This window comes from Chlorocebus sabaeus, chromosome 13, assembly GCF_047675955.1.
Source record: "Chlorocebus sabaeus isolate Y175 chromosome 13, mChlSab1.0.hap1, whole genome shotgun sequence".
Lineage (NCBI taxonomy): Eukaryota > Metazoa > Chordata > Mammalia > Primates > Cercopithecidae > Chlorocebus > Chlorocebus sabaeus.
The window spans coordinates 93,549,446-93,693,624 of record NC_132916.1 but is presented as its reverse complement, the minus strand read 5'-3'; the positions used below and the strand labels follow the sequence as shown (position 1 = coordinate 93,693,624).

At 37.9% G+C, this 144,179-nt stretch overlaps 1 protein-coding gene and 1 pseudogene across 1 annotated transcript; both read right to left on the bottom strand.

Moving 5' to 3' along the window:
* Nucleotides 1-38,708: 38,708 nt before the first annotated feature.
* IBTK (inhibitor of Bruton tyrosine kinase) lies at nt 38,709-120,720 on the bottom strand. The gene is made up of 29 exons (XM_038002196.2): nt 120,513-120,720; nt 112,918-113,596; nt 107,092-107,188; nt 104,717-104,841; nt 100,173-100,283; nt 98,121-98,291; nt 96,710-96,827; nt 96,087-96,267; nt 93,291-93,411; nt 90,671-90,848; nt 88,788-88,962; nt 86,623-87,225; nt 85,302-85,388; nt 84,088-84,170; nt 83,958-83,995; nt 83,400-83,496; nt 77,504-77,605; nt 75,190-75,307; nt 74,087-74,147; nt 70,352-70,473; nt 69,905-70,017; nt 66,093-66,241; nt 64,277-64,440; nt 61,558-61,650; nt 60,846-60,989; nt 49,824-49,973; nt 41,782-41,853; nt 40,802-40,934; nt 38,709-40,002 (listed from the first exon to the last, which is right to left on the bottom strand). The coding sequence occupies exons 2-29, from the start codon at nt 113,236-113,238 to the stop codon at nt 39,871-39,873; spliced, it is 4,059 nt and encodes a 1,352-aa protein (XP_037858124.2). The 5' UTR covers nt 113,239-113,596; nt 120,513-120,720; the 3' UTR covers nt 38,709-39,870.
* LOC119625452 (U6 spliceosomal RNA) lies at nt 82,921-83,019 on the bottom strand (annotated as a pseudogene).
* Nucleotides 120,721-144,179: the final 23,459 nt, after the last annotated feature.

Genomic DNA, 144,179 nt, shown 5'->3' with positions numbered 1-144,179 from the left:
TTTAAAGGTCAATGCAGTAACTGATGGCATCAAGGTCCCAACTTCTTCCCATCATTCCACTCTGCAGTCCTCACCATGTTAGCCTTCATCCCAAGGCATCACTTCCTCATTCAATGTAGTTCAAAGGCAGAAAGACTGGTAGTAGGATCTCTTCTTGTATCTCTTATCAAAGGGAACACCCGCCCCCCTCCAGGAGAAACCATGCAGATGACTGTTCCCAGGGTCATGCAGTGTGGACTGGTAAATATTTCATGGTCTGCTCTCCATGAAAATGCAAATAATCCTCAATTATTTATCTCCAGCCAAGACTTATTTTTAGTTCCAGACCTATATATACATTTGTCTTTTATAAATTTACACATTAATGATTTCCAAGCATCTCCAAACTATAATTCATTATCTTTCCCCCAAGCTACTGCACCTGTACTGCCATTATCCACGACTGATACATCCAGACTAGATTGCCGCGAGTCATATTACATTCTTCCATTGCCTCTACCCTCTCTAATAAAAGCCCAGTATTGTGAGTCTCCTTCCTAAATATCTCCAAATCCTTACTTACTCATTCAAGAACCATCATCATTTTCTGTACATTCAGTAACCCTGAATGTTCTCTTTGTCTCTAGATCCTCCTACACACCTCTAATCTATCTTCCCCGGGTTTTGTGGAGAGACCTTTCTATTATACACGCTGGCTCAAAATTCTTTACTGGCTCTAATTGTCCAAGGAGTGAAACTGAATTCCTTTAATTTACACGTGGACCTTCATTATATGAACTCTAACAACATGTTCACTCTCATCTTCTGTCTTTCATCTCTCGTCACTCTAATTTTGCCTTCTCGCTATATTAAACTATTTGTACAGAACACATCATGCTCTCTTATGCTTCCACTCCTTTGCACATTGTGTCTCTCTTTCATTTGGACTTTCCTTTCTTATGTAACAAGAAAACTCTTCATCCTTAAAGTCTCAGTAAGCATCTTTGTCAGTGTAAAGTCCTCTCTAAATATCTCAGAGAAAACAGGGGCTTCTATATTGACTGTACTTTGCACATATCTTCATAAAATAAATTTCTCACTGTATTATAATTCTTGATTTTTAAACTCTTCGAGGACAAGAACAGCTTCATCACTATACCCTTTGTGCCCAGAATAGTGTCAGGCATGCAGTTAAGTGTTTAAATAAATGCTTATTGAATAACAAAATGAATGAACATATTAATATTGAATTGCTAGAATAATAATTGGTGCTGTTGTAAAGACAACAGAAACTGGTTTAACAAAGCACTGCTATGAGTCTCAGATCAAGGATGCCCATCTCATAAAGATCAAATAACTCTACTTGCCTCATAGCAAGTCAGCCACCAACTTTTTGCCAACAATATAGTAAGATGGGTATAAATGTGTCTACTATACTGTTCAAAAAATAAACTATTGATAAGTAACATGGTCTATTGATAATGGGCATTATGTGTACAATGAACAGCATATAAAAACATACATTTTGATAATAAAACATATAATAGAGACTTCTAGAAGCTAATCGACTCATTCCCTCTCCTCTAGGTCAAACTTAGGACAGCTACATTAGAATGTGTGTCTTTTATTTTTAATCCTTTATGTTCCCCTGCAACTTTCTAATACAAAATTTTCATATTTTAGGTTTTTGGACTGTGATCCTGAAGGGACTACAGGTTCTTTCTTATTGTGTGCTGAGTTTTGTAATAAGGCATCAATTGTAGAGCAGGTTTAGAAAAAAAAAAAATTATTGATTGAATTTGATTATGTCTTGCTTGAGATGTGGGGGTAAGATTGGTCCAGATGGCTATCACAAATAGGTCTGGAGCTTAAATTTTCCAGTTTCCGTTGCTATTTAATAGTAAATAATGTCACCGAAAAAGTTCACAAATGGGTTTGAGTGAGTTTATGTTTCTGTCATGTAGACTTTTCTCTTTCTCTTTATGTCCTAAAAAGAATTTCAGGACAAGTTTTCTAACTGTAATCCGAGTCTTTTGTGCATAAACATTTATAATAACACAAAAAGATAATTGCCTATAAGGTAATGAATAGATTTTTTATATAATTTTTCTCACAAAGTACACATCAAAAATTATATAGTTATTAAATTCAGCCCTAACTAAAAAGAAAAAAAAAAAGTGTGTTAAAATTATTTGGAACTCAGAAAGAATGGAAGATGCATGTATTGATGGAATGAATAAAGAACAAGCACTGAATCCTGGGCATTTTTGTGGAAGCTATGTTAATTTTGTAAAGCTGCATCAATTTATTTTTCTTCTTTAGACTTCACATTTTTGACTTTTTTCTTTAAAATGCCTTTAGGAATCCTTTGAAATATTTTGAATTTCTCAGAAATAGGATAATTTAACAGTCAATGTTGTTCAAAAAATTCTCGACTCCTAATCTACTTGGTAAAAAGTGAATAGCATGACTGGTTACCATTTTGACTTACTTTACCGGAGGCAGGGCTGTCTTAGAAAATAGTCTCCATGCCTATTAGAGTTGAAGTTAAAATTAAATAGATCAAATGTGCTCTTATCAAGAGAGTTTTTAAAATTGCAGATACTTTGAAATAAAATCTTAACAAAATTTCATTACAACCTAGTACTCCAAAGAAATATATATATAAAAAAATATTTGACTCATCTTGTCTCTACCCTGAATTTCCCTGAGATTGAGAAGGAATTATTCAATTTTCTCTTCTTTCTGACAGAACTATCCCAAATGAATAGCTTACAATGGCAAAGGGACCTACCGTAAGATTTGCACTCTGAGATTCCCTTGTTAAGGGTAGGAGACGGACTCATGGGAAGATTTTGGGATAGGAAGGGATGGGAAAGGAAAAAGAGAAGGAGAAAAAGAGGGCATTCCTCTAGAAACTCACAAAAATACAGACATAACCTCATAAACCCTACCACAATACATGGGAAAAAAGTTGTGCCTTCCCCAAAGTTACACAATGTCCTCTTGTGCCTTCTTTTTCCCCTGTCAAGGTGAGATCTCGCATACATAATACTGTTCATTGGTGACTCTTCAAGGATGTAGAGTTGGAAAAGAAGAGGGTATTAGACATTGTAATGTACCTGAGCCCCCAGGTTTCATAGCCCCACATTCTGCTGGTAGTTTTCTGTTTTTGTTCAAAGAAAAGAGAATTAGGCCGGGTGCGGTGGCTCAAGCCTGTAATCCCAGCACTTTGGGAGGCCGAGACGGGTGGATCACGAGGTCAGGAGATCGAGATCATCCTGGCTAACATGGTGAAACCCCGTCTCTACTAAGAAATACAAAAAATTAGCTGGGCGCGGTGGCGGGCGCCTGTAGTCCCAGCTACTCGGGAGGCTGAGGCCGGAGAATGGCGTGAACCCGGGAGGCGGAGCTTGCAGTGAGCTGAGATCCGGCCCCTGCACTCCAGCCTGGGAGACAGAGCCAGACTCCGTCTCAAAAAAAAAAAAAAAAAAAAAAAAAAAAAAAAAAAAAAAAAGAGAATTAAGATTATGCCATTAAAACACTATTGGTTTAACCTTCTATGATAGGTAAACACATGGTAGCAATGGAGATAGAGAGAAACACATGTCTTTGGGATATATTTTTGAAGTGGACCAACTTATGTTATTGTTGAAGGAAAAGCAAATAAAAACAGAACCAAGAATTACCCTGAGGTTTTGATAGGGTGGATGCTATTGTCTGAGATAGAGAAAAATGATCAAGAAATAGGTTTAGGGGTGAGGAATAGAAATTAAGAGCTTTGGTTTGGCCATATTAAGTTTGCAATGTCTTTAGTAGTCCCAGTAAATGCAGACTTGGAAGGCTCCAGTGCTGTATTTAGGCTGATGTATTCTCCTCAGTTGAAAGACACCAGCATCCACTCTGTCTCCCAGGAGGAAAGCCTAAATGGCAGCCCAGACCAGCCTTCCCCTTCCTGCCAGCAATTCACCTGCAATCAGTTCAAGCTGTCTACATCTCATCATCCTGTTATTACATCTAAATTCTCATACCCAACTGACTTCTTCAATCCAATTCCTATAACAGTGTGCCCCTTTCAATCATTAGGACCAAAAACGTGTAGTTGTATAACTGCTACTGGATGGTATCCATCACAGCACAGGACACAACCCAACAGATGATAAAGATTTGATGATCTGCTGGGCATGGTGGCTCACATCTGTAATCCCAACACTTTGGGAAGCCGAGGTGGAAGGACTGCTCAAGCCCAGCGGTTTAAGATACGCCTGGGCAATATAATGAGAACTCATCTCTACAAAAAAAATTTAAATGAGATGGCCATGGTGGCATATGCCTGTAGTTCCAGCTACTTGGGAAGCTGAGGCAGGAAGATGGCTTGAGCCCAAGAGGTCGAGGCTTCAGTAAGCTGTGATCATGTCACTGCACTCCAGCATGGGTGAGAGTGAGACCCTGTCTCAAAAAAAAAAAATGATCTGAATATGGTAGAATTTTATGTTTCTTTTATTTTTTGTATCCTTCCCACACAACCCTAATGTGGGTACTTCCAACAATACCCACAGGTAATGCTGCCACGGCCCCAGTAGAAGTCTGGTTAACCAGAGCTCCAGTTAAGGCATCAAAACTAGTTCCAAAGTCTAGAAAAATCTCAGCATCACTCAGTTAGCCCAGTGTTTCCAGCGCAGGTGTGTCCAGATCAAGTACTTCACCTTTGATGATTCCTTATCTCTTTCATGCGATGAGGCAATAGAAGGAGAGTGGAAAGAGAATAAATGCTATGTATATGTCATTTCATTTCCACGCTGTCAATCATCATCATTCTAATATCATATGGTATGGGTGATTTTCCTGTTCCAATGGCCATCAGAATGGATCTCTAGTTAACGCCAACGGTCTACTATCTATATAATCATTACAGAATGAAAAGACAGGAGTAAGCATAAATGATTAGAAATTGTTCAAATTTCTTCAGAATAGGTTCTTACAATAAATCTCTACTGGGGCCAGGTGTGGTGGCTCACACCTGTAATCCTGGCACTTGGGGATGCCAAGGAGGGCGAACCACTTAAACACATGTATTCAAGACCAGCCTGGGCAACGTGGTGAAACCTCATCTGTACTAAAAATGCAAAAAGTAGCCAAGCGTGGTGGTGCACACCTGTAGTCCCAGCTACTCGGAAGGCTGAGACACGAGAATTGCTTGAACCGGGGAGATAGAGGTTGCAGTGAGCCAAGATCGCCCCACTGCACTCCAGCCTTTGTGACAGAGTGAGACCCTGTCCCCACAGAAAATAAATAAATAAATACAGTCTCAACTGGTGCTGACAAGTGAAACGAAGACCCAGGACATGGCAGAAAGGAAGACAGAAATTACCCTAGTTAGACAAAGTGCGTTGAGATGAGGCAAAACCAATCAGAAGCAGCTCATGAAGGTGTGCATCAAGAGAAGAAGACACTTACATGAAGCTGGCATGGGCATTCCATGGAGGTCATTAGAGTTCATGGGCAGAAATGTGAATTTCATTCCTGAAGTAACTGAGAAATTGTTAGAGCAAATTTGACCAATTATAATTCATCCTATTGGACCAGCCAGGGTCAGAAACACGCTTCCATTCTCTTTTCCAGACCTCAATTCCATAAGAAGTTAATTTGTATTGCACAACCCAGTCTTCTGGCTTAGATAGAAACGTTTCGTTTTTTAGAAATTACCAAAAATATTTATAGCTTGACTAAGCTAATTTAAAACACACAGCAAAAGCATGGCATGCCTTACGTTCTCTGGGCTGCAGCTGTGGGAGTGGCTGCATATCTCTAAGCCCTGTGATGGCTCTGTCAAGAGCGCTTTATTAAAAGCAACATGCTCCATTCACCAGGACTGTTGCATGGATTACATAGGACCTCTTTTGTTCATTAGGTAACTGTCTAGCATGGAGATGCAATTGTTTCCTGTCACGTTTTCTTCAGAACCTAAACTTTCGAGGCATTTGGGCCTTGAGCAAAGCCTGAGCTCATCTCAGGGTGAGGTATTTTGTGTACTGACCCAGCAAAATATTTTACAATCCGTTTCCTAATCCAGGAAAAGCTGAATCTTACCCTTGAATAAACCCAAAATTTGCCCTGAAAAACAAATGTGATTAAACAAAACAATTGGGAAAAGATTTGCTTTGTTCTGCTGAGAAGATTCAACATTTGCCCAATGGCCACAGCCAGCCTAGCCATCAGGAATCATGGCCAAGGTATGCAGGCAGCCAAGCTCATCCCTTCACACCTGACAGACACCAGACATTGCTGCCTCTCCTCCTGGCCCTTTAGGAGAAGCAGAGACTACTGTTGGTTTCTTTACTATCAAAGACAGACACCAAAATCTCCTCAAATCTCCAGAAAATGTGAAGTTTATCATTTCTAAGTATACTGGACAAACTCTTTTTTTTCTGATTTAACTAGTAATGTGTCATCTGGAAAAGCTATTTTGTCATAAATTAGAAAGGGCATCAAGAAGAAATAAAAATTATGTTGCTCCAGCATGTACATGGAGAAAAGGTAAGTGGAAGAGCAGAGGGGAGGGGAAGGGAGGCCATTAGGAAAGGCCACCACCACAAGCTAATGTTTGTGCTGTAAAATTCTTTAAGCAGATGTTGATTTCACGTGCTGCATTTGATACACATGTGTCTCCTGATAAAAGCAAAAGGAATGAAATTTCAAAGTCCAACACTGTCATCACCACAAAGCAATATGCAAATTATGGCCTTAAAATAAGGGTCTGAGAGGCCTGGGTAGTTTCACCCATACAAAGGCAATTTCTTTATCATCCTCTTACTGTTTAACTACACTAATCTCCGGTGAGGCGAGCTTGAGATTCCTACAAAGTGCAATGTTGTGATCCATGACATTTAAGACAAGGAAGGGGCCTCTCCAGAAATGAGCCACTGGGCTGAGCCTGGGCAGAAAATAGACTGCAATGAGTCACACAATATAAGACGGCACAAAAGATGATTCACCAGGTCTAAAGGAAAATAAATAGAAGTGAATGGCTAGTGTACTCAGGGAAACTCAGTCCCAATGGGCAGAGTTTATTGGTCTGCATCACTCTGAGTTCCATCACGGAGCTGTTGGGATGAGGTGATGGTGCTGGAAATGCTGAAACGGATGGGGGTGAAGAAGCAGCTCCTTTTGGGGCAGTAGCAGTGCAGTAGCCGCTTGTTTCCACTAAGGATCTCTGTGGCAGGGGGATACATCTGTACTGGATGCTTTGAAGTGTATGATATGAAATGATTTATCCAGAAGGCTGCACAGCTGGCATCAGATAAAACATTTGGAACCACTTTAGCTGTGCATTACCTAGAGGCAGCATTCCCTTCCTCGATGCTAAATTTAAACCATTCCTGTCATTTCAGACTCTCTAATGAAATCTGTTTCTCACGGGATGTCTCTGTCTTAGAAATGGCATGTGATCTCCTTGCAAAATGAAAAGGAATTTAAAGCATATAAATCACCTGTTCTTCCTCTCTCACCCTACACACACACACACACACACACACACACACACACACACCTTCTGTTAAAAAAAATTCAGAACAGAAGAAATGCATGGAAGTGATAAAGGTGTGATTCTCAGAACAGGGAATGATGGGGGGGAGCGGTTAGTGCCTGTCAATAGCTCACAAGCAGCGATGCTGACTGCTGAATGACTCACGCAAAAGTCCCAGAGGGATCGGTTCCCTCAGTCGCCCTTTAGGAGAGACAGAAAACGTGATAGAAATGTTCCCACAGAATCACGACTTTATCAGATCCAAGGCTTATTCTGCTGTTCACTATGCTGGAGTGTAAATAAGTCGATGTGCGCTATTGTAGCTAAAAACCTAGTAGAAAACATTCAAAACACTCACCTACATAAATGTACGCAATTCAAGCTCCAAAGGGAAAGTAGAAATAGTCTGAGTCTATCCTGTTCTATGCTTGAGTATTAAAGTAAATTTTAAAACCTTCCAATATTACTTGATGTAATTTAAAAGCTAAATCTATATTGTGATATTACTATCTTTATCTCAACTATAATTCCAAAACCACTTCAAGATACTAAAAATCAAGTTTAAGCAGAACCCAGAAAGGGCTGCAGTTTGAAGTCTAAACACAAATGCTCTTTACTATTGGTAAATAGGGGCCTTACTTACATTGATTATAAGCCACAGTTACAAGAACACCACATCTTTACCTTTTCCCATATGCCTTGGTTTTGCATGGTGATGATGCTACTGCTTACCATGGTTCTTCACCTCACCTGGAATTAGCCAAAAATTGGATGCTATTTCAAGGGTGCTAGGAAAGATGCCTGGGGCTCGGCCCAATCTGTAACAGCGCAAAAACTGCTTAGTGAGCCTTGTTTGCCTGAGTACCCTCCTTCCTCCGCACAATGTGGCTCAGAAACAGCAGCTAAGCGCAGGCTTCCGTGCCCCTCTCTTAAGGTGAACAGACAGAGAGGACACCAGGAGCCCTTAACAATGATGGTTCAGTGAGAAATTAGAAGAGTTTGGTTGTTTTATGTCCAAAGAAGCAGACCCTCTGAACACTTTCCTACAGAGTCCAAACCATTCAGGTTACTTGATCTCTCGAGTTGCCAGGGTTCTCTATCCAGGCCTTTGGCCAAAACTGCTGTGGTCACCATGCATTGAGATTATAGTGCTCAAACAGTTAATGTGGCTGAAAGCTTCCACGTGACATTTTACAGGAGGTGACACAAAGCCCCTGGGGAAGAACCTGGTTCTTCATAGGAAGTCCTAAAGCCCTACACCATAAATCACTTCAGGCGTCAAAACATCTTCTTAAGCCACATCGTCAATGTTTCTGGCTTTCATTAACACAAGTAAAACCACCTGCAGTCCCCACTACCAAAACCAAGAGCTTTAGTCTCCCCAGGTTCTACCTTGTTTCTTATCCATATTAATTATTGCAGAAACACCTAATCCCTTCACTCATTTCTTCGTGTCAGGCTTGCCATCTAAAGGATGTTTTCAGAAATATCAAGCAGTTTTTGACCACCTAGTGTATGTCAGTGTATTCTGGCAGATACAAATTACTGTTTTGCATTACTTACCATATTATCTTGCAATAAAAGACCTGCAAACTCATCACAAGATCAACTGCAAAGTCATCTACAGAATGTAAACATATCTATAATGACAAAGAAGACATTGTTATATTACCTCGTCAAAATATCCTACATTGGTGCTATCCTACACATTTTGCTGCCAATTACAAATATCTTCCTGGTGGTTTTAGCCCAAGTAAAAGTTGCCCCAGTGAAGGTGTGTTAATGAAGTCCACTCCACTCCCTGCCTGGTTACTAACACCTTTACTCAATGCTCAGAACAAAGTCTGATTAATTCTTCACTGACTTTCAGAATGCAAACGGTATCCATATTTTCTCTTCCATTAAAATATGCAGTGATTAGCAGAGCCTGGCAATACATACTCAGTCATTCAAATCTCTTTAGAAGCTACTGAAAGATACTTTGTAGGCAAGAGTCATGAAACCAAGATTTCAGGGTCAAATATAAAACAGGCACAGCTCTTAAGTATATTCCTTTTCTAATAAAAAGTATTTTCAGATCTCTTCTATCAAAATAGAAAATAGTTTTGGTTGTTCTGACAGCAGTTTATCATACTGGCTCCCTCCTGAGGTTTCTAGTGCTAGGGTCTGGCCATGTCTGTGCTTTCTGCACAATGTGTGAAGGGGACTGTTAGCTGTTTATTCCCTATGGCCTGGGCCCAGATCTGTGTCTTCCTTTCTTAGGCTTATTTTCAAATAGAAAATAAAAAATAAGTCCCACTTATGTCAAAGAGGTTCAAAGAGCTTTGTATTGAAGAAAAAAAACAACTAACTTCGATGGCAACCCACTGAAATAAGGAAAAGGTGTTAACAAGATTCTTATTGGAAGATTGCAATACTAGGCAGGGAAGGCCGTGGTATGCCAACAAGCATACTGCAGTACAATTGAACAATAATTAGTCCTAATTTCCAGTCCATGTGCCCAAAGCCTGGCTTCCTGCTGAAGCATCACTTCATGCTTTCATGCAACACACTTATTCAATATGTGAAACTAAATTCAGAATCATCTTCCTGTTAAATTAGTGTATAAAACTTCTGCTAGTTGAAACCCTGGCCTTTAGAGCCTCTATTGTCATTGTTAAAACACAGCTATTGTGAGAGTTGGTACCATAGAATCATGTTCCAATGGATATACTTGTATAAAATAAATGTCAAATTTAAAAGTCATATTATGTTCAGTTGAGCAAGTGCATTCCTCACTGAAAGTATTATTCACAATTGCTCTGGGCTTTGTGATTCCAAGTGTTTAGTTTAACTAAGAGTATGCATTTAAATAGTGTTCCAAACTAAATCATGATTTCGAAGTACTGTGTACTCAGTAGTCAATGAAAACAGGCCTCTCCTCTGTGTGGAAAAATGGACAAATTGATTTTTATCTCTAGAAATCATCTGGCTGCTCTGCATATGTTTACATGACATCCCAATAGACGTTTTGTGTGTGTGTGAGAAGAACTTTCCAGTAACACAGGAATAACACAATTAACTTTTCTTAGGTGAGGTAGATTTACCTTATAGATTTGTTTTGCAAGTAGGGATAAGAAACAGCCTGAGAATAACAGAATGGCATCAGGGCAGTTGTGGGGAGCAGAATGAATTGTCTTAACCATTTGGCAGCTCTGGTAGCTATAACAGAACAACACTGCTTCCATTCTCCTCCTGGTCCTAGTAAGGAGGATGCACATGGTAAGTGTTTAGACACATTTCCTTCTGTGGACATACTTCTTATTGACATTTTTCGAGTGCAGAGAGTATATGCCAAGTACCTGACATTTCTAACATTCACGAGGGAATAGGGGTTTGAGTGGCAGTTCTATGGGGGTATAAAGAGCATAGAGTTGGGCAACTGCAGGACTATGGAGCTAGTTTTGTAGAAAACATTCTTCTCAAGGATGGGGTGGAAAGGAAAAGACTCAAAATAAGACAGTCAGCATTTATTCACTTGACCATTCACAATTACTGAAAACAGTAACTCAACCTGCTGGTCTATAGTATCCTGAGGTGCAATGAGGGACTGAAAAAAAAAAATTTTTTTTTAATTCACCATTTTACTATCTTAGACAGTGAACAAGAGAGCTACTACTTAGGAAAAATTTTAAGCCCAAATGCTTAAATTTATTGGCATAGCTTTTGGGGGATTACATTGTGATTATTTTAAATGCTCTTCTTTCTTCAAAGAAAAAGCAAAAACAGTGTTTATAAAGCACATTGCCATGCAGTAAAGCTCCTTCCTCAAAGAAATTAGGTGATTTCAGTCACCATATGTGGTTTGAGTCCATCTAAGTATAAACTTAACGTTTCTAGTAAATTAGTACCCTTGTTTTGTAAAAAGTACAGCTGCTCAACTTACAATGGGGTTATGTCTTGATAAATATCATAAGTCAAAAATGTATTTAATACACCTAACCTACTGAACATCCTAGCTTAACCTAGCATACCTTAAAGGTGTTCAGAACTTACATTAGCCTACAGTTGGACAAAATCATCTGGTACAGAGTACACTGTAGAGTACTGGTTATTTACCCTCGTGATATAATGGCTGACTCGGAGCTGCAACTCACTGCTGCCCAGCATCACAAGAAAGATCATGGAGCACACGGCTAGCCCCAGAAAAGATCAAACTTCAAAATTTTAACTACAGTTTCAACTGAATGTGTATCACTTTCATACCATCACAAAGTCAACAAATTGTAAGTCCATTGACATACAGTCATAAGTCTGGGACAATCTGTAGAGTACTTTGTAGTTTTGTTTTTATTTTTTTGAGACAGGATCTCACTCTGTCATCCAGGTTGGAGTCCAGTGACACAATCGTGGCTCGCTATAGGCTTGACCTTCCCAGGCTAAGGTGATCCTCCCTCCTCAGCCTCCCAAGCAGCTGGCACATAGTCATTTCTACATTGAAAACATGTGCAAAAGATGCAATGGTTAAAAAAAAAAAAAAGAAAAAAGACACAAAACTTAGGATTTCTTGGGGAAAGGGAAGTGCCTATTTTCTCATTGTGCTTTGACCCTTGCTTGGTTTCCACTGTGGGCATTCACTAGCCCTTTACCATGACATCTTTTGTGGGCTCAGGTCTGTCCTAATTTCAGAGATCTTTCAAGAGTCTGTACATTTCATCTGCCTCTGAAGCCCACAATGTAGGATTTGGTAAGAAGTCCCACTGACCAACACAGGATTCACTAGTTCAGATTATCCCTGCTCAGGTTACTTGCTGCAAAAACTCCTTGGCTCTGCCTAATCCCCACATTGTCCATTCTTTTCCCCAATTTGGCCTTGTTTACAGGATTGGGTCTCTGCCTAGGTTCCCCCTTTAATTTTTGCCAGTTAGTTGCCCTATTTAGTACACTCTTTACCCTCAAAGACAGGTGCTAGATCCTGAGCCTGAGTTAATGGAGAAAGAGCCCTAATGGTTTTCGCCAACAAATATCTAGAGCTATGTACAACTTCTGTCCTTGTACTCTCAACGAAATAAAGGCATATCATTTGGGATCATGATCTGAGTTTCCTGGCTCCAGAGGCCCAAGTTCTAAGTCTCCCTACTACTATTTATTCACTTAGCTGGAGGTGTGTACAACTTGTCTCTGAGGTGGTAGCAATAATCTCTCCCATCTCGCATGCACAGTTTTAAAAAACTTTTTATTTTGAAATAATTGTAGTCTCACAGAAGGTTGTAAGAGTCCCATGTAGTCTTCAGTCAACTTCCCTAACTGTTAATATAAAAAGTATAGCTATGGGGCTGGGCACAGTAGCTCACACCTGTAATCTCAGCACTTTGGGAGGCCAAGGTGGGTACATCATGAGGTCAGGAGTTAAAGACCAGCCTGACCAACATGATGAAACCCTGTCTCTACTAAACATATAAAAATTAGCCAGGCATGGTGGCATGCATCTGTAATCCCAGGTACTCAGGAGGCTGAGGTCCGAGAATCGCTTGAACCCAAGAGGCGGAGGTTGCAGTGAACTGAGATCGCGCCACTACACTCCAGCTTGGGCAACAGAGCAAGACTCTGTCTCAAAAAAAAAAAAAAAAAAAAAAATTTATAGCTGTAGTACAATATCACAATTACAGTACAATATATAGTGATATAGTACAATCTGAAAACCAGGAAGTTGACATCAGTGTATTACTGTTAACTAGAATACAGACTTTACTGTTTTGATTTTTTAACCTAAATTCATTTATGTGTGTGTATGTGCATATAGTTCTATGCAATTTTATACCATATGTAGATTCATGTAACAATCACCACAATCAAGATGAGAACTGTTCCATCACCAGAAAATAATTCCTTTGTGCTACTTCTTTGTATTGTGTCCCCTTCTCCCAATGACCCCCTCCCCACCTTCAGTCTCTTTCCCCTGCAAGCCACTAATTTGTACTCTATCTCTATACTTTTGTTATTTTGAGAATGGTATATTGATGGAATTATACAGTATGTAATCTTTTAGGATTGACTTTTTTTAGTAAGCATAAATTTCTCAACTTACAGTTATTAAACTGGAAAAAAGTGAGATCAAGGTAGCCAACCAGTTTCCCCAACACCTTGGGTTCCTTGGCAGAAGAACTGTCTCTGCCTCAACCCAGGGAACACATCAAGGATGCCTGAAGGTAGAAAAATTCCTGAGGAGAGCCAGAGACAAAGAGTAGGCAGGTGGGACAAGCATCCCCAGACCAGGAAACTCTGCTCTGTGTCTTGGGCACCATGCATTAGGAGGTACATTCCACAGGTACCCTGGGCAAGAACAGCCTTCCCATACTCTCAGGATATCCCCCTGGGTACCTCCTCTGTGTCAGGATGGACAATGCTCCAAAGTTGGCAATAGCTGAGGCAAACCTGGGCTTAAGGTGCCATCTAGTGCTGAAAAGGAGGCAGCAACATAGTGTGAAGAAAAGTTCAACAGGTATATTATTTAAAAAATCTCCAAGCAGGCCAGGCCAAGTGCAGTAGTACATGCCTGTAATTCCAACATTTTGGGAGGCTGAGGCTGGTGGATCACTTGAGGTAAAGAGTTTCAGACCAGCCTGGCCAACATGGCGAAACTCTGTCTCTACTAAAAATACAAAAATTAGCCAGGCATGGTGGTGCACACCTGTAATCCCAGCTACTCAAGAGGCTGAGGCAGAACGTCTTGAATTCAGGAGGCAGAGGCTGCAGTAAGCTGAGATTACACCATTGCACTTTAGCCTGGGCAACACAACGAGATTCTGTCTCAAAACAAAACAAAACAAAACAAAAAAAATCTCTAAGGAAACACATGCAATAAGAAAACAGAAGAAGACTAGAATAAATAGCCCATTCTTCACTGTAAAGGCATTCACGTACATCCATAACAACAGCAAACAGAAAAGCATGACTTCCCCAAAGAATCAATGCAAGGAAGCAGTGACTGGCCATAACAAGATGGCAATAGGCAACCTCTCTGAACAAGAATTACAAAATATCAGTTTTGGGCCATGCACGGTGGCTCACGCCTACAATCCCAGCATTTTACGAGGCCGAGGCAGGTGAATCACTTGAGCTCAGTTTGAGACCAGCGTGGGCAACATAGTGAGACCCCCACCTCTCTTTCTTTTAATTTAAAATAATAAGAATAATAATAATAATTACTAAATAAATATCAGTTTTGGCCAGGTGTGGTAGCCCATGCCTATAATCCCAGTACTTTGAGATGCCAAAGTAGGTAGATGGCTTGAGGCCAGGAGTTCAAGATCAGCCTGGGCAACATAGTGAAACCCCATCTCTAACAAAAAATATAAAAATTAACCAGGTGTGGTAGCATGCACCTGTAGTCCCAGCTACTTGGGAGGCTGAAGTCGGAGGATGGCTTGAGCCCAGGATGTAGAGGCTGTAGTGAGCCAAGATCGTGCCACTGCACTCTATCCTGTGACACAGCCAGACCATGTCTCCAAAAAAACCTTGGCAGGACACGGTGACTCACATTTGTAACTCTAGCACTTTAGGAGGTTGAGGAAGGTGGATCACTTGAGGTCAGGAGTTTGAGACCAACCTGGCCAACATGGTGAAACCCCAACTCTACTAAGAATAGAAAAAAAAATTGCCAAGCGTGGTGGCAGGCACCTGTAATCCCAGCTGCTTGGGAGGCTGAGGGAGGAGAACTGCTCAAACCCAGGAGCTGAAGGTTGCCGTGAGCCAAGTTAGCACCACGGAACTCCAGCCTGGGCATCATAGTGAGACTCCACCTCAAAACAACAACAAAAACAGTTATTTGAAAAACTTTCCAAAACTTGAGAAAGATATAAATTCTAGGGACAAGAAGGTCAGAGATCACCAAACAGATTAAACCCAAATAAACCTTTCCCAACACATTTAATAATTAAATTCTCAAGGAAAAAGAAAGGATCCTAAAAGCAACAAGAGAAAAGATAATAACATATAAAGGCGCTCTAATTCATCAGGCAACAGAATTCTCAATTGAAACCATAACTATACAAGCTAGGAGGGAGTGGGACAACATTTTCAAAGTGCTAAAAGAAAAAAACCTGCCATTCAAGAATACTGTTTCCCGCAATGCTATTCTTCAATTATAAAGGAGAGATGAAATCTTTCCAGACAAATCAAAGCTAAGAGAATTCACCACCACCAGATTTGTCTTACAAGAAATGATACAAAGTTGTTTTTCTACCTGAAAGAAGAGACCACTAATGTTTAAAAAGTAAACAGCTGAAGGTAGAAAACCCACTGGTAAAATTAAAGACACAAACTCAGAATACTCTAATACTGTAACAGCAACTCTTAACTTTCATATGAAAACTAAAGGATAAATATGTCAATAACCATAGCAATAGCAGTCTATCAAGAGATAGGCAATATAAAATACTTATCCTGAGATAACAAAAAGTCTCTAAAAAAAAAGAGAAATAACAAAAAGTCAAAATGTGAGGGGGGGTGAAATTATAGAGTTTTTGTAGTTTTTCTATTTCTCTTCTTCTTCTTTTTTTTTTTTTCTGCACAGGAGTCTCACTATGTCGCCCCACCTGAAGCGCAATGGCATGATCTTGGCTCACTGCAACCTCTGTATCCTGGATTCAAGTGATTCTCATGCCTCAGGCTCCTGAGTAGCTGGGACTACAAGCATGTGTCACCAAGCCTAGCTAATTTTTGAACTTTTAGTAGGGACGGTTTACCACCATGTTGGCCAGGCTGGTCTCAAACTCCTGGCCCCAAGTGATCTGTCCACCTCGGCCTCCCAAAGTGCTGGGAATACAGGCATGAGCCACCATGCATGACCTATTTCTATTCTTTTCTTTGTGATCAAATATAAGTTGTAATCTGTTTAAAATAACTTGTTACATCTCTAAGATGTTTTTTGTAAGCCTCAAAGTAACCACAAAACCAAAAGCTAAAATAAATACACTAAAACTAAAGAGCAATAAACTAAAACATACTACCAGAGAAAATCATTTAATCACAAAGGAAGACAGTAAGAAAGGAAGAACGAAATAGAGAATCTACAAAACAACCAAAAATTAAATTAAAAATGGCAGTAGTAAGTCTCTATCTATAAATAGTAACATTGAATGTAAATGGACTAAATTTACCAATTAAAAGACATAGGCTGAACAGAAAAAGAAATAAGACATAGGCTGAACAGATAAAGAATAAGAAATATATGCTGCCTACAAGTCATCCACTTCCCCTATAAAGACACACACCGCGTAAAAATGAAGAAATGAAAAGTGATATTCCATGCAAATGGAAACCAAAAAAGAACAGGAGTAGCTATACTTATATCAGATAAAATAGACTGTAAGCCAAAGACTGTAAAAAGGGACAAAGAAGGTCACTATATAATGATAAAAGGGTCAATCCAGCAAGAGGACATAATAATTATAAATATCTATAAATCCAACACAGGAGCACACAAGTATAAAAGCAAATGTTAATCAGAGTTAATTTACACACTAGACCAAATGGGCCTGACAATTACAGAACATTTCACCCAATTGCTACAAAATACACATTTTTCTCATCAGCAAATTGAACATTCCCCAGAATATACCATATGTTAGCCCATAAAGCAAGTCTCAATAAATTCAAAAAAAGTTGAAATCATATAAAGTATTTTTTTTTTACTATAATGGAGTAAAACTAGAAATTAGATATTTCTAGTTATTATTATAGGAGGAATCTTGGGACCTAAACAAACACATGGAAATTAAATAACATGCTCCTGAATAATAAATACATCATTGAAGAAATTAAGAAAAACATTTAAGATTTTCTTGAAACAAATGAAAATAGAAATGCAACCAAATTATACAACCAATAGAAATAATATCAAATTACATGGGTATTTCATACCCAGCTGCAAAAACAATGCTGAAAGGGAAGTTTACAGCACTATATGTTTACATCAAAAATGTAGAAAGTCTTCAAATCATCAACCTAATAACGCATCTCAAAAAACTAGAAAAGTAGGAACAAAACAAAACCCAAATTTAGTAGAGGACATAATAAAGATCAGAGAAGAAACAAATGAAATTGAAACCAAAAACAAACACAAACAACCAACAAAACAAAAAGTCAGTTTTTGAAAAGATAAACGGAATCAACAAATCTTTAGCTGGACTAAGAAAGTAAGTGAGAAGACTCAAATAAATAAAATCAGAAACTAAAAAGAAGACATAACAATCAATATCACAGAAATACAAAGAATTGTTAAAGACTATTATGAACAATTACATGCCAATAAACTGGAAAATCTAGGAGAAACGAATAACTTTCCAGACACACATAACTGTCCAAGATTGAATCTAGAAGAAATAAAAATCCTGAATAAACCAGTAAGTAATGACAGTAAAGCAACAATTAGAAAAAAAAATCTTCCATCAAAGAAAAGCTCAGGAAATGATGACTTCACTGATGAATCCTATCAAACATTTAAAGAACTAATATCAATTCTACTCAAACTCTTTAAACACATTGAAGAGGAGGGAATACTTCCAAACCCATTCTATTAGGTCAGCATTACCCTGATACCAAAATCAGGCAAGGACACAACAAAAAAAATTACAGGCCAATATTCCTGATGAAGATAGTTGCAAAAGTCCTCAACAAAATATCAGCAAACCAAATTCAACAACATATTAAAAAGACTATTTATCATGATTAAGTGGGGTTTATCCTAAGGATGCAAGGATGGCTCAACATATACAAATAAATCAATGTGATACATTGGATTAATAGATCTAAGAAAGAAAACCATATGACCATTTCAACAGATGCTGAAAAAACATTCAATAAAGTTCAACGTCCCTTTATTGTAAACAACCCCCCACTCCCCCACCAAAAAAGAAAATGGATATAAAAGGAACACAGGTCCAGACAATAAAGACCTATATGAAAAGCCCAGAGCTAACAGCATACTTAACAGGAAAAAATCCAAAGACTTTCCTCTAATATATGAAATAAGACAAGGATGCCCACTTTCACCAGTTTTATTCAACATAATACTGGAAGTTGAAGTCACAGCAATCAGACAAGAGAAGAAGGAAAAGGCAACCAAATTGAAAACAAAGAAGTCAAATTATCCTTGTTCACAGAAGCCATAACCTTGTATTTAGAAAACCCTAAAGACTCCATCAAAAAAACTGTTAGGACAAAAAAACAAACTCAGTAAAGCTATAGGATTAAAAAAATGTACAAAAAATCAGTAGCATTTACATACACTAGGAGTGAACAATCTAAAAAAAATCAAGAAAGCAATGCCATTTAAAATGTCTAGAAAAAATATAAAATACCTAAAAATAAATGTAAACAAAAAAGTGAAAGATCTCTACAAGGAAAAGTAAAACCTCTGGTAAAAGAAATTGAAGAGGACAGAAAAAATAAAAATAAAAAGATATTCCATGAACATGAATTGGAAGAATTAATATTATTAAAATGTCAGTACTACCCAAATCAATGTACACATTCAATGCTATCCCTATCAAAATGCCAATGACATTTTTCATAGAAATAAAAAAAAATCTTAAAACAAGTACTGAGCAACAAAAGACCCTGAATAGTCAAAGCAATCCTGAACAAAGAGAACAAAGCTGGAGGCATCACAACACCTGACTTCAAAATATACTATGAAGCTGTAGTAACCAAAATAGCATGGTACTGATATAAAAACTGACATATAGACCAACAGAACTGAATAGAGAGCATGTAAATAAATCCCTCCATTTATAGCTGACTCATTTTTGAGAAAGATACCAAGAATATACATTAGGGAAAGTACAATCTATCCAAAAAATGGTGTTGGGAAAATTGGATAATCACATGCAGAAGAACGATTGGATAACCATATGCAAAAGATAGATACCTATCTCTCATAATATACAAAAGTCAAATTAAAATGGATTAAAATCTAAGACCTGAAGATAGCCATTCCAAGATGGCTGAATAGGAACAACTCCGGTGTGCAGCTCCCAGCATGATTGATGCAGAAGACGGGTGATTTCTGCATTTCCAACTGAGATACCTGGTTCATCTCATTGGGCCTGGTTGGGCAGTGGGTGCAGCCCACAGTGAGGCAAGCAGGGCGGGGTGTTGCCTCACGCGGGAAGTGCAAGGGGTCAGGGGATTTCCCTTTCCTGGCTCAGGGAAGCCATGACAGACTGTGCCTGGAAAAACGGGACACTCCTGCACAAATACTGTGCTTTTCCCAAGGTCTTAGCAACTGGCAGACAAGCAGATTCTCTCCTGTGCCTGGCTCAGCGGGTCCCACGCCCACGGAGCCTTGCTCACTGCTAGCGCTGCAGTCTCAGATCGAACTGCAAGGTGGCAGCCTGGCTCGGGGAGGGGCAGCTGCCATTGCTGAGACTTGAGTAGGTAAACAAAGCAGCCGGGAAGCTCGAACTGGGCAGAGCCCACAGCAACTCAGCAAGGCCTACTACCTCTATAGACTCCACCTCTGTTAGCAGAGCATAGCTGAACAAAAGGCAGCAGACAATTTCTGCAGACTTAAACGTCCCTGTCTGACAGCTCTGAAGAAAGCAGTGGTTCTCCCAGCATGGCGTTTCAGCTCTGAGAATGGAAAGACAGCCTCCTGAAGTGAGTCTCTGATCCCTCTGTAGCCTAACTGGGAGACACCTCTCAGTAGGGGCCGACAGACACCTCATATAGGCGGGTGCCCCTCTGGGATGAAGCTTCCAGAGGAAAGATGAGGCAGCAATATTTGCCATTCTACAATATTGGCTGTTCTGCAGCCTCCGTTGGTGAAACTCAGGCAAACAGGGTCTGGAGTGGACCTCCAGCAAACTCCAACAGACCTGCAGCTGAGGGATCCAACTATTAGAAAGAAAACTAACAAACAGTCTTTCTGTTTGTTAGATGTTTCCATCAACATCAACAAAAAGGTCATTTACAACAAAACCCCATCTGTAGGTCACCAACATCAAAGACCAAAGGTAGATAAAACCAGAAAGATGGGGAGAAACCAGAGCAGAAAAGCTGAAAATTCTAAAAACCAGAGTGCCTCTTCTCCCCCAAAGGGTTGCAGCTCCTTGCCAGCAACAGAACAAAGCTGAACAGGCTTCAAAAGGTTGGTAATAACAAACTTTTCCCAGCTAAAGGAGCATGTTCTAACCCATCGCAAGGAAGCTAAAAACCTTGAAGAAAGGTTAGACGAATGGTTAACTAGAATAAACAGTGTAGAGAAGACCTTAAATAACCTGATGGAGCTGAAACCATGGCACGAGAACTTCGTGACACATGCACAAGCTTCAATAGCCAGTTTGATCAAGTGAAAGAAAAGGTATTAGTGATTGAAGATCAAATTAATGAAATGAAGCGAGAAGAGAAGTTTAGAGAAAAAAGAGTAAAAAGAAACAAAGCCTCCAAGAAATATGGGACTATGTGAAAAGACCAAATCTACATTTGATTGGTGTACCTGAAAGTGACAGGGAGAATGGAACCAAGTTGGAAAACGCTCTGCAGGATATTATCCAGGAGAACTTCCCCAACCTAGCAAGGCAGGCCAACATTCAAATTCAGGAAATACAGAGAACACCACAAAGATACTCCTCAAGAAGAGCAACCCCAAGACACATAATTGTCAGATTCACCAAGGTTAGAATGAAGGAAAAAATGTTAAGGGCAGTCAGAGAGAAAGGTCGGTTTACCCACAAAGGGAAGCCCATCAGACTAACAGTGGGTCTCTTGGCAGAAACCCTAGATGCCAGAAGAGAGTGGGACCCAATATTCAACATTCTTAAAGAAAAGAATTTTCAACCCAGAACTTCATATCCAGCCAAATTAAGCTTCCTAAGTAAAGGAGAAATAAAATCCTTTACAGACAAACAAATGCTGAGAGATTTTGCCACCACCAGACCTGCCTTACAAGAGCTCCTGAAGGAAGCACTAAACATGGAAAGGAACAAACGGTACTAGCCACTGCAAAAACATGCCAAATTGTAAAGATCATTGATACTATGAAAAAACTGCATCAATTAATGGGCAGCATAACCAGCTAACATCATAATGATATGATCAAATTCACACATAACAATATTAACCTTAAATGTAAGTGGGCTAAATGCCCCAGTTGAAAGATACAGACTTGCAAATTGGATAAAGAGTCATGACCCATCAGCATGCTGTACTCAGGAGACCCATCTCTCGTGCAGAGACTCACATAGGCTCAAAACAAAGTAATGGAGGAAGATCTACCAAGCAAATGGAAAGCAAAAAAAAAAAAAAAAAAAGGGCAGGGGTCGCAATTCTAGTCTCTGATAAAACAGACTTTAAACCAACGAAGATCAAAGGAGACAAAGAAGGCCATTACATAATGGAAAAGGGACCAATTCAACAAGAAGAGCTAACTATCCTAAATATATATACACACAATAGAGGAGCATCCAGATTCATAAAGCAAGTCCATAGAGACTTACAAAGAGACTTAGACTCCCATATATAATAATGGGAGACTTTAACACCCCACTGTCAATATTAGATCAACGAGACAGAAGATTAACAAGGATATCCAGGATTTGAACTCAGTTCTGCACCAAGCAGACCCAATAGACATCTACAGAACTCTCCACCCCAAATTAACAGAATATACATTCTTCTCAGCACCACATCACACGTATTCTAAAACTGACCACATAATTGGAAGTAAAGCACTCCTCAGCAAATGTAAAAGAACAGAAATCACAACAAACTGTCTCTCAGACCACAGTGCAGTCAAATTAGAACTCAGGATTAAGAAACTCACTCAAAACCACACAACTGCATGGAAACTGAACAACCTACTCTAAATGACTACTGGGTAAATAATGAAATTAAGGAAGAAATAAAGATGTTCTTTGAAACCAATGAGAACAAAGACACAACATACCAGAATCTCTGGGACACATTTAAAGCAGTGAGTAGAGGAAAATGTATAGCACTAAATGCCCACAAGAGAAAGCAGGAAAGATCTAAAATCAACACCCTAGCACCACAATTAAAAGAACCAAAGAAACAAGGGCAAACAAATTCAAAAGCTAGCAGAAGGCAAGAAATAACTAAGATCAGAGCAGAACTGAAGGAGATAGAGACACAAAAAATCCTTCAAAAAGTCAATGAATCCAGGAGCTGCTTTTTTGAAAAGATCAACAAAATTGATATACCACTAGCAAGACTAATAAAGAAGAAAAGAGAGAAGAATCAAATAGACACAATAAAACGTGATAAAGGGGATATCACCACCGATCCCACAGAAATGTAAACCACCATCAGAGAATACTATAAACACCTCTATGCAAATAAATTAGAAAATCTAGAAGAAATGGATAATTTCCTGGACACATACACCCTCCAAAGACTAAACTAGGAAGAAGCTGAATCTCTGAATAGACCAATAACAGGCTCTGAAATTGAGGCAATAATTAATAGCCTACCAACCAAAAAAAGCACAGGACAAGAGGGAATCACAGTCGAATTCTACCAGAGGTACAAGGAGGAGCTGGTACCATTGCTTCTGAAACTATTCCAATCAATAGAAAAAGAGGGAATCCTCCCTAACTCATTTTACGAGGCCAGCATCATCCTGATACCAAAGCCTGGCAGAGACACAACAAAAAAAAGAGAATTTTAGACCAATATCCCTGATGAACATCAATGCGGAAATCCTCAGTGAAATACTGGCAAACTGAATCCAGCAGCACATCAAAAAGCTTATCCACCATGATCAAGTCAGCTTCATCCCTGGGATGCAAGGCTGGTTCAACATAAAAAAATCAATAAATCAAAAACCATCACATAAACAGAACCAGTGACAAAAATCATATGAGTATCTCTTGATGCAGAAAATGCCTTTGACAAAATTCAACAGCCCTTCATGCTAAAAATTCTCAATAAACTAGGTATTGATGGAATGTATCTCAAAATAATAAGAGCTATTTATGACAAACCCATAGACAATATAATATTGAACGGGCAAAAACTGGAAGCATTCCCTTTGAAAACCAGCACAAGACAAGGATGTCCTCTCTGATTCAACATAGTGCTGGAAGTTCTGAACAGGGCAATCAGGCAAGAGAAAGAAATAAAGGGTATTCAATTAGGAAATGAGGAAGCCAAATTGTCCCTTATTGCAGATGACATGATTGTATATTTAGAAAAAAACCCATCATCTCAGACCAAAATCTCCTTAAGCCGATAAGCAACTTCAGCAAAGTTTCAGGATACAACATCAATGTGCCAAAAATCACAAGAATTCCTATACACCAATAACAGATAAACAGAGAGCCAAATCATGAGTGAACTCCAACTCCCATTCACAATTGCTATAAAGAGAATAAAATACCTACGAATCCAACTTACAAGGGATGTGAAGGACCTCTTCAAAGAGAACTACAAACCACTGCTCAACGAAATAAAAGAGGACACAAACAAATGGAAGAACATACCATGCTCATGGATAGGAAGAATCAATATCATGAAAATGGCCATACTGCCCAAGGTAATTTATAGGTTCAATGCCAACCCCATCAAGCTACCAATGACTTTCTTCACAGAACTGGAAAAAACTACTTTAAAGTTCGTATGGAACCCAAAAATGGCCCGCATTTCCAAGACAATCCTAAGCAAAAAGAACAAAGCTGGAAGCATCACGCAACCTGACTTCAAACTATACTACAAGGCTACAGTAACCAAAACCGCATGGTTCTGGTACCAAAACAGAGAGACAGACCAATGGAACATAACAGAGGCCTCAGAAATAACACTACACATCTATAACCATCTGATCTTTGACAAACCTGACAAAAACAAGAAATGGGGAAAGGATTCCCTATTTAATAAGTGGTGCTGGAAAAACTGGCTAGCCACATGTAGAAAGCTGAAACTGAAACTGGATCCCTTCCTTACACATTATATAAAAATTAATTCAAGATGGATTAAAGACTTAAATGTTAGACCTAAACCATAAAATCCCTCGAAGAAAACCTAGGCAATACCATTCAGGACATAGGCATGGGTGAGGACTTCACGACTAAAACACCAAAAGCAATGGCAACAAAAGCCAAAATTGACAAATTTAACAAAATTAACAAATTTTGTTTTAAATTAACAAAATTTAATTAGACTAAAGACCTTCTGCATGGCAAAAGACACTACCATCAGAGTGAACAGGCAACCTACAGAATGGGAGAAAATTTTTGCAATCTACCCATCTGACAAAGGGCTAATATCCAGAATCTACCAAGAACTTAAACAAATTTACAAGAAAAAATCAAACAACCCCATCAAAAAGTGGGCAAAGCATAGGAAAAGACACTTCTCAAAAGAAGACATCTATGCAGCCAACAGACACATGAAAAAATGCTCATCATCACTGGTCATCAGAGAAATGCAAATTAAAACCACAATGAGATGCCATCTCACATCATTTAGAATAGTGATTATTAAAAAGTCAGGAAACAACAGATGCTAGAGAGGATGCGGATAAATAGGAATGCTTTTACACTGTTGTTGGGAGTGTAAATTAGTTCATCCATTGTGGAAGACGATGTGGTGATTCCTCAAGGATCTAGAACTAGAAATACCATTTGACCCAACAATCCCATTACTGGATATATACCCAAAGGATCATAAATCATGCTACTATAAAGATACATGCACACATATGTTTACTGCAGCACTATTTACAATAGCAAAAACTTGGAACCAACCCAAATGTCCATCAATGATAGACTGGATAAAGAAAATGTGGCACATATACACCATAGAATACTATGCAGCCATAAAAAAAGGATGAGTTCGTCCCTTGCAGGGACATGGATGAAGCTGGAAACCATCATTCTCAGCAAACTATCACAAGAGAAAACCAAACACCACATGTTCTTACCTATGGGTTGGAATTGAACAATGAGAACACCTGGACACAGGGCAGGGAACATCACACACCGGGGCGTGTTGGGGGGTGGGAGCATTAGGAGAAATACCTAATGTAAATGACGAAGTGATGGGTGCAGCAAACCAACATGACACATGTATACCTATATATCGAACATGCATGTTGTGCACACATACCCCAGAACTTAAAGTATAATAATAATAATTTAAAAATCTAAGACCTGAAACCATAACAATTCTAGAAGACAACATCAGGAAAATTCTTCTAGACGTTGGCTTAGGCAAAAAGTTTATGACCAAGAACCCATTCTTAGGTGGGAACTAAAAAAGTTAATATGGAAGTAGAGAGTAGAATAATAACTACCAGAGACTGGCCAGGGTGTGTGTGTGGATGGGGAAAGACGAAGAGAGAGGTTGGTTAATGGTTACAAATGCAACAAAAACAAAAATAAATATATAAGACTTAATTACACTAAAAAGCTTCTGCATAGCAAAAGAAATAATCAGACAACCCACACAGAGAGTGGGAGAAAATGTTCACAACTATGCATCTGACAAAGGACTAATATCCAGAATCTACAAGGAACTCAAACATATCAGCAAGAAAAAAATAATCCCACCAAAAAGTGGGAATAAGGACATGAATAGACAATTATCAAAAGAAGATATAAAAATGACCAACAAACATGAAAAAGTGCTCAACATCACTGATTATCAGGGAAATGCAAATCAAAACTACAATGTAATACCGCTTTACTCCTACAAGAATGGCCATAATTTAAAAAAAAATACTAGATATTGGTGTTGATGTGGTGAAAAGGGAAAACTTTTACCCTGCTGGTGGGAATATAATACAACCACTATGGAAAACAATGTGGAGACTCCTTAAATAACTAAAAGTAGAACTACCATTTGATCCAGCAGTCTCACTACTGGGTATCTACCCAGAGGAAAAGAAGTCATTATATGAAAAAGACACTTGTACACACATTTATAGCAATACAATTCACAATTGCAAAAATATGAAACCAGCCCAAATACCCATCAATCAAGTAGTTTAAAATGTGATATATATATATCATATCTTACATATGATAAATATGTGATATATTTTATATATGATATATATGTGATTATATGTGGTTATATATATATATGTTATACACACACACACACACACACACCATGGAATACTACTCAGCCATAGAAAAGAATGAAATAAGGACATTCGCAGCAACCTGAATGGAGTTGGAGACCATCATTCTAAGTGAAGTAACTCAGGAATGTAAAACCAAACATCGTTCTTATAAGTGGGAGCTCATCTATGAGGACACAAAGGTGTAAGAATGATACAATGGACTTTGGGGACTCGGGGAGATGGGTGGGAGGGGGCTTAGGGATAAAAATCTATACATTGGGTACAGTGCACGCTGCTCCTGTTCCCCAAAAACTATTGAAAAAAAAAATCTGGAAATTAAAAAAAATGAAATCCTATAATTTGTAGCAACATGGATGAAACTGGAGGTCATTATGATACGTGATATAAGCTAAGCATAGAAAGACAAATATTGCACATTCTCATCCATAGGTGAGAACTAACGAAGTTAATATGGGTGTAGAGAGTAGAATAATAACTACCAGAGACTGGCCAAGGTGCATGTGTGGATGGGGAAAGATGAAGAGAAAGGTCGGTTAATGGTTACAAACATACAGTTAAATAGATAAATTAAGACCTAGTGTTCAATAAATCAGTAGAGTGACTATCGTAAACAGTAATCTATTGTATATTTCAAAACAGCTAGTAGAGAATAATCCAAATGTTCCCAGCATAAAGAAAAAATTTTAAGGTGATAAATATTCCATTTATCCTATTTCATACATTATATGAATGTATGAAAACATCACATGTACCCCAAAAAAAGTACATCTATTATATATCACAAAAATATGAATCATAAACCAAAGAAAAATTTATATTTTAATATAAAATGGATCAAGTTTTTCTATTACATCACAGTTGTCTTTGGTGACATACTGTTCAGCTTATCTAGGCTTGTTACATTGTGTCAAGGAATTAGATTGGCTGCAATCTCTGCTTCAGCAACTAATGCTGTTTTGATAAGTAAGCATCTTTTAGTGTTTATTATAAGCTATGTTCTAGCAATCTCTAATGAATTAGCAATCTGTAATACTCTCATTAGGTACAAATTATTATTCCTAATGTACAGATAAGAACCTGGGACTCGAAAACGTAAAATAACTTTCTAGTATGTCTAATTCCAGAGTTTTTATATCTAATGCTGATGCCTCTATGATCCAGAATAATTGCCATAGAATTTCAGTCCCTAGATAAATTGCTTGACAAAAGCCTTCATTGGTTAAGTGAATTTAGTATACATTTTAAAATAAAGTATGTTGTAGAAGTCCCTTCTTGACAGTTTTCTTTTTTTTAATTAATTAATTTATTTATTTATTTATTATTATTATACTTTAAGTTCTGGGGTACATGTGCATAACGTGCAGGTTTGTTACATATGTATACTTGTGCCATGTTGGTGTGCTGCACCCATCAACTCGTCAGCACCCATCAACTCGTCATTTACATCAGGTATAACTCCCAATGCAATCCCTCCCCCCTCCCAACTCCCCATGATAGGCCCCGGTGTGTGATGTCCCCCTTCCCGAGTCCAAGTTATCTCATTGTTCAGTTCCCACCTATGAGTGACAATGCACATTAGCATACTAAAGCCTCCAAGAAGTCCTACTAAGCGAAGTCATCATCGTTTAACCCAGCATTTTGCAAATTAATTTAGCCATAGGGCTTTTTAGAAAAACACAATCAGCACTCCTCATAGCCAGCATTCCATAATTCCACAGCATATGTTTTAGGGAACTCTGTTCTGAACATACATTCTGCCCTGTTTTAAAATACCTGATATTTCTATAAACTATATAATCCTGTAAGAAAGGCACCAAAGTGCTACTATGTTACAAGAACTCAATGAACAGTTCATTTATATGGCATTATAGCATCTTACCAATAGAGATAATAATCCCTATGGCAAAAGTAGTAAAATGTGTGTGGGGGGGGGGTGGGTGGGGCGTGGGTGTGAGTGTGTGTGTGTGTGTTCCTTTGGTTTCTGAAGATAACCCTAGAGAAGTAGAAAGTTTACACCAAGTCTGAAGGCAAATGTTGTTAAAAAAAAAACAAACATCTCCTTAATGAGCTTGATTTTCACCTTGAATGGCATACTATTGTGAAAAGTTTAAGAAAACAAGGTCATTGGTTGGGGGGTGTCTATTTAACTAGTGCAAAATAGGATTTAACATATACTAAAGAATTTACTTTCTTTAAATCTCAGTTGCTGGTTTCAATTTTAGTACTTATTACCTGTGTCTGTACACGGTTCATGTAACATACTACATTATGTTATTACCTACCACTCTCAGCTCAAAAGTCAGTTTCTAAACAGAGCCTACACTTTCTATTCCCTGTCCTTGAACTCTACCCTCTGTCAACTAGATATTTAAACAAATGCTTGGTAATGGGTGTGATGATAATGACAACGATAGTTTTAGATGCAAAGTTATGGACATACACCTAACATAATATCATACTAAATGCCTTTTTTTTCTAAATGTCTTTGTATTAGTCCCCTTTCATACTGCTATAAACAACTGCCTGAGACTGGGTAATTTGTAAAGGAAAGAGGTTTCATTGACTCACAGTTCAGCATGGCTGGGGAGGCCTCAGGAGACTTACAATCATGGTGGAAGCCAAAGGGGAAACAAGGCACCTTCTTCCCAAGCTGGCAAGAAGGAGAAGTGCCGAGCAAAGCGGGAAGAGTCCCCTGTAAAACCATCATATCTCATGAGTACGAACTCACTATCACGAGAATAGCATGGGGGAAACCGCCTCCATGATCCAATTACTTCAACCTGGTCTTTCCCTCACGTGCGGATTACGGAGTTTATAATTCAAGATGAGATCTGGGTAAAGACACAAAGCCTAATCATATCAGTTTTTCATTTTTAATACAATTGCAAAATGAGTCAAATACACTGTTCTATTTTATAGTCACAGCATAGAGTAATGAGCAAACCTAGGCTGGTCACTGCTATGTTATTCCTACAAGGAGAAAGAAAATTCACCTTTCCATTCCAGCTTACCTGGTATTTCCATTTCACTAGGCTATAAATAAAACGAATACTAGAGTTAAAAAACGTGAATGTTTTTCTCTTTCTAGTGATAAGTGTAATTAGTACTTTGTTTAAAGATATTTTTAAATCCTTTAAGTGATTTGAGGTCAGTAAGCTATGTAACAAACAGCACGTTAGAGACGCAATGGCTAAAACGCGTTTTCTCCAAAAATTAATTAAAATTATTTAATCTAAATATAAGAAATGCCAAACTGAGCTATAATAACTAAGACAACACTTATTTTGAATAGAACCATCTATATTCCCACCTATAGAAAACTTTTAAAGGCTCTAAACTAAGGCATTTGTCAGGCACGAATTGTTACTAATCAAACTAAATTAAGATGTTTTTATTTGCTATTTTATTACTAACTTTTTTCAATGGGTGAATACTACTTTTTCTGTGTCCTAAACGACTTAAAGTACATAAAATATACTTTTATAATATGCTAGAACTTACCGTTTCCCAAAACTTTAAGACTGAGTCATTAGAGTATGCTACACACTAGAGTGGAACAAAATTTAGTGTAATCTGAACTTCATGATTTGGTTTAAAAATAAACCAAAGTTTACTTTGCCTTCTAACTTTGTAACATTTTAAAGCTTATTCAGGTCATGATGCAACGAAAATGAAAGACAATTGGCAAATGTACTTTGTGTTAATTCTGTTTAAACACTTGTCCACCTAGAAACTCTAGAGGTTTTCATACAGAATACAAAAATGCCATTACCTTTCCAATTTTAAGCTAATAATTGTAATACAATTCACAACTTAAAATTCTAAACTAACATGCCATCTGTTGCTATGAATCTAAAAATGTTGCCATATTTGGAAACTTTTATTACATTAAAGCATGAAAATTTGGATTTCTGAACAACCAGTAACTTGTAAAAAAGCTCTAATTTCTACTTTCAGAATACGTTTAGGATTCATATGATCTTGTGGTTCCAAAGAATTTGAGGTCCAGTGAAGCACAAAATTAAAACCAATTTTAAAAGTATTAAACTTTAATAGAAATTGGCACAAGCATTCATAAATCTTAACTAATTTTGTTATCCTCCTTCAAATCAATTTATTTACCTGATAGTCCAGTTAGTAAGTTGCTAAGTTACTAATTGCTAAGTTGCCAGTTAATAAGTCCAGCTGCTAAGACAACTCAGCAATTAATGTGTATTAGGATCGGATTTCTTCAAATGTGCTATAACTGTATGGCCTACATTGGTCATTTATCAGAATACACAACTTGTCTCTTCACATTAACACATCATAATGGATTCAAAGGTTTACCTTTAATAAGTTTAATTTGAAACTTAAATAGGTTTTAAATATGAAACAAGTTTAAATCCTATAAAACAAGAGTCAATATATGTAAATAACCTAAAGGCTTACTTTATATTCAACCACAGACTTTGTCTTAAAATATCTGGTGGTTATAAGACAGGGTGAAGATAGATGCATTTTCAAAAACTAGGGTTTATTTCATGAAGGAAATTTGGCTTAATAATTAGAGCTTTCAGCTGGGCGTGGTGGCTCATGCCCGTAATCCCAGCACTTTGGGAGGCCAAGGTGGGCAGATTACGAAGTCAGGAGATCGAGACCATTCTGGCTAACACGGTGAAACCCCGTCTCTAATAAAAATACAAAAAAAAATTAGCCAGGCCTGGTGGCGGGCACCTGTAGTCCCAGATACTCAGGAGGCTGAGGCAGGAGAATAGCATGAACCCGCGGGTCGGAGCTTGCAGTGAGCCGAGATCGTGCCACTGCACTCCAGGCGACAGAGTGAGACTCCATCTCAAAAATAATAATAATTAGAGCTTTCATGTTAACTAAGCTCAAGGCGATTGCTTTATAGTCTCAAATTTTAAAATATTAAAAATATAAAGTTAAAATTTATATGAGTAAGAGTTAAGTCTGTTTCTCTTTTCTGTAAGGCCATCTATCTATTTACATTTTAGAGCTTATACTTTAAATTTTTTTAATTATAAAAGTGATATATTTGCAGAGCTTGAAAAAGTCAAACCTTGTTTTAAAAGATTTAAACCAGCTGGGCGTGGTATTATTATAACTTCTGTGAAGAAAACAAAAATTTTTCCAGCTACATGGTCTGCTAGAAAATAAAAATTAAATGACTTAGACTAAGAAGATGTGGAAGAAATTATAGGGCCAGACTCATTTTCAGATGCTCAAAACAAACGATCCGTTGCCAAGTAATGAAGTACCTTTTTTACATTCTCTCACCTCACCCATTCTTTGTACATTTAATTATGTGTATGTGTTTTTTAGATCCCATACCTGTATAATTATCTTTAATTTTTGGTTTAATTTGCATAGGAAATGAAGCACTGGATACATTAACAAATTTTTGTTTTGAATATGAATTTATACTGCTGTGTTAACAAAGACTGCAGTTGTGGCCCGGCGCGGTGGCTCACGCCTGTAATCCCAGCACTTTGGGAGGCCAAGGCGGGCGGATCACGAGGTCAGGAGATCGAGACCATCCTGGCTAACAGGGTGAAACCCCGTCTCTACTAAAAATACAAAAAAAAAAAATTAGCCGGGTCTGGTGGCGGGCACCTGTAGTCCCAGCTACTCAGGAGGCTGAGGCAGGAGAATGGCATGAACTCGGGAGGTGGAGCTTGCAGTGAGCCGAGATTTGTGCCACTGTACTCCAGCCTGGGCGACAGAGCGAGACTCAGTCTCAAAAAAAAAAAAAAAAAAAAAAAAAAAAATTTAAACCAATATAGTTGTCCCCTGACTTCAGCCCAGAACCAATCAACTTCCACTCTTTAAAGGTTTCTTCTTTCTGCTTTGTTTTCTGCTATCTCTAGATAATTTAATATGTTGCTTTTTGTTAACTCTTTGGATAAAATATTTAGCCAACCTTTGACAGTTCTGTAAAGCTTCTCTCAACATTTTTCCATCTGTTAAACCTGTCAGATAACCCAATTGTCACTTTTCAAGTCACTTCCTGGGGCCTGCCATCCTCCCCAGTTCACCAGAATGGTTTGCTCTCTGGGTCTGACAAACTTTCCCTTCACCATTAACCTGAGATTTCCACTTGTATCTCCCCCTCTTCACTGTTGGTTACCTTGTTTCCTGGATATCATGTCTTCCTCTCAATCTATTTCTTCGTTTAGTGGAGTACATTCTCCAGTAGCCTCTCAGAAAGGGCATATGGTAGGTTTATTAGAGACTTTATTTGAAAATACCTTTATTCTATCTTTGTACTTAATAGAGAGCTCTGTGGCCGGATGCAGTGGCTCACGCCTGTAATCCTAGAACTTTGGGAGGTTGAGGTGGGTGGATCAGGAGTTCGAGACCAGCCTGGCCAACGTGGTGAAACCCTGTCTCTACTAAAAAATACAAAAAATTAGCTGGGTGTGGTGGTGGGCACCTGTAAATCCCAGCTACTTGGGAGGCTGAGGCAGGAGAATTGCTTGAACACAGGAGGTAGAGGCTGCAGTGAGCCAAGGTCGCGCCACTGCACTCCAGCCTGAAGAAGAGTGAGGCTCTGTCTCAAAAAATAAAATAAAATAAAATAAAATAAAAAAAGAAAGAAAAAAAGAAATCCTACTGCACATTAAATTGTGCCTCAAAGTCTCTACTAAAAATGAAAAAGATATATTGTCTCCAAGTCTTTCACCTTTTCACATGAAGATGAAGGGGTTGGAAATTCCCTTAATTTTTTCAGTCTTTTAAAAGGGTATTATGGATATGTTCTATTTCATATGGCTTTTGTTTTAAAAGGAGTATATTCATCAGATTTTATCGTTTAGGGGCTCCAAATACATCCTAAGTTGAGCACCATAGCTAAAGTACATTGTAAGTATTTTGAAAAATACCTGCAGTATAAATTCATATTCAAAACAAAATTTTTTAAATGTATCCAGTTCTTCATTTCCTATCCAAATTAAACTAAAAATTAAAGATAATTATACAGGTATGGGATCTAAAAAGCACATACGCACATAATTAAATGTATAAAGAATGGGTGAGGTGAGAGAATGTAAAAAAGGTACTTCATTACTTGGCAATTGATCGTGTATCTGAAAATGAGTCTGGCCCTATAATTTCTTCCACATCTTCTTAGTCTGAGCCATTTAATTTTCATTTTCTAACGGATCATGTAGCTGGAAAAACTTTTGTTTTCTTCACAGAAGTTATAAATAATTAAAGTCAGTGAACTCTAGGGCACCCAAGGAAATCTCAACATCTTTTAAAGCTGCACTAAATGTTTGAGATTTTAAAAGTAAGCAACTTACAAACATCTCCCTTTCACTATCAATTAAGGAAAAGCCTCCCATTCCTAATAAACAAAATTGAGGCTTTTAAATTTGTATAGCAAATGTTTTCCATTTTCTTCCAGCTACCAACCCTCGCTATGCAATAGAAAACATTTCTAGACTACCAAGCCTGTGCGTATCTTCCCTTCTCTTTTGCCTCAAAATATCTACTTTAGCACGCATCCGAATCACCTGGAGGGCTTGTTAAAACAGATTGCTGGGCACCCCTTCTTGTTTCCAATTCAGTACAGGCGAAGTCCATGAATTTGTATTTATCACATGTTCCCAGTGATGTTGATGTTGCTACTCCAGGAATCAATAAAATTATCCTCAATTTCTTTCCTTCAGTTTAAGAAAATTAAGTAGCACTTCTTTCCTTTCCTACAAGTTTAACTTTGCACTCTTGGTTTTATCTTCATTCTCATTCTACCATTATTTCTGTCTTTCCAGCATCTCAGTCTCTTTCTATGTGCATTGACTCCTCCCTTTCTGCCTTCTAGATGCACAGAGCTCTTTTTAAAAATATATATAAAACAAATGCACCATCTATTTTAAAGTTATATGTCTCTCATAAATCTGTTCACTGCCAAATTTCTAGGTAAAATATCCTTGAACCAAAACCTCTACATTCAGCCAGGTGCAGTGGCTCACACCTGTAATCCCAGTGCATTGGGAGGCTGAGGCAGGTGGATCACTTGAGGTCAGGAGTTCGAGACCAGCCTGTTCAACATGGTGAAACCCCATCTCTACTAAAAAAAATAATAATACCAAAAATTAACCAGGCGTGGTGGCACATGCTTGTAATCCCAACTACTTGGGAGGCTGAGGCAAGAGAATCCTTGAACCCAGGAGGCAGAGGTTGCAGTGAGGTAAGACTGCGCCACTGCACTCCAGCCCGGGTAACGAGCGAAACTCCGTCTCAAAAAAAATCAACAAAATCTCCACATTCTATTACTTCTCTCCATTACTTAGGTCATATTTCAATCAATTAGAGTCCAAGCTGGAAACAGACAACACTCTCAACTTGGGAGAATTATTATCAAATTTTTTATAAAAGTGTGGGCAGGATGTAGGAAAACCACAATGGATACTGCAGTTAGTTGGACTAGACATAACACGGGATCCTTTGCCATTCTTAGGCCTGAGGGTGAGGGAAAGCAACATCCCCAGAAGCTGGAGAGACTGTTGTATGGAGACAGCTGCCCAACAGGAGCTGTGACCTTCCCATGATTGTGGCTCATAACAACATCATGAGAGAGGGCAGAAAAAAAAAGCTTCATTCTCTTTCTCCTGCCAACACGCCAATATTCTGCTAGTGCTCCAAATGGCTATCAAGCCTGTGCCTATCTTTACTTCTCTTATGACTCAAAATACCTACTTTAGTACACATCAGAATCACCTGGAGGGCGATAACTGGCTGTCAGAGGGAAAATAAGCTGGTTGGTAAAGTCCTAGAGATTACTCTCACAAGATATAGTGGAGAACAAAGAATGGATCTGCAAATAAGCAATATCCCTTACCGTATGGTCCATCTTTCTTGTTCCTCAGATTCTTATCCTTTATTTAGGTAGACACATTTATGTCCTCAACACAGGAAACATACAAACATACAAAGTTCTACAAGCTACTATTTCATAAGATTGATGTCAATTTAGTCATATTCTTCTCCTGTACACATGGAACATTCTCCAAGACAGATCTTATATTAGACTATAAAAGATATTTCAACAAACTTAAAAGGACTGAAACAATACAAAATATGTTCTCCAAATTTAACAAAATTAAATTAGCAATCAATAACAAATGGATACTTGGTAAGAATTCCCAAATATTTGAAAATTAACCAATATACTTTTAAGTAATTCAAAGAAGAAATCAAGATGAAATTTAAAAATATTTTGAACTGAATGAAAATAAAAACATGACATATATAAATTTATGAGATGCAGCTAAAGCAGTGCTTAGAGGGAAATCTATAGTTCTACATTCCTGTACTTGAGAAAAAGAGAACTCTCTAAGCCTAAACACATAGAAAAAGAACAGCAAATTAAAGCTAAAGGAAGCAGAAAATAATAAAGAGAACAGAATCAATGAAAACCAATGAAAAACAGAGAAAAATCAATGAACCCCAAGTTGGTTCTTTGACTTCAATAACTTCTTTGACAACTTCAATGTTGAGTGATATGATTAAGGAAAAAAAAAAGAGAGAGAGAGAGAAAGAAAATAAGGATTACCAAAATTACAAAAGTGGGGAGGAACTTGACTACCAAACCTTATGAAATTAAAAGGACTGTAAGGCACTACTATGAACAAACTAGAGAACTGAGATGAACTGGATAAATTCCTAGAAAGAAATAAATTATTGAAACTGAATAAAGAACATATAGAAAATCTCAACAGGCTCTAATATGTAAAGGAATAGAAAAAAAAAAAATAATTTAAAGTCTTCCCACAAAGAAAAGCCCATACCTGGATGATTCAACTAGTTAATTCTATCAAAATTTAAATAAGAAATAATACCAATCATTTATGAACACTTCTATAAAAGTGAATCCTTCCCAATTCACTCTATAAGGCTAGTATTAAAGAGATATCAGAGTAAAAGATAGGGGAAAAAAAGGAAAAGAGAAAGAAAACCACAGACCAATATCCCTCATGAACACAGATGCAAAAGTCTTCGTTGAAATGTTAGCAAATCAAATCCACGACCTCTTTCTGAAGTGCTGTCATGGTCCACTTCTTGACTTACTGGTAAATTACTTAGCTAAATATTTTTGTCTTGTTCACTTATCTCTTTATGTTATGGTTCAAGATTTTAAAAGATTTAAACATACACATACACAAGAAAGAAAAAAATGCCTAGTCTATGTCCTCAAAGTACAAGTAATTTAGTAATAAAGACCAGATCAATAGAAAAACAAAAGTAATGACAGAATATGACAAGTACCCTAAAAGGTATAAGGTTACAAGGAAATGAGAACATAGGTGATCCATGTATGCTACTATTTTTATGTTACTTTATGTTTGAGGGTGTATGGAGGGAAACCAGAAAAACTATAAAGAGAATTTTGATTGCCTTTATTATGGATAGGTAATCTGAAGAGAAAGAAAAATTTAGGTAGAGATCTGCATGAGCAAAGCTTGAAGCATATTTGGGAGAAACATTAGGTCTAGTTTGACTCCACCACTATACGTACAGTATTTTTTTTTTTTTTTTTTTGAGATGGGGTCTCACTCTGTCACCCAGGCTGGAGCACAGTGGCATGATGTTCATTCACTGCAACCTCCGTCTTCCAGACTCAGGTCTCCCACCTCAGCCTCCCAAGTAGCTGGGATTACAGGTGCCCACTACCACATTCAGCTAATTTTTGTATTTTTAGTAAAGATGGTGTTTCACCATGTTGGTCAGCCTAGTCTTGAACTCCTGGTCTCAAGTGATCCACCAGTGTTGGTCTCCCAAAGTGCTATAATTATAGGCATGAGCACCACGCCTGGTCAGCTTTCTTCAATTTATAAAATGAAGAGAATACACATAAAATGAATCAATAAGGCTTCAGATCTAAAATTATATGAAAGAGCTACTTAAACCTTATCAGGAACAAATATATACACCCTGGCCTCCAAAACAGCTATAGGGAATCAACCTAGACATAACTAGCAATAACTTTCTCAAATGACTGGATATTGCTCCTATATAAAGCTAGGTTTTCTTAAATTTATTTTAAAAACCATCTCTTTAGGACCTGAAGAAGAGTCCTGAATCTCAGTATCTTGTCAACAAATTTGACTTTGCAGTCTTCTTGATTTTGCAAATTTTAAGCATATTCTGCCTCTGACATGCCCTTATCCCAATGTCCTACGGAACCATCACTTTTTCAGGCTGAACAGTTCTGCCAGGAGGCGAAGGTTGCAGTCAGCCAAAATCGTGCCACTGCACTCCAGTCTGAGTGATGGAGTGAGATTGTGCCTCAAGGAAAAAAAAAAAAAAAACAGTTCTGTAAGTGTTTCCATAAATCTTAAAGATCTCTCTATCCCACTGATCTTTTAAATTTGTCATTTCCAGTATTTCTTCAATTCTATCAAGTATTTTTGAGGTTATGGAATTAGAGATGAACACTGTAGCAGAATAATGTTATTTTGTTAGGGGAGAAAGAAAACCCCTACCACTTTCCTGGGCTTTTTGACAGCAATGTGTCAGACAGCTACCTTCGTGGAATTATTTATGAAGAAATACAGTTTATGGCAGTGTTTCTCTTTAACTTTACTAGCAAAAGGACTTCTTTTTTCCCAATAAAATTATATATAATACCTCACTACATAATACAGACCATCAAGTGCAACTGCTCTGGTTGTGGTTTGTAACGGCCTAAAGCCTCACAGACTCGGTTCAGTTCGTGCCCCTCTTTCACACCCCATCCAACAAAGACCCCCAAGACTGCTTCCCAGGCAGCATGGAAGACAGCAAGAAAATCATCACTTTATAGTATCTGTAAATATTAAAGATGTCAATATATACAGCAGAATCAAAGTTTCAAATGAAATCAATTACTTCAAAGGCTTCTTTACAGCAAGAATGATAAAACATTTATAAAATTCATTTCTCAATTTACTCAAACACACATAAAAATTCACAACATCATATTTAGAAAACTGCCTTTTTAAATCCATCTTAGAATAAATGCAGCATCAACTTAACCATGTACTGGCTATTAGTGTAGCACATCAGAAAAAATATTAACTCTTTCCATAATAAATGTCAATATGGTAAAAAATGTGAAGCACACATTAGTGAAATGGATCAAGATCATTTTTTATTGCACATCTGCTTACATGTCTGCTGCTTTTGGGTAGAGCTAAACCTGAAATATTGAGTCAGTTTCCGTCATTTTACATCAACTAAATTATAGCAGTGAACTGCTTATGTGTCTTCCAAACTTATCTTCCAGAAACTAGAACATTAACCTTTCCAATTTATCTAGGTACTGAAGCACAAATTTAACATTTGTTTTTCAAAAATTTAAACACTCAGAAACAAACCAAACAACATCCTATAAAGAAAACAATTTTTATGTCTAGATGTATAACTGAGGTTCAGAGAACTTCTGATTATACAGTATTATAAAGGTAATGACAATCCAACCCTCTTCTAAACTGTTTAATTCCTGTATGTGTAATTAAGCATTTATTTTCAGAAATTTTAATACTTTCAGAAATTGATTCTCTCACAACTAGGTGTTTTTAAGATCCTTCATCCCACTAAAAATAAATAACCCACAATGATTCCAAATCTTTTTTTTTTTTTTTTCAGAATAATCAGTATTCTTATTCCCTTTCCACTGTACTCTACTGCTTAATGCAAAATGGAGAATATGTGGTCCAAACAGAAATATGGCATTTGTGCAGGTCAAGCTTTGAATAGACATGGACCACAGGCATAGCCTGATTTTTAAAAAGCAACAAGAATGTTGACACAACTATTAGACCAAACACAAAATTCTGGCCATTAATGAATCTGAAGTAATAACTGATGCTCCTACTTTAAATTCATCAATGCCATACTTAAAAAGTCAAGCAACAACACATACTTGGCAAAATCTTCTAAATTCTCAAGTTCTCAAACAAAAAAGTTATTTTTAATACTTCATTCTCCTTATATCTTATGATTCAATCACTTATATTTTCCTTTGTTAGACTATTCAGAAGAAACAATTCTACTTAACCTTAATAAGTTTTTGTCTCACACATTTTATATAAAGTTACTAAAATCACAATTCTCAGAAATTTATTTTTAATCATACAAACATTATATGATTTAACTGCAGTAAAGAAATTATATCCTTTCTTAATCTATTTAGAATGATATTATAAAATCTCTAAGACTCTTTTCCACAGCTTTTCTTTGTACGAACAAACTCATAATTATGAAAAATGCATCTCAACTCCACGGTGAACTAGCATCCATGCTTATTCCACATAGGTACTGCCAGTGGTCCCTGCGGTGTCCTTTCAACTATGACAAACTCTTCAGGGTTGCCAAATGCCTCATAGAAAACCAATAAATCTTGTATGGCATGCTCCTCAATCTGAAAGGAAGAAGGGAAAGAAGACTTTTTACTCTTTTAATTATAAACTAAGCAGGATGTATTTGCCTTCCAATTTCCTTTTGAGGTACTACCACTTTCCATGGATACAATACAGTGAAATTAAATCAAGTATCCTGCTATCTCTGTGGCAAGGAGAAAGCTTGGGGCCTGAGGTAGAATCATGAGATACCCATGGGCTCTTGAATTTGAATCTTGAGCAGAAGGAAAAAGAAACTGAAAATGATTGCTGAAATTCATTCATTCCAATAGCCTTATTCTGTGAGATACTTTCTGCTATCGTACAAGTCGTCTAAATCTTGCTTCTGAGCTTTCCAGTGCTACCATGGGTCTTTTCTGTTTCCAAGCCTGGCTGTCTGGTCTTTCAGCTAAGTCTACGGAATCTTAATAGCCCTCAAATAAATTATGTTTTCCTTAAGTTAGCCAGAGTAGGCTTCTGTTGCTTACAATCTCAGAATTCTTACTGATACAGAAGCCAAGTGTAGCACTAGAGAATACTGCCAAATTCTCTACTGGTCATTTTTAAAAACAAATAATCCAAAGTATCACCAAAGCAAAAATGTAAGCTTTATCATAATTTATTAGTCATAAATTAATTGTCCTGAATATCTACAACTAATACATACACTGCTAGATGCCTCAGTTCAATTTTACCTGGCATTTACATTTTAATTTCATAGATACAGGCACCTTTTCAAAGCAAACAAACATGATTTTCTTAAAACTTAAGTAGGAAATATAGTTCTTCTCTAAATTAAACCCTACTAAGTGTGTTATTTACCTGAATCAGAGCCAAGGGTTTTTCTCGACTTCTAATAAGAGCTGCTTCCTGTTGTAGTTCTTCTTCTACAATAGATGCAAAAGTGACTGGGGCTACCATGGATGGAGCAGTCACTGAAGAAGATAGCCAGGGACTGAAAGAGTAATAATAATGAGTTTCACTCATCTTCCTAAATTTTTGCATGCAAAATTTTCTCTGAAATACTCTTTAGCAATGCTACAATTTTTTCCAGTGATCTACAATGAGTGAACCTGGAAGCTTTCGCAGATTACAGAATGATGAGTTTCACTCATCTTCCTAAATTTTTGCCTGCAAAATTTTCTCTGAAATACTCTTTAGCAATGCTACAATTTTTTCCAGTGACCTACAATGAGCGAACCTGGAAGCTTTCACAAAGATTACAGAATGATGAGGTGAGAAACAGAAAAACAGGAGAACTAACGTTTTATTTGGACCAGTGTTAGAGAGAAGATTTTGGAAAGTACCAGGAAATGGGGAGGGAGCAGAAACAACATAACTGAACAGAAAGGTAACTCCAACTACAGTACAGAGAGGATTCAAATAATACATTCTACTCAACACCATACTATTCCCAATTTCTTAACATTCTCTTATTCTCTTTTTTTTTTTTTTGAGACGGAGTCTCACTGTGTCACCCAGGCTGGAGTGCAGTGGCACAATCTTGGCTCACCGCAACCTCTGCCTCCCAGGTTCAAGCGATTCTCCTGCCCTAGCCTCATGAGTAGCTGGGATCACAGGCGTGTGCCACCATGCCCAGCTAAGTTTTGTATTTTTAGTAGAGACAGAGTTTCACCATGTTGGCCAGGCTGGTCTTGAATTCCTGACCTCAGATGATCCACCCGCCTCAGTCTCCTAAAGTGCTGGGATTATAGGTGTGAGCCACTGCACTCGGCCTTAATGTTTTCAATGCTAAGTAGCAACTTAGCTTTGGAGGCCCATAACTTATAAATTAACCTTACTTGGGACTGTCTAGAAGTGGTAAATCTGAAATATGGTTGCCTTCTGGTCCTGGGGCACCATGGGTAGAGCATCTGCAAAACAAATGCCAAAATTAAAGATTAAAGCTTCTAGTAATATTAGTCAAACTGCTTATTAATATATACAGAGGAAAAACTGTAAACTCCTGACTCCAGAGGCAAATTAAGTAAGTGCAGTCAAGCTTACCTTTAAAATTATAAGTAAACAAAATAATCTATATACATTTATAAAACCTTCTGTATAAAATATAATAGAGAAAGATATTGCAAGAAATAGCCTATTTCTAATAATATTATATATATATACCAGATAAACCAATAATCTCTAAATCAGATAATTAACAGCCAAATTTTGTGAGGAACTAACATACTTTATGAGCAAAGAATTACAGATACGACAGAAATACAAAATATGATCTTTACCTTCTAAGAATTCACAAGCCAGTGGAGGAAACAACATACAAAATGACATATAAAATAACAGAACAGAATTTAAGACAGTATAACAAATTGAGTTATACTGGCTATAAGAACTATACAAATCACAATATTTAATCATTTGAGAGGGCCTCATGGAAAAGAATGAACTTGAGAAGATAATAAAAAAGAGGTATATGATGAAAGCAATAAGAAGCATTCCAGTAAGGAGAAAAACTTAAAAAGGTACAATGCAGACGAGCTAATTGTGGAATTTTACAGTTAGAAATTAGATCTAGAGATTATCTAGATCACTCCAATGCTCTCTTTCAGCAATGAGCAAACTGAGGACTAGACAGGTTTAACAACACAAAGTCAGAGTGTAAATTAACAGGATCTAAAATATTGACTTCATGACTCATTTACACACATTTATTGAGCATGTCAGGATTATCGTAGGTGCTGAAAATCAGGCTGATTAAAACCCAATCTTCTCCCCTCAAAAAATTCTGATGGGAAAGATTTAAAAATATACTTAAGCAATGATAAAACAATGTATACAGTACTATGGATGCACAGGAGAAAAACTAAAATATGGAAGATGGTATACACTGATGGCTTCACTGAGGAAATGACATTAAAGCTGAGGAGAGGGACAATTAAAAAGAATTTTGGTTGTACAAATACATAGACCTATAAAAGATTTCAGTGCTTTAAGTAAAGGCAGGCTGTTCTCATCAATAAGCAAAGAATGTCTGAATTCAGGGCAAGGAAGAAACTTAAAGAGAAATAAAGTTTAAAAGAAACAGTAGGGTCAGAGTACAAAATACACTGAAAGCTAAAATGTTAAGCCCTGATGTGTGGGCAAACAAATTTACTAAGAGCCTAAGTACTTCATGTGTATTATCCCATTTAATCTTTGCAATACCCTGTGAAGAAAGCATATATTAACCCATTATAGAGAAGAAAAAACAAACTCAAAGAATATTAAATAATTTGTCTGATTCACAAATTAGATAAGTAGCAGAGAGATAACAAAAATCTGGTCTTTTTGATTTAGAGTACAGTGTTTTTTCCATGATCACACAGCTGCCTTTATTTCTACTATCCCCCTTATTCTGGAATACATTCCACTTCAAATGTCCTCTCATTGTTATACTGTTGGCTCAAATGTCATTTTCTCTCTCCTCCTACAAAACTTCAATCATTATGATAAAGCATCACACACTGTTATTATCGTTTACATGTCAACCTTAATTGCTAGACTAGTCTCTTGAGGAACAGGACTGCTTCATTCATCTTTGTATCTCAGTGTCCGGCAGCATACTTGGAAATACTTAAGAAAATTAATTAGAAAATTAATGACTGAAACAGAAATTCAAAGGGTTTTTTTACTATACAATAATGAAAAGCAGAGGTTTTTAGGTTCTTTATTGCTTTAAATTACTGATAACTTTTCTTAGAGATATAGCTACTGAATTACAAACTGATATAAGCCCTGTAGTAAACCTGCATGGTATTACTACTCTCATTTCCATATGATGAAACTGAGATACAGAAAGATTCAGAAAGAGCTGTATAATGTTATATTGAATCTCAAATATGTTTCCTAAGACTACAATTCCATAACTTTTTCCACTCATGATTTTCCAGTGGATAATTTCATTAATTACAAATTTATCCAAACAACGTGTAGTCTGTCTTAAATGTCTTAAAATGAACCAAATTTGTCAAATAAAATAGAGCTATGATTAAACAAATATCAAAAACATTCTAAACTTTCAAATAATAAATATAGCATTATTGAGTTTTCGACATTAGCAACATAAAAGTAGATATCACAAGAGACAATCTGTATAAAATTTAGACTTCTGAAAATAAACAGCAACATAAAAAGGTTAACTGACATTTTCCTTAAAAGATTTTTGTTCAGGCCGGGCGCGGTGGCTCACGCCTGTAATCCCAGCTCTTTGGTAGGCCAAGGCAGGAAGATCACCTGGGGTAGGGAGTTTGAGACCAGCCTGACCAACATGGAGAAACTCCATCTCTACTAAAAATACAAAATTAGCTGGGCTTGGTGGCGCGTGCCTGTAATCCCAGCTACTCAGGAAGCGGAGGCAGGAGAATCGCTTGAACCCAGAAGGCAGAGGTTGCGGTGAGCCGAGATCACACCATTGCACTCCAGCCGGGGCAACAAGAACAAAACTCCGTCTCAAAAAAAAAAAGATTTTTGTTCAAACCAAAAAACATTAATATTGTCACATTTACACTTTAAAGGAACTAAATTATTCTTTGCTCAGTTGGCCTTAAAAAAAATTGTACTAGCTTAATTAGAAAGATTTTTATATAAGATTAGAGCTGATATAATCATAGAATAATTTTTGCCTCACAAGTAGTTTTTCTCACTAATTAGAAACAAGCTCAGCTGGGTGCAGTGGCTCACACCTGTAATCCCAGCACTTTGGGAGGCTGAGGTGGGCAGATCACCTGAGGTCAGGAGTTCGAGACTAGTCTGACCAACATGGCGAAACCCCATCTCTATTAAAAATACAAGCATCAGCCGGGCGCGGTGGCAGGCGCCTGTAGTCGTAGCTACTGGGGTGGCTGAGGCAGGAGAATCACTTGAACCTGGAGGCAGAGGTTGCAGTGAGTGGAGATCACACCCTTGCACTCTAGCCTGGGCGACAAGAGCAAAACTCTGTCTCGAAAAAAAAAAAAGAAACACAGCTTACATTTTCTTTCCAGAATTACGTAAGGGGACATTTCAGTGAAAGGAAAATAGGAAATAAAAGCACATAAAATGAAAAAGAATACCTAAGCAACAATAAACAAATAAAAATTGTACAAATTGCTCACTTTTAGATGTTAACACCCTCAAATAACATTGTCATTCTTGCCCTAATCTTGGAAAAAACTAAATTTTCTACAACTTAAACAAGCATGTATAATTTGTGGAATTTCCTGAGATGAGTCCCCAACCCCTGGCACCCTAACTCCCCAAAGGACCATAAGCATTCCTATCTTCTTAACTCCTACGATTTCCTGTTTATACGGCCCCATCTTCTCTTACTTCTTCTTTTAAAAATCTCATCCTGTATTCAAAAGCTTATGACAATGAAAGGGATCAAGAATTAAGTGATCTCTTTTTTTCTAATATTATTCACATGCTTATAAATATAATAATATTTAGAAATGAATATAAAAAGTGCTTATGAACTAACACAGCTCAAGCTCTTCTGCAATGAAGTCTTCCTGACACCAGCCCGTGCTCGGTTTTCCTTCTCAGAACCACTCATTCGGTACTTCATCATTTTGTAATCTCTTTAATACTTCTATATTGTATCGTAATTCTTTTCTTTTTTTTTTTTGTTGTTGTTGTTGTTGCTGTTGTTTTTGGAGACAGAGTCTCACTCTTGCTCAGGCTGGAGTGTGGTGGCATGATCCTGGCTCACTGCAACTTCCACCTCCCAGTTCAAGCAATTCTCCTTCCTCAGCCTCCCTAGTAGCTGGAATTACAGACATGCACCACTATGCCTGGCTTTTTTTTTTTTTTTTGAGATGGAGTTTCGGTCTTGTTGCCCAGGCTGGAGTGCAATGGCGCAATCTCGGGTCACCGCAACCTCCGCCTCTGACTCCTGGGTTCAAGCAATTTTCCTGCCTCAGCCTCCCAAGTAGCTGGGATTACAGGCATGTGCCACCCCAGGCCTGGCTAATTTTGTATTTTTAGTAGAGATGGGGTTTCTCCATGTTGGTTAGGCTGGTCTTGAACTCCCGACCTCAGGTGATCCACCTGCCTCGGCCTCCCAAAGTGCTGAGATTACAGGCGTGAGCTACAGCGCCTGGACCTTGTATCGTAATTTCATTCTTATTCTGTCATTTAACGTCCATGTATGTACATTAATATTTATCAACTAGGTTTCAGACACATGAAAGGCTGCGCCTATACATTCTACTTTTATATATACCCAACAGAGGCCAGTACCAGGTAGCCCATAATTTGCAAATTAATGAATATTTTAGTTTGTCTGTAACGTTTTATATTTCCTTTTTAAAAAAGCATACTTACTATGTTTTCTATGATAGAAAAAAACCCCTGAAACTCAAAGCTATATGTTTTCTTTCTCAGAATAACTATCAGTGATAGCCACAGTTATTTAAAACATTAACTCCCATACCAAAAATACTGAAGCTATGGATATGTCATACTGTCATAAACTCCATTAAGTCAAACTTCCAAAGCAGTATAACAGGGCACACTTATAAAGAGCCCTGATGTTATAGCACACTCTAGTGATCAACTCTGAAACCGCAGATCCATATTTTAAGTTCCATGACAAATCGTTATATATCTAAAGACATTTTTTTAAAGTTTCAATGAATATTAATATTTAAAATATAAAAATACAAAAATTATCTTAATTTTCATACCTTTAAATTGATATATCTAAGACATGCAATACAAATCACTACATTAGAAACAAATGTTACTTCAAACAGGGTAACAATTTTAATTAATTTACTCATTTAGTCATTCACCAGACTCACGGAGCACCTACTGCATGCCAGGAGCCAGTCTGAACACTGGTAGTAAAATGATGAGCAATGACAAACCTCCTTGCTCTCATTGAACATATAATTAAACATACAGACATGAAAATACTTAGAGTAGACAAATATTAAAGAATCACACTAATAAACGTACAATAAAAAAGTACCATGAGAACATACAACAGTAAACTGCCCCAGTAAGTCAGACTTCTCCAAAGAATATAACTGAATAGATATTGAAAGAAGAGTCAGAGTCAGTCTGTCAAAGGGTAAGGAGGTAGAAAGACGGAAAGTGCATTTGAGAACTAAGAGAAGGCCAAGATGACTAGAACACAGAGATCAGGTTACAAAATCAAGTTAAAGACAGTAGGCAGGAGCCAGACTATGTAGGCCTTGAAGGCCATATTAAGAATGCTATAGCTTTTTTCTTAAAAGCAATAAACTCCAAATTTTAAAAAAGAACACACTAGCTTAATATATTGGAGGAAAGAAAGGCAAGACCAGTCAGTAGGGCAACTCTGGTGGCCCGGGTGAAGTATCACAGTAAACTGATTCAGAGGTGATAGCACTGGAGATAAAATTTAGTATATGGATTTGAGAAATATTCAAGAGATAAAACTGGAATGCTCTAACAGTAGACTGAATACTTGTGAAGAAAATGGAAGTGCCAAAGACACAAATTCTTCCTATTTACTGAGGAAGAAAATTCTGAAAGAATAGGCTATGCTATGTTTTTCTATATTTTTGTTTGATTTTGGTTTTATGAGAGGGGTATGAGGAAAACATTAAGTTTCGTTTTGGACATGAAGTTTGCGGTGTTTCTGAACATGCAGATAGAATGGTAGGGTCAATAAGAGATAATTAAGTCTAAAGCCCAGATGATAGATACGGGCAAGAGATACTAGTAACGGGGCTGGGAGACAGAATGAATTACGGACTGAGTGGGAGGTGACAACTCTTTTGAGAAATCTGGCTGTGAAGGAGATGGAGAATTGGTAATGACAGGACAACTGATAGAAGAAAGTGTGCCCAGACCACATGAGAGACCTGAGCACATTCAAAACCAGAGGGGAAAAATCTAGTTAAAAGGAAAAGGTTGAATCTTACACAAGAAAGGAAAGGGATAATTAATAGTTTTCAGGCTTCTGAAGTGGGAAGCATTAAGATAAAAGCACAGGTATTGGCCTAAGATAAGAGAGAGAACTTTTCTATGGCAAAACAAGAAAGGAGCATAGTTCTATATAGTCAGGGGCTAATTTGTTCACCACTGTAACTCTAGTACTTAGCATAATGTCTGATACAAAGTTCATAATCAATAAATGTTTGATAGCCAATTTGAAGACTATGTACCTAGTTTTATATTTATAAGCCTATCATAATTATAATTATATAAATTAATATGCAAAAAGATTTAATCTGCTTCATGTGTTAGTATTCCATTTAAGGTTTTGTTTTGTTTTGTTTGTTTGTTTGTTTTTGAGATGGGGTCTCCCTCTGTTGCTCAGGCTGGAGTGCAGTGGCACAATCAAGGCTAACTGCAGCCTTTACCTCCCAGGCTCAAGCAATCCTCCCAACCCAGCCTCCTGAATAGATGGGACTATGGGCACATGCCACCAAGCCGAGCTAATTTATTTTTCTTGCTATTTTTTGTAGAGACAGGGTTTCATCATGTTGCTAGGCTGGTCTCAAACCCCTGGACTCAAGTGATCTGCCCACCTCGGCCTCCCAAAGTGCTAGGATTACAGGCATTAAGCCACCGAACTCAGCCTAAGATTTTTATTTTAAAATAGTATTTTAATGCTAGAAGTATTAGACAAGTTAGGGAGATGACTTCAGATCTTTTAAGGCTCAAGAACTTTCCTCCTAAAAGTAAATATCTGTAAAAAAGAAGACAGTCACAATACTAACAGTGAAAATACGCCTAAACATTTAATCTAAATCAGGAGTTTCCAAACACTGTTGTTAGAAGACTCTGATAGTTCCTTAGGGCAGGTAAAGTGACATTAAACTAGTATAACTCCCCAGTCTCCATTCTGTGCTTCAGTCAGAAAAGTTTATATTATCTGTTTGATGCACTTGAATTGGACATAACATACCTTACTTATTTTGTTTTGTTCGTTTGAGACCAGGTCTCACTCTGTCACCCATGCTGGAGTGCAGTGGTTCGATCACAGCTCACTGAAAATACTGCTTTTAAATTATAGATTTTGATGTTTCATGTAGGCATTTAAAATATGAAACTTTTTTCTTTAAAATACATTGGACTTTCTAAAGCAGTATTAAAAATAGCTAGGCCAGGTGTGGCAGCTCATGCCTGTAATCCTAGCACTTTGGAAGGCTGAGGTGGGAGAACTGCTTGAGGGCAGAAGTTCGAGACCAGCCTGGGCAACATAATGAGACCCCCATCTCTACTTTCATGAAAATTAAAATTAAAAAATAGCTACAGAAAAAATTGCAAATATCCAAAGGTTCATCAACAGATGCACAGATAAACACATTGTATGTGGTATGCCCGTACAATGAAACTATTCAGCAATGAAACAGAATCAATGGATACCCATAACAGCATGAATAAATCTCAAAATAATTATGCTGAGTAAAAGAAGACTTTTTACTAGGGGTACATACTGCACGACCCTGCTGATATAAAACTCTAAAATGTACACGCTAGTCTGTATTGGCAGATTAGTAGCTGCTTGGGAGGGGGAAACAGAAGGAAGAGAGGAAGGGATTACAAAGGGTCATGACAAAACATCTGAAAATGATGCTTATGTTCACTATTTTGAATGTTGTGGTGGTATCATAGGTGTATATATATGCTGAAACACAGAATGTGTACTTTAAATAGATGCAATTGATTTTAAGTCAATTATATCTCAATAACTGTTTCAATTTTTTTAAGTAGGGAAGGAATTTACATATGCTAATTTTAATTCTGAATGTAAAAGAGTGTACAAAAAAATCTGCCTCATAAAGTTTTAAATATTATTTCAGAACATAAAACCACCACAGACTATTTTAAGGTAGAAACTGTATTAGTTTTAAGTATGTTTTATTACCTGACAATTTTTGGTGCCTGAGAATTTTCAATTCCTTTAAAAGAAACTTTTTTGACATGATCGCCTGAACTATGGCTAGTAACAGACTTTTTTTCTTCTAGTAAGAAATCCCGGAATGACTTGGATGAAACTGAATGTAGAGAAGATGCCCTGCAAAAGAAAGCAAAGATCATGTTAAAACATCCATTTTGTAAAAGGGCATTGCTGGAAGTTATAAGAGAACAATAAGAGAATGTATACTAAAAATTTTACAATATACAATTACAGTTTTCAGTGTGATGTTGGATTCCTGATGCCAATTGTGAAATATCCAAAACTATTCCATAAGAAAAAGCAATCAATGAAGACCAAGTCTAGAGATAACTTAGATGTTAAAATCAGCAATAATATTAAAATAGATATTATAATTATGCATCAGATAATAACAAAAGTTCATTAAAAATAGGTAAGCTCAGCAAAAGAAGCTATTAAAAAAAGAACAAAACAAAAATTCAAGAATTTTTAATATATTTTTTAAAATTCACTGTATAGATTGAAGAGTTGGTAAACTTGAAGATAAACCAAAAGAAATTTTTGAATCTGAAAAAACAAAAAAGAGAAGTTGAAGAAAATTATCCCATAATGAATTATAAGATAAAATCAAAAGGTCTGCCATATGTGTAACTGAAGTCCCAGAAATAAAGAAGAGAGATATGGCAGAGAAAAAGAAACAATGGCCAAAATTTCCCCAAATTTGGTAGAAGATATAAATTTAAAGACTCTAGAATTTTGGCAAACCCCAAAAAGATAAAACAAAGAAAACCATACTTAGGCACATAATAAATAAACAGCTGAAATCCAAAACTAAATAGAAAATCTTAAAAGCAGCCAGAGAAACGCAACACAGAATGAAAATGAGTAGCTTGTTATTTGAAACAATGAAGCCCAAAAGACGATGGAAGGGAATCTTTAATATGATGAAAGAGGTAAAGAATGTCAATCCAGAATTCTATATCTATGTGAGTAATCTTGAAAGTAGGTCCTCTTCAAGTCATGCCTTGAAATGACTATAGCCCTGGCCAAACCTTGACTGCAGCACTGTGGAAGATCCTGAGTCAGAGGCACTCAGCTGAGATTCCTGACCCAAAGGAATTATGATAATAAATGTTGGTTGTTTTAAGATGTTGTTCAAGCATAATCTGTTAGGAAGCAATAAATAATTACAGAAATTAAAAGGGTAATAAAGAAATCTTATAGAGCCGGGTACAGTGGCTCACACCTGTAATCCCAACACTTTGGGAGGCCAAGGCAGGTGGATCGCTCGAGCCCAGGAGTTTGAGACCAGCCTGGCCAACATGGTGAAACTCTGTCTCTACTAAAAACACAAAAATTAGCTGGGCATGGTGGCGCACACCTGTAATCCCAGCTACTCAGGAGGCTGAGGCATGAGAATCGTTTGAACCTGGGAGGCAGAGGTTGCAGTGAACTGAGACTGAGCCACTGCATTCCAGGCTGGGTGACAGAGCAAGACTCTGTCTCAAAAAAATGAAAAACAAAACAGAAAAAAAAAAGATAGAAATGTTACAAACAACTTAACACAAATACATTTGACAATTTACATGGAATAGACAAATACTATTTTTAAAAAACCAAATTACTGAAAATAACAGAAAATCTATATAGACTGTAGCTATTTTAAAAACTGAATTAATCTCACCAGGTTTTTTAACTGCAAAAATTGACAAACTGATTCCAAAATTTATATGAGAATAAAAAATCCCAGATTAGCCAAAGCATTCTTTAAAAAAAAATACAAAGTTGGAAGAAGACAAAACCAATTACGGTAATCAGGATAGTATATGCTAGGCCTGAATGTATTTCCTCCAAAAACTCATGTTGAAATGTAAATGTCACTGTGCTTGTATTGTGAGATGACACCTTTAAGAGGTGTTTAAGTTATGAGGGTGCCTCACAAACCAACTAATGCCATTATCACTGAGAGTGGTCAACCCTTTTTGCGCTCTCTAACCCTGCTGGCATATGCCTTCCACTATGCTATGAAGTAGTAACAAGGCTTCCGCCAGATGCCAGCACCTTTATATTGGACATCCCAGCCTCTAGAACTGTGAGCCAATAAATATCTGTTCATTATAAATTACCCACTCTGTTACAGCAGCACAAAATGAACTAAGACCGTGTGATACTGACATAAAGATTGACAAACAGATTTCTTCAAATATGTTCTATTGTTCTTTCCACCGACTATGCCATAATTTGAAAGAGTGTCTGATTTCCCACAATTTTACCTTCCTAACTCACAAGTTCCAGCTATTTTCTACCTTTACAGCCACAGAAAATTTATGGAGAAGCATTTTAGATATTTGAACCTAAATAAAAATTAACCAGAATTTTGTTCCTCAGCTAAAGAAGTCCTGTAATTTTACTCTAAATAATATTTTTAGCTTTAAAATGTTAAATAATTGAAATTGTTTTATATTGCATGTGTTAGCTCTAAATGGAATTTGAAAGAATTTACTTTCAAACATCAAGCCAGGCCACAAAGACCATGTATTCTTCCACTGAAGATGACTGATGAGAAATGTTCTATTATTTCTCCAAGTAAAACATTTAATTTTGAGAAGTAGCCAAATCCCATACCTACTTAGTGTTTTCACATTAAATTTAAAATTTGCCTGGTTGGAACTTCAATCTAATGCAAAAACCCAGTTATCTCTAATACTTTCCATTGCCACACCTAACTGCCAGCAGCAGGGGTACAACTATATACACTAGGAATTTGTACAGACTAGGTGAATGAATGCGTGAACAAACTAGTGAAAATCCTACCACAACCACAAGTATATTTAGAGTGCTAATTTGTGATTTGCTAATGAATTGCACATTAACCTTAATATTAAGATAAACATATTTTTAAAAATATTTTGAAGAAGTAGAATCTCATTAGATGATACTTCAGGTAATGATGTACCTTTACGAAGGATTTTATAAACAGTTAAATTGGCTGGGCACGGTGGCTCACACCTGTAATCTCAGCACTTTGGGAGGCCCAGGTGGATGGATCACGAGGTCAGGAGTTCGAGACCAGCCTGTCCAACATAGTGAAACCCCATCTCTACTAAAAATACAAAATTAGCTGGGCATGGTGGTGTGCGCCTGTAATCCCAGCTACTGGGGAGGCTGAGGCAGAAGAAGTGCTTGAACCCAGGAGGCGGAGGCTGCAGTGAGCCGAGATTGTGCCACAGCACTGCAGCCTGGATGACAGAGCAAAACTCCGTCTCCGGGAAAAAAAAAAGATAAATCACCATAGTCATGAATCTATTCTGTAAATAACGATCTGTAAATCTGATTAAAAGTTAACTTCAGCCAGGAACAGTGGCTCACGCCTGCATTCCCATCACTTTCGGAGGTGGAGACAAGAGGACTGCTGAGCCCAGGAGTTCAAGACCAGCTGGGGATACACAGGAAGACCCATCTCTACAAAAAATAAAAAATTAGCTGAGCATGGTGATGCACACCTGTGATCCCAGCTACAAAGGAGGCTGAGGTGGAAGGATTGCTTCAGCCTAGGAAGTCAAGGATGCAGTGAGCCAAGATTGTACCACTGCACTCCAGCTTGGGCAACAGAATGAGATCCTGTCTCAAAAACAAAAAAAAGTTCCAATTTTTTTTTAAAACCAATGCACACGAGATATGTCCTCAGGAAAACAATCTATTCCATTTTTACTTCAAGCATATATTACAAGTATTTACATTCTATGTGTATCTGATTAAAAATCAAGTGATATGCTGAATTATGTGGTTATCTCATAATTTTATAATGACATGAAAAATTATATCACATTATATTCACTCAATGATTAATGTTTTATCTAGAGTTCAGGTTAAAATACTTTGTAGTCTTTTCCAATTCTGTGGAGAAAGTCATTGGTAGCTTAATGGGGATGGCACTGAATCTATAAATTACCTTGGGCAGTATGGCCATTTTCACAATATTGATTCTTCCTATGCATGAGCATGGAATGTTCTTCCATTTGTTTGTGTCCTCTTTTATTTCACTGAGCAGTGGTTTGTAGTTCTTCTTGAAGAGGTCCTTCACATCCCTTGTAAGTTGGATTCCTAGGTATTTTATTCTATTTGAAGCAATTGTGAATGGGAGTTCATTCATGATTTGGCTCTCTGTTTGTCTGTTATTGGTGTATAGGAACGCTTGTGATTTTTGTACATTGATTTTTGTATCCTGAGACTTTGCTGAAGTTGCTTATCAGCTTAAGGAGACTTTGGGCTGAGACAATGGGGTTTTCTAAATATACAATCATGTCATCTACAAACAGGGACAATTTGACTTCCTCTTTTCCTAATTGAATACCCTGTATTTCTTTCTCCTGCCTGATTGCCCTGGCCAGAACTTCCAACACTATGTTGAATAGGAGTGGTGAGAGAGGGCATCCCTGTCTTGTGCCAGTTTTCAAAGGGAATGCTTCTAGTTTTTGCCCATTCAGTATGATATTGGCTGTGGGTTTGTCATAAACAGCTCTTATTATTTTGAGATACGTTCCATCAATACCGAATTTATTGAGAGTTTTTAGCATGAAGGGCTGTTGAATTTTGTCAAAGGCCTTTTCTGCATCTATTGAGATAATCATGTGGTTTTTGTCTTTGGTTCTGTTTATATGCTGGATTATGTTTATTGATTTGTGTATGCTGAACCAGTTAAACCACAATGAGATACCATCTCACACCAGTTAGAATGGTGATCGTTAAAAAGTCCAGAATTTTCTAACAGGTGCTGGAGAGGATGTGGAGAAATAGGAACACTTTTACACTGTTGGTGGGACTGTAAACTAGTTCAACCATTGTGCAAGACAGTTTGGCGATTCCTCAAGGATCTAGAACTAGAAATACCATTTGACCCAGCCATCCCATTACTGGGTATATACCCAAAGGAGTATAAATCATGCTGCTATAAAGACACATGCACACGTATGTTTATTGCGGCACTATTCACAATAGCAAAGACTTGGAACCAACCCAAATGTCCATCAATGACAGACTGGATTAAGAAAATGTGGCACAAATACACCATGGAATACTATGCAGCCATAAAAAAGGATGAGTTAATGTCCTTTGTAGGGACATGGATAAGGCTGGAAACCATCATTCTCAGCAAACTATTGCAAGAACAGAAAACCAAACACTGCATGTTCTCACTCATAGGTGCGAATTGAACAATGAGATCACTCGTACACAGGAAGGTGAACATCACACAGTGGGACGTGCTGTGGGGCGGGGGGTAAGGGATAGCATTAGGAGATATACCTAATGTAAATGACAAGTTAATGGGTACGGCACACCAACATGGCACATGTATATATATGTAACAAACCTGCACATTGTGCACATGTACCCTAGAACTTAAAATGCAATAAAAAATAAATACTTTGTAGTCTCGTAAGAATTCAAGAAAGAAAATTATTCAACAATTTAATAATAATAACTTCAATTTATACTGAAGTGTTTTGCTTTGCTGTGCTTTGCTGTGCTTCATAGTTAACTGTATTTCTAAACAGGTTGAAGGTTTGTGGCTACCTTGCATGGAACAAGTATATCCTGCCATTTTTCTAACAATACATGCTCACTTTGTGTCTCTGTGTCACATTTTGGTAATTCTCCTGGTATTTCAAACTTTTTCATTATTATCGTATCTATGGTGATCTTTGATGTTACTATTATAATTGTTTTGGAGCACCATGAACCACATCCACACAAGGTGGCAAACTTCATTGATAAATGTTTGTTTTCTGACTGTTACACCAATTGGCAGTTCTCCCATCTCTCTCCCTCTCCTCCTTAGGCCTCCCTATTTCCTAAGAAACAACAATATTGACATTAGACCAACTAATAACCCTACAGTGACTTCTGTGTGTTCAAGAGAAAGAAAAAGTCACATGTCCCTCACTTTAAATCAAAGCTAGAAACGATTAAGCTTAGTGACTAAAGCACCACCCTCATCACTCAGCAGTCATCAACATCAAGGCAAGATCCTCCACTATAAAAACATGATTCACTGAAGGTTCAGATGACCATTAGCATTTTTTAGCAATAAAATATTTTTACATTAAGGTTTTTTTGGTAGATATTTTGCTATTGCACACTTAGCAAACTACAGTATAGTATAAACATTACTTTTATAGGCACTAGGAAACCAAAAATTTCTTGTGACTTGCTTTATTGCGATGTTTGCTTTACTGAGGTAGTCTGGAACCAAACCTGCAGTATCTCCAAAGTATGCCTGTATAGTCTTAAGAAGCCATAAAAAGAGCATAAACTACTAATTGTAGACAATTCAGACACCTCTCACCTTGATGATAATAATTCAGAATACCTATAACATCTATAATTATCTAAATTATCTATAATTGGTCAGTTAAATTTTCTTGGTGTCCTAAGATACATAAAACTCATTACTCATGTTTGTACTTAAGTTTTCCAATCACGTTTTCATAAAATAAATGTATAACAAATATCACTTTTATTTGATAATTATCAAATTCTGTTTTGTTTTGTTTTGTTTTTTTTTTGAGAAGGAGTCTTGCTCTGTTGCCCAGGCTGGAGTGTGGTGGCATGATCTCAACTCACTGCAACCTCCACCTCCTGGGTTCAAGTGATTCTCCTATCTCAGCCTCCCAAGTAGCTGGGATTACAGGCATACACCACCACGCCCAGCTAATTTTTGTATTTTTAGTAGAGATGGGGTTTTTCCATGTTGGCCAGGCTGTTCTCAAACTCCTGACCTCGGGTGATCTGCCTGCCTCGGCCTCCCAAAGTGCTCGGATTATAGTCGTGAGCCATCATGCCCACCCAGATAATTATCAAATTCTTTTCAAAGAAAAATACCCTATGTTTTGGGTCAAAATTTATGGCATCTTTCCTCCCATCTTCCTAGAATTCTCCTTAATATGCCATAATAGACTCCTTTTAAAATTTGGATAGATAGTCCCTTCAATGTGGCACTCTAAGTTCATGTTGCTAATAATTACCAAGGAAAAATTTTTCCTATGTTTGAAAATTAGTCAGAAGTTTCAGATAAATGACCACTTGAATACCTTCCTCTGAAATCCTAAAGTGTACAGCAAAGTAATCAGAAAGGTATAAACCCACAAGGGCAAAAATAATAAACTATTAGGACAATGGCAGTCTAAGAAGCAACACATTTTCGAAGGATAGCAAAAGAGATAGAATGATAAAACTGATGTCACTGAGTGGACAAAAAGAAAAACTAACAGTCATCAGGTGGGTGATGGTAAGGAGGGAAGCTGAGAACTCTGGAAAGGGGCATATACTGGAGACAGAGTATGTATCGAATCCTGAAGTCGACATGAGGATGAAAGTGTGAAAATTGTTTCAGTTTATTTAGGAGGGGCTCAGAGTGCCAGATGTACTCCCTATTGCTGTATGGTCACATGACCACATCTCCTCTACTCTGGCAGAAGGAAAATTTGATTCAAAGTCACTAGTAATAGAAGACGGCGGGAGTGAACTGTTGTGTACAAAGTCTATATACTAAATGTGAAAACCTATTACAAATGGTGACAAGCTCAGTCCCAGCTCTAACCTCCCTACACTGAGATATGTTTCCAGAATGCTAGCAACCAAATGTACACCTTACCAGCAAAATAAATTAAAAGGCTGCTCTTTAGAAAAACTGACAGACTAAAGAGACCAAGGAGAAAAGATATGAAGATAATCAACATATGGGGAGATTCGGGGGGTCCCTAAGAAAACTGATACGTTACCCTATAATCACACCTATCAGTCTACTTGTATCACACAGGCACACAGAGCTTCCAATCAGAACTTAAGAGAAAACAATCAATCAATAAATTGACAAAATGAAATAAAATAAAATATATATAAGGTAGAATGAATAAAACAAGAGTGTAAATCAATCTTAGCTTTCTTTTTTTTTTCGGTTGAGTGGTTTCTTTTGTTCAATATCATATTGGTAAGATTCATCCACACTATTGTATTTAGTCACGATTTATTCTTTGTCATTACTCTGTAGTATTCTACTATAAAAATAATTTATCCATTGACTGCTGATAGACATCTAGGTTGTTTTCATTTTGGGTTATTACAAATAATAAATTATGAACATTCTTATACATGTTTCGTGGTACATATGTGTGTATGTTTCTGTTGGGTATATACTGAAGACTGAAAACGTCTACAGAGTACAGAGATCTTCAACATTAGAATATTAAACAGAATACTATAGAAAAAGGTATCATCAACAAACAAACCAAAAAAACCTCTTAATAAAGATTTTAATGGTTGAAAAAAGTCAGGCAAATATTCCAGAAAGTAGAATTGGAAGGCATACATGTGGACAATAGAAAAGAAAAAGTGTGGTGGCTCACACCTGTAATTCCAGCACTTTGGAAGGCTGAGGCAGGCAGATCACTTGAGGTCGAGACCAGCCTGGCCAACATGGTGAAACCATGTTTCTACTGAAAATATAAAAATCAGTCAGGTATGATGGTAGGCACCTGTAATCCCAGCTATTCAAGAGGCTGAGGCAGAAGAATCACTTGAACCTGGGAGGCAGAGGTTGCAGTGAACTGAGATCCCACCACTGCACTCAAACCTAACAACAGAGTGAGACTCCATCTCAAAAAAAAAAACAAAAGAAAAAGTAAGAAATTTAGAGAGGCCTAGGAGGACCAATATCTGACTAATGTGATTTGTAGAGAAAACAGTGAGGAGAAAAAGTATCAAAGTAATATAACATTACATAAGATTTCCCTAGAACTTAAAGACATGCTGTTGCCAATTAAAAAAGCCCAAGTATCCAGCATGAATCAAAAAAGACCTACATTATATTACTGTAAAATATCAGAACATTAGAGATAAAGAAAAGACCCTATAAACTTTCAGAGAAAAAAAAAAGTGGAGAAGAAAACAGGAGGTAACATAAGAAGATTTAGGAATTAAATGGCATTGAATAAGTTCTCCGAATGATTTCCAATTTAGAATCTCATTCCCATCTATCAGTCAAGAAGAATGAAGGCTAGAATAAAAACATTTTCATGAATATACGAGCTCCAAAAATATATGTCCTATCCATTCTTTATCAGAAACCTACTGGGTTGTGATTCATCAAAACAAGGAGTGTATCAAGAAATACAAAGCCACAAGATCAAGAAAACTGGGGATCAAACACTGGAGAGAAGGGAAGATCTGCAAGACAACAGTTAAAGAAAATCTCAAGATGACAGATATTCAGCAAGCCTGGAAAAGACCCAGTTCAGATCTCAAAAGAACACAGGACTCTAAAGAATATGCCTCCAAAAAAATAAGTGAAACAATTTTCACTCATTCACTTTTTGCTTAAGGAAAGTGATTGATGGCATGGTTATAGCTGTATTACCAAGTCCAAGGCTTCATCATGAGCTTAGTTAATTCTCTCAAACTGCAATTTAGTACATGACAGTGGTTCCAATAACTTTTCCCCCTTTTTGGATTTTCCATACTTTTGTTTAAAGAAAGTACATCTCAGTGTGGTAGCAGTTATATCATAAACCCTACAATGGTAATGGTCAAATCTGTCTTGTTCATTGCCTTATCATCAGAAACTAGCACAGTTCCTTACATTTAGAAGGGGTTTAAAAAATACTATAAATTTTAAAATTCTGCTAAGCTCATCCTCTCCAGTTTTGCACTCTTTTCTCTTTTCCTTGGGTATTCTTACCTCTTATTTTACTTTTTCAGTAACCATGCTTTGGACCTACTAGTAACCGTAACAGGCACTGATTTAGTTCCACTGGTAACACTTAGAATAAAATGATTTGCTACTTTCTTCAAAATAATTAACATTTTAATTGAGAAAAATATTCCTTCTTACAAATAGAATAATGTGGCCTTAGAAACATTGAAGGGATTCCCCTAAACCATGGGTAGTTGCCAAGATCCTCCCCAATTCTTGCGAGAGAAAGAGAGTTCTACTTATTTCTTCATAAGGCTTCACATTCTCCGTGTACTTCTCCAGTACTTGTTTCCAGATATTTTAAGTTACAAAGAAAAGGAAGGATGGAAGGGAAGCTGGAGTACAACCTATTTTACACATCTCAAAATTATATCTGACCTCTTTGGAGACTATTCCAATGCTGCCACTATGTGTAAATTCCAATGGAGAAAATGTAAACACAACATTAAGTAAGGAGCACTGTTTTAAAAAGTGAAAAATAACAAGCTATGATTATAATCATGTAAAGATATTTATGCAGCATGCAGAAGGACAAAAAAATTAGCGTAGTATAAATAAAGTTTTCTTTTTATATGTGTCTGATATATTTAATTTCTTATAAAAAATTTAAAAAATTGGCCGGGCACGGTGGCTCAAGCCTGTAATCCCAGCACTTTGGGAGGCCGAGACGGGCGGATCACGAGGTCAAGAGATCGAGACCATCCTGGTTAACACGGTGAAACCCCATCTCTACTTAAAAAAATACAAAAAACTAGCCGGGCGAGGTGGCGGGCGCCTGTAGTCCCAGCTACTCGGGAGGCTGAGGCCGGAGAATGGCGTAAACCCGGGAGGCGGAGCTTGCAGTGAGCTGAGATCCGGCCACTGCACTCCAGCCTGGGCGACAGAGCTACACTCCGCCTCAAAAAAAAAAAAAAAAATTTAAAAAATTAAATTTTAAATCACTTTAGCAAGAAAATCTAATTAGAATATCAAGAAGAAATTGTATCTATATATGAAAAATATATCCACATTTTGAAGTGTATGATGATGTACGTCATCATGACGTGTACGTCAAAACACCCCAAATTAAAAGAAAATAAACACAACAAAAAAAGCGTTTGCTTCCCAAGTTTCAATTTTTAACTTGAAAACAGAAGGGGAGATGAAATATTTGAAAAGACTTTAGAAACACTAGAAGTAGGAAGGAACTCAAAAGTCAAGTACTACCTTAAAAGCAAATGCACAGATCTATATTAATTTTAATAAAAATAGGAGCATACCATGCATTCACTGGTTTGGGGGCTTTTGAAGGAGTAGATAAAACTGTTTCCATGCTATTCATTCCTGAATTGTTTTCCTTGGTAGTCAATGCAATCATTTTTCGTTGCTTCTGAGAAAGTTTAACTCCATGAGAAACTGTTTTGCTAGAAATTAAATTAAAACAATTAGTTTCAGTGGTTTCTTCTGACAAAGTTTAATTCCATGAGAAATGATTTTGCTAGAAATTAAATCAATTAACATTAATTTCTGCTTAATAAAGGTTACTGGTAATAATGTTTTCTATTTATTTGATGTTATTTTGCCATTATTGGATCAAAATGCTCACAAGTTTCAACAATGAAAATATCAGTTTATACTAACAATGATCAAGTAATAGCTACATATGAGCCCTCCAACATATTACAAACTTCAAGAACTTGCATGACAAGCCTTAACTCTTCGGCTTTTGTAGCCAATAGTCCACAATGATCATTTTAGAGTCAAGTTTCTGGGATGTAATACTGTATTCTACAAGAGCTGGACTATCAGCTCAACTCTATCTTCAGCACATACTTAAGAAATAATATTATGGAGGCTAAATTGCCCAGAAAAGGATGTATAATTCACTATAACATCAAATGCAGAAAAATAATAGGAAAGATGCAATAAGTCTGTCCAATTCTTAGGGCAGAAATATAACATGAAATGATCTTTTATAATTTTTTAACCAACCCTAAATGTGACTTTGGTGTAGCTCCACATTTTTGTCTACTTTCTTCTATTTCCATGATGGTTCTGAGATCCACAACAGGAGGGCTGACCGGACTAAAAGACATAAAAGGTTACTTTGCAAGGCATTCATTTACCTATAAAGCCCAACCCCCAACTTCACTGAAACCATAAGTGAAATGTGAGATTAATAGTCAGAGTATAATTTAGAATTATCAGCTGTGAGCCAGCTTCAAAAAGGATATTTTGAGTAAAAGTTACTTTTATATATACACATATAAATATTAACTAACATATATCCAAAGTCATAATGTTAAGTGATACAGCACATATACAAATAACAACTAATATGTATCCAAAGTCATAATGTTGTGATATAACTGAAATTCCTATATTTAAAAAAAACCATTTTTTAAAAAAGCCAAGCAATAGAAAGATTCTTAACTAAATTAGGCAGAAAACCTCACCAAAGTTCTAATTAAATTCTTACTTTTAGGTTGAATGAAGCTTGAAAATTATACTCTTTCCTTTCTATTTTTAACAAACAAAACTCATTCTACTGTTTAATATTAACAAAAACAAACATTTAATAGAAAAACTTGGGGATACTAAACAATATTGGAGACCCACCAGAGGGAGTTATACCATAATAAGGAAAAAATTCTACGATCATTATAAATAGATGGTTTCTGGCCAGGTGTGGTGGCTCACGCCTGTAATCCCAGTATTTTGGGAGGCCGAGGCGGGTGGATCACCTGAGGTCAGGAGTTCGAGACCGGCCTGGCCAACATGGTGGAACCCCATCACTACTAAAAATATAAACATTAGTCAGGGGTGGTGGCAGGTGCATGTAATCCCAGCTACTTGGGAGGCTGAGGCAGGGGAATTGCTTAAACTTGGGAGGCAGAGGTTGCAGTGAGCTGAGATCATACCACTGCACTACAGCCTGGGCAATGAGGGTGAAACTTTGCCTCAAAAGAAAAAAAAAAAGAAATAGATGATTTTTGACCTAAATGAAATCTACACTACAGATAAAAATAAGTCAGCCAGGCGCAGTGGCTCACGCCTGAAATCCCAGCACTTTGGGAGGCCGAGGTGGGCAGATCACGAGATCAGGAGTTCAACACCAGTCTGGCCAACATGGTGAACCCCCATCTCTACTAAAAATACAAAAATTGGCCAGGCACAGTGGCACGCGCCTGTAGTCCCAGCTACTTGGGAGGCTGAGGTAGGAGAATCATTTGAACCCAGGAGGTGGAGGTTGCAGTGAGCTGAGATCATGCCATTGCACTCTAGCCTGGGCAACAGAGCAAGACTCTGCCTCAAAAAAAAAAGTCGTATTATTTCATATTAAAGGGGAACCTGTTTCCTGTATTTTTTTTCTTTCATCAAAAACAAATTCTACTTATTATTTATACTAGGCAATACTTCAGAATGAATGTAGAAATGTTTGTGTATATGTTAATATTGAGAATGTTTATTGCCTATTGCTAAGCATTTTGTCAATAAGCATAGTACTGAAACAGCCTAATCTATCTTGTGGACCAAGCTATTTTTAAAACATGTTTAACAAAATATCCTAACATTAGCAATCAGAAGATGCTGCCAGATGTTCCCACATATTAAATATGTACCAATTTGTGTACTTAAGCAAAAAAAAAAAAAAAAAATGAAACTAATTTCTGAACTAAACTTTAAACCATGAAGCACATAAAATGGAACATCATAATCTTTGTTCCAACTCTGCAACATACAGCCTATTTCAAAAGAATTAAATAGTCCAGATGATAAGATAATCCATAAGTCAACTAACAGTTTTAGACTTTATCAATCATTGTAGGCATATAAACATGAAGCACAAGCTCAATTAACATTTTGAAAGAATACTACATTCTAATTACACCTGCACCTTCATTTGACTTTTCTTTTTTTCTTTTTTTGAGATGGAGTCTGCTCTGTTGCTCAGGTTGGAGTGCAGTGGCATGATCTGGATTCACTGTAAACTCCGCCTCCCAGGTTCAAACAATTCTCCCACCTTAGCCTCCCAAGTAGCTCAGATTACAAGTATGTATTACCACGCCTGGCTAGTTTTTTGTATTTTAGTAGAGATGGGGTTTCACCATGTTGCCCAGGCTGGTGTCAAATTCCTGAGCTCAGGTAATCTGCCCACCTTGGCTTCCCAAAGTGCTAGGATTACAGGCATGAGCCACCGTGCCCAGCCTTCATTTCATTTTTCTAAATAAAAGAAAAATATATATATAATATAGGCAAGTTAAAAGGATAGTATAACATTAAATTAATATCATCTGAAAATTAACTGAATAGTTATACATTTTGTGAGATTTTAAATACCCCTTCACATACTCTAAGAGATAAAGTCTATGAGTGACAAAACGGTCTTCCTGTGTGGCATTTTTAACCAATATATATATTATCTAAGAAATAACTGCTGATACTAAGTTTCTCTCTATATATGTAAAACATAGTATTTGCTACTATTCACTGATGATAATACAAAGGCAACTAAATTTTGCCTGGGGTTGGTGGCGGGGGGAAGCCTATTATATAGTTGGTTAGCAATTCATAGGCATTTAGGCAATTTTCTGTACATTAGAAATTTATATTAATATTTCTTAAATGTTCATCATTAAAAAATTAAATTGCATTAAAAATGAATGATATTTCTCAAACTAATAGTTACAGAATAAAATAAAAATCTTACCTGAAGGAACCAGCAACCCAACTGGCAGAGTTGGTAGTATCAATTCTGTTATTGGGAATGGGCTGTGGAGCAGATATTTTAAGTATTGGTGACTTTTCCCATGGTTTTAAATCTTCCCTAGCATACATAGGAGATGCACCATTAACATACGGTTTGACTTTCGCCTGGGGAGAGAAAAAAAAAATAAAAGAAGTTAACGAGCACCTAGAACAGTAACACATGGCTGGTACTTAATAAATATTAGTTACATTATAATGAAGAGTAAAATCTTATGACAATAAGCCATCTAGTATTTTCAAATCATGTTCTTCTACAGTTTTGTGCCTTAGCCTACTCTCAAATCACATTATTGACTATAACCGAATTATTACGAGCTTTGAGAATAATTTCTAGGGGAACTAGTTAGCATATTAAATCTCTACACAAATAGTAAACATGTAATAGTTGTACAAATAAGACATGAAGCACTAATTTTAAAATTAATATCCATGGCTTGAGTACGAAACAAAATGAAAGTTTTGTATAAATGTCATATAACTCACTCTGATGTAAAGTACTGTGAATAAAATTAAAGTCAAAAAATACTGACACCTTGAAAGGAACCCTAAAACTACTGCTATTGCAATACGTCAAGGAAGTTATTAAAATGGTATGTCTACTTCCAGGATAGATTCTTCTGTTATTGCAAATCACTCACAATATGCCCTGAGCCTTCCTTTAAACCTCAGTTGTCTTACAGAACAACCTTAGTGTGAATATAAATTGCCCCCAAGCTTCTATTCTATATTTAAAAAAAAAAATCAATCCTGCTGGGGTGCGGTTGCTCACACCTGTAATGCCAGCACTCTAGGAGGCTGAGGTGGGTGGATTGCTTGAGTCCAGGAGTTCAAGACGAGCAACATGGCAAAACTCCATCTCTATCAAAAATATAAAAAAATTAGCTGGATGTGATGGTGCGCACCTATAATCCTAGCTACTCTGGAGGCTTAGGTGGAAGAATCACCTAAGCCCAGGAAATCAAAGCTGCAGTGAGCTGATACTATACCACTGCACTACAGCCTGGGCAACCAGAGTGAGAGACCCTGTCCTCCAAAAAAAAAAAAAAAAAAAAAAAAATTAAATCAATCCTTGAGGCCTAAAAGACTCTAAGAAGAAAGGGTTAACTTCTGTTGTCTCATGAATTCCTAGGAATTCTGATATGTTTTGTGGATGCATAGGGGTTACGGAAAAGTGACTCTATTCAGTTACACATTTTTCTCTAATAGGTTAACAACTATGGAATCAAATTTTAAGGAGTGTCTAAGAACTGTCCTCCCCAGAGTTGATCACGCTAGGAATCCTGCAGCTTAAATGTGCTAGATTAGGAGAAGAACTCAATCATTTCTAAATTGTTTTGCTCCAGTTAATACCTTAGAGGAAAGAGACTGCAAAATTTGAAAGCAGGCTTATTTTCGAAATCATTTGCCTTGACAATTTTTAACTGATGTTAACTGACATTTCACAAGATAAATTTCGGTAATTTAGCTATGAATATATTTTTTCAGTATGTCTGTACAGTATTATATTTTACATCAACATTATATTTTAGTTGCATAAAGATTAGAAATAACATCATAAAGGGCTTAAAACTGCCATTAAAATCTCTAAAACTAGAAATGTTATGCAAATTTAAGAAAACTAACACTATATTGTGTGATTCTTATATACCAACCTGGAGACTGTTTTAAAATTAGGGCAAAAATAAGGAAATATTAAAGATAAACTATCTATAAACCTAAAATCTGAAGGTAAGGAGTCAGTGCTTCAAAAAACAAACCTCAATCTTATCTGAATGAAATCCTGTGGTGAAATCAGGGGACTGTAAATCTCTAGGACTACCCACTCCTGCATAGCTTCCTTCAGAGTCTGATGTCAATAGTTCTGGAAGAGATTCCACAGAATTGGTCTTACCAGACTTTAATAATCCTAAAACATGAAATTAAAAAAAATTTAAACACATATGCATTAAACATATATGCATTACATTCAGTGAATCAGACAGCTAAAAACTTTCATTTATCCAGACTTAATAACATTCAAATTATATTTATGGTATAAAAATCTTAATAATTTAAGTTAACTAGAGAAAGAAATCAGTTTAAGTGAAAAACTGAAATGGAAGAGATTATAAAACAATAGTTTTACTCATTACAATCACACACCAACTGTGTAATGAACCTGAGGAAGATAGTTCTTTGGATCTGCTTTAAAATGTGATTGAAAATATTTTTGTCCGCCTAAGAGACAAAGGAGAAAATAATTAAAGTCCAGACCTCTTTTCCTTTTCTCATCTGTCTCTTGGTACAGTGGTCTCTGCACCCAAGCGAGGAGGGTAGCTTCATTCTATCTGGGAGGAAACCTGTGGCCCTTTTGCCTCTCACTTAGCCAGCTGACTGACTCAAATGGAGAGGCTCCCACAGAAGACGACTGTGGCCTGTTTGAAGTGTGTTCTTCCCTGAAATCTCTGGCGATTCAGCTTGCTTGAAGCAAGAGGGTTGTTATGAAATGTATGTATCATTTCTTTCTTAGGCAAGCTAAATGCCTGGCCTCATGCCACACCTGGTATCCAGGTTCAAACTTTTGCTTAGATTCACATGTTCATTTCTGCACATTTCAAATTTATTAGAATCTAAATGAAGCATCAAAATAAGCTATAAAATAAAGATGTTATCTCAGTGGTAACTAAAAGTTGTATAATTGATTTAAAACCTACTGTCTCTTATACATTGTTCTCTTTAAAGTAAATCACCTTAACAAGCTAAATGTCCCTTTCATTGTTATCACTGCAATTTGGAAAGAACATTTAAACATTTTTTTCCACATAATCTTTTGACTTTTTTTTTTTTTTTTTTTTGAGACGGAGTCTCACTCTATTGCCCAGGCTGCAGTGCAGTGGCGTGATCTCGGCTCACTGCAATCTCTGCCTCCAGGTTTAAGTGATTCTCCTGCCTCAGCCTCCCAAGTAGCTAGGATTACAGGCACACACCATCACACCCAGCTAATTTTTTTTGTATTTTTACTAGAGATGGGGTTTCACCATATTGGCCAGGCTGGTCTGGAACTCCTGACTTTGTGGTCCGCCTGCCTTGGCCTCCCAAAGTGCTGGGATTATAGGCGGGAGCCACCACGTCTTGCCTCTTTTTGAATATTTTTGAGGCTGGCAAATTTTCAACTAAGAGAATACATCTAATATTAGAACACTTTCAAAAGTCAGTTAGAAATGAATCCAGAAAAAAGAGGACGATCAATGTGGCCAACAATTACTTCTGGTCAAAAACAGTTTCGCCAAATGTCGTTTGTGTGACTTTAAGACCGACACAAACGTTAAGCTATTACGCAACCGTCTTTCATGAAATTGGCATCATACTCAAATTTTCTTCCTTAACAGGTTTTTTTTGGCCTCCAATTAAATTTGACCTTTTAGTTATCTTTGACTACAGGTATCTTGGCCACAGAAAGAACAGTGCACCAGGAAAATATGGACCTGGAACCAACAGAACAAATTTTATTTCTTTTGGTCACTACTTCAAATCACTTACGTTTTTTGAGCTTGTTTCCTTAGGTTTAAAGTAAGGGACATAAATTACTTCATTACTAATGTCACTTCTAGCTCTGAAATTCTAAGATTCTAACACAAATGGTAACAATAACATTATTTAAAACAAAGCAAATATCTGTTTTTCCCTAAGTCATTTAGGTGACTGGCAAATCATTACTTTCAAGACTGTCTATCCATTATTCATCCTTCCCTCAATCCACCCCTGCCTCCTTCTAAACACTAACGGTAATTCATAAAACACAGAGAACACAAAATCACAGAATTTTTAATTCAGAAAACTCCTAAGATATAGCTTTCCCATTTACTAGGTCTCCTGATTCCTATCTTCAGTGCTTCATAAATAAATTTTAGGCATATTAACTATCCTCTTTATATATTTATGTTACCTAAAACTATTCTTGATATTCCTTTGAGCTTTAGTGAACATATCAAGCACTTAATTTGAAGCATCTCAGTAAGCATAAAAAAAAATCCTTCTTCTTTGCCCTGCCTAACAGCTTTTGTTTCCAAAGGAACACAAAACAATGTACTCTTCTGTTTTTCAAAGTTGTTTGTATATAGCTGATTGACTATGAAGTACTGTTAGTAGAAACTATGCTAGGTTATGTCTTAGTGCTATAGACAAGAGTAACCTACCATTTCTGAAAGCCATACTGTAGTCTCATAATTTTATAGTCACACTTCATGTTTTATCTAAAGAAACTACTAAAATGTATATAGTTTAATCTAGATCAGATGAATCTGGAATGTGAGACAATCTATAACACAACTGGACTGACCTTTTGGAAAACAGAAAACAAAAAACAAAAAAGTACAGGGGTACTATACTAAAGAGACTAAAGAGATACTAATAAGCAAAGACAATATGAACTTTGATAGAATACTATTTTTTTTGTTGTTAATGTTAAAAAAAAAGACTATAAAAACATTTGTCAACAATTAGGAAAATGTGGATATGGAGTGTAATACTAGTTAACACTAATTAATGTCAATTGTCTTAGGTATGATAATGGTATCGTGGTTGTGTATAAGAGTATTCCCATCTTAAAAGATTCATATTCAAGTATTTACGGGAAAAGGATCATGCCTACAACTTATTCCAAGTGGAATAATTTTTTTTAAGTCTCTGTATTGTGTGTGTGTGTGTGTGTGTGTAACATATGGAGGAAAGAGCAGACAGTAAGTGACAAAGAGTCTGCAAGAAAATGCAAATGTGATGGGAAGTTAACAATAAATCTGAATAAAATGTACATAGGTGTTCGTGGTATTTTTCTTCCATCTTTTCAGTAAGTTAAATATTCTCAAAATAAAAAACTGGGGAAAAATATTTTAGAAAAACTACATAACCTGACCTTCACTTTCAAACAGGCTCACATAATGCCTAAACATATTTTATATTCTACTACCAGATTATAACCTCCTTATGCATACAAATGGCATCTTACTTGGAGTACTGACATATTTAAATTGAATCAACATGATAATAGTTATCTGTCATGTTTTGCCAACCTCTAAACCCCTATGCCACTGGAAAGAGTGGTCTTTCTAAAAACAAATCTCATCCAGTCACATCTTGTTTTAAATCATCAACGGCCACCCATAGCCTTTAGACTAAAACACAAATTCCTTAGTTTGGCATATAAGAGTCTCCAAAATCTGATCCTATCCAACCTATCTCCTATACTGAACTATATGCACAAGAAATGTGCAACTCTTTCTCTCGCTACTAAGCTTGGGAACACATTGCCCCCTTTGCTTAATATATCTATCTGCCTCCTTTTCTTAGATAACTTCATTCTTCAAGACCCAGCTCAGCACTGCTTTCTTCTAAGAGGACTTCCCTGATCTCAGATTGGTTTGGGCACCTCTTTTTGTGCTCCCAGAGCAAACTTCAACTGGAGTACTTAAGATAAACTATCACATTTGGTACCTCCATAAGGACTGTTTATTTCAGTAGCCCCAGCAGATGACATATATGAATAGAGACACAGAAGATTAGAACTGGAAATACATGCTCACTTTCCACGAACCTGTAGATGATGGACTCTGAATAATATCTGAAAGGTTGTAACCTCCAGAACTATCTGAACGTTTACGTGGCTTCTTTTTAGCTTTAGATTTTGCCTTCTTGAACATAGTTTCCCTAGGAAAAAGCAAACATACTTTCAGCAGAGTTTAGGGATGTAACTAAGATAAATGCACTTATTTAACCCAACATGTTTAACCTGAAGGCTACTTATTAAAATATTTATATTTTAAATTTGTTAGACCTACAAATATTAATTATGTATTTATTTTGTATTATACCAAAGTTAAGAATGAACATAAATATGTATTTCTTATGTCAGAATTTCTCAATTTCGTCTTCCAATACCAACACAAAAGCATCACATGCCCAAGATGAGAGTGAAGGGACACAGTAGAGAAAAGAAAGGAGGAGGAAAAGAAAAAGAAAAAAACAAGGAAACAGAGCTTACGAATGATTTTGTTCCATATTTATTTCTTCTTTCAAGAAGATATCTCCATCTTCTACTTCCAAATAGCTAATATCTGGTCCATCTTGATATGGTGTAATGACTCTTCTATCCATTGCTGGAATCTGCAGAATTGAAGATATCACTTTTCTTTTTTTTTTTTTTTTTTTTTTTTAATTTATTTATTATTATTAAACTTCAAGTTGTAGGGTACATGTGCACAATGTGCAGGTTTGCTACATATGTATACTTGTGCCATGTTGGTGTGCTGCACCCATCAACTCGTCATTTACATCAGGTATAACTCCCAAAGCAATCCCTCCCCCCTCCCCCCTCCCCATGATAGGCCCCGGTGTGTGATGTTCCCCTTCCCGAGTCCAAGTGATCTTATTGTTCAGTTCCCACCTACGAGTGAGAACATGCGGTGTTTGGTTTTCTGTTCTTGTGATAGTTTGCTAAGAATGATGGTTTCCAGCTGCATCCATGTCCCTACAAAGGACACAAACTCATCCTTTTTTATGGCTGCATAGTATTCCATGGTGTATATGTGCCACATTTTCTTAATCCAATCTGTCACTGATGGACATTTGGGTTGATTCCAAGTCTTTGCTATTGTGAATAGTGCTGCAATAAACATACGTGTGCATGTGTCCTTACAGCAGCATAATTTATAATCCTTTGGGTATATACCCAGTAATGGGATGGCTGGGTCATATGGTACATCTAGTTCTAGATCCTTGAGGAATCGCCATACTGTTTTCCATAATGGTTGAACTAGTTTACACTCCCACCAACAGTGTAAAAGTGTTCCTATTTCTCCACATCCTCTCCAGCACCTGTTGTTTCCTGACTTTTGAATGATCGCCATTCTAACTGGTGTGAGATGGTATCTCATTGTGGTTTTGATTTGCATTTCTCTGATGGCCAGTGATGATGAGCATTTTTTCATGTGTCTGTTGGCTGTATGAATGTCTTCTTTTGAGAAATGTCTGTTCATATCCTTTGCCCACTTTTGGATGGGGTTGTTTGTTTTTTTCTTGTAAATTTGTTTGAGTTCTTTGTAGGTTCTGGATATTAGCCCTTTGTCAGATGAGTAGATTGCAAAAATTTTCTCCCATTCTGTAGGTTGCCTGCTCACTCTGATGGTAGTTTCTTTTGCTGTGCAGAAGCTCTTTAGTTTGATGAGATCCCATTTGTCAATTTTGGCTTTTGTTGCCGTTGCTTTTGGTGTTTTAGACATGAAGTCTTTGCCCATGCCTATGTCCTGAATGGTACTACCTAGGTTTTCCTCTAGGATTTTTATGGTATTAGGTCTAACATTTAAGTCTCTAATCCATCTTGAATTAATTTTCGTATAAGGAGTAAGGAAAGGATCCAGTTTCAGCTTTCTACTTATGGCTAGCCAGTTTTCCCAGCACCATTTATTAAATAGGGAATCCTTTCCCCATTTCTTGTTTCTCTCAGGTTTGTCAAAGATCAGATGGCTGTAGATATGTGGTATTATTTCTGAGGACTCTGTTCTGTTCCATTGGTCTATATCTCTGTTTTGGTACCAGTACCATGCTGTTTTGGTTACTGTAGCCTTGTAGTATAGTTTGAAGTCAGGTAGCGTGATGCCTCCAGCTTTGTTCTTTTGACTTAGGATTGTCTTGGAGATGCGGGCTCTTTTTTGGTTCCATATGAACTTTAAAGCAGTTTTTTCCAATTCTGTGAAGAAGCTCATTGGTAGCTTGATGGGGATGGCATTGAATCTATAAATTACCTTGGGCAGTATGGCCATTTTCACGATATTGATTCTTCCTATCCATGAGCATGGTATGTTCTTCCATTTGTTTGTGTCCTCTTTGATTTCACTGAGCAGTGGTTTGTAGTTCTCCTTGAAGAGGTCCTTTACATCCCTTGTAAGTTGGATTCCTAGGTATTTTATTCTCTTTGAAGCAATTGTGAATGGAAGTTCATTCCTGATTTGGCTCTCTGTTTGACTGTCACTGGTGTATAAGAATGCTTGTGATTTTTGCACATTAATTTTGTATCCTGAGACTTTGCTGAAGTTGCTGATCAGCTTAAGGAGATTTTGGGCTGAGACAATGGGGTTTTCTAAATATACAATCATGTCGTCTGCAAACAGGGACAATTTGACTTCTTCTTTTCCTAACTGAATCCCCTTGATTTCTTTCTCTTGCCTGATTGCCCTAGCCAGAACTTCCAACACTATGTTGAATACGAGTGGTGAGAGAGGGCATCCCTGTCTTGTGCCAGTTTTCAAAGGGAATTTTTCCAGTTTTTGCCCATTCAGTATGATATTGGCTGTGGGTTTGTCATAAATAGCTCTTATTATTTTGAGGTACGTTCCATCAATACCGAATTTATTGAGCGTTTTTAGCATGAAGGGCTGTTGAATTTTGTCAAAAGCCTTTTCTGCATCTATTGAGATAATGATGTGGTTCTTGTCTTTGGTTCTGTTTATATGCTGGATTATGTTTATTGATTTGCGAATGTTGAACCAGCCTTGCATCCCAGGGATGAAGCCCACTTGATCATGGTGGATAAGCTTTTTGATGTGCTGCTGAATCCGGTTTGCCAGTATTTTATTGAGGATTTTTGCATCGATGTTCATCAGGGATATTGGTCTAAAATTCTCTTTTTTTGTTGTGTCTCTGCCAGGCTTTGGTATCAGGATGATGTTGGCCTCATAAAATGAGTTAGGGAGGATTCCCTCTTTTTCTATTGATTGGAATAGTTTCAGAAGGAATGGTACCAGCTCCTCCTTGTACCTCTGGTAGAATTCAGCTGTGAATCCATCTGGTCCTGGACTTTTTTTGGTTGGTAGGCTATTAATTATTGCCTCAATTTCAGAGCCTACTATTGGTCTATTCAGGGATTCAACTTCTTCCTGGTTTAGTCTTGGAAGAGTGTAAGTGTCCAGGAAATTATCCATTTCTTCTAGATTTTCCAGTTTATTTGCGTAGAGGTGTTTATAGTATTCTCTGATGGTAGTTTGTATTTCTGTGGGGTCGGTGGTGATATCCCCTTTATCATTTTTAATTGAGATATCACTTTTCAAATACAAAATCTGTGAAGTTGTTTTTGTTTTTTGTGCAGACAGGGCTCTTGTCATGTTGGCCAGACTGGTTTGGAACAACTGGTCCCAAGCGAACCTCCCGTCTTGGCCTTCCAAAATGCTGGGATTACAGGCATAAGCCACCACACCCAGCCTAAGGATGTTTTTTAAATTATGTAATATATTCCATTTTTCATATTTGGTGACATTGACTAGAACAGCCTTAAATGCTCAATAACTTCCGAAATTTACAAGAGTGGGTTGAATTTTGATTCAATTCAATAAAAACTTTATTCCATAAACCTGCCAAAAAAAGAAACTTTAGAAAAAGCTCCACTTTATTATTAAACATAGAGTAATCCATTTCTTAAGGATCATATGAATTCATCTTTTTGCACTGTCCTGACCTTTGGTAAATAACAAAAGACTCACTCTGAAGTTTTCAATAACTTTCATTTATAAATAAATTAATAAATATTAACTTTATTATTAAATATCTTGAATTTTGATTATCATACTTATCTGTGAGATCTGTAAAGGAATCCTATATCCTCAGTTTTAAAAGATCTTAATGTACTTGAAGTCATTAGGAAACTATTCCATTGATAAGTCTAATCTAATATACTGCTTAAGCTGGTAATATTATAGCCGCAAAAAAATTAAAACATAAACCTTACCATTTTCCGGTAAAACTCAGAAAGATCCTTCAAAACACCATCACTTAAAACATCAAGAGACCTAAAATACAGGATACAAAATTCTATCTTAAGATTCAAGTTACTTGATAACCGTCAAGATGTTCACACATGTAGATATTTCATATTGCCAGATAAGTAACAAAGTTGTTTTTTAAGCATTATATATAGCAGTTGCTACAAACTTGGAAATAGATGTGGTTATATACTACGTATTTCAAATAAACAGCAAAGCAAACATATTACACAAATATCTTGAATAAAACTCAAGCAACTTTTTTTTTTGGGGGGGGGGCGGGGGGACAGAGTCTCACTCTGTCATCCAGGCTGGAGTGCAGTGGTGCAATGTCAGTTCACTGCAACTGCTGCCTCCTGAGTTCAAGTGATTCTCCTGCCTCAGCCTCCCAAGTGGCTGAGACTACCAGGCACACACCACCATGCCTGGCTAATGTTTGTATTTTTATTAGAGATAGGGTTTTCACCATCTTGGCCAGGCCAGTCTTGAACTCCTGACCTCAGGTGATCCACCTGCCTCAGCCTCCCAAAGTGCTGGGATTACAAGCATAAGCCACCACACGCGGCCTCAAGCAACTATTACAAATTAATGTACAAAGAATCTTCTCTACTTGAGAAGGTTTTCATAAAAATCAACTAAATGAATCTATGTAATGCTTTTAGAACACTGTCTAGCATACAGTTAATAGTCATTACTATTAAAGTAAAATATAAAAACAAACTACACAATGAAGCTTTAAAATAAAAACTGACACCAGGAACTCTAATCTCAAATTTCCGTATTCTCCTGTTCTCGTCAATGATTTTATAGCAAGTAAAATACTCTGACCTTATATTTTTTAAAAAGTATAAATTTATTTCATTTTAAAAAGATCACTGATAAAAACTTTCAAAAGTTTTTAAGAGAGCTCTAATTCTAAAATGTACATAACTTCTAAATCATCAACATTTATCAAATTCTTTCCATCCAGGTAAACATCATTGTTAACATTTAAATCACTAATAATATCTGCTATTATATATAAATATCTCCTTTTGCAACAATCATACAATATATGTACCTTACTTACCTTGCTTCAAGTAAAGCTGCCATATTCAATCCTATAAACTGCAAACAAGACAGTTTCAACTGTTTTGCATTATACATTGCTGCAAATTCCAGTAGCATAGCAGCATTCTTCAGGGTAACTACAAAGAAAGACAAGATTTGCAAAATTAGATAAAAAGCACATTACCACAGCAAAATAAAATACATTTATGTCTAAAGCTCTAAGATTTGAACATTTGGAATAAAGAAAAAAAAATTCTTGCCGAAAATAAGTCAATTCTGGGGCAAATATGTAACTCTTCCATCCCAATATGCCAAAATAATTTCAAAAGATTGGCTATGAGGAAAAATAAGCTCACACAGAAGAATATTCTAAGCAAAACAAAATACAGAAGGGGCATAGTGCCACCCAAAAGCAAACACATAAGAACTGACAATCTTCCACCTAACATTTTCTGAATAATATTAAAAAGCTTTCATTAATGAACAATTTTCCTTTTCATTTACATAGCAGTTATTCCCTCTTCCATAAAACTAAAAAAGATATAAAACTAAGAAAAACTGATGAAATAATTCTGTAAAATATATTAACACTGAGTTATCTATCAGAATTTATGTGGGTATATTTATATATATATATGAAGTATATAAATATATACATATTTTGAAAATATGTACATCACAATCATACCATAATATTTTTCATGCCAGTGAAAAATCTGATATACTGTGCAAAAGATTCTGGATTTAGTTACAATCCTAGTAATATTATATATAAAGTACCCATTTTCCTAGAGACTCTCCCAGAATATTCTACCTATGTAACAGGTAACTTTCAGCTTCCTGTTCCCTCCACTATTTTTCTTAATTACTCTATCAGTACCAGCCAATAGGGGAACACAGCTGTTTTCTACATTTGGCTTCTTGCATTTCTTTTTCTTTCTCCCCTGTAATTCTATCAAAAGTTGCAACTGCTGCAGTCAATAATGGTCTCTGTCTCACTCCTGACTAACCTACATTTTCAACTAATGATGAACACAGAAATGGAAGGAATGATAAAGTCAGATCATATAAAAACTTCTTTAGAGTTGTTCACTTGGGAACAAGTATCCACATATTCCTAATAATCAGAGACCAAAGAAGTGGTAGCCTCCTTTTCCTAGGTTCTAGGAACATCAAGGAATTAATAAAGGCAACTGTGCAGCCAGAGCCATGAAAGAACATTGAGGAAGAAAAACTGTACAAGTGTAAAATATCACTTATATATACGTCTTATACCTGTTGTATGCTGTGTCCTTTATTTTAAAATATTTTTCTTTTGTTGCTTAAAAGATCAGGGCTGTTGCTCTCTATTTAATAACCAAGGAGTAGACAGTCCATAGAGCTCAAGAAAAGTGAGAACTAAAATGCCAAAGCCAAGACAAACTCCTAGCAAGAATGAACTAGAAAAAAATTGACAGGTATTCCCTTCACACTTCCTGAAGTAGCAATGAAGCAGAACAGATAGAAGATTAGAAAGCCAGAAAGGCTGTCACGTGGAAGCTAAGGAAAGTTCACCTTTACTCTAGAGTAAGCAATTATAAATATGTAAACAAGGGAAGACGTAACTACCTCCTTAAAGAAACAGAAGTAGACAGGAGAAAGAGCATTTAAAGCACTACTGTGACACTATACAGAAGGAACAGATAACAGTGACCTCAACTGCATAGTGACAGTAAGAACCCAAAGGTAGGCGAAATGTGACCAACACAGTTAAGAGCAGTAAGTTTTGACAGCTGAATGAATTTGAGTGTCAGGACCAAAATAACAAAGAAAAACTAATTTTGGATTTCAAAGCAGAGTGTCCAGGAGGACAGCCATGAAATTAACTAAAATAATGAAGAGAGTAAGAAAGAAGAGTTCAAGAAAAAAAGAGATGTGCTTTGTTCAGATATATAATGGGAAAGTTAAATTTTAAAAATCATTGCAAATAGTAGAAAATGGGTAGCTAAAAACACCTAAAGGCAAGATCAGGGCAAGAGTACGAAAATTTCACTTTCAAACTCTCACCCTGGAAATTAGCAAATAAACTTGACACCATCTTTATTCTTCAAGGTTTTATGACATTTCAATAAAAATATTACATTTCAATTCTAAGTCGTATATATTTTCACATATTTCTACAATAAAAGTTCACTTACAAATGATGGCATGTAGTAATTTACATATTTTGGCAGGTTTTCATGGTACCAAAAAAATGGTCTATTTTACCATACATGGAATCATAAAGTCAATAAAGTAAAGTAATCCTTGATGAACCTGAAAACATACTAATACTCAAATTCAAAATTACTCACGTTTTTCAGTTAATGCTACTTCACAAATCTCTTTCAACCGGGTTATGAGAAGTTGATCAGCCACCACAAGAACACTACAAATAAAATCTACATTTTGAGATTCTAAAAAGAGAAAGAAAACACACATCACTCTTTCTTTGCATACATTATATCTAGAAAAAAAAATTTGAAGTAATGAGGACACTAGAAAAGAAATTTAAGATTATTTTCTAAATGTTGAAAGGGCAACTATAATAAAAAGTAAATACATCAAAATATATTTCTACTTTTTAGGTAGAAAGCTGACAAAATTACACCAAAATGTCTTGGTCTCACACTAGGACCACAAAATGGCCAACTTAAGTTGATCATTTCAGTCTAGAAGGCTACTAGAATGCCTGACTTGTTTATAATCTCCCATGTTGTAAGAAAAACACTTCTCAAACTAATACAAAGAGAGAAACTCAAATCTCAGCATCACACTTAATATATATAGTGTGGGGAAATAATGCTCTTATACTTTCTTATTTAAAATAAAATTAGTCGTCTAAGAGTGCTTTTTTGTAACTATAGGAGTTCCTTAATTTAAAACAACTTTGTTGGGCCAGGTGCAGTGGCTCATGCCTGTAAACTCAGCACTACGGGAGGTGGAGGCAGATGTACCACTTAAGACCAGGAGTTTGAGACCAATCTGGCCAACACGGTGAACACATCTCTACTAACAATACAAATATTAGCTAGGTGTGGTGGCACATGCCTGTAGTGCCAGTTACTGGGGAGGCTGAGGCATGAGAATTGCTTGAATATGGGAGGCAGAGGTTGCAATGAGCCGAGATCACACCACTGCACTCCAGCCTGGGCAACACAGTGAGACTCCATCTCAAAGAAATAAAAAATAATAAAAAATAAAACAACTTTCTTGGTCCTAAGTACTACTAATGGCTTTTTACCCCTAAGCCACTGCCAAAATAACATAAATTGAAAGAAAAAAATAACAACAACAGAGAAAGAGAAGAAAGGGAAAAAAAGATTAAGAAAAAAATCTGAAATAGAAAAGAGCTTTAAAATACAAGGCAAAGATGAAGTCACTAGGAATGACAGACTAAGAACTTCTAATTCTCTCCTCTAAAAAAAAAAATACAGTAAGACAACTGTGGAAAATTGTCATAATCAACTTTGTCAGAATTCTGAAATCAGCCAAAAGCTTATAATAATCTAGGAAGTGTTTACTTAAGAAAAGCAATTGAATCTTGTTAAGAACAGTGGGATCTGGGACACTGCAGCCTTTCCTATTCAGATCTTCCTCTCCCCTCCTCCACAGCAGTACTGAAAACCAACAGCTCCATAATCATAGTGAATCACATTGACAGCCTAGTAGCCACAGAAGAAGACAGAACAGTTGTAGAGCAATAGTATCCTTATTTGACCTGTCTGCTAGTTCCCGGAAAATCCCACTAGAATGCTTATCTTTATTTGACCTGACTCAAAGCTTGCCCAGTGACAACAGCTTTTTATCTGGGGGCAAACAATTAGCAGTAAGTAAAGTAAAGATATAGAATTAGTGATCAAAAAACTTCTACAAAGAAGACTCCAAGACTAGATGGCTTAATTGGTTAATCTGACTGAATATTTAAAGATGAATAATATAATTGATGCATTATTACAAGATAAATTAATACAATTCTCCACAAACTCTGCAAAAAGTAGAAGATGAAGAACACTTTCCAACTTAGACAAGGAGGCCAATATTATGCTGATACTAAAAACAGACAGGGACATCACAGGAAAACTAAACCAATATCCCTTACAATTAAAGATGTGAAAATCCTCAAAAAATGCTACAAAACTAAATCCAGTAACATATAAAAAGGAATTATATAATATGACCTAGCAGAATAAATCCAAAATGAAAGGATGATTCAACATATGAAAAATCAATCAATGTAATACACAAAAATAAAGCATAATAAACACATGACCATCTTAAGAAACAGAAAAACATTTGACAAAAATCCCACATCCTTTCATGATAAAAACACTCAATAAACCAGGAATAGAAATAATCTTCCTCAACCTGATAAATGGCAACAACAAAAAACCCACAAGTAAAAAGGCTGAATGCTTTTTCCTAAGATCAGAAACAAGACAAGGATGACCACTGTTGCCACTTCTATTCAACAGAGTACTAGAGATTCATCTAATCAGGGCAATTAAGCAAGAAAAAGAAATAAAGCACACCCAAATTGGAAAGGCATACTTAAAACCATCTCCATTTGCAGATGACATGATATTGCATATAGAAAATCCTAAGGAATCCACTAAAAAAACTATGAGAATTAGTCAACAAGTTCAGCAAGGTTGCAGGATATAAGATCAATATACAAAAATCAATTGTAATTCTAAACACCAGCAAAGGACAATCCAAAAATAAAATTTAAAAAAAGTTCCATTTAAAATAGCATTAAAAATTCTTAATAATTTTTAACTAAGAGCAAGGTTTGTACACTGAAAACTACATAAATCATTAAAAGAAATAAAAGACTTAAATAGACAAATAAATGGAAAGACAGCCAGTGTTAATGGATTATAAGACTTAAATATTAAAATGGCAATAATCCCCAAGCTGATCTACAAATTGAATGTGATTCGTATTAAATTCCCAGCTGCCTTTATTGCAGAAATTGGCAAACTAATCCTAAAATTCACATGAAAATTCAAGAAACCCAAAATAGCCAATACAATCTTGAAATAGCAGAACATAGTAAGAAAACATACATTTCCCAATTTCACAACTTACAACAGAGCAATGGTAATCAAGACAGTGCTATACTGGCATAAACAGAGTTCACTGAAATAGAATTGAAGAGTACAGAAAAAAACCTTTAAATTTATTGTCAGCTGATTTTTGACAAAGGTGCTAAAACAATTCAATGGGAAAACAAATGTATTTTCAACAAATGGTACTGAAAAAATAGGACATACAGATGTAAAAGAATAAACTTGGACCCATACCTCACAACAAATGCAAAAATTAACTTAATAAGAATGGTGGTTACTAGAGGACAGGGGATTAGGGTAATGGTGAGATACTGGTCAAACAGTACAAAATTACAGTTATAAGATGAATGAATAGGATCTAGACCTTATATACAGCATGGTGACTACACTGATACTAATGTACTGCATACTTGAGATTTGCTGAAAGACTAGATCTCAAGTACTTTCGCCACACACACAAAAAAAAGGTAACTATGTGAGGTGATGGATAGCTAATTAGCTTGATTGTGGTAATTATCTCTCTATATATAAACATAGATATTATATATATATCTCAAAGCGTCATGTTATACACTGTGACTATACATAATTTTTACTTGTTAATTACACCTTAATAAGACTAGGGGGAGAAATTAACTCAGAATGGACCAAAGACCTACATGTGAGAGACAGAACTATAAAACTCTTAGGAGAAAACATATAGGGTAATCATCATGACCTTGGATTTGACAATGAATTCCTAGATATGACACCAAAAACATGAGTAACAAGTCAACATAGATAATTTGGATATCATCAAATGCCTGTAATCCCAACACTTTGGGAAGCTGAGGCAGGAGGATCACTTGAGCCAGGAGTTCCAGACCAGCCTGGGCAATATAGGGAGGTTCTATCTCTACAAAAACTGTTTATAAATTAACCAGGCATGGTGGTGCACAGCTGTAGTCCCAGTTACTTGGGACGCTGAGGTGGGAAGGATCACTTAAGCTCAGGAGGCCAATGCTGCAGTGAGCCATGACCATGCCACTGCACTCCAGCTTGGCCAACGGAATAAGACCCTGTCTCAAAAATAAAATAAAAATAAAAGTTTTTGTGTTTTAAAGGACACTTTATCAAGGAAATGAAAACAATTCAGAGGAGAGAAAACATTCGCAAATCATATATCCCATAAGGGACTAATATCCAGACTATACAAAGAACTCTTGCAGCATCTTAAAAAAACAAATAACTGAGAAAAAAAAGTGTTCAAAGGACATGAGTATGTATCCAAAGAAGACATGCAAATGACCAAAAAGCATATGAAAAGATGTTCAACATCATGAGTCATTAGTGAAATACAAATCAAAACCACAATGTTGTATAACTTCACACCCATTAGGATGGCTATAATAAAAAAAGTTGATATTAGTAAGTGTTGGCAAGGATGTGGAGAAACTGGAACCCTCACACTGTCAGTGGTAAAGTTAAATGGTACAGCTAGGCACTGTGCAGTCTGGCAGTTCCTAAAAAATTAAACATATGACCCAGCATTTCCGCTTCTAGGTATATGCCCAAGAGAAATGAAAACATAGGCCCACAGAAAAACAGGCATGAGTGTTCACAGCAGCATGATTCCTAATAGACAAGAGGTAAAACAACCCCAACATCCATCAACTGAAGAATAAATGTGTTATATCCACATAATAAATATTACTTGGCAATAAAAAAGAATGAAGTGTTGGTACCTGCTACAACACGGAAAAAATTTTAAAACATCGTACTTAAGTAAAATGAGTTAAATACAAAAGGCCGCATGATGTTTGATTATATTTATATGAAATGTCCAGAATAGGCAAATCCATAGAGACAGAAAACATAACAGGGGTTTTCTAGGGACTGGGGATAAGAGAGAGTGGAAAGTGTCTGCTAATGGGTACAAGGTATCTTTCTGGGGTGATGAAAATGTTCTAGAATTATACAGTGATGATAGTTGCACAAATTTGTAAACATACTAAAAACTACTTATTGTATGCTTTAAAAGTATAAGTTTTATCATGCAAATAATTTCTCAATTCTTAAAAAGAAATGAAAGAAGTAGAGAAAAACATACCATGTCTCAGTTATCTTACTCTAAGTATACAAATCTTCAAAAATCTTGTCCTCGGTTAAACTCTATCTCCTTTACAAGACTACCCAGATTTCCTAGGCAGACTCAGAGGCTAGCTTCTTAAAAATGCACCAGCTTTTTAGAGAATTACTCTGTTGGATTATATTTGTTTTCTATACATTTGTCTTCTCCACTAAATTGAGTTTCTTGAATATAGAAAAAGGTCTATTCACTTTTTTATAATCCCCAATATACAGCTGGGGTTAAAAAAACTAATGGAATATGACAGAACATCCAGTACCACTCCAATGACTAAACATACTTTGTAACTAAAAGTTAGTGTTTTGCCTAACAAAGTATATAAATCACCTCTCTTCATAAATTTTGGTACAATTTTTAATCTGTTTCTTTCAAGATATGTAACCACAAAGGGGAAAAACAAGTAAGAAAGAACTTATGCAAGTATTTGTCAAAACTATCCCTGTTGTCAATTCATTCACCTCCATCATAAAAGTAGTTGGAAATTGAACTGCTAAATCTAATTTCAACCATTACATACAATTCTTTTTTTTTTTTTTTAATGAAATGCTTCACAAATTTGCATGTCATCCTTGTACAGGGGCCATGTAATCTCTGTATCATTACAGTTTTAGTATACTTGCTGCCAAAGCGAGCACTAATTCTCAAAGAGTTCATTTTCACATGGGTATTGAAAACCTTCTTTTTCTGCTCCTTTACTATTAGCAATCATTCCTATTGCTTATTCTAAATTAAGCCTTTATTGGCCAGGCATAGTGGCTCACACTATAATCCTAGCACTTTGGAAGACTGAGGTGGAATAATCCCTTGAGCCTAGGAGTTTGAGACCAGCCTGGGCAACATAATAAGACCCTGGTCTCCACAAATAATAAAAAATAAATTAAATATTTTAAAAATAAAATAAATTAAGCCTTTATTGATGGCTTTTGTTCATTAGAAAATAAGATTCATGTTGATTTTACCATTATTCCATTATATCTGAAGTATCTACAATGTCCTAACTCTTATTAATACCTTTTATCACCACAGCTTCATCAGTATAGAGGTAGTCCAAAATAACTTTTAATATATCAGAATGTATTGGCATTTCCAGAGCTGCACAACTGGAAGCCTAAATAAAATAAGACAAAATAAAGTAAAATAATTCATTGTAAACAATAAAATATTACATTCTAATTTGGGTTATTGGTACAAAACACTCTGAACAGGAAATCACATCAAATGCAAAAGAACATAAAATTTACAAAACACATGGCTAAAATAATATTAAATTTAATTTTAAAACACAACATGAAAAAGGAACAAAAATTCAGAAAACAAGAAACACAGTGGTGTTCCTAGTACATTTCTAAATAATAACAGGGAAATTTTTATTTAAGTAGCTTCTTGGCAATAATTTTAAATTCTAAGAGTTGCTATTTTCCAGCAGCCTCAAGCATAAATAAAGTTTAATATAAATGAAGAACTGAACTAAAATATCGAGTTCTGATTTTGAATTTCTTTACTACATAATTTCCACAAAATATAAAGAAACATAGTTACCAACCTAGGCGCTTTTTACTTAAATCTTACCTCAATCCATGAGCTACTCAGCATACTATGAAAATATTCTAAAAGGAAAAAAAAAAAAAAGTTCAATGCAATAAGAATAGTGAAACAATAATAGAGCAAATAAATTAGCAGCTTTAAAAAGTACACCTACCAAGTCTAGCACAAAGAACACATTTATGACAAGGAAATTCCTTTCCATCCACTGATTTCATGGTCACGTCACACAGAAATGAACTGGAAGAAAATGTTTAATTGAAGCAAGTGCAATTTCTTTACATATTTAATGAAAAAGATTATAGGATTTGGCTTAACTTTCAATTTTCTCTTAAAGGTGGCAGAGAATAAATAACTTGCAGGAATACATACAATAAAATACTTCCTCTTCTTCCACCTTAGGGAAGATAAGGGCCTTAAAGACAGTATTTGAAAAGGGAGTCAAATACAAATATTCAAAAGGTATTTTTCTGATTTTCCTTTTTTTCTAATTTCAGACAAACTGTTAATAATACTAAGTGATATCATATTTAAGTCTCTGTAATTCACTTATTTGTAGTAGCTAATCTGGGCCAACCACAGTTGAAACAACTCCACAGTTTATCCTTCTCCAAAACCTTTCCACTTACACAGAAAGTATGAATAGCTAAAAGCAAAACTTTTTTTTCTTTGAGACGGAGTCTTGTTCTGTCACCCAGGCTGGAGAGCAATGGTGCAATCTTGGCTCACTGCAACCTCTGCCTCCCAAGTCCAAGCGACTTTCCTGCCTCAGCCTCCTGAGTAGCCAGGATCACAGGCACTCGCCACTATGCCTGGCTAATTTTTGTATTTTCTTAGTAGAGAGAGGGTTTCACCACGTTAATCAGGCTGGTCTCAAACTCTTGACCTCAGGTGATCCACCCGCCTCGGCCCCCTCAAAGGGCTGAGATTACAGGCGTGAGCCACCACGCCAGGCCCTAAAAATAAAACTTTTTAACAATATATTTAGAATAGTATATTTATTATTAAACATTTTTTATATTAAAGGAAATAATCATAATGATGAAGAGATATAATTAATTTGGTTTGAGGGCTCACAATATTTCCTAACTATAACAAGGCACAAAATTCAGGCAAGAAAAAATAAAAATTAAAAGTTCCTCTATTAGAAAGTCATCAGAAAGAAAAAACTCCTTTGATGTCTTCAGCAGTTAGTATTTTATCAATTTACTTCAACAGCTCCCCAACATTTCCAAAAATGCAGAATACTAGAAAAGGTAAGAGGGTACCGACCTATACATTTTGCTTCATATGTGGGTAAGCAGAGATCTATTTCCACACTTAAGTGCCAAAATTTAGAGATGAAATGTTAATCTTCCTTTCCTTACTTACCATTTTTTCTGACTTAGCTTCAGTTTATTACCAGTTTTCTTGGCAATAACATTAATTTTTTCATTTTCAAATCTGACTCCATCTAACCTATCAAGGAAAGATAAAAATTAACAATTGATATATATAATTCCCTTACAAAAATAAACATACAACAAAAAATCCAACAAATTAGCTTACACCTAAATATAATACTATATCCTAAAGTATCTCAACAAACCCCTACTCTGAGATAAAGAAGTATCATACTTTTTCTTCTATTTTAGTTAGAATTCAAAATAGATTAAATATTACTGACAAAAGACAATCAAAGCCATAGCACAAAGTTTTTCTTTTTTTTGAGATGAAGTCTCGCTGTGTCACCCAGCTGGAGTGCGGTGGTGTGATCTCAGCTCACTGCAACCACCACCTCCCAGGTTCACGTGAATCTCCTCCCTCAGACTCCCCAGTAAGTGGGACAACAGGCATTTACCACCATGCGGGGCTAATTTTTGTAATTTTTTGTAGAGACAGGGTTTTGCCATGTCAGCCAGGCTGGTGTCAAACTCCTGACCTCAGGTGATCTGCCCACCTCAGCCTCCCAAAGTGCTGGGATTACAGGTGTGAGCCACCGCACCCAGCCCCTTCATTACTTCTAAACAGAAAACATGATACACCCCCCACCTCTGTTCCCACCCTACAACTAAGGTTTAACTGCCACAAGCAACATAAATACCTTAAAAAGAGAGAGAATTTCAAATAATCTGATTCATAATATGATACTATGGTATTAGGCAATTTAAATACGACAAAACCATACCAACAATATGAGATAAATATTATCTTTCCCATTTCTTATATTGAGAAACTGAGGTAAAAGAAAGAAAATTGTCCCAGCCAGGAATAACAAAGCTAAGAGACATGTATGTCTAACTTGAAAGACCTTTCCAGCATACCACACTGCCTGCCACTCCAGATCCCTGTTACATACACAAACCAGAGTTCAAACCCACCAATAGCTTTCCCATACATTAATGTAATCCAACCAAACCAGAGTTCAAACCCAACAACAGCTTTCCCATCCATTAATGTAATCCAAGAAGTCCCAGAGATAGCTCTGCCAGCAAATGTAGGAAAGACACATCCATGTACCTCCCCCAAAAAAGGAAGGGTAGGGAGAAAGGGAGAGAGAGGAAAAGGAGAGAAAAGAGAAGAGAAGGGGATGGAACAAGTGAGAGGTGACTGCGGGAGGGGAAAGAAAAGAAAAGCAAGGAAAAAAGGGTGGGAAATTTTTTAAAGGAGGACTGAATGACGTACAGGAACAGATATAAAGGAGAAATCATACCTACTACTCAAATTACTGAAGCCAAATTTCTTTGCAACAGTTTGCAACATTCTTACAGGATCATCTCCCCTAATATTTTTTCCTTTTTTACAAGATTTAGGTTTGCTCATCTGCCTTTCACTAACTGCTTGAGCTTGATTACTTTTGTAAACTTCAAATGCAGACTTCTGGTTATCATCTTCATGGAAATTCACTTCATTCAAATGAGAATTCAGAGTTCCCTGATACTCTTCTGGGTTTTTGTTTAAGTGTATTCTTGGTTTGAAGCCATGAGTCAAAAAGTCACAAGTATCTGTGTATATAAATTGTAAAAGGTATTCAAACATGTCAGGATGAACCTTCTCTACCACAAAGAGATGGCACCCTGCAGAATCTTCATCTTTCCGGTAAATATCTGTAAATTCTGAAGTACTGCCATCTGAAAGAAACAATTTCTGAAAAAAATCAGAACGCACTGCCAAAATATATTTGTGTGCAGGGAAGAGTCTATTGCCAACTTGAAATGTCACATCATGAATGCTGTCCATTTCATCTGTTTCCCTCAACAGTTTGCCAAACTCTTCAAAAAAGGATGATGAGGACACAGCTGGAATTTCATAAAGGCTAGAAACAAGATAAAAACAAATTATGCTTCAAAAAAAAATGAAGGAAATCCTTTTCCATATCTAGCCAATTTTCCTTTAAAATGCAATTTTTTAAACAGTATTTAGAAAATTTTAAATTTGGCATTTCCTAAAATACAGGAATATTGCACAAAGCCCTAGATACTATATCATCCTTTAATTTGTTTTCTATTCCTTTTTATATTTATATTCTATTCTTCTCTCAAATTAAAATGGTAAGAACTAAGTTGTCCATATCCCTGGTTCTTACAGTACTATGGGAATGCAATTACACTGTCCCAACCAACATTTCACCCTTCTCAGTAGGAAGACCAACCCTCCTGTGGTTTGCTTTGGATTGACAAATTTCTCAGGAGATGAGATTTCAACGCTAAAACTGGGGCAGGCCTGGGCAAACCAGGATGGATGATCACCCTACTTGCAGAATTTCCTCCCTCTTCAACAGTACCCTTGATATTTATCTTAACCTGATACCTCTCTGCTAATGTGACTTAGGAGATTTGCACTGGGATTTACAGACGGCGCCACAACACTTCTTTTGCCAATTTTCATCATATTCAAGGGTGAGAAATTTTTGCAAACTGCCTAAGAAATATTTATAATACTTTTTTCAGAATCTGAGAACCTAGGGTACATCATAAAGTATGAAAGACAAGTCAGGTGGGGTGCGGTGGCTCATACTTGTAATCCTAGCACTTTGGGAGGCCGAGGCTGGCGGATCACCTGAGGTCAGGTGGTCAAGACCAGCCTGGTCAACATGGCAAAACCCCATCTCTATCGCGGTGGCTCAAGCCTGTAATCCCAGCACTTTGGGAGGCCGAGACGGGCGGATCACGAGGTCAGGAGATCGAGACCATCCTGGCTAACACAGTGAAACCCCGTCTCTACTAAAAAATACAAAAAACTAGCTGGGCGCGGTGGCGGGCGCCTGTAGTCCCAGCTACTCGGGAGGCTGAGGCAGGAGAATGGCGTAAACCCGGGAGGCGGAGCTTGCAGTGAGCCGAGATCTGGCCACTGCACTCCAGCCTGGACGACAGAGCGAGACTCCGCCTCAAAAAAAATAAAATAAAATAAAATAAAATAAAAAATAAAAAAAAATAAATAAAAATACAAAAATTAGTTGGGTTTGGTGGCAGGCACCTGTAATCCCAACTACTTGGGAGACTGAGGCAGGAGAATCGCTTCAATCTGAGAGGTAGAGGTTAGAGTGAGCCAAGATTGTGCCACTGCACTCTAGCCTGGGCAACAGAGCAAGACTCCATCTTAAAAAAAATGAAAAATAAAAAAATAAACTTTGCGAGTGCATGTATAGATATTTTCAATATTTTCAATAAATGTCAGTTTACAAACTAAAGGAAATATTCATCACTCTGAGGATAACAAATTCTACCTCTGGATTACCCTATAAACATGTTTATGTCTAAGGTCTCTATAGGTCTTGGCAACAACTCTTCAATTAAATTTGCACCAGGAGCTACTGAAAACAAGAAAATTCAGTGATTGTTCCTTCTAAAAAGTGAAATTTAATATATACAAGTATACCTTGTTTTAGGATCTGACTGCAGGATTGCAAAGTTGCATCCACTTGGATCTGTGCTGACACTAACAGCTCTATGTGCAAAGGTAAGTTTCTCAAGTCGAATTCTTTCATACACACTATTTATATCAGAGACATAAGACACATCTGATGAGGAATTGTGAAGGTTTGATAAAATCTCTGTTAAAAAAAAAAAACTACCATTAATCAAGGCTTTACCGAAACCACTAAAATGATTGAGAAGTAAATGGAATAGAAAAGCAGTTAGAAAACTATGGAAATCTTTTTCATATATATTCAGTGTTTTTGAAGAACTACATCCTCTCTTCAACACATTTTGCACTGAATATATTGGTTGTATTATAAAGGAAATTTTTGGTGGATCGATTCTAAAATATCCATGATTCCATCTCTTTCAACAAACACATCCTCCATACTGCAACCGAAGTTACCCTTCTAAAAAGCAAATCTAGTGTCATACTAGCTTTTAAAATTCTTCAACTTAAACTTGCTGTTGCCCAAAGGGAAAAAAATTCTCTAACTTGGATTAAAAATATATAAATCTAGTGTCTTCATAATCTGCTTGTTTATTTGCTTCCTGCCTTTCTCTTCCCCCTTTCTTGCATGTATTCAGAAAATATGTGAGTGACCAAACAGGGCTACTGTGGTATCATCAGTCTGGTGATATAGTAGTGAAGAAGACAGACATGTTCCTGCTCTCATAGAGTACACAATCTAGCAGGGAAGATAGACATTACACAAATTATTATATCATTGCAAGTAAAATCAAGGTTATGAAGGCAAAGGATACAGTGCTTCCACAAAGATATGAAATTTACATGAATGAAATGATTCTGGCTGTAGTGTGAAGAATGTTTAAGGTAAACAAAGAATAGATATAAAGAGGCCATTTAAGGAATTACTGTAAATCCAGGAAAAGAATTAAAAGATGATATAGACTAGGTTGTAGCAATGAATCTGTAAAAAAGTGGAAAGATATAAGAAACATCTGAGAAAGAGAACAAAACTTGATGACTGATTAATTCTAGCGTAAGGGAAATCTGAGTGTCAAAGATAATAATTTACTGAAATAGAAAACACTGAGAAGCAGAAGTTGGAGCATGAGATCATGAATTCAGTTTCAGATCACTAAATATGTCTGACACACTTCTAAACACTTCCATACGTTGAACCTATGTTCTAGTTACTCTCACAAATTAATTCATTTTAGTCATATGGGGCTTTACTAATCTTCCTCTGACACTCAGTCATTCCAATTTCTATGCTCTCAAGAAACCTACTATGTGGATATTAACATTAGTCTCAGTGAACTGCAAGTATTTATATACATGTCTATTGCCCCTACAAGCCTATGAGTGCCTCAGAATAGAGGCCCATTTTATATATTTTTGCATCTTTAAAATTTTCCCCTATATCTGGCACATAGTAATATATATTAAATGTTTACAGACTTGAATAATCTATAAAGAAATAAAAGAAATACAACTAAATCATTAAACTTTACGAAAGTCATTTCTCTGCGGCTTTATGATTTTGAAGAACACATTTATAATTTTCTGAGTAATTATAAACATTCTTGATTTGGTTTTGGCACACAATAACTGAGTTATTCATACAACAGGTGATTTAATGAGTGACTACAATGTGCCAGGAAATATGCCAAAGGCTAAGGATATAGAAGAATATTCATGGCCCTTGCCATCACTAACCTTACACTATAATTGGAAACAGGCATTAAAAAAACTAATCACAAAGATAAATACATAAAGGTTAAACCTAATAATACTTATCAGTTGAACCTAATACTTGTTAAATTAAAGGACAATTGAAAGGTACTTTTACGTATCGTTCGCATATATGAACTGACCTTTCTTTTCAGAACTCTTTCTTTTTTCTTCAAACCATCTCCCTCTAAATCCTTCTCCATCTTGCGTAACAAACAGAATTTCATTTTTATTTAAAGCAACATCAGAAATGAAGACCTGACGTGGATAGGCCCATCGACACTGCTTCATAGAACTGTTGACTGATCTCCAGCAAAACACCTAAAACAAAACCAAATCATATTGAAATATAAAGCAAGTAGTATTTGAACAACCAAAACCTTAAATCAAGATACCAAGAGACAATGCTGTTAAAATAAAAGCTCTCATTAGTATGTTTCAATGTTCATTCTTCCACAGAAAAGACAAATACTATAATAAAAATCAAGATGATTTTAAAGAAATATCTTTCAGAAAAGTATATTAAGCAAGCCTGAAGCATTAGAAATTATTTCAAAGGCACTCCTCTTAAGAAGTAGCAATTTCCAGTATTACTTGTTTGGGGCAAACTGATCTGCTATAATGCTAAAGAAAAACAAAATCTTAAAGCTACAACTTACAAGTCAGGCTTCCTGTAGTACTATCTCTTTACAAGAAGAATGATCCCCCTATGAAAATCCAAACTTTACTCTCAAGAAAAAAGTAAATGTATGCATAACTCAATTATATAACTAAAACAAAATCTTAGAAAAATCATTACAGAATTCAATGGTTGTAAATGGTTCTGCAAACCTCAGAGTCCCTGAAAAGTAGCTCCAGGGAACTTGCTAAGGGATGGAGAATGATGAGAGATGGGGTATCAGGCTTCCCAATCCACAGCAGCAATTGTTTTATCTGTTTCATATACTGGTACTCCAAGCACAATTTCATTTGAAAAATTAGAAGTGCTAATTTTTAAAAGTTCAATTCCCTCATAATCAAGTTAAGAAAACTAGAACACAAAATGGTTATCTGACAAGGTCACTAAAAAGTTATTCACACAAAAAGACTATACTGATTGAGACTGATGCTTTTAGAGCTTGGTTTTCTTAGTGAGACTCTAGTTTGCAGGAAGTAAACACCCAGAAGTATAAGCTATATCCATTTTAATGTAAGTGATACACATCCCAAAATCAAATATAAGTTTTTATACTCAACTATTTTACGTAACCCCATTTGTTTCCTTCCACTAGTACAAATTGAAGCTCTAATTCCTTTTTTTCTTCAACTTTTAAGTTCAGGGGTACATGAGCAGGATGTGCAGGTTTGTTACATAGGTAAACGTGTGCCATGGTGGTTTGCTGCACAGAGCATCACATCACCCAAGTGTTACGCCCACCATCCAACAGCTATTCTTCCTGATGTAGAGCTCTAATATTTAAACCCAGTTCCTACTATTAAAATCATCTTCATTCTCCATCCCTACAATGTATGCCTATAACGACCCAGTAGGTGGAGTTTTATGATTAATTCCTCAATTTCTAAAATGTCAAACTTTACAGCACATTATAAACCTCGGAAAACATTATTTTAATTTTATAAGTAAAACCAGAAAGTTATCTGTGTTTTTCTACCCACGCTGTATGTTTTCAGTATCATTAGTGTATAATATATACTTTTAAATATAATTTTTAAAATCTGTATTATTTAGAGATGGCTCCCACTCTCCCACCCTTCAAAAAAAATTTAGAGATGTATTTTATATAATATATAAATAAATCAATTAAAGCATATATTTCAGAAAATTTTTTTAATATTTCAAATTAATAAATTTATTAGAGAAATGTACTGATATGTTTGCATACGGAACTAAAATTAGAACTTTTCATTTAAGAGAGAAGAAATTCCTTACACACTAGTGATCCGAAAATCTTTCATATATAATGTGGATAGTTACAATGTATACACATATTATAATGCATACATTTGTATAAAATTAAATCTGGAAAAAAATTTCCAACTATGCAACTAATGTATCATATTGCCTGATCTTTGCTTTTTTAAGAATAGTTATGTGAGGCCAGGCACAGTGGCTCACACCTGTAATCCCAGTAATCTGTGGGGCCGGGGAGGGCAGATCACTTGAGGCCAGGAGTTTGAGACCAGCCTGGCCAACATGGCAAAACCCCGTCTCTACTAAAAATACAAAAACTAGCAAGGCGTGGTGGCACATGCTTGTAATCCCTGCTACTCAGGAGGCTGAGACATGAGGATCGCCTGAACCCAGGAGGTGGAGGTTGCAACGAGCCGAGATCATGACACTGCAATCTAGCCTGGCCAATAGAGCAAGACTGTCTCAAAAAAAAAAAAAAAAAAAAAAAAAAAAAAAATTTATAGTTACATTACATATCTCATATTTATGCAATTCAGTATCATTTATCAGTATTCAGTGTAAATAACATCAAAATCTTTCATTTTAAGCACAATAAATAAATTTTTTGATTACAGTTTAACAAATCAGTATTGTGCAACATTAGATTAAATGTTGTCTGTCATACTATCTCTAAATCCCAGCTCCATACTAATTAGTAATGGATGCCTCAAATATACTTATTTTGGCACCCAGCAGTAATCATCAAAGTCAACAGGAATCGTCACTAACATAGCAATACATTTTCATGTTACCAGGTCTGCCACAGCTATCAACCGAGAGTAAGATTATACTTTTACATAATATATACTTACCCTTCCAGCCCCATCCATTGCAAGAATGCAAATTTGACCCCCATTTTCTTTCAAATGTTCAGGATCAACCTTGTATTCCATATGACCCCCAGACACAAGAACTTTCTTCAAGTTCAATTGTCTAGATTAAAAAAAAAAAATTCTAGATTAATATGTTCTCTAAAATACACATGCCTAAACTTCAAAGAAGTTACTATTCAAACAATCTACAGGCAATTATTGTGAAAGGTGAAGTAAAATGATTTGGTCTTTGGTATCTCTAGTCTTCCATTCTGTAAATTTCCCCTACAAGGTGGCTGTTCCTTTCTATGGCAAGTCTTTTTCCCTCAAATGCCTTTACCCACACAAACACACACATTAAACACCTGAAGTTCCACTTGCTAATTCAAACATTCACTCTGGAGTTTAAATAACTGGTATGGGTTGGGTGCAGTGACTCGCGCCTATAATCCCAGCACTCTGGCAGGCCAAGGCCAGTGGATCATTTGAGGCCAGAAGTTCGAGACCAGTCTGGCCAACATGGTGAAACTCGAGCTCTACTAAGACACAAAAATCAGCCGGGCATGGTGATGCGCGCCTGTAGTCCCAGCTACTCGGGAGGCTGAGGCAGAAGAATCACTTGAACCAGGGAGGCAGAGGTTGCAGTGAGCAGAGATCACACCAGTGCACTCCAGCCTGGGTGACAGAGAGAGACTCCGTCTTAAAAAATTAATAAATAATAAACAAATAACTAGTATAGCTATAAGCTCCTAAGTGCATCTGTATTTTAACAGAAAAGACAAATTTTAAACCTCAAAATAGAAATGCTTAATTTCAAAAATGGCTAATCCTAAACAGATATGGCTACCATGAAAATCATCTGTACTGCTATTCAATAACTCATTCATTAGCTACACATTTCATTACATCTTCACATTTGATGTGCATAGCAATATATGAACTCTGCCTGCTGCTACTCCAATGACTGTTCTCCCTTTTAAAGGAAAAAAAACTTTTCAAAATTACTATATTGTATAACTTAAACTGCAACAAAATAATTTACTTAACGTAAACTTGGATATAACATATTTACGTGATTTAATGTTATATAGGCAAGTTTTATAAATGTTAACTAAAAATACAACTTAATATCTTACATATCACCTCAAACTCAGGAAAAAATCTATTTAGTCAGTTTTAAGAAACATATTCACATTTTCATGTTTATATAACTAAAATATAACCTAAAATTGAAGTCAAAAGTAACTTCCTGCCAGGTACAGTGGCTCACACCTGTAATCTCAGCATTTTGGGAGGCCAAGGTGGACGAATCATGTAAGGTCAGGAGTTCGAGACCAACCTGGCCAAAATGGCGAAACCCCATCTCTACTAAAAATACAAAAAAATTTGCTGGGCATGGCAGCAGGTGCCTGTAATCCCAGCTAATTGGGAGGCTGAGGCAGGAGAATCGCTTGAACTTGAGAGGTGGAGGTTACAGTGAGCGGAGATCGTGTCACTATACTCCAGCCTGGTCAACAGAGCAAGACAATGTCTCAAAAAAAAAAAAAAAAAAAGGAACTGTTATACAAAGAAGGTAAGTTTTTACAAACTGATAGACATTTTCTGTTCATGAGTACCTTCATGGATGGTATCTGTTTTACATTGTCAAAAGCATTTTGTTGCATTTAAATTTAAATCCCTAATTGTTTTAAAAGTTAGACAGCTATTCTCTAGAAATCCTGTACACAACTGCTTCCACTAGTTGAGCTATCCACTTCCAAGAATCATTTATATTTGCACGAAGACCTATTTCAGTACTTGTATTTATTTAAACTAATAATGTATATATTTATAATGAATTTCTCATAGTAAAACACTATATAAATGGTAAAATATTAGTCTGAAACCTGTCTATAAAAGTTGAATACTTTGGAATGACACAATAAATATGTGCAGCAAAAAACTGTCGATAAATTATCAATTATAAAAGATTCAAAATGTATTAAAAATGTAGAATTCTGCACTTACATTACTTCACAATTGTTTTTAAGCACTGGTTCCTTAAATCATTCAAAATGAAATGACAGGTGACACATTATGAGTATGGTTTATATGAAAAGACAGGGAATTCCAGTTGGTGCACCCACCCATACTTAAAACTTTATAAGGCTGGAAGCAGTGGCTTGCACCTATAATCCCAGCACTTTGGGATGCTAAGGCCGGAGGGACGCTTGAACCCAGGAGTTCAAGACTAGCCTGGGCCACACAGCGAGAACCTGTCTCAATTAAAAAGAAAAAAAAACACTTTATGATTCTCTGCTTTGACTTGTCAACCAACTGCTACTTTACTGCATTCTATTATAACATTTTTTAAATATATATATACTTATCAGTTATAAACACTGAGTCTGGTTAGAGGGCTCATGACATAAGATTATATTTTAAAGACAAATACACGTATAATGTAAAAAAGGCTATAGAGAAACCAATGATAAGAGTGTCACAAATCAAGAATTAAGATTAATATATGTCTGTGCACTGAAAGCATAAAAAAAGAAAAAACATATATCTCATATTTAACTACATATTAAACATAATTCAGAAATACCACTTTACAACTTACACAGAAATTTTATATATATTTACTAGATCCATGCCAAAAGACAAAAATGAAAGACAAAAATTCCTGATGTTTCTCCTCATTCAATATTTTCCATTTGACATTTATAGAACATAGCCTAAAGCTGACACTCAGATATTTGCTGGAAGAGTTGAATTATTATTAAAGTTATGTTTCTTTCACAGAAATACACATACTTAGAAGCCATCTTCTTACACTGATAGTCTGCAAGTAAGTAAATATCTCCCCTTGTGGTAACACAGACTGTAGCTCCATCACTTGCAGCAACCAAAGACAGAGCAATGTCTTTATGGTGAAGGGCAGAGACCTGACGAGGAGCAGTTACACACTTTTCTCCATTGGGATCTAGCAAACAACCTAAAAAATGATACAAATAAGCAAATCACAAAATAGCTCTTTTAAGCTATTTGGCCAAGCACAGTGTCTCATGACTATAATCTCAGCACTTTGGGAGGCCAAGGTAGGCAGATCGCTTGAGCCCGGGAGCTCGAGACCAGCCTGTGCAACATGGTGAAACCCCATCTCTACAAAAAAATAGCCCAGCATGGTGGTAAGGGCCTGTGGTCCCAGCTACTTGGGAGGCTGAGATGGGAGGATAGTTTGAGCCCAGGAGGCCAAGGCTTCAGTGAGCCGTGATCGCACCCTGAACTCCAGCTGGGATGACAGAGTGAGACTTTGTCTCAAACAAACAAAAAAAGTCACTCATAATCCCATTCTAATCAATAAAAATTAAAAAGAAAAGATAATTTTTTAAAGAGTCCAATTTAATTTCCAGATATTGTCATCAAGGATTTCTTACCCAGTTGTCCACCATTTAGTCCCATAGTGTAAACAGCTTCTCTAGTCCATAGGACTGTATGAAACCTGCCTGCTGCAACGCCAATGATTGTCCTTCCTTTCAGATATTTTGCCTGTATCTATTCAAAGACAAATAAAACTGCAATTTACTATGTATCTATGACCTACTACAATTTTTTAAAGATCCAGCAGACCAGCAAATATATGGTATACTTGCTATTAGTGGCCCCCTCAAGTGCAAATGGCAGTTGTCACTAATAGATCTCAGCACTCGTACTAAGACCTGAATCCTTCTCGGAACACAAAACATTGTGACGCAGCCACTTTCAGTCAGCAGTTTTAATATACAGAAAATTGGCATGGTGTAAGAATCAAATTATTAAACTTTTAGCTATTTTTCTTTTTCTAACAAGCAATATGCAAAACAGTCAGTCTCATTCTTAATAGAAAACAGTACTTTTAAATTAGATATTTCCACGGTCTCTCAACAGTGGCATTATTGACATTTGGGGCTAGATGATTTTTTTGTCGTGAGATTGTCCTGTGCACTACTGTGCACCTTCGGGAGATGGCTGTGCACATGAGAGTAAAACAGTAGAATAAAGAATACTGGTTTTTGAACCCATGTCTCCTAACATCAACTTGTCACATGTGATATCTATGCAGAGGCAGATTTAATGAAGCAAATAAAACTTAAGTCTCTGGGTTCCTCACTTGCATGAACCCATTTGGTATTGATAAATTTCATATTCTTTCTTAAGGAGGGCCTGAAAGTGTTTAAGTTTCAAACCCAAAATATCTGGACCTCCCTTTCTTATAAATACTTAAAAGATGCAGTTTGGTGGCTAATCTCCCAAATGCAGAATTTCCCAAGTGCTTTCTTTCTTCCTCCAAACAAATGCTAATATGTACTATGTTTAATTTCTTCCGTTAAAAATAAAGACAACAGGCTGGGTGCGGTGGCTCACGCCTGTAACCCCAGCATTTTGGGAGGCTGAGGCGGGCAGATCACCTGAGGTCAGGAGTTTGAGACTAGCCTGGTCAACATGACAAAACCCTGTCTCTACTAAAAATACAAAAAAATTAAATAAAAATTAGCCAGGCACAGTGGTGTGTGCCTGTAATCCCAGCTACTCAGAAGGCTGAGGCAAGACAATCACTTGAACCCGAGGGGCAGAGGTTGCAGTCAGCCAAGATCGTGCCACTATACTCCAACCCGGGCAACAGAGCAAGACTCTGTCTCAAACAAAATAATAATAATAATAATAAATAATAAAGACAATATATACCACTGAAGATAAAGCTAAATAACAGAAATAAAATAAGTTGCTCTGTCAATAACCTACATATTTTTGTCCATATAGGTTTTATTGCAAATGTAAAAGCTTATTATTTAAAGGAGTAAAGCTTACCTGTCTGGGTACATTACAACTGGAAGGTGGAGGAATAATTCCCAATTGATGAAAAATGTTTAGACCAAATGTATAAACACATCCATCTTCAGTTAACACAACAGTATGATCCTCAGCAGCTGCCACTTGGGAACAACTATGACCATTCAGTCCTTCCACAAGCCGAGGGACCTACAAAATAAAATGAACTTTAGTACACTACATTAACCATTTATACAGATATGCAAGTAGAATTTGATGATGCTACATCTAAAATGACATGAAATGACATGACTGATACATGGCTGTATCTATCATAGGTAAATTCTACATTTCAGCAAAGGGTAGATGAGTTAAAAGAATATGGTTGGGCCGGGCGCGGTGGCTCAAGCCTGTAATCCCAGCACTTTGGGAGGCCGAGACGGGCGGATCACGAGGTCAAGAGATCGAGACCATCCTGGTTAACACGGTGAAACCCCGTCTCTACTAAAAAATACAAAAAACTAGCCGGGCGAGGTGGCGGGCACCTGTAGTCCCAGCTACTCGGGAGGCTGAGGCCGGAGAATGGCGTGAACCCGGGAGGCGGAACTTGCAGTGAGCTGAGATCCGGCCACTGCACTCCAGCCTGGGCGACAGAGCTACACTCCGCCTCAAAAAAAAAAAAAAAAAAAAAAAAAAAAAAAAAAAAAAAAGAATATGGTTGTAAGTTTATCAGCAAAATACAAAAGCCCAGTAAGACATTTCAGTGAAATAATTCAATTCAACAAATGATTTTTGAACCTTTACCATATACCAAGTGCAAATTTGTTTGGTATGAATAAAGGGAACTCATCAAAGTATACACTGGTACATTGAAAAAAACAAAAATACAGAATCAATGCTTCCCTTCAGGGAGTAACCAAACATATAGTATCATATTCCTTTGGAGTCATTTAAATGTCCTGAGTTCAAATCTTACTTCTGTCACTACCTATTTGATCTCAACCAAATGTCTTAACCTCTCTGTACCTCATTTTCTTCATCTGAAAACAGTAATCAGTCAATAAATGATTGCTATTACTAGTATCATCATCATGCATAAAATGAAGAGAATACTTGTGCCTCACAGGGCTGTTGTGAGGCTTAGGTAATAATTATATATGAAAAGCACAAACAATACTTAGAACAAAATAAACCCTCAAAAATGGAAGCTATTATCATTATAGCTTTCCCCTTTTTTAAAGCACCATTTAATAGATAAGTATACCAGAAGTCCCCACATAAAAAAAAATATTAAAATAACCTAGTGAACCAATTTTCTGATACGTAATGTACTAGGTCTCTTCTAATTAGCACTAAGTTTCAGTAGCATAAATATCAATTTTGTGACTATATAATGAAAATACTGGCTCAGTTTTTAGACCACAGAAATCTTAATGAGAAGTTAAAAACAAAAACCAGAACTACTTCAGGAAAAGTGTTTTACAATTAGTATGCCTTCTTTTTGTTGTTGTTGTTGTTTGTTTTGAGATGGAGTTTAGCTCTTGTTGCCCAGGCTAGAGTGCAATGGTGGAATCTCGGCTTACTACAACCTCCGCCTCCCAGGTTCAAGCAATTCTCCTGCCTCAGCCTCCCGAGTAGCTAGGATTACAGGCATGTGCCACCACGTCCAGCTAATTTTGTATTTGTAATAGAGACAGGGGTTCTCCATGTTGGTCAGGCTGGCCTCTAACTCCCGACCTCAGGTGATCCGCCTGCCTCGGCCTCCCAAAGTATTGGGATTACAGGCATGAGCCACTGTGCCCGGCCTAGTCTGCCTTCTTTTATTTCAACTGTAGAAACATTTTAAAGCTTATATACACTCCTGACTCGGTATTTGCTGTAACTAAAGTATTACTTTTTTAATCCTTTTGCATTGTATGTAAACCCTTAATTTGAACGTGATATACCAGGAAACAGATTTTTTTAAATCTATTATCAATTGGTGTATTATTTCGTCCTTACAGTTGAAAAAAAAAACTTAGTTAACTGTTTCTTTCAGCTTATCAGCACTTTTCTAAAGTTACCTAAACAGTGTAATGACATTTCAATTACCAAGCATGTCTGTTCATCTCCATGTCCTAATCGCCCTCCAGGACCATGACCACAGGTATAAACCTGCCCTTTCTGAGAGAGAAACACGGAGTGAAATTTACAAAGCACCACCTAAGGGAAAACAAGAGAATATTAGTAAACTTCTCTGAATAAAATATATTTTATGAAAAAGAAATAGAATATTTTTAATTATTTAAACAGGATAATGGATACAAGGGGAATTCATAAGACTTAAATTTCCACATTTTAAGTTTTCTGTAATAAAAATAAAAGATATATATGCTTTGTTTTAAAATTATGTCTGAAAACATTGACATGAAAAAACAGAACAAAGAAAGAATTAAGCATGTTACCCACAGAAGAGATTACCCAAAGGAAAATATAATTTTAAATCTTCAATTCCAAAAATTAGTAGCCAATTGTTTTCCAATTTCATGAAATATCAAATAGAAAGAAATGAGCAGAGTGCAACAGGAAGCATAAAGATTACCAAATAGTATTATGGTATTTGGTAATATATGGTATTAATAAAAATAACAGAAACACCTTCAGAGTGTTTTTAAAAAACAATAATGCCATTTATACATGGTGTGGGGGGCACTATGTCCTTTACCTTATCTCTAGTTTTATCAACACATCTTTAATACTATACATTTATAATTATTTTAATAAATAATTTTATATTTATTTTCAAGTTTTTCTCTTTCCTTTCCCACTTCCTTTTTCCTTATCTGCCTCAATCTCAGTACCCTCCCTTGCCCCTGATACACAGACTTACCATTCACATACTACAGAAGACAAAGATACTGAAACAGTCGAACTGCTTCAGCAGAACACAATACAGGAAACGATCAGCAGTTTTAAATATATATATATTTACATATCTAACCCCGGGTCACATTTTGCTATTTTCCAAGCTCTGATATTCATTATACTCGCTTTACCTTAATAATATTTTTTAAATCTTCTCATTTTTGAAAATTGTTTGCATTCATATTTCTTACAACATCTGCAAATATTTCTAACTTAGGATATAAAAAGATGAGTAAGAAATAAAGAAACCCTAAAGTCATTTCCAGAAAGTCAAGGTGATTTGGAAAACAAAAAAATTATAAGCTAAACAAGCTCTAAATATTTACACATATCCTAGACCACTCGGAATTTTGTAAGCACAATATAGCTAGCGCAAAAAAAAAAAAAAAAAAAAAGTAATGCAAAGATTATCTGATTTAGCTGTACCACAAATACCTAAAAAGTTTAAAAATAGAATCCAAATTTGTATTTTAAATTTACAATTTGTCAATGAAATTCATTTTATGAAATGAGAAAGAATACATTTCATTCAATTTTATATTCAATATTAGGATGTCATCCTACAATTGCTGGCTTCTACTACTAAACAACGGTTACAATACTAGACAGTTTTAAGTCATCTAACTTTAAAATCCCAGAATTTTTTTTTTTTCTTTTTTTTTTTTTTTGAGACAGAGTCTCACTCTGTCACCCAGGCTGGAGTACAGTGGCGCGATCTCGGCTCACTGCGATCTCCGCCTTCCGGGTTCGCGCCATTCTCCCGCCTCAGCCTCTCGAGTAGCTGGGACTACAGGGGCCCACCACCACACCTGGCTAATTTTCTGTATTTTTGATACAGATGGGGTTTCACTGTATTACCAGGATAACCTCGATCTCCTGACCTTGTGATCTGCACACCTCGGCCTCCCAAAGTGCTGGGATTACAGATGTGAACTAATGCACCCGGTCTAAAACCCCTGAATTTTTAAATGAGAACTGAGCATGGATTTTCACTTTAATTATCTGGAATATATAATACTAACATTAATAATCTCTATCTCATAGTAGTTAATTCATTTGGTACTGCATAATACAGAATCAGCCCCTTTTCAATAACTAATGGGGCTCTCTATATAACTGGTACTCAGTTAATATTCCCATACTTGCTTTCTCTTCCCTGACTGAAATTTACACTGATTTCTTTCCTCTCAAACCTATCCACTATGCTTGCTTCACCCTCATTGTGTGGTAAATAAAATCCCTTAGATCCTTAATACCTTCACAAAATACACCCATTGCCTTGCCTTACCTGAAATGTGGCTTTGAGTACACTAGTTCACTCACAACCCTCGCAAATGGAATATACTCAAATATTCCAAACTACATATTTCTTAGAATCAGACATTTCAATCACCCTCTGGTTTCCTAATGCCATCATGATTCCTTCACTTTTGTCTTTAAAATCCCTGCTCCGTAACAGTTCATGAAATAAAGGTATATCACGTACTGCCTCAGAAAAGGAAAAACAAGTGTCTTTCTTGTGCCACAATTCCAATCAATCATTAGTGGCTGCTAATGGTTGGATTACCATTTTAAGGAGGAGTCTTGAGGACCCGCTCAAGCTCAGCATTAAAAAAATTTTTTGATTAGCATGTCTGCAAAAAGCTCTAAACTAGGTGTGAGCAGCTTGTATACTTGCTGCCCCTGCTCTGATTTCTCACCATCTTGCTCACCCCCCTCACATTCACTAAAGACTTGGACATCAAGCTTGATTCTTGCCTATTACAAGTCCTTTCATTATCTTAAGTTCCTTCCAGGTCTATGTAGATGACCCACCAGAATATTAGCTTTCATGATACCATTCTACTCCCTACTTCTCTAGCCACTTTTCATTCCTATATGGGCTTTTATTCCTGTTCTCTCAAAATTTAATATTCTCTAGAGTTTAAGGATTCTATTGCTTTTTTTGTTCAATTGGTGGTTGTGATACATTAGGTTGCAAATTTTAGTTTAAAAAACAGTGCTCCATGGAACCCTAAATATAGTGGTCATATAGTTTATCATGCAAACATTTTTGAGAATGAAGGAGGATACTAACAATTACACTAGGAAAATAATCATAAATCAGAACTGTCCTGGGCAAACTAGGGATATGTTGTCAAATAGCTCTAAAAACTGTCTAAGAATTCAATCTCAGGATATAAGCTAAGTGTTGTTATATATGTCATATATGAATAATAGGTGAAAGTTAGAAAGAGCCAGTACTATAGTGATAAAAACACTCCAAGCTTATATTCTGGATCAAAGAAGTTTTATGAACTTCAAAATGCAGAAAGAATATAACTAGGAAGTTGTAGGAAATATAAGCTGAAACGGTAATTTAGGAAGACTGAAAAAGTTCTTACATTTCAAGTCACAGAGTTTGGACTTTATCCAAAGGTGATTTAGCTATAAAGACATAATTACCTCTTTTTTAAGACAAAAAATTCTGGAGAAGAATATTATCGGGGTTGGAAATGAATGGAGCCAAAGAGTCAAATTAGGACACTGTTGTCACTGTCCAAAAAAAGACCTTGAAAAGGACATGGCACTTAGGTTCATGAGACAGAGAAGAACTAAATAGACATGCTCTGAGGTATCATCTTCAGGATTTATAAATTGAGATTTATAGCATTAAAAATTGAATAGTGTAGTTTAGGAGTGGCAAAAATAACACTTCAGACATTCTCAATTTAAATATCTTGAAAGAATACCCACAGTACGACAAATAAAGTTCAAGAGAAAGACTGGGGCTAGAGATACACATACATACACAAGTATACACAATGTTATATAGAAAGATTTGTCAACAGTAGCTGTATCTAGGGAAGCAGAAGATATCATGCATTATAAGGATGTAAGGCCACAGACCAAATCTTTACAATTGTATCTATTAAAGTTTTACAATTACTTACATTTAAAAACTCAGGTTCACAAAAAGCATCCCTCGTGCCTACAGCACCCGAGGGCAAATTTTTGAACTCCACACTTCCAAAACATTGCTTATCTGTCTCTGCAAGTGATGAAATTTTAGTTCTACTATCTACTATCCAATCTGAGAACTGAGACTTAGACATTTAATTATTTATTGCTTGTCAGTGAGAATATAAATAAACAGAATGACTGGCAGTTTACCAGACTGTCAGTTAAAAAACTCTATAGCCTTTCCAGACTGCTGTCATCCAACTTCACATCAGATTAAACATATTCTCTTCATGATAAATAGCTTGGAACCTAAAAACATTATTTTGTTACAGAAAAATGAAAGAAGTGTGTTGTTTTCTAAATTGAAATTATTTTGTTTTAATGCCACCAAAAAAAAAAAAGAACTGTTGTTCATTTATCAAAAATAACACTGAGCTTCAACAACAAATTCACTTGAGAAACAGCTTACAGAATTCTAATGGTCGTTAAATAGAAAAGCTAGAAAATCAAGAGCAGCTCTACCCTCTTAAACTACTATCTGTATAACATTTTCTAATTTCTAACACTAATTGCACAAACATCTTATATTTTAGGGTATTTTACAAAGTCTAAATATAGTTAAGGCTAACAATATCTAAAATAAAATTAGTAAAGTTCTATTGATTGATTACATCATTAAAATGTTACCATACCTTAAACAAGTTACGTAATTCACATGAAAAGCTGAACAATCAAATACAAAAGTTCTTTCTTATCTCTAAAAGTATGCAGATTGTACTTCAAAATACCTGCTTGATATAAATCCCACTCCTGGAGAACAGATCCACCAACTCTGGATGATGTTTGCTATTCTGGCTTCCATGACCCAGGGTAAAATTTGTATTATCGCCCCAAGTATAAACATCTGTAGGATCTAAAATAAAAATCAGTTTTTATACTTTTTTATATTTTAAAACAAATATAAGAACTAATTTAACTACAATATTTGAAAGATGCCAACACTCTTTTGTGAAGGAATCTATTAATATGATATTAGGTAATTCTAGAAATAGAAAATCCAAATCATAGTACAGGCCTATCTCAATGCAAGCAATCAAACATTTGTTCCTTGCTTCTTTTCTTTTTTTTTAAACAATTGAGACAAGGTCTGACTATGTTGCCCAGGCTGGTCTTCACTTCCCGGGCTCAAGTGATCCTTCCACCTCGGCCCCCCAAAGTGCTAGGATTACAGGCATGAGCCACTCTGCCCAGGCTGTTCCTTGTTTCTTTAGCAGCTAAAGTTTAACTGCCAAATGAGTAAAATACCACCGGTCATATCTGCTTAGTTTCCATGAAAATAATATATAGAACTATATCAAATGTAAGATATTATTAATCCAAGCAGACAAAGGTTCTAAATGTCGCAAATGTGGTTTTATTGTTTGTATAGGAACACTAATTTTCAATACTTTGTTTTTCATAGACACAAAATCAAATTAGTGATTAGGGTAAAGCCCATTAAACTGGAACAGAAATCACAGCTAAGTTCATGATATAAATCTTCATTTTTATTTTAGAAGACAAATAAAGTCCTAGAATGGAATTATCACTGTTACCTGCAACACAGTATCCAGGGTAGAAATGAAAATACAGAATGTGTCCTTACTCAGCTTGCTCACTAGTTAAATGCAAACTATACACTGTCCCAGTTAAATCTTTTCTTTTCTGCCAATTCCCACTTCCAAATCTAAAAGTGCAAACAAACTGGAGGGATAAGTAAATCTGAGAATGTGCAAATAAAAGAATAATTGGGGCTGGGCACGGTGGCTTACACCTGTAATCCCAGCACTTTGAGAGGCCGAGGCAGGAGGATCACTTGAGTCCAGGAGTTCCAGGTCACCCCAGTCAACATGGCAAAACTTCATCTCTATAAAAAAAAAAATATAAACATTGGCTGCATGCAGTGGCTCATGCCTGTAATCCCAGCACTTTGGGAGGCCAAGGCAGGCGGATCACCTGAGGTCAGGAGTTCGAGACCTACCTGACCAACATGAAGAAACTGCATCTCTACTAAAAATACAAAATTAGCCGGGTGTGGTGGTGCATGCCTGTAATCCCAGCTACTCGGGAGGCTGAGAGAAGAGAATCTCTCAGCTTGAACCCGGGAGGCAGAGGTTGCAGCAAGCCAAGATCGCATCATTGCACTCCAGCCTGTGCAACAAGAGTGAAACTCTATCTCCAAAAAAAAAAAAATTAACTGAGCATGGTGGCATGGGTCTGTATTCCCAGCTACTTGGAGGGCTGAAGTGAGAGGATCGCTTAAGCTCAGAAGGCTGAAGCTGCAATGAGCCGTGTTTATGCCACTGCACTCCAGCCTGACTGACAAAGCGAGACCCTATCTCAACAACAACCACAAAAATAATGATAATTTCCAGAGACCCTATCTTAACAACAACAAAAGGAAGAACAATTTCCATTCCTTTTTCCTTCTACCTCAATGCTGATGTTACTTTCTGAATATATATCAATTACTTTACAGTAGTTACAATTATAACAGTCCTCCCATTTTAGATTGTACTTTTATAGACATAAATATGGATTCAAATTTTAAAATGCAAAATAAGTGTTCTGAATATCAAACAAAGAACATCCAACATATATCAAAGTAAAATTTCTTTGCAGATAACCACACACAAATAAACTTCCCGACTACTTTAAGAATAAAATTTCATTAAAATTTTCTAAGCTAAGCTGCACCTTAATGGAATACATTTGTGAATTTTTTTTTTTTTTTTGTGAGACGAAGTCTAGCTCTATCACCCAGGCTGGAGAGCAGTGGCGAGATCTCAACTCACTGGTTCAAGCGATTCTTCCTGCTTCTCAGCCTCTCAAGTAGCTTGGATTACCTGCCACCATGCCCGGCTAATTTTTGTATTTTTAGTAGAGACGGGGCTGTACCATGTTGGTCAGGCTCGAACTTCTGACCTCAAGTGAGCCGCCTGCCTCAGCCTACCAAATTACTGGGATTACAGGTGTGAGCCACAGCGCCCAGCCCATTTGTGAAATTTTCTTACCAGTATTCTCGAACTCCTGACCTCAAGTGATCCGCCTACCTCAGCCTACCAAATTGCCAGGATTACAGGTGTGAGCCACAGCGCCCAACCCATTTGTGAAATTTTCTTACCAGTATTCTTGAATACTACATGACTTGGTCTATCCTTCATTACAAGATCCAAAGCTGACAAGCCTTCTTTATCTTGAATATACAGACTAACACCATGCTAAAACAAACAAACAAAAAAATACATAAATATATATACATAATCAATTACCTATAATCAGTAACTTTCTATTTTTTTTTTTTTTTTTTTTTTTTTTTGAGAAAGAGTTTCGCTCTTGTTGCCCAGGCTGGAGTGGTGCAATGGCACGATCTTGGCTCACTGCAACCTCCACCTCCCAGGTTCAAGTGATTCTCCTGCCTCAGCCTCCCAAGTAGCTGGGATTACAGGCATCCGCCACCATGCCCGTCTAATTTTGTATTTTTAGTAGAGACGGGGTTTCTCCATGTTGGTCAGGATGGTCTCAACCTTCTGACCTCAGGTGATCCACCTGCCTTGGCCTCCCAGAGTGCTGGGATTACAGGTGTGAGCCACCACGCCTGGCCATCTTCCTATTCTTATATACCAAAAAGTCAGATAATCAATCCCATAAATACACTGAAAAAAAAATTTAATAACAATTATCTCTCATATTCACACACATTTTTCTCTCACATACTGCAGAGATTAAGAAAAATCACATATCCAACTCTTGCTGGAATAAGGAAGGACCAGAACATGTGAAGAAATACAAAATTAACACTTTAAATAAAAATTAACTACAAGTGAACTTTTTTTTTTTTGCGACGGAGTCCCGCCTTGTCACCCAGGCTGGATTGCAATGGCACGATCTCAGCTCACTGCAACCTCCACCTCCCGGGTTCAAACGATTCTTCTGACTCAGCCTCCCAAGTAGCTGGGATTACAGGTGCCCGCCACCACGCCCAGCTAAATTTTGTATTTTTAGTAGAGATGGGGTTTTACCATGTTGGCCAGGCTGGCCTCAAACTCCTGACCTCGTGATCAGCCCGCCTCAGCCTCCTAAAGTGCTGGGATTACAGGTGTGAGCCACCGCTCCCGGCCATGTGAACATTTTTGATGGTAAAGCAGGTCTGATACCCCTTTAATACCCCGTAAATGCATTGTCCCTACAAGTCCCTAGCTCTGGGTTTGTGTCTGTGTGGGAGTACATGTGAACATAAACATTTAACTCTTTGTGTGTTTGAGGAGGAGCCATACTCTCCCGGGCGCGGTAGCTCATGACTATAACCCCAGCACTTCGGGAGGTGGGCGGATTGTCTGAGATCAGGAGTTCAACATCAGCCTGGCCAACATGGTGAAACCCCATCTCTAGTAAAAATACAAAAATTAGCCAAGTGTGGTGGTGCATGCCTATAATCCCAGCTACTTGGGAGGCTGAGGCATGAGAATCACTTGAACCCAGGACACAGAGGTTGCAGTGAGCCTAGATCGCACCACTGCACTCCAGCGTGGGCAACAAGAGCAAAACTTCATCTCAAAAAAACAAAAAAAAAACTATCTGGGGAAGGAGAGACATAAAATTTCAAATCAGTTTATTATATTTAGCTTATACTTACTCTATTTTAGTTTGAGGAGTTTTTTGTTATTTATTATTTGACAGTTAATTCTTTATGACCTGTTTATTCTATGAGGTATCTGATATCCCTTCAATATCTTTTGTTTATGTTACCATATTTGGTTCCAATTGCATGCAAAAATAATTTGAATACATCAATATTTATCAAGCATTTTCCTATTTGTTCATTAATTTTTTTTGTTTTTTGTTTTTGAGACGGAGTCTAGTTCTGTTGCCCAGGCTGAAGTGCAGTGGTGTGATCTCGGCTCACTGCAACCTCCATCTCCTGGGTTCAAGCAATTCTCCTGCCTCAGCCTTCCCAGTAGCTGGGATTACAGGTATGTGCCACCACGCCCAGCTACTTTTATTATTTTTAGTAGAGATGAGGTTTTGCCATGTTGCCCAGGCTGGTCTCAAACTCCTGACCTCAGGTGATCTGCCCGCCTTGGCCTCTAAAAGTGCTGGAATTACAGGTGTGAGCCACTGTGCCCGGCCATTGTTCATTAATTTAATTGCTTGGTTTTGGTTTATCTCCCCCTAGTAGAATAAAAACTTAAAGAAGGGATTCTGTCTTGTTCACTGCAATATCCCTAGCACCTGGATTACTGCCTGGCACATATCAGGCACTCAAAAAATATTTCTTGCAAATACCTCACAGACGGTATATTATTTAATACATATAACCTATGATTCTGTTAAGTCTTCTATTTACCAATGGGAAACATTAAAGCAAGTTCTTCCAGCATAGTAAGTAAAGCACCAGTATAAAAGAGCAACGGTTTAGCAACAACAGATACAGCAGAACTCCACAAGCATCAACAGTCTTTACCAGCCATGCATCCTGTCATGGAATCAAGAAGCCCCAAAAAACCTGCATGAGATAATCTGTCTCCATTCCAGCTTTTTGTAGGCAACAAGTTTCTGCTAAGGTTTAATATCTTTGGCAATAAGAAAATGACAATTTACTGTGCAATTTAGAAATGTTATAGCTGTAAAGTTTTATCAAATGCAAATTCACTTAAAATGTGTGTGGTTTCTTCCTGATAATCCATAATACCTGAAGTGCTACAGTTGGCATCAGAGATGGAACTGACATGAAGACACCTATCACTGCACCCCTTCCAATTAAAGAAGTGTTGGAAGGTCAAAGGAAAAAAATATGCTGAACAAAAGCAGACAGCCTACCAACATGAGAATGCTGAAGGGTCAATACAGGATTTAGGGGAAAACCATCAGTGGAATCATCCACTGTTACATATCTATCACTGATCAGCAGTGCTCTGACGCCAATAAGACAGTCAAGCTAAGGGCAAGGTGGCAAAGGCACAATTTCCTGGCTTCTATTAGCCAAGGTGGTTAGAGTGATTGAGGATTTCAATGGGGCAATAAAATCCCACAGGGAAGAAAGGACCAAAATTCAGTACATACTATAACTACTTCAAACTGTAGCCCTAAATGCTAACACCTAAATGGCAACCCTTAGGATGGCAGGAAACCAAACCCAAGAACCTTCTCAAGCTCAACAGGGTTGGCAGTCATCCAACTTTCCAGCAGAAACTGAAAAAAAAACCCAAGGTTTTACAGTTGGAAAAGGGTAAGAATGGAGCTGACAGATGCTTTAACTCTTACTAACCTAGGTTTCCCTATAATGACAATACGGAAATTAAACAGATACCCCAAGGTTTCAGATATAAGAGGAATCAGCTCTACCATTAACAAACTTAAAAACGCTTTTCTTCATGGATAGTCCCTGGGGGAAAAAAAAATAAGGAAAGGGCTATTATTATTCTCTTTTTATAGACAAAACTGAAGTTCAAGATTTAATAACATGTCCACGATGATTCAGTAAGAAGTAGTAGCAGCAGTAGTAGTAGTAGATCAGTAGGGAGTTTAACTCCAAAAAAGAATATTTTACTATTAGTATATAATTAAAAATTATTCTGATCAGTAAATGTTACTACATAAAAGCCACTATAGAAATATTTTTTAAGTCAAAATTAAATGAAGACACTGAAAATAAGCTTCTGAATTTGACCAGAAGTTCCTTAAGGCCCAGAAATGTTTTTTTCTTTTCCAGGTCCTCCGCAAACATGACAAAATCCCTATACAAAAAAATTGTTAAATTTAAGACCGGACACGGTAGCTCACGCCTGTAATCCCTGCACTTTGGGAGGCCGAGGCACGTGAATCACTTGAGATCAGGAGTTCAAGACCAGCCTGGCCAACATGGGGAAACCCCGTCTCTACTAAAAATACAAAAATAAGGTGGACATGGTGGCACGTGCCTGTAATCCCAGGTGCTGGGAAGGCTCGGGCAAGAGAATCACTTGAACCTGAGAGGTGGAGGTTGCAGTGAGCTGAGATCATATCACTGCACTCCAGCCTGGGTGACAAAGCGGGATTCCGTCTCAAAAAAAAAAAATTGTTAAATTTAAAACTTATGACTTCTTACAGTGAGTTTCTAATTTGCATTCATTAGTGAAATGACACTGGAGTGTATTTCAAAATACTTTATTATTTGCCTAGTCAGTACAACACACCTAATCTACTATAAAGAAAATTTTAAATAAATTAAGCAATTTTTTTTTTTTTTTTTGAGACGGAGTCTCGCTCTGTAGCCCAGGCTGGAGTGCAGTGGCCGAATCTCAGCTCACTGCAAGCTCCGCCTCCCGGGCTTACGCCATTCTCCAGCCTCAGCCTCCCAAGTAGCTGGGACTACAGGCGCCGCCACCACGCCCAGCTAGGGTTTTTTTGTATTTTTTAGTAGAGACGGGGTTTCACCGTATTATCCAGGATGGTCTCGATCTCTTGACCTCGTGATCCGCCCGTCTCGGCCTCCCAAAGTGCTGGGATTACAGGCTTGAGCCACCGAGCCCAGCCAAATTAAGCAATTTTAAAGACTAGTGTTTTTTCTTTTTTTTTTGTTTTGAGACGGAGTCTTGCTCAGATGCCCAAGCTGAAGTGCGGTGGTGCGATCTCAGCTCAAAACAACCGCCACCTCCCAGGTTCAAGTGATTCTCCTGCCTCAGCCTCCCAAGTAGCTAGGATTACAGGCATGTGCCACCACACCCAGCTAATAATGTTTGTATTTTTAGAAGAGACAGGGCTTCACCATGTTGGCCAGGATGGTCTTGAACTTTTGACCTCAGGTGATCCACCCACCTTGGCCTCCCAGAGTGCTAGGATTACAGGTGTGAGTCACCTCGCCTGGCTATCAATTTCTCTTTTTGAGACAGTCTCACTCTGTCGCCTAGGCTGGAGTGCAGTGACACAATCTTGGCAAACGGTAACCTCTGCCTCCTGGGCTCAACCGATTCTCATGCCTCAGCCTCCCAAGTAGCTAAGACTACAAGCACACGCCACTACACCTGGCTAATTTTTGTATTTTTAGTAGAGATAGGGTTTTATTATGTTGGCCAGGCTTGTCTCGAACTCATAACCTCAAGTGATCGACCCACCTCAGCCTCCCAAAGTGCTAGGATTACAGCATGAGCCACCACACCTGGCCTCATCAGTTTCTTTAGAACTTACAAACACCGTATGCTAATTAAACAAGAAATGAAACATACTACTGAAAAACACAATTCCTAAATAATGTTCAACAACTAGTGCCCTTTTAAAGTTAATAATATAGTTATTTAAGAATAAACCATTTTAAAATACTAAAACATATTGTTACGAAAATATAAAATGGGATGCCATTAGACTGGGGCAGCTCTAGCACTTTAAGTTCATCTGTAAGTAAACAGAAAACCAGTAAACAGTAAAATGAAACTAGAGTCTTTACTAATCAGAAACCACCAACTAACCTCTAACTAAGGTCTTTCCAATCTAACCAATTAAATATATTTTCTTTGTCTTTCTTCTTCATCGGCCTATAAAAGCTCACTGCTCAGGCTGCAGCACAGCTCTCTGAGCCTCTTCTCGTTCTGAACGCTGCCTGACTCATAAATCATTCTTTGCTCAAATAAATTTTGCTTATTTAATGTAAAGCATTTGCTTTAATAATGTATAATACTCATCAAATGATGTATAGAATTTAGTTCAAAATGATATGAGATGTACAAATAACATAAAATTGGTCAACAGTTTATTATATATAGTAAGCTTTGATAAATGTTTAAAATTTTACATCATAAAAAAGTTAAGTAAAAGGATATATGGAGTTTTAATTCCAAAGATCAGTTACAGTAGTAAGAGATAGCAAACAAGTAAGAAAAAAGGCAAATCTTTTCCAAAAAGCATGTAGGAGGTATGAAAATGAGAAAAACATATTCCAGACTAAATATGTTTAAAACAAACAAATGACACTTACCTTCAAGAGAGACCAAACACAATCAATATGTCCATAAAAAATGCTTCTGTGCAATGCTGTCCATCCAGACTCTTTGTCTTTCACCAACAGATCCACTCCTTTCTGAATAAGCCAATCTAACACTCCTTTCTTTCCACAGGAGGAAACAAGGTGGAGAGCATTCCGACCAAAAACATCCTTGATAGTTGCAGCATTGTAACAATGACTGGAGAGAAAGGCCTTAATCTGGTTTTCGCTCCCCTTTGTTACCACAGAAAGAACATCCAAAGCATGCTTCAGGGATCGACACTTTGATGTGCAGTCAGGCATGGGTGAATTCATCCTAATTGTTTTTATACCGCTTACTTCAGAATCGTGAAAACTAATTTTAAAAAATGAAAAAGCCAGGACACAAAGGTGCTATTGAGGAAGAGTTACTGAGAATAAATGACCTTTTTAGGATAATTTAAATCCTCATGACAATAGTATAAAACTATATATCTTTATACAACTTTTTGGCACTTAAATCAAAAAAATTATAAATAGCTCTATAAAGTTCATATCAAATACAAGTTCTTCATTTAAAAAAATTCCACAGTTTATAAATTATTCTGGAGTCAAGCACCAAGGGGGAGTGAGGAGGGGAACTCCCCCTCCACACTGTCTGATCCTTTTAAATATCCATAATTGCAAGGGTGACCTATAAGAGAAGGAGAAAAGAGAAAATAAAAATTCAAAATCTGTCTCTCACTCTCCTTGAGTACTTTAGAACACAACTACCTCCATATTTAGATACCCTTAACCCATTTATGCTTAGTGTTCCATTACTGGAACACTAAGGTTGCGGGAGTTATTTATATCCTAATGCTCAAGGTCATCGCCAAGGTCTCATTTTTCACAAAAAAAAATTTGCAACCTCTGGCATAAACGGGCTAATTCATTTTTTTCTTAAATCTATCGACCTTTCATATTTATGGTACCTATATTTATATCAGTCATCCTTACTCCATTTTTCCACTCTCATGTTTAAAGTTAACCTATATTGGTTGTACTCTAGAGTTTCTCTCTTTCCTTCCAGTCCTTCATTCCTTCTATGCTGTATTTTTACACTCTACTAGTTATGTCCCCACAAGCTTTGAATATGCTTAAATCTACCATCTTTCTAAGAATCCCATCCCAAACCTATACCCCCTAAAACTGTATCACCACCACCAACACAACAATAACCAACACTCTCATCAGTTATTCCGTTTTTACTAAGTACCCAGGCACAGTGTTAACATTGTTACTTCTGCCTGAAAGATCCTTCATCATAAGAAGAGATGATAATTAAAGGTATTCAAACAACTGGATAGCTATCTTTAAAAAAACAACTTTAGATACTGTACTTACTTTATATCTTATACCAATATAAATTTTAGATGGTTCAAAGGCAAACAAAAAAACCAAACTACGAAAGCACTGGATGAAAACACAGAAGGTTCTTTTTTTATAATCACAGAGTACAAAACACCTTTTTAAGTAGGATCTGAAATCCAAAAGTCATAAAAGATTAATTTAATAGTTTAAAAATTACATAAAAAATTTTAAAAACAAAAGGAGAAAATTTTCCCTCAATGTATATGGTCTTTTTAGATCTTCCTTAATGTATAGTCTTTGGGAGCAGAGAAAATCAGCTATAAGAAGACTATTCAGAAGGACATACATGAGTTTACTATATGTACAGGGAAAGCTTCTACGTATTAGAGAGAAGTATGAAATATTCTAAATCTGTATTTTCCCACTCCCACTTCATACCACACCAAGAGTCAGAAATCTGAGATCTAACTAGCTTTCTGATCTTAAACTACTTTGATTTCGCCACCTGGAAATGAAAACATTGAACTAGATGATTATAATCCTGTCTATTAGGTTGGTGAAAAGTAGGTGCTGGTTTTGCTATTAAAAATAACGGCAATGGCCAGGCGCAGTGGCTCATGCTTGTAATCCCAGCACTTTGGGAGGCGGAGGTGGGCAGATCACCTGAGGTCGGGAGTTTGAGACCAGCCTGACCAACATGGAGAAACCCTGTCTCTACTAAAAATACAAAATTAGCCAGGCGTGATGGCACATGCCTGTAATCCCAGCTACTCAGGAGGCTGAGGCAGGAGAATCACTTGAACCCGGGAGGCAGAGTTTGTGGTGAACCAAGATCGCACCATTGCACTCTAACCTGGGCAACAAGAGCAAAACTCCGTATCAAAAAAAAAAAAAAATTAATGGCAATTACATTTAAGAGTCTGATGCCAAACCTATACCCCCTAAAACTATATCACCACCACCAACACAACAACCAACCCTCTAAAAGTAATGGCAATTATTTTTAATGGCAAAACCCCCAATGACTTTTGCACCAACTTAATAGCTCCAGATCTGTTTCTACTAACCTATACATTGTGTAATTTGATATAGTCCTCATAAAAATCATCCCCCCCTTAAAATGTTGATTTGAACAACAACAAAATAACAGAACCAAATAAAAATGTGTTTTGAGGTCAGGCACGGTGGCTTACGCCTGTAATCCCAGCACTTTGGGAGGCCAGGGTGGGCAAGAGATCAAGACAATCCTGGCCAACATGGTGAAACCCTGTCTCTACTAAAAATACGAAAATTATCTGGGCATGGTGGCGCACGCCTGTAATCCCAGCTACTTGGGAGGCTGAGGCAGGAGAAACGCTTGAACCAAGGAGGTGGAAACTGCAGTGAGCCGAGATCCCACCACTGCACTCCGGCCTGGGGACAAAGCAAGCCTCTGTCTCAAAAAAAAAAAAAAAAAAAAAAATGAGCCAGGCGCAGTGGCTCACGCCTGTAATCCTAGCACTTTGGGAGGCCGAGGCGGGTGGATCACGAGGTCAGAAGATCGAGACCATCCTGGCTAACACGGTGAAACCCCGTCTCTACTAAAAATACAAAAAAAAAAAAAAAAAAATTAGCCCGGCATGGTGGCGGGCACCTGTAGTCCCAGCTACTCGGGAGGCTGAGGCAGGAGGATGATGTGAACTCAGGAGGCAGAGCTTGCAGTGAGCCAAGATCACACCACTGCACTCCAGCCTGGGTGACAGAGCAAGACTTCTATCTCAAAAAAAACACAAACAAACATAAAAGTATTTGGTAGCAAAGAGGAAAAAAAGGTACCAATCCTCAAGTAGTTTAAAAGGTTAAAAATGGAAAGCATGATACTGTAGTTCCCCATTATCTATTTGCTTTCTACAATTTCTATTACCCACAATCAACCACAGTCCAAAAATATTAAATGAAAACTTTGGAAATAAATAATTTATGATTTAAATTGCATAACATTCTGAGCAGTATGATGAAGTCTCATAGTGCCCCACTCCAAACCACTCCACCTCGCCTGAGACATGAATCATCCATTTGTCCAGCATTGCCATACTGTACATGCTACCAACTCGATAGTCACTGAGTAGCTCTCTTGGTTATCAAATTGTAAAAACATAGCATATAGAGGGTTCAGTACTCTCTGCAGTTTCAGGCATCCACTAGGGGTTTTAGAATGTGTCCTTGAATAAGTAGTGACTATTTATTGCATGTGGCAAAACAGTTCATCCAGTTAACTTCACTCTTTTAAAGCTCTAAAATCCCACCATCTTTGTATTTTCAGTGTATGCATAATACCTGGAAGGAACTACTTATTGGTGAATCCCTCAAACCTTACATTAAAGAATTAAGATGCAACAGAAAAGAATTGCTTAATTCATTAGTATATATAATTTAAACATTTAAAAGGGAAAACAAGAATGTTAAAAAGTTATTTCATACTATCATACAGAGAAAGCAGCAACTACAGAATACTATGAACATAAACATGGAAACGATTAAGAGCTAGGATTTCTTAGAGTTTTACATATATAGATTCAAATATAGCAATGTCAGCTGTTATCAGTTATATAACTAAAAAATTACATAATCTCTCCAAGTTGTTCCTTCATCTGAAAATAGAGACAATTCACCAATTTCACAGGGTTACTATAATGATAAATGAAAGTACCTAACATGGTACCTGGCACTAAATATGCATTCAACAAATGAGAGTTTTCATTACTATTGTTTCTTCAGTCACAAAAAGGTAATAAATTTTAATTCCAAAATTCATGTTTGAGCTTCATTATCACTGTTACCGCTTCTCCAAAGAAACCATTATTGCTAAAGTTACTAATGACCTCCAAATTACCAAACACTTTTGGATATTTTCAATTCTTATCTTACTTGCTTTCCCTGCTTTTATGTCTTTAAAACCTCTTTCCCTTAAGGAGTCTAAAAGAGATACTGGAAGGGCAGGAAGTCACAGAAGCATTTAAGCATGGTCTCTCTCTCTCTCTTAACCACTTCTTCCCAAGGCATTATCGCTTCCCCTGGCCTTCAAACACTGGCTTCTCTCAAATGATCATCAGTCCTCTACTTCATATTCTCCCTGATAGTTTCAATCCTTTTCATGCTTTTAACTCTACTATACACATGATTATAAATCCCCAAATCTGTCTCTTGCTCACATATTTGTCCTAAATTCCAGGCCCATATTTCCAATGCCTATTGTACTTCTTATCTATGCATTCAAAAACTGCTTATTGAAGGGAGAAGAAAGCAAAGGAAATAAGCATTTAAACACCTAATACATACAGAATGCTTTACATCAGACCAGTCAAGTAAACCACCTAAATCATACCACCAGGAAAAGAGGGAGTCAGACTTCAAATACGGATCTGTTTAATGATGAGGTCCATGCTATTTCTGCTACACTACACTGTCTTCTTCAGCACATCCACAGTAGGTCACAAGGCATTGGGAATACGAAAATAATTAGGACCTAAATATTTTAGATAAAATAAAATACAGGTTCATGGATAATACTCAGGTGGATGCATAGCTAGTTAAACATATGTACTAACTGAACAAAACTTATGATCTATTACACAGTTCCTATTATCAAAGGGTCACAGTTTGGTATAAGAGAGTAATTTTATACGGTCGAAGAGGACGACCATCCCCGCTAGAGGAGGGCCAGTCTTCGGTCAAGGGTATACGAGTAGCTGCACTCCCTTGCTAGAACCTCCAAACAAGCTCTCAAGAGAGTAATTTTATTTAGGCAAGTAACTAAAACATATCATGATTATAAACCTATGGTCAAGATAAAACAAGTGACACACAGAAATGAGGAGTGCAGAAGAGGGGTCCAGGGAAGACTTTCTACAGGAGATACATAAACTATGTATAAACTAAGACTTAAAAGATGAGTACCAGCCAGGCACAGTGGCTCATGCCTGTAGTCCCAACACTTTGGGAGGCTGAGGCAGGCAAATTACTTGAGCCCAGTACTTTGAAATCAGCTTGGGCAACATGGTGAAACCCGTCTCTACAAAAAAAATACAAAAATTAGGCGTGGTGGCACGTCCCTGTAGTCCCTGCTACTCTGGAGGCTGAGGTGGGAGGATCACTTAAAATTGGTCAGTCAAGCCAGCAGAGAACCAAGATCATGCAACTGCACTCCAGCCTAAGCAACTGAGCGAGACTCTCTCTGGGGGGAAAAAAAAAAAAAAAAAAAAGAGTACCATATGCGATGGCCTGATAAATTCTGGGTGAGAGCACATTTGAAGCAGAGGGATAGTAAATATAAAAGAACTAGAATCATCTTGGTCCATTCCAAAATTTCTAAATAATTCAGAAGACAGAAGTGAGGCCTAACAACACACAAGGATAGACCAGATTTTGGACAGCCTTATGTGCCCTTCCTTAGAGATTAAAAAAAAAAAAAGGGGGGGGGGGGCAGGCAATCCAAAGACAAGATGTGGTAGTAATTCTCAGGTTTCTTGCTTGGATAACAGATAGGGAAACTAGAAAGAAGAGTAAGGGGTCAATACTTTGGAAGTCAGTAAAGCAAAACAAAACTAAACAACAGAACAAACACAAAAATTATAGGTGAAATTTTGTTTTATACATTATACATAGTGCTCTACATAAATATAATCCTTATTTCAGCCTTATTATTGCCCTTGTAAATGTGATCACTTTCATTCTCTGATGAGGAAATTCACATGAAAATTTTAAAAGCCTACCTAAAATAATATCAACAGAAAAGTGCTCTTGATCCTACCTATCCTAGGCTACCAAACTGCTCTCCCAAAAGGCAGTTAGAAAACTTTTAATGATAGTAGTATAATGTAGTAGAAAAAAGTACCATGGAATTCAATTCAAAATAATTGAATTCAAAAGCAGTTTGGTAGGGCAGCTGGAGACTCCGAAGCTTAAGATTCAAGCGATTCTGCCTCGGCCTCCCAAGTAGCTGGGATTACAGGCACACACTACCATGCCCGGCTAATTTTTTTGTATTTTTGGTGGAGATGGGGTTTCACCATGTTGGCCTCGAACTCGTGACCTCAAGTGATCTGCCCGCCTTGGCCTCCCAGACTGCTGGCATTACAGGCATCTTTTTTTTTTTGGGGGGGGGGGGGGACAGAGCCACACTCTGTCGCCCAGGATGGAGTGCAGTGGCACCATCTCCACTCACTGCAACCTCCACCTCCCGGGTTCCAGCAATTCTCGCTTCAGCCTCCCGAGTAGCTGGGATTACAGGCATGAGCCACCGCACCCGGCCTAAAAAATTTCTTGAAGTAAACTCTGGTTTGACTAAAAGTTTCTGCAAATATTTGCAAATGTAATTATTTTTAGAAATCAGTTCTGTCCTCATCTACCTTCCTTCAATTTCTAAAACAAATAAAAGTTAAGGAATTCAAAATACAAAAAACGAAATGATCAAGAGGGGGCTGGCAAGTCTGTGAATTTACACCACTTTATGGGCATTGAAACACTACTACTCATAAAAGTCACATCCTTTCAGTATTTCTGATAAATTTTAAATGGCCTACTTCGAGCATAAGTTAAAAGGTGCTACATGAATCTCTGGCTAACACAGCCAAGTTTTATGAACTACGTTGGAAAATAGGAGTCAAGGACGGCCTGTGTTACCTAATTCGCAGCTGAACTAAAACTCTTTGAGCCAGACAGCTCTGCCTGTTACAAAAACAAAAGGCATGTCTTCTCTGTCTCTCTCACCACCCCCCACCACCCTCCAAAAAGAATCAGTTCCTTTTTACATAACAGTCAATGTCCACTTATCAGAGTTCACCACCTGCTTCCCGACAGAGTCGGTATCTGCAGAGTGGACTCAAACTTGTGACTCCAGGAAGGGGATAAAGAACATGAGCGCCCCTAGGAATGGCTTCAAATCCAAGACTCGAAGGAAAGTGACACTACACAACTATCACAACTAGGAAGGCAATGTCGCTGGAGGGCGTGTCCCGCAGGACGGGAGCTTAGCGCATCGCCGGGACAGGCCATTCATTAGCTAAGGGGGGCGGTAGGGACCCTGGCCACTCGGCCCTCTCCGCGCGGCCTCGCGCGAAGCCCGGCAGCCTCAGGGCCGCAGAGTCCCCTCCCTACGGTCCCCCCCGCGCAGCCGTCCGCAGCCACCCGCACCCTCCGGAAGGCGAATACTCTCCCCCTGCCCCCGGACTGAAGGGAAGCCGCTCCGCACAGTCGGGCAGCGCCAAGCCCTCCCTCACCAGTCGCTAGATGAAACTGCGCCGGTGGATTCCGCAAGGTCCACACAGAGCCACACAGGGACTCATCCTCAGTGAAGGCAATAAGAGAAACCGAACGGCGCCAGAGGGGCCGGTCCCCAGAGCCGGGTCAGTTCAGCAGGCGGCTGCAACACAGCCGCGACTACAAGAATCGTGAAGGGGGATGTGGAGGAAGGGCCCGAGCGGGCGGTACTCAGTAATAAGGCGGGCGCTGATTGGCTAGGGCTCCTGTATGTCTCTTGATGATTGGCTGGTGTTTGCCCAGAAGGTTTCGCGTGGCAGCACCTCTGCCATGGTCTTTTTCCCTGACGCCCCAAAGGAGCTTGACCTCGCCGGCCTTGGGGCGGCTGACTCAGGCCAGGGGCGGGGAAGGGAGAAAGGCCGCAGCGGGGGACTCTAGGCCAATAGCAGTGATGGGAGTGTCGCTTTCCAGGCCAGCCATCTCCTAGTTAGAAACGTCTCTCCAGGCAGCTGGAGACTCGGAGGGGAGGCTAAACCCGAGTGGAGGAGACCTGGCCGGATGCCTTGGACACCCGGTCACTACGCAGCAGAAGCCAGGTGCATAGGCGTCTTGCACAAAAGAGTTTCCTCCCGTGGCCTTAGCAGTGGGGTTACTGCAAAGCCGAAGGTGTAGTCTACGTAAACCCAGCCTCACCCCTCTCTGGATCGCTATACACCCGGATTAGCTGGCAGTCACTCCTTTGGTCAGAAGGCGTCACTGCCCTCTTAGATCACCACAGTGGGACTAGCTGCCGACCCGGGTCACGCCACTCAGTGCCTGACACCAGGCTTACACTAGGCTTTTTCCACTTGAACTCTGAATCTAAAGGCCATTTAGAAAGTGGTCGAGTGAAAAAACTAGGAGGGACAGTAGCCAATAATCAATACTAGGGTACTGAATGGGAAACATACTGCTGCTGAATGCCTAATATGGTAAGCACTCAGTAAATGATTGTTCAAGGAGGGGTAGTGTGACTCAGAACAAACGACACTAGGAATCATAAGTTGGCTGTACAGCTCTGCCACGTTGTGAATTTTACAAGCCATTGAGTTCGCCTCATCTCATCTCTAAAAGAAAGGAGTTGTGCACGTCTTAATGCCCACTGAGCTCTGCTTGCTCTCTTTTGAAGCTTTTTTTGTGGAAGGGTAGATTACTAGCCCAAAGCCACACAGCTGCTTAGCGAAAGAGAAAGGGAGACTAGGACCCAGCCCTCCTGCTGCCCTTCCCAGCACATAATTGTTTCTTTGCTCTTTATTCTGAATGCCCTACTTCCTACAAAACAAAAACCAGTTAGTAATGTAAAAAGTGAGTGATTTTGAAAATAAGCTTAAGTTGTATCTCCAGATATTTTTTAAAAAAAGAAACTACATATAATGACTTTCATGTTCATGAACAAAGAAGCCAATAAAGGCAAATAAAGCTGCTAGTGTAAATAAACGCATTGACCTGAGTTCATAACTTTTCTCTCTCTTTCTTGTATCTGGGCAAGTTAATTCACTTTTCTGAAGCCTCAGTTTCCTCATTTGCAAAATGGGAGAAATAATCTATTTTGGGGTTATGAAAATGTAATGATAATATATAGGACTTAGCAGAGGGCCTTAGTAGCGCACAATAATACTTCATAAATAGTGCTAATAAATGAAGTATTACCTTAGTGGCTGAATTATTCCAAGCAGGCATTCATTCATTTAAAAATGACAGCCAAGCAAAGTGAGTCACACCTGTAATACCACCACTTTGGGAGGCAGAGGCTGGTGGATCACTTGAGCCCAGGAGTTCAAGACCAGCCTGGACAACATGGTGAAACCCTGCCTTTACTAAAAATAAAAAAAATTAGCCAGGCATGGTGGTGCACGCCTGTGAGCCCAGCTACTCAGGAAGCTGAAGTGGAAGAATACCCTGAGCCCTGGGAGATCAAGGCTGCAGTGAGTCAAGATCAGGCCACTGCACAAGCCTAGGCAACTGGGGTGAGACCCTGTCTCAAAAAATAATAATAAATAAAAGTAAAACTTACCAGGTCTCGGACAATTTGTGGTAAGCATTGGGGATCCAACAGTGGACAAAAATACATGTAGATCCAGATATTCCCAAGCATAATAAATTGCAACATTTATAAGTATTACAAAGAATACTGTGATAGATTTAATCTGACTTCCAAGAGATGTGACACATGAAGTAAAGAATGAGTAGAAGATAACTCAGATAACTAGATAACAAGGAGATAAGTAGATGAAGCAGGAAAGAAATAACCTTCCAAGCGAAGGGATATAGAATTGCTCCCCTTTTCCCGGGAAAGTTAGATGCTTTCAAAAGTACTTACTGGTTATTTGCAAGACAAAATATTAAAATAAGTAGGAAATATTAAAAATGAAATACAATTAAGTGAAAAACATATTGTAGATGTGGTTAAGGGAGGAAGAAATCAAAATGAGCCATTTTGTTTGATTTTTTTTTAATTTTGTGTTTACACATTAAACAATAGGTCAAAATATATCTACAATGATTTTTCTGTGGTGGAATTATGGGTGATTCTTAATTTCTATCATTTTGACTTTTGTAATTTTTATTGCAATAATTTAAATATCACTTGAATGATTTTTAAAAATCAAAGTTTGGAAAAATAATTGACTAGAGTTTCTAAAGTAGTTTTATTTTTTAAAGTAAAAAATAAAAAACCAGAGATGGCTTTAAAAGATTGCAGTGATGGGGGGAGGGAGTAGAAAAAGAATAGCACAGGCCTCAAGAGTGGAGCACTGCCGAAATGTTTCTAAGCCACATGGCATCTATAATAAACTCCCCATATACCATTTTTCCAAAATAAATTGGTAGTACTATCTTTTATAATTAAAAGTACTAACATCATTATGTGTATTTTGCTGTCTTTCAAGTTGTATAGGAGTGGGAAATGACAGTGCTGTTGGCGGAAGAGAAAATACTAGAATTTGATTAGAAACTCAAACCTGATTACGGTCTGCAAGAATGATTATTAGAGGATGATCAGTAGTGCAGCTGGCCTAGAGATGACTGGAACCTTATTGTTTGGCCTCATTCTCTTCTACTCCACACCATCTTCCGCAGGACATCACTGGTTGACTACAACTTTCTGGCACATAAATTAAGTACCTTACATAAATCACATATCTCACCTCAGGTTTGCCACTAGGGAAGATAGCACTGAGCCTATTATCTCAAGCACAAAAGTTCTAGGCACCTGATGGACTCGTGTCGGCTTGGATTAGGTGAGGAATCAAGGATACCATGATTGACAGCCTCTATTAGAGTCACGGTTAAAGCAGAGTGAAGAATAATTCTCCAAAAGAAAGCAGGGTGCGGCAGACAAAACAATAGGCCACATAGGGTGTGTGTGTTCTTCTGGATTCAGGTGTATGATCCCAGCTACATTCTTCCTATAGAATCATTATCTTTCCAATCCTTACTTATAGAGGGCCACCTCCCCACATATCTATGAAGCCTTTCCAGATGGCCTTTCCTAACAATTATTCCCTTTATACTGCTTCTATCACTTAGTCATATAATGTATCATACTGTTTTATTTTTAGATTTGTTAGTTTTACTAATGGAGACAAGAGGCAAGCTGCCCGGATATGAAATTTTACTGCTATGCTTACTAGCTGTGAGATGTCAGACAAGTTACATAAACCCTTTAAGCCTAGTTTCCTCATCTCTGAAATAGGGTTAATAGTATTGCTTTCATAAAGTTCCTAAGAAGTTTAAATGAGATTATGTAGATACAATATATATATTATAGATATGAAGCTCTTAGTACAACTCTTAGCGACTTAATTGACATAACCTGAAATGAACTTCTGGATGAATCTGTTTCCACCAAATTAAAGGGTGGAATGAGGAAACAAAGAATAACCCACAAGGTGGCAGTATTTGAATATAACTTTAGAATCTTATGTTTAAAAGCATAGTCCACCAAAAAAATCTCTGAAATTCAAGGCAAATACTGGAGAAATTCAAGGCAAATTCAAAGCCTGAATGAAATAAGCAGAACTTTGAGATAAATCAAACTTATAAACTTAGCAGGCTTCGCATTCTGTTATAATCAGAACACTGAACTCCCAAAACTCTTTCCTTTACTATGACTGAAAAATGTATCATTTTCCTTTCTCAGCCTATCTTACTGAGAATTGCTCCTATTCCTTCTCTACTTAGCTAAATAATAATTAAATCTGTGTTGTCACACAAAACCAAACAGGCTTTGTGTGAGCAACAAGGCTGTTTATTTCACCTGGGTGCAGGCAGGCTGAGTCCGAAAAGAGAGTCAGCAAGCGTGGTGGGATTATCATTAGTTCTTATAGGTTTGGGGATAGGCGGTGGAGTTAGTAGCAATGTTTTTGGGGCAGGGTGTAGATCTCACAAAGTGCATTCTCGAGGGTGGGGAGAATTACAAAGAAACTTCTTAAGGGTGGGAGAGATTACAAAGAGTCTTCTTAAGGGTGGGGGAGATTACAAAGTACCCTTGATCAGTTAGGGTGGGGCAGAAACAAATCACAATGGTGGAATGTCATCAGTTAAGGCTATTTTCACTTCTTTTGTGGATCTTCACTTGCTTCAGGCTGTCTGGATGTATATGTGCAGGTCACAGGGGATATGATGGTTTAGCATAGGCTCAGAGGCCTGACATTCCTGTCTTCTTATATTAATAAAAAAAGCAAAACAAAATAGTGAAGTGTTGGAGCGTCGAAAAATTTTGGGGGTGGTATGGAGAGATGATGGGCAATGTTTCTCAGGGCTGCTTCGAGTGGGATTAGGGGCAGCGTGGAACCTACAGTGGGAGAGATTCAACTGAAGAAAGATTTTGGGGTAAGCGGTGATATTGTGGGATTGTTAGAAGGAGCATTTTTCAGATTCTTAACAAGAATTGATCGTCCAGCTAGGGTGTCTTCATATGGCTGGGAATCTGGACTAGGCAAGAGAAGATTAGCAGCCTGGCAAACTTCCTGTCTAGCCTGCTGGAGGACTGGAAGATAGTCGCCTAGAGGGCTGGTGTCTGGGATGAGGTTGCGGCCGAGTAAGAAAGTGCATCCATATAAAAGTTCAAATGGACTGTACCCTGTAGCATCTTGAGGACAGGCTCTAATTCTGAGAAGGGCAAGAGGTAAAAGTACTGTCCAGTCCTTTTTAAGTTGGAGCCTGAGCTTAGTGAGATGTGTCTTTAAAAGACCATTAATCCATTCTACCTTTCCTGAAGATTGAGGACGGTAAGAGGTATGAAGGTTCCACTGAATACCAAGAGCCTGGGAAACTGCTTGGATGATTTGACTAATAAAGGCCGGTCCGTTATCAGACTGTATAGAGGTGGGAAGGCCAAACCAAGGAATTATGTCTGACAAAAAGTGGCCTTCTCAGACCCTGTGGGAAAGGCCTCTACCCACGCAGTGAAAGTGTCTACCCAGATCAAGAGGTATTTTAGTTTCCTGACTCAGGGCATGTGAGTAAAGTCAATTTGTCAGTCCTGGGCAGGGGCAAATCCTGCAGCTTGATGTGTAGGGAAGGGAGGGGGCCTGAACAATCCCTGAGGAGTAGTAGAATAGCAGATGGAACACTGAGAATTGATTCCCTTAAGAACAGATTTCCACGATGGAAAGGAAATGAGAGGTTCTAAGAGGCGGGCTGGCAGCTTGTAACCTACACAGAAGAGGTTATGAAATTACGATAGAATAGAATTGGCCTGTGAGGCTGGAAGGAAATATTTTCCTTGGTCCAAGAACCATTTGCCTTGTGTGGGAAGAGATTGATAGGTGGAAGTTTCAGTGGGAGAGTAGGCAGGAGTGACCAATGAGAAGGAGAAAAACTGGCCGTGAGGGACAAATGCTAGCTGCTTCTTTAGCTACCTTATAAGCATAAGCGTTGCCCTGAAAGATGGAATCTGATGCCTTTTGGTGGCCCTTGAAGTATATGAGTCCAGCTTCATTTGGAAGTAAAGCAGCCTTGAGAATAGTTTTTATTAAAGAGGCATTAATGATGGAGAACCCTTGCATAGTAAGGAAACCTCTTTCAGCCCATATAACAGCATCGTGGTGCAGGATATGGAAGGCATATTTAGAGTCAGTGTAAATATTGACACAAAATTCCTTTGCAAGAGTGAGGGCTCGAGTTAAGGCAATGAGTTTGGCTTGCTGAGAGGTAGTGGAGGAAGGCAGAGAGGTAGCCTCAATGATAGATGTGGAAGATACTATAGCATAGCGTGCCTTTGCTGGTGTGTGGCGATTAAGCCTGATGGAACTGCCATCAATAAACCAAGTGTGATCAGGGTGAGGAACAGGAAAGAAGGAAATATGGCGAAATGGAGGGAATGTCAGGTGTATCAGAGAGATACAGTCATGGGGGTCAGGTGTGGTATCAGGAATAATGTCGGAGGCCAGATTGAAGTCTGGGCCAAGAACAATGATAACTGTGAGACTCAACAAAGAATGAGTACAGCTGAAGGAGCCTGGGAGCAGAAAGTAAATGTGTCAAGTGTGAGGAACAAAATAGATTTTGGAAGTTATGAGAACTGCAGAGAGTGAGTTGAGCATAGTTTGTGATTTTGAGGGTCTCTAAAATTATTAGGGTGGCAGCCGCCGCCACACAGACATGATGGCCAGCCTAAAACAGTAAGGTCAAGTTGTTTGGACAAAAAGGCTATAGGGTGTGGTCCTGTTCCTTGTATAAGAATTCCAGCTATACAGCCCTGCACTTCAGCTGTGTGTAATGACAAGGGTTGGGATGAGTCAGGGAGAGCTAGTGTGGGAGTAGTCTCTAAAGCTGTCTTCAAGGAACGGAAAGAGGAGTGGGGAAAGGATTTAAGATCTATGGGGTCAGCTAGGTTTCCTTTTGTGAGTTTATATAATGGTTTTGTTAGGATGGCAAAACCAGGTATCCAAAGGCAAAAGTATCCAACCATGCTGAGGAAGGAAAGGAGTTGTTGTTTTGTAGAAGGGGTTGGGGTTTTAGAGATCAGTCAGACACAATCAGCAGGGAGAGCATGTGTGTTTTTATAAAGAATTATGCCAAGGTAGGTAACGGATGGAGAAGAAATTTGAGCTTTGGAGGGGGATACCCAATATCCCTTGGAGAATAAATGTTGAAGGAGCAGGAGGGTGTCTAGTTGAGAAGATTCAAAGGAGGGGCTACAAAGTAGAAGGTCATCAATATATTGAATAAGGTGAGAAGTGGAGGGATGGAAAGAAAGTAAATCATGAGAAAGAGCTTGGCTGAAATAATAAGGGCTGTCCCTGAAGTCTTGCAGCAGCACAGCCCAGGTAAGCTGCTGGGACTGATGGGTGTCAGGGTCAGTTCAGGTAAAAACAAAGAGAGGCTGGGATGAGGGGTGCAGGGGAATAGTGAAAAAACATCTTTAAGATCAAGAATGGAATAGTGGGTTGTGGAGGAAGGTATTGAGAACAAAAGAGTGTAGAGGTTGGGCACCACAGGGTGGATAAGCAAAACAATTTGGTCGATAAGGTGCAGATCCTGAACTAACCTGTAAGACTTGTCTGGTTTTTGAATGGGTAAAATGGGAGAAATGTAATGAGACTTTATAGGTTTTAGAAGCCCATGCTGTAGCAGGTGAGTGATAACAGGCTTTTATCCTTTTAAAGTCTGTTGTGGGTTGGGATATTGGCATTGAGCGGGGTAAGGGTGATTAAGTTTTAATGGGATGATAAGGTGTACATCATCCATCGCCAAGGAGGGAGTAGAGGTGCCCTATACTTGTGGATTAAGGTGAGGAGATACAAGCAGAGGATGCGAAGGAGGCTTTGAACTGGGGGAAAGGGCAGCAGTGAGGTGTGGCTGTAGCCCAGGAATAGTCAGGGAAGCAGATAATTTAGTTAAAATGTCTCGACCTAATAAGAGAGCTGGGCAGGTGGGGATAACTAAAAAGGAGTGCATAAAAGAATGTTGTCCAAGTTGGCACCAGAGTTGGGGAGTTTTAAGGGGTTTTGAAGCTTGGCTGTCAATACCCACAAAAGTTATGGGGGCAAGGGAAACAGGCCCTTGAAAAGAAGATAATGCGGAGTGGGTAGCCCCCGTATTGATTAAACAGGGAACAGACTGACCCTCCACTGTAAGAGTTACCCGAAGCTCAGTATCCGTGATGGTCCAGGGGGCCTCCAAGGCAATCGGGCAGCGTCAGTCTTCAGCTGCTAAGCCGAGGAGATCTGGGAAGGAGTCGGCCAAGGAACATTGGGTTTGGGCTCCAGGGACTTTAGGAGCGGCAGCGATGTGAGTTGGACAGTCCGACCTCCAGTGGGGGCCTGCACAGACAGGGCACGGCTTAGGAGGAATGCCAGGCTGCAGGCATTCTGAGGCCCCGTGGCAAGGCTTTTGGCATTTGAAGCAAGGTCCACGAGGATGTTTTAAAGGAGCCCCTGGGAGCTGTGGCTTGGGTGTTCTGAAGTTTTTGTATGCTGGAGACATGGTTGTGGGTTGTCTTACAGTGGAGGCAAGTAGCTGTAACTCAGAAATGCATTGCTGTCTGGCTACTTCCTCTCTATTATTGTACACCTTGAAGGTGAGCTTGATTAAGTCCTGTTGTGGGGTTTGAGGGCTGGATTCCAATTTTTGAAGCTTTTTTCTAATGTCAGGAGCTGACTGGGTGATAAAATGCATATTAAGAATAAGGTGGCCTTCCGGCCCCTCTGGGTCTAGGGCGGTAAAGTGTCCAAGGGTTGCTGCTAAGCGGGCCATGAACTGGGCTGGGTTTTCGTCTTTATCTTGGGTAGTTTCTTTAAGTTTGTCATACTTAACAGCTTTGTGAGTTGCGTTTTTAAGCCCTTCAACTAGGCAGGAAACCATGTAATCTCGCCTAGCTATACCTGGGGGATCTGCCTGATAGTTCCATTGGGGATCTTCTCGGGGAACTGCTCTAATGCCTTCCTGGAGGTCTGGCTGATGAAGCTGGCGGTTATCAGCATGAGATTGCACTAGAGAAAAACTTTTCCTATTCATCTGGGGAGAGGGTAGAAGTTAGGATGCCATTTAAGTCACTCCAGATTAAATTGTAGGACAGAGTGAGATATCGGAATTCCTGTATATATTTAGTGGAGTCTGATGAGAAAGAGCCTAAACACTGGCTGATATGGGAAAGGTCTAATAGAGAAAAAGGCACATGTGCCCTGACCATGCCTCAGCTCCAGCCACCTCTCTAAGAGGAAATTGTTGGGAAGGTGGGGGAGGGCTAGTCGCGGAACGAAACTGTAAACCAGACCAGGTGTGAGGAAGGAAGGTGATAGAAAGATTATAGGGTGGGGGAGCAGAGGCTGAGGAAGAATTGAGACCTGGCTCCGCCTGGCGAGGAGCAGCCTGAGGAGAAATGGAGAAGTCAGATGAGTCTGTAGAAAAGAAGGATTCAAAGGACTCAGAGTTTGGGGTGGAGACTGGAGGAACAGACAGGAGAGAAGAAAGATGTGGGATGAGTCGCATTGGGAGCAGAGAGACTAGGGAGGGACCAATGTGTAAAAGAATGCCGGGACATCTGGCACCTCAGACCATTTGCCCATTTTTTCGACAAAAATTGTCTAGGTCTCATAGGATGGAGAAATCATAAGTGCCATTTTCTGGCCATTTAGAAACATTGTTGAGTTTCTATTGGGGCCAAGCGGTGTTGCAGAAGAAAATAAGACGCATAGATTTTAGGTCAGGTGAGAGTTGAAGAGGTTTTAAGTTCTTGAGAACACAGGCTAAAGGAGAAGAAGGCGGAATGGAGGGTGGAATGTTACCCATAGTGAAGGAGGCAAGTTTAAAGAGAAGGGTAGAGACATAGAGAAGTGGGGTGGGGAGCAGCCCTGGGCTGCAATGTGAGTGAGCAGCCAAAGCAGGCGTCCCCGCAATTGACTTGCCACCAAGGGAATGTGGGTGAATGACCAAGGCAGGCGTCCCCGCGGTGATCAGAAACCAATGGAGTGTGGGTGGATAATCAGGCAGGTGTCCCCGCAATGATTAAACATCAACGGAAGGCTGTCTTCCCGAGGCCATGACTGGCACCGGAATTCTGGGTCCACGGGTAAAATGTGTCTCCTTTGTCTCTACTAGAGAGGAAAAAGAACTGGAATTGGAAAGACAGGGAGATTGAAGGGTAGCAGGAGAGGCTGGAGAAGAGAGTGAAAAGAATGCTTACCCAATCTAAAATTGGTAAGATGTTCCTTGGGCTGGTTGGTCTGAGGACCCGAGGTCATAGGTGGATCTCTTCATGGAGTGAGGGTGAGGACAGGGGACTGGTCTCCTGAAGGAGTCCCGCTGACCCGGAGAGAGAGAGAAGAAAGAAGAAGAGTGAGTTTGATACATAGTGATTGGAGCCTTCTCTTCATGCCATAAATCCCTAGGACTGATAGAAAAGACACACTTAGGCTGGGCGTGGTGGCTCACACCTGTAATTCTAACATTTTGGGAGGCCAAGGCAGGCAGATCACCTGAGGTCAGGAGTTTGAGACCAGCCTAGCCAACATGGTACAACCCCGTCTCTACTAAAAATATAAAAATTAGCTGGGCATGGTGGCAGGCACGTGTTATCCCAGCTACTCGGGAGACTGAGGTGGGAGAATCACTTCAACCCAGGAGATGGAAGTTGCAGTGAGCCAAGATCATAAGAGCGAAACTCTGTCTCAAAAAGAAAAAAAAAGAAAAGAAAAGAAAACAGACTTAACATAATTAAAATCATCAGTGCATTGTGAAAAAAGAACCTTGGCCATTGAAGGTCCAGAACTTATGAAGAGTTCTTGAAAAATGAATAACAGGCTGGATTGGAAGAAGTAACAGCCTGTGGTATCATGATATATATTGGTTTTCATCCACAGCTCCTGGCTTGTAATTCCCATAGCCCTTGTTACAGTCATTTGTTATAAAGTTGGGTGTGTTAGACCTCAGGAACAGGCCTCTGACCTTCTCCTGCCCTTCTTCCACTCTAATGTTTCCCCACCTTTCTGACTCTGGGTCTTAAGACCCTCCCATGAGAGAGTCCCACCCTATACCCTGCGGGAAGGAATACTGATGTCATAAAAATCCAAGAGGACAGAGTTCATGAGCTTCCAGATAGGTGAACACGTGGAAATTCCTAGAGGGTGGCACACACAGGGAGGACATGGAAGCTCCACGCCCCTTCTTTCATATCTCACCCTATGCATCTCTTCATCTATATCCTTTGCAATATCCTTTATAATAAACCAGTAAATATAAGTATTTCCTGAGTTCTGTGAGCCACTCCAGCAAATTAATAGAACTCAAAGAGGGAGTCATGGGAACCCCAACTTGAAGCCAATCAGTCAGGAGTTCCAGAGATCTGAACTTCTGACTGATGTAGGGGGATATCAGAGGCATTTGAACCATAGTGACTCTATCTTGAACAGGGGCTGGGTAAAATGAGACTGAGATCTGTTGGGCTGCATCCTCAGGTTAGGCAAGAATAGCCTCAGGATGAGATAGGAGACTGGCCCAAGATACAGGAAGAACCTGCTGATAAAATAGGATGCAGAGCTAGGGCACGGTGGCTCACGCCTGTAATCCCAGGTAGATCACCTGAAGTCAGGAGGTCAAGACCAGCCCAGCTAACATGGTGAAACCCCATTGCTACTAACAATACAAAAAATTAGCCTGGCATGGTGGCAGGTGCCCGTAATTCCAGCTACACAGGAGGCAGAGGCCCATGGAGGTTGTAGTGAGCCAAGATTGAGCCTTTGCACTCCATCTCAAAAATAATAATAATAATAAAATAAAATACAAAAAATTAGCTGGGTGTGGTGGCACACTCCTGTAATCCCAGCTACTCAGGAGGCTGAGGCATGAGAATTTCTTGAGCCTCGTAGGTGGAGGTTGCAGTGAGCCAAGATCTCACTCTAGCCTAGACAAGAGAGCAAGACCATCTCAAAAAAAGAAAAGAAAAGAAATGCCTGGAAAAAGATTTAAGCACAATAAAGCTGGAGTGGCTATTAAAATAGCAGAAAAGCAGATTTGAGACAAAAATTGTTGCCACTAGCCAGGCACGGTGGCTCACGCCTGTAATCCCAGCACTTTGGGAGGCCAAGGCGGGTGGATCACCTGAGGTCAAGAGTTCGAGACCAGCCTGACCAACAAGGAGAAACTCCATCTCTACTAAAAATACAAAATTAGCTAGGCATGGTGGTGCATGCCTGTAATCCCAGCTTCTCAGGAGGCTGAGGCAGGAGAATCGCTTGAAGCTGGAGGCGGAGGTTGTGGTGAGCTGAGTTCGCGCCATTGCACTCCAGCCTGGGCAACAAGAGCAAAACTCCGTCTCAAAAAAAAAAAAAAAAAAATTTGCCGGAGATAGAGGGTTATTTGATAATAATAATAAAAGGGTCAGTTCTTGGCCAGGCATGGTGGCTCATGCCAGTAATCCCAGCACTTTGGGAGGCTGAGGCAGGTGGATCACGAGGTCAGGAGATTGAGACCATCCTGGCCAACATGGTGAAACCTTGTCTCTACTAAATATACAAAAATTAGCTGGGCCTGGTGGCACGTGCCTGTAGTCTCAGATACTCGGGAGGCGGAGGCAGGAGAATTGCTTGAACCCAGGAAACAGAGGTTGCAGTGAACCGAGATTGTGTCACTGCACTCCAGCCTGGGCAACAGAGCCGGACTCTGTCTCGGAAAAAAAAAAAAAAGAAAGAAAAAGAAAAAAAAAGAAGAAGAAGAAGAAGGGTCAATTCTTCAGAAGAAGTAATGTGTATGCAGTTTTGTTATAGATGTAGTAAAAGAAAAGAATACTTTGTATATGCCTAATCATAAAGATTTACATTCCTGATAACAGAACTTCCAAATACATGAAGTGAAAATCAACTGAACTAAAAGGAGAAATAGACAATTTCATGATCACAGCAGGAGATTTTAACATTCTGCTCTCAGCAATAGATAGAATAGTTAAACGAACAAAAAAAAATCAAGAAATTCATAGGTGATTTGAACAATACTATAAACCACTTTGACTTCTATGATGGTTAATGTTATGTGTCAACTTGACCAGGCCACAAGGTGTCCAGACATTTGGTCAAACATTATTCTGTGTGCGTCTGTGAAGCTATTTCTGGGTTCAAGTAACATTTGCATTGGTAGGCCGAATAAAATAGACTGCCTTCTTTAAGGTGAATAAGCCCCATCCTATCAGTGAAAGGCCTGAATAGAACAAAAGGGAACTCCTCCTACTTGACTGCTTTAGACCTGGGACATCAGGTTTTTTTCTTGCTTTTAGGCTCAGAATTAACCATGGGCTCTTCCTGGGTCTTGAGCCTGCTGGCTTTCATTCTGATACTCTAACATCAGCTCTCTCCTTCTTGGGCCTTTGGACCAGGACTGGAACTATGCCATTTGCTCTCCTAGATCTCCAGCCTGCTGACTGAAGATTTCAGACTTATCATCCTCCACAATGACATGAGTCAATTATTTATAATAAACCTCTCTCCCTTTCTCTTTCTTTTTCTCTCTCTCTCCCTCCCTCTCTCTTATCTACACATCCTACTGGTTCTTTTTCTCTGGTGATCTCTGACTAATACAACCTCATTGATGTTTATAGAGCACTACATCCAACAACTCCAGAATATATTTTATTTTCAAGTGCATGTGGTATGTTCAGCAAGATAGACCATACAGTGGATCTTAAAATGTCTTAATAAATTTTTAAAAATTTGAATCATACAGAGCATGTTCTCTGATCACAATGGAACTACATTAGAAATCAATAAAAGTAAGGTCTGGGAAAACTTCAAATATGTATAAATAAACAAGATATTTAAAATAATCCATTGGTTAAAGAAGAAATCACATAGGAAGTTAGATAGTATTTCACACTGAATGAATAAAAATACAACATATCAAAATTTGTATGATGCATCCAAAGCAATGCCTATTCAAAAATACATAGCTTTAAATGCTTATGTTAGTGAAGAAGAGATGTCTAAAAATCAATGACCAAAAGTTCCACATAAATAAGCTAGGGAAGAAAGAGCAAAGTAAATCCCAAAGTAAGTGGGAGGAAATAAAGATAACAACAGAAATCAATTAACTAAAATATAGCAAAGTAATAGAAAAAATTAGTAAAGCTGAAAATTGCTCCTTGAAAAGATCAGCAAAATTGATAAACTCCTTGCTAGAATTAGTTACTTTTAAAAAAAAAAAAAAAAAAAAAAAAAGAGGCCAAGCGCAGTGGCTTATGCCTGTAATCCCAGCAGGGGATTACAAAGAGGCCGAGGTGGGCAGATCACCTGAGGTCAGGAGTTCGAGACTAGCCTGGCCAACATGGTGAAACCCTGTCTCTACTAAAAATACAAACAAATTAGCCAGGCGTGGTGGGAAGTGCCTGTAATCCCAGCTACTCGGGAGGCTAAGGCAGGAGAATTGCTCATACCTGGGAGGCGAAGGTTGCAGTGAGCCGAGACCGCACCATTGCACTAGGCAACAAGAGTGAAACTTCATCTCAAAAAAAGAAAAAAAAGAAAAGAAAAAGAAAAAAAAGAGAGAAAGAAAGATTGACAACCATCAAGAATTTCAAGAGGAGTCTGAGATTGTACCCTCCTGTTAAAGCTAACGAGTTAATCTGCCAGAGTTTCGTGGAATCTGGCCTGCTAAATGAGATTCCTAAGTTAGAGACTAGCACTTTACCACTCACAGCCAGCAAGCAGCATGAGCTTCACATTTGCATTCGTTCTTTTAGACCCTCAAGCCCTATGAGAAAGACACAGAGTGGCCCAGGTAGGTGTTATAAATGTAGTGGGTTGGCATCTCAGTTAAGGAAACCCAGGCTTAGGAACTTATTCCTTTACAGTAGACTGCACGCAAACCTGCCTGACTTTTACCCCTGAGGCAGAAATTATCTTTATTGTACCAGAAAGTAAAAAACAACAACAAAAAAAACCTCAAAAAAACAAACAAACAAAAAATACCTGTCCCCTGCACTAGAGGGCTCCACTGTGGCCATTTACCAAGCTATTTGCAATACAAACATCTTTAAAAGATAACCCAGAACAATGGCTGTCAGTGCCTGTACTCACAGAATGTGCAGAAACATGAAGGAACCCACAGGAAATTTGTTCCCAGGAAGAGTACCAATTACCAATATCAGGAATGAAAAAGTAGTTATCACCACAGATACCACAGACATTAGAACAAAAAAGTAAAATAAAATAAAGTAAGAGAACATTGTGAACAACATTAGGTTAAAAAAAAGTTGCTTTTGAGAAGTTGAGGATAGGGATTGACTAAAAAGGAGAATGAGGAAACTTTCTGAGGTTGTAGAAATATTCCATATCGTGATGGAGGGGTAGGTTACATAGGGTACATGCATTTATCATAACTCCACAAATATACACTTAAAATTTGTGCATTTCATTGTTGCAAATTTTACCTTAAAAGAAAAAAATGGACCAGGCGCAGTGGCTCATGCCTGTAATCCCAACACTTTGGAAGGCCGAGGCAGGCGGATTACGAGGTCAGAAGATGGAGACCATCCTGGCTAACACGGTAAAACCCTGTCTCTACTAAAAATACAAAAAATTTAAAAAAAAAAGAAAAAGACCAAAAAAAAAGGCAAAAAATTAGCCGGGGTGGTGGCACATGCCTGTAGTCCCAGCTACTCGGGAAGCTGAGGCAGGAGATTCACTTGAACCCAGGAGGTGGAGGTTGCAGTGAGCCAAGATCACGCCACTGCACTCCAGCCTGAGTGAGAGAGTGAGACTCCATCTCAAAAAAAAAAAAAAAAAAAAAAAAAAGATTAAAAAAATATATATATATATATATATATATATAAACCTTAGTAATGATTTTTATACTGAAGTGTTTCAGGGTAAAAGTATTTAGGGATAAATGATCAATATCTGCAATTTACTCTGAAATGCATCAAGAAATCTAAAATGCATAAAGGGATGAACAAATGGGTAGATATGTGATAAGGCAAATATATTTAAAATGTTAATGGTTTAATCTCGGTGGACATATAGGTGTTCACAATAATCTTCTAAGTTTGTTCTATGCTTCAAAATTTCTACATAAAAAATGGAAAGAAAAAGAGACTTAAGAGACTTAAAAAACATGTACAGTCATGCGTCACTTAACAATGGAGACACATTCTGAGAAATGTGTTGCTAGGCAACTTTGTCATCGTGCCCACATAATAGAGTATCCTTACACAAACCTAGATGGTATAGCCTACTACACACCTATGCCATGTGGGATAGCCTATTGTTCCTTGGCTACAAACTTGTACAGTATGTTACTATACCGGATAATGTCAGCAATTGTAACCCAATGGTAAGTATTTGTGTGAGGAAACATATCTAAACATAGAAAAAGTACAGTAAAAATTGGATTATAATATTTTGGGACCACTGTTGTATTATGTGCTGTCTTTGACCAAAGTGTTGTTTTACAGTATGTGATGGTAAATCAGTTACAATAGATGGACCTTATTTGAATCATGATTTGGACACAGAAGCTGTAAAACCAAATAGTATGACATACTAAGGAAAATTTGAACACTGGCTTGTTACTTGTTTATTGTTTTTATTTTATTTTATTTTTTTAGACGGAGTCTTGCTCTGTTGCCCAGGTTGGAGTGGAATAGTGCCATCATAGCTCACTGCAACCTCTGCCTCCCGGGTTCAAGCAATTCTCCTGTCTCAGCCTCCCAAGTAGCTGGGATTATAGGCACACACCACCATACCCAGCTAATTTTTTGTATTTTTAGTAGACATGGGTTTTCACCATGTTTGCCAAGGTGGTCCCAAACTCCTGACCTCATGTGATCCACCCACCTTGGCCTCCCAAAGTACTGGGATTATAGGTGTGAGCCACTGCGCTCAGCCTGTTTGTTTTTAAGCCTGTGTAAGAGAAGCTGTTGGTCCTGAGCTCCACAGTCCCTCACCCTACCACTTCAGGGCATGCTACCCTGAATTTAGCAGCCAACAACTGCATTTCTTTGCCTGAAGACTTTGCCTCCTGAAGTCTTGTTTGCCTGCCCCTGTGGCTTTCTGCAAGTGCTGAGAAGGTAATGCTTGCCCGACTCAGACTCAGCCATCTGCAAAAGTCTTACTTAGAACCTTCCCTTTTCTGTCTGACTCCCTCCGCTTCCCCACTGGTATGGATCATGTGATTCCATATATATATATAATTATTTTTTTTTTAGATGGAGTTTTGCTCTTGTTGCCCAGGCTGGAGTGCAATGGTGCGGTCTTGTCTCACTGCAACCTCCGCCTCCTGGGTTCAAGAGATTCTCCTGCTTCAGTCTCCCTAGTAGCTGGGATTATAGGCAGATGCTGCGACACCCAGCTAATTTTTGCAGAGATGGTGTTTCACCATGTTGGTCAAGGCTGGTTTTGAACTCCTGATCACAGGTGATCCGGCCACCTTGGCCTTCCAAAGTCCTGGGATTAAAGGCGTGTGCCACAACACTCAGCCCATTTATATATTCTTGAAATGACAATAGAAAGTATAGAGATGGAGATAGATTCATGGTTGCCAGGGGCTTGGAAAGCAAGAAGTAGATATGACTATATATGGGTAGCATGAAGGAGATATTTGCGATAAGGATCTTGTGCAGTTTTTTTGTTTTTGTTTTTGTTTTTTTTTGAGATGGAGTCTCACTCTGTCACCCAGGCTGGAGTGCAGTGGCAGGATCTTGGCTCACTGCAACCTCTGCTTCCTGGGTTCAAGCAGTCCTCTGGCCTCAGCCTCCCAAGTAGCTGGAATTGCAGGCATGAGCCACCATACCTAGCTAATTTTTTGTATTTTTAGTAGAGACAGGGTTTCACCATGTTGGCCGGCTGGTCGTGAATTCCTGCTCAAGTGATTCACCTGCCTTGGCCTCCCAAAGTGCTGGGATTACAGGCATGAGCCACTGCAGCTGGCCAAGGACTATTGCTTGTGCATTTTCTTGATTATGGTGGTGGTTATATGATTCTACACAATTGCATAGAACTGTACACACACACACACACACACACACACACACTGAGTGCCTATAAAGGAAAATCTGAATGAAATCAATGGATCGTACCAATATAAATTTCTGTGTTTAGGCTGGGCCCAGTGACTCATGCCTGTAATCCCAACACTTTGGGAGACTGAGATGGGTGGATCCCTTGAGCCCAGGAGTATAAGAACAGTCTGGGCAACATAAAGAGATCCCATTGCTACTAAAAATACAAAAATTAGTCAGGTGTGGTGGCAGGCACCTATAGTCCCAGCTACTGGACAGACTGAGGTGGTGGGAGGATCACCTGAGCCTGGTGAGTTCGAGGCTGTGGTGAGCAGTGATCGTGCCACTGCATTCCAGCCTGGGCGACAGTGAGACCCTGTCTCAAAAAAAAAAAAAAAAAAAAAAAGTATTTTTAATTTGTACTATATGTAAGATGTAACTTTTGAGGGAATGTGGGTGCAGGGTACAAGGGACTGCTATAAACCATTTTTTGGCAACTGTCTAAGAATCAACAATTATTTCAAAATTGAACATCTTTTAAAAGTAAAGAAATGGAAATAAATTTTTTTTTTCTGATGAAGATATATATATATATATAGGATTAAGATATACATATATATTTAGGATTTATCCTCTACACTCACTTTGGATAATCCCAATTTTGTTGGCAACACCCAAAGCATGGTAATCAGGAACCAGTCAAACATATGCCTTCTTCTCTCCATCAGGCCTAATCAGGGTGGTGACCTTGACCACCTCAATGTCATAGAGCTTCTTCACAGCCTGTTTGATCTGGTGCTTGTTGTCTTTAACATCTTCAATGAACACAAGTGTGTTGCTGTAACCGCCCACTGGGTTCATCTTGCCTGCTGTCTAGACAAAGCCAATTTATCGATACGGGGGAATTGCAAAGAGAAAGAGTAATTCATGCAGAGCTGGCCGTGCAGGAGACCAGAGTTTATTATTGCTCAACTCAGTCTCCCTGAGCATTTGGGGATCAGAGTTTTTAAGGATTACTTGGTGGGTGGAGGGCAGCCAGTGAGTCAGGAGTGCTGATTGGTCAGGTTGGAGATGAAACCATGGGAAGCTGAAGCTGTCCTCTTGGGCTGAGTCGGTTCCCGGGTGGGGGTCACAAGATCAGATGAACCCATTTATCTGGATAGTACTAGCTGATTCATCAAGTGCAGCTATCTCAAGCACTGATCTTAGGCTTTACAACAGTGATATTATACCCAGGAACAATTTAGGAAGGATCAGAATCTCGTAGCTTCCAGCTGCATGACTCCTAAACTAAAATTTCTAATCTTTTGGCTAATTTATTAGTCCCATGAAGGCAGTCTAGTCCCCAGGCAAGAAGGGGTTTGCCTTGGGAGAGGTGTGTTATCACTTTGTTTTTTCTTTTCCTTTTTTTTTTTTTTTTTTTTGAGATGGAGTTTTGCTCTTGTTGCCCAGGCTGGAGTGCAATGTTCGATCTTGGCTTACCACAACCTCTGCCTCCCAGGTTCAAGAGATTCTCCTGTCTCAGCCTCCTGAGTAGCTGAGATTATAGGCATGTGCCATCACGCCCAGCTAATTTTGTATTTTAGTGGAGACAGGGCTTCTCCGTGTTGGTCAGGCTGGTCTTGAACACTTGACCTCAGGTTATCTGCCTGCCTCGGCCTCCCAGAGTGCTGGGATTGCAGGCGTGAGCCACCGTGCCTGGCTTCATCTTTGTTTTAAACCATAAACTAAGTTCCTCCCAAAGTTAGTTCAGCCTATGCCCAGGAATGAACAAGGACAGCTTGGAGGTTAGAAGTCAGATGGAGTTGGTTAGGTCAGATCTTTTTCACTATCGCAGTTATCATTTTGTAACGGTGGTTTCACTGTTGTCTTCTATCTTCTTCATGGAGGACTCAGTGGTCAGAGGAAACTTGATGATAGCATAGTGGTCAAGCTTGTTTCTTTTGGGGGTGCTTTTCCGAGGATATTTGGTCAGCTTCCCAAGTGGCAGTGTCTTGAGCCGCCAGAAGATGGGTGATGTGTGGATCTTCCTTTTTTTTTTTTTTTTTTGTGGCTGTGGACACCTTTCAGCTCTACCTCTGAGCCTCAAAGCCTTTGCTTTCGCTTCAGCTTTAGGAGGGGCAGGAGCTTCCTTTTCGCCTTTGGTGCCATCTTCTGAAAAAGTGAAAATAAAATTTTTAAAAAGGGCATCCAAATTTAGTTAAGTCCTATATCCATTGTTGACAGTGCAGAAGTGCAAGCCTCCTTTTCTCTATCCAGGAGCAGGAGCAGTACAGTCTTCACTTGAAGCCCAGTAGCCTAATCATTACAGGCTACGTGCCCTCTAAACCTGATTATAAGGCTCTCTTGGAGATTTGAGAAGCTGCTCAACATATTAATAAATTCCTTTTCAAGTTAAACTAGACACTGTGTGTTCTGTTGTTCGCACCTTTCAATACTGGCCACTTTTTATTGTAATAGTTTCAATCACCTGTCTTTGTCTCCTGAGAGATATGGGAGAGTGATAAGTGAAGCTAAAATGTATCTCTACACACTAAAGCCACTGAAGAAATTGGTATAAAGACAGAAATTAATAAATGGATATTCAATCTACTTCAAGAATGTCTTTGTTATGCCACTGACTATAGCCTCTTGGGCACTTCTAGAAGCAGAGAGATGGGTCTATGCTGCTTTATGATTATTAATGCTCCTCACTTTCTTTCTTTCTTTTTTTTCTATTGAGATGGAGTTTTGCTCTTGTTGCTCCAGCTGGAGTGCAGTGACATGCTCGCAGCTCACTGTATTCTTCTGTGTCTAGAACACAAATTCTGCTTCTATACCTCATTACCGTAATGATGATGCACCACCCTCCTTCAAAATCCCTAATCACAGCCCATACTGGTTCTCAGATGAAAGGACTACTGCGTGTAAATCCCTGCTGACGTTAAGTGTGGTTTATATAAGGGACCTGAAAGAGGGCTGTTGAAGAGAGCTTTATAACTACCTTATGTTATTGGAAGATTAGGGGTAGACAAGAGGACAGGCAAGGGACTGGGAAGAAAGCAAGAGAAAATAACAAAACGTATAGTTCAGATAACAGAAATAAGATTTACAGAAATTATTTTGGCCTAAGTAAAAAGAAGGAGAAAGAGATCCAGGGCAGGATCTTTAAGGATCTCACAGTCAATATTTCCCCTATTACCCTTATTATGACTTTGTATTAAATGTATATGTGGGCGGGGATCCTTGCTGGTATTAGGACTTTATACTCAATTTATTCAAGTTATACTACGAAGAAATTAATTTACAAATGTTACAGAAGCAGAACTACATGAACGACTTCAATCGAATGAAATTTTACCTTGGTCCAAAATAGAAATGGCCAGTTTTATTATACATCTTTCTCTTGATCCCAGTTTTATATTTGGGATTAAAATGTATCTACAAAAGCACTTTAAAACAATTAAGATGATAGAGGGAATTGTTAGAAGTACACATGAAACTGCCTTTGCAAAATTATGACTGAGACAGTGAAAGAGATTTAACTTAACTGACTCCATCTCACTTTTAACCTCCAAGCTGTCCTCATTCATTCCTGGGTGTAGGCTGAACTAACTTTGGGAGAAACTTAGTTTATAGTTTACCATTTAAACAAAGACGGTAGCAGCCCTTTCCCAAAGCAGATCTCCTTCTTGCCTGGGGACTAGATTGCCTTTGTAGGACCAACATTAGCCACAAGATTAGAAATCACGGTTTAGGAGTCATGCAGTTGGAGGCTACAAGATTCTGATCCTCCCTAGACTGCTCCTAAGATCAGTGCTTGACTATTTTGCAGACTCTGCACTTAGTGGATCAGCTGGCATCACCCGGATTAACAAACTGGCTCATCTGGTCATGTGGCCCCTACCCAGGAACTGACTCAGCACAAGAAGACAGCTTCAACTTCCTATGATTTCATCTCTGACCAATCAGCACTGCTGGCTCACTGGCTTCCCCACCCACCAAGTTATCCTTAAAAACTCTGCTCCCGAATGCCCAGGAAGACTGATTTGAGTAACAATAAAACTCCTGTCTCCCGCACAGCCAGCTCTGCATGAATTACTCTTTCTCTATTGCAAATCCCCTGTCTTGAACTGGCTCTGTGTAGGCAGCCAGAAAGATGAACCCCCTGGGCGGTTACACGCATGCTATGACTTGCATAATGGTTTCTCCTTCATAGATTTGTCATTGTTTCTGGTCTATCTTCTAAAATTTTCACCATCAGAAATTAAGACTTTTGAGAAAAACAAAAAACAAAACCAAAACTCCCAGGGCAGTTGGAGTAGTTCTGGATCTGCCAAAGGCCACCATTAATCATCATTCCCTACTTTTCTTTCATACTTTCCAGTTTGGAATCCACTATGACATCCCTTGTTTCTCATTATGATTTTGATTTGTTACAACCCTGAGAAAGAGGTAGAAACTTAAATTATTATCAAAAATGTTTTAATGAAAAAGATGAAGCTCAAAGAGGTTAAGTGACTCGCTCAAGGTCACAGAGCAGTAAAAAAATCTCATTTCCCACATCAGAAACAGAGTAAGCCTGCTGTCCTTTCTAATACTAACACACCAACTGAGAGAAAAGAGAGCCCTGGGGAATTTTCTCTAATCACCCCACATTAGCTGCATAGCACAGATTGCTTTCTGCTTCTGAAATCCCACTGCACTTGCCATCTGCAAAATTCACTTGAGTTCTTCCTCATATTTTGCCTTGTCTTGCTTTTAAGTGTTTAGTAAGTTAATAGGTAAATGGTGTGTGTGTGTGTGTTTGTGCATGTGCGTGTGCGTGTGTGTGCACTCTCATAACCCCCTAATTATATAGTACAAGTATTAGAAACACAAATTAGACTTGTATTCTCACAAAATTTAGCACAGTATCATGCTTATGAAAAAATTAATTTGTATATTAATTTAATTAGATTAGAGAATAACATGGAAAATACAGACATGGACCCTAAGAAGGTATAGAGAAAAGGACAATTTTAGTAGAAGTAGGCCAGGTACTTTCTTGCCTATTGAGTGGATCACTATTATTTTAACCATTCTTTTGCCAACACACTTGGCACACCTCGTTCTTCTTGTTGCACATGCCCACCTCAACCATAACCCTGGATCAACCTTAAAGTCAGCCTTCTTCTCTCCTTACGTTTGTTAGTCTAGACACAAGGTTACAAGCAAGACTGGGTGCGATGGCTCACACCTGTAATCCCGGCACTTTGGGAGGCCAAGATGGGTGGATCACTTGAGATCAGGAGTTCGTGACCATCCTGACCAACATGGCGAAACCCCATCTCTATTAAAAATACAACAAATTAGCTGGGGATGGTGGTGGGCGCCTGTAATCCCAGCTACTTGGGAGGCTGAGGTGGGAGAATTGCTTTAACCCGGGAGGTGGAGGTTGCAGTGAGCCGCGATCATGCCACTGTACTCCAGCCTGGGCAACAAGAGTGAAAGTTGAAAGAAGGAAGGAAGGAAGGAAAGGAAGGAAGCAAAGGAAGGAAAGGAAGGAAGTGAAAGAGAGAGAGAGAAAGAAAGAGAAAGAAGGGAAGAGAGAGAGAGGAAGGGAAAGAAAGAAAGAAGGGAGGGAGGGAGGGAGGGACAAGGTTACAAGCAAGCAAGCACACAAGCAAGGAAGGAAGGAAGGAAGGAAGGAAGGAAGGAAGGAAGGAAGGAAGGAAGGAAGGAAGGGACAAGGTTACAA

What these genes read in the sequence shown, in the direction of transcription:
- IBTK (XM_038002196.2), bottom strand. Translation starts at nt 113,238, where the DNA reads ATGAATTCACCCATGCCTGACTGCACATCAAAGTGTCGATCCCTGAAG. An exon ending in TGTAAGAAGATGGCTTCTAA is followed by an intron (nt 93,412 to 96,086) that starts GTATGTGTATTT and finishes TTTTTAATCTAG; the next exon opens with ACAATTGAACTTGAAGAAAG. An exon ending in TCAGAGTCCATCATCTACAG is followed by an intron (nt 66,242 to 69,904) that starts GTTCGTGGAAAG and finishes TTCATGTTTTAG; the next exon opens with GATTATTAAAGTCTGGTAAG.